General features: G+C 37.6%; 1 protein-coding gene across 4 annotated transcripts; it reads right to left on the reverse strand.

Moving 5' to 3' along the window:
• Window positions 1-26,865: 26,865 nt before the first annotated feature.
• ENPEP (glutamyl aminopeptidase) lies at window positions 26,866-113,595 on the reverse strand. 4 transcript variants are annotated; one of them, XM_055273978.2, is made up of 20 exons: window positions 112,615-113,595; window positions 101,027-101,168; window positions 98,273-98,404; window positions 82,488-82,608; window positions 79,453-79,607; window positions 78,902-79,015; window positions 75,735-75,869; window positions 73,840-73,905; window positions 69,206-69,271; window positions 68,913-69,064; window positions 57,704-57,783; window positions 46,158-46,294; window positions 45,974-46,029; window positions 40,734-40,884; window positions 39,641-39,714; window positions 39,427-39,531; window positions 39,175-39,345; window positions 35,633-35,773; window positions 29,360-29,438; window positions 26,866-27,672 (listed from the first exon to the last, which is right to left on the reverse strand). In XM_055273978.2, exons 1-20 carry the CDS (start codon window positions 113,256-113,258, stop codon window positions 27,520-27,522), a joined length of 2,874 nt encoding a protein of 957 aa, XP_055129953.1. In that variant the 5' UTR covers window positions 113,259-113,595; the 3' UTR covers window positions 26,866-27,519. The 4 variants fall into 4 exon arrangements, with proteins under 4 accessions (XP_055129953.1, XP_063493298.1, XP_055129956.1 ...); XM_055273980.2 differs by lacking the exon at window positions 26,866-27,672 and adding an exon at window positions 29,050-29,118 and having other exon boundaries at window positions 112,615-113,550; XM_063637228.1 differs by lacking the exon at window positions 57,704-57,783 and having other exon boundaries at window positions 46,158-46,266; window positions 112,615-113,550.
• Window positions 113,596-144,179: the final 30,584 nt, after the last annotated feature.

Raw genomic sequence — 144,179 nt, forward strand, 5'->3', positions numbered from 1 at the left:
AGAGACTTCAGTGAATATGGTAGCCAGCCTCCACAATGGCTTCAATGATTCCAGGCTCCTATAATTCACATTCTCCTGCAATGTCATGCCCCACCCCCTCTTCAATGAATGAAGTTTCCCTATGTAGCTAATAGAATATTGTGGAAATAACGATGTGTGCCATTCAAGGATAGCACATAAAATATACAGCAACTTTTGCCTTGCTTTCTTTTTGATCACTGTCTCTGGAGGTAGCTGCCGTGTCCTGAGGACACACAGACAGCCCTAAGGAGATGTCCATGTGGTGAGGAACTGAGGCTGCCTGTCAACAGCCAGCATGAACTTAACAGCCATGTGAGGGAGTATCTTGGAAGCAGAATTTACAGCCATAGTCAAATTTTTAGATGCTGCAATTTCAGCCAATATCTTGAATCCAACCTCATGAGACACCCTGAACCATTTAGCTAAGCAGCTGTCAAATTCAGGAATGAGATAATAAATCATTATTGTTGTTTTGAGTCATCAAGTTTTGTGGTTATTTGCTACACATGAATAGATAACTAATATATTTGGAAGTGAGTTGCTGCCATTTTAACACATTTTAAAATATATAGGAGAGGCACTGGAATTAGGCAGTGGCAGAAACTGAAAAATGTTGAAGAGAGTGTTAGTGGAAACTGAAAATGTCTTCAATAAACTATTATTAATAAGCCTGACGTCTCTGAGGAGGCTTCTGCTGAGGAAAACATGATCAGAAACTGGAGGAAAAGGGGATAGTTTTAATATAGTGGCAGAAAGTTAAGCAATACAGTTACCTGCAATACTGTGGAACTGGAAATTGTATCTAATAAAATGGATGATCTAGGTAAAAAATTTCCAGTCAGAGTTTGGAAGATAAGCTAAAGGACAGATTGTCAAACCAAAAGAAGCTGAGACCTGTTGGCCTTGAAAATTGCTAGCCTCTCAAGATGGGAAACAATGCTAAAATAAAGAAATGGCTTCTGGACAAAGATTAAACTTAGACACTGCCAGATGTCAGACAACCATGGTGTAAAAATGAAGCTGAGGATGTGGTTATAAAATCCTTTGCTAAGACCTTAGAAATATCTAAGGTTGTACCTCAGAGAACCATCAAGTCACATTAGAGCTTCTGAGAAGCTTAAGAATAATCTCACCACAGGCTTTAAGTAGAGTAGAGCTTATCTCAAACAGATTTGTGGGTGTGGCTTTTGTATAATGGAATTAACCCCAGTAAGACTCACAGGAGACTCACAAAGGTTTTAAGAGTATTTAACTGTTAGAAACAAATAGTTTGGACTGAAGAGAACAAAAGAAAAGAAGCTTTTGTACCTCCAAATTCCTACAGGCAGGAACCAGACTAGGAAAAATACACAGCTGCAAACCTAGGCTACCTTTCATGGAAAAATAAGTTGGCTCCGAAGGTAAAACCAAAACTTCAAAGATCTAAGCCAAAGTCATAGAAAATTATTCCCAGGAAGCAGTAGGAATGAGTACTAGTGAAAAGCATTCAATATTTGCCTAGCCAGATTTCAAAATTGCTATGGATCAGTGACTCTTATATGCCTTTTGTTTTCCACAATTTGAACGGGAGTGTCTATAGTGGTTATCTTATTTATGTCCCATCATTGTATGTTGGGTGTGTATGTGGGTAAAGAAGTGCATACTTTTTAGCTCTTTAGTTCACAGATCTTCAGATCAAGGAATTTTACTCAAGGAGCTATACTCGAGGAACCACACTCAAAAAGCCTTCTTCACATCTGAGTCTGTTTGGGACAGCAAGATTGTAGAATTTGAGATGATGCTGTAATGGAATGAGATTTTTGATGGCCTTGAGAATATGTAAGTATTCTTTGCATGTGGGATGGAGGTTAGTCATTGAGGGATAGAGGTTAGACTCTAGTGCCAGCCTCCAAGGTGATCTCCAAATAATCCCTGCTTTCTGATACTCATGCTACTGTGTAGCCGCCTGCCATACTGAATAGAGCTGACCTGTGCACCAATAGTGTATTATGTTAATGACAATGTGTGATTTCAAAGGCTAGCACATAGATCTTGTGGCTTGGATCTCTCACTTTCTCTCTGTCTCAGATCACTTATTCTGGGAGAAGACAACTGTCATATCATGTCACAAAGATACTCATGCAGTCCTATGGAGAATTTCACTGGTAAGAAACTGAGCTAGAATAAACTTGACAGCCATGTGAGAGAGCCATCTTAGAAGCAGACCTTCAGCCTCAGACAGCTTTCAGAGGATTGTAGCCCCAGCTGAAATGTCAACCAGAATCTCATGAGAGACACTGAACCTGAATCACCCAGCCAAGCTGTTCCCAAATTCCTGAGCCACAGAAACTGTGTGAGATAATACATGTTTATTGTTGTTCTCAGCCACTACATTTCTAAATTATTTTTTATTTATTTTTAGACATAAGGTCTCACTATGTTGCCCAAGCTGGGGTGCAGTGGCTATTCACAGGCATGATTGTAGCAGACTACAGCCTTGAACTCCTGGGCTCAAGTGATCCTCCAACATCAGCCTCCCAAATAGCTGTGATTACAGACATGCACCATGACACCAGGCTAAGTTTTGGGGTAATTTGTTATGCAGCAATCTCAACATGAGGCAATGGTAAGACTGTTTAAAAATGTTATGTGTTTTTTGGCTGCATCAATTGAATAAAGGTTTCATATCATCTATTAATAATCCACTTCTAGACTTACACCAATGTAGGATATTGTTTATAGCTTGAGTCATATAGTATGACAGACATTGGTAAAGATATTGAGAGCACTAAAGTACTATCAAGATAGTGAAAACAACAAAATATAACATGAGGAGTGCTTCAGTCAACTGGTGATGTTTAACCTTGAGTAGACTAAGGAATTACATGATATCTATACATGTATTTAAAGCAGTAGTGCAGGGAAGAAATAATAGATATATTCTGCATATCCTGTGTTTCTTCAAAGGGGAGAAAAATAACAAAAGGCTAAATGTTGTAGAATGGTAGATCTCAACAAAATATATGGAAGCATTTTTTGATGCTTCAGATTCTTTAACAAAATCATGACATTGGAAAAGTTGAAACATAGGCAGGATTACCACCTAAGAAAAAGATAGTTCAGAAAAATCCTAGACTGGAATGTTGGATAAACTGTACAAAATGGCCATGAGGCTGCTTTCCCATTTAATCTAAGATACACTTAGTTTTCTGCAATAAACCAGCAAATTTAGAGGCACTCCCTTACCCAAAGCTCCAAAGTACTTAGAAGTACCATCTTAGGTGACACAGTGAACTTTCTGCAGATCCATGGAATGTTGTTTAAGTGTTTTCCCAGTTAACACCAGCATCTAGATATGAAGTAGAAAGACCAAAAGACCACTACAGAGGAAGATACCTCTCATTAGTATTTGGTCTAAAGATTTTTTTTTAGGGCTTCTCCAGGACAAATGTATTTCTTGAAGCTAAGATTCAGATTCAGCTTTTGCTTCATTTTAAAGTAAAAACACTCTGGGTTAGAATGATTTCTAAAATCTAAAGCTAACTTGCATATCACATAGTACAAAGAAGATAAGCACAAGTAATTTACTGAGAATCATTTATTTAATACTGTTTGAGGCTTATCAGGAGGGTCCATTATATGCCACACATGTGTTAAACTTTCAGTCAGTAAACCAAAATTACACAATTATTCCTCTTCTTCTTCTTCTTCTTCTTCTTCTTCTTCTTCTTCTTCTTCTTTCCTCCTCCTCTTCTTCTTCTTCTTCCTCTTCTTCTTCTTCTTCTTCTTCTTCCTCTTCTTCTTCTTCTTCTTCTTCTTCTTCTTCTTCTTCTTCTTCTTCTTCTTCTTCTTCTTCTTCCTCCTCTTCTTCTTCTTCTTCTTCTTCTTCTTCTTCTTCTTCTTCTTCTTCTTCTTCTTCTTCTTCTTCTTCTTCTTCTTCTGCATCTTCCTCTGCCTCTTCCCCTTCTTGACTTGCTCTGTCACCCAGGCTGGAGTGCAGTGGCACAATCATGGCTCACTGCAGCCTTGAACTCCTGGGCACAAGTGGTCCTCCCACCTTAGCCTCCTGAGTGGCTGGGCTACAAGCACATGCCACCACACCAGTTAATTTTTAATTTTTTGTAGAGATGAGTTCACTACGTTGCTCAGGCTTGTCTTGAACTCCTGAGCTCAAGATATCCTCCTGCCTCGACCTTCCAAAGTGCTGGGATTATAGGCATAAACCACCATTCCTGATAGGAATTTTTTTTTTTTTTTTTTTCGAGACAGTGTTTCTGTCTGTAACCCAGGCTGGGGTGCAGTGGCACAATCTCGGTTCACTGCAACCTCCACCTCCTAGATTCAAGCCAACCTCCTGCATCAGCCTATAGCTGGGACTACAGGCATCAGGCATGCACCACCATGCCCAGTTAATTTTTTTTTTGAGACAGAGTCTTGTTCTGTCACCCAGGCTGGAGTGCAGTGGCACCATCTCAGCTCACTGCAATCTCCGCCTCCTGGGTTCACGCCATTATCCTGCCTCAGCCTCCCAAGTAGCTGGGAGTACAGGTGCCCGCCACCACACCCGGCTAATTTTTTGTATTTTTAGTAGAGATTGGGTTTCACTGTGTTAGCCAGGATGATCTCAATCTCCTGACCTCATGATCTGCCCACCTCGACCTCCCAAAGTCCTGGGATTACAGGCATGAGCCACAGCATGTGGCCAATTTTTTAAATTTTTATTTATTTATTTTTTGAGACGGGGTTTTACCACGTTGCCCAGGCTGGTCTCGAACTCCTGAGCACAAGGAATTTGCCTGCCTCAGCCTCCCAAAATGCTGGGATTACAGATGTGAGCCACAGCACTCAGCCCTTGGCAGGATGTTAAATTCTTAATTCTCTATGTAATACTCACAATTTTGGGTCCCTTAAAAGACATAGTTTGTTTTTATTTTTTCTTGAATAATAAAAAGAATGAGAGAAGATGAGTTCATGCCCTAATTCTTAAAAACAACTTAGAAATTATTGTAGGGATAATATAAGAACAGCAATATATCTGCAATACTCTTTATTAGATAATTGTATTAGTCCATTCTCATCCTGCTATAAAGAACTACCTGAGACTGGGTAATTTATGAAAAAAAGAGGTTTAATTGACTAACAGTTCTACAGGCTTAACAGGAAGTATGACTAGGAGACCTCAGGAAACCTACAATCATGGCAGAAAATGAAGGGGAGGCAAGCACATCTTAACCATGGCAGAGCAGGAGGAAGAGAGTGATCAGGGAGGTGCTACACACTTTCAAAGAACCAGATCTCCTGGGAACTTCATCACAAGAATAGCAAGGCGGAAGTCCACCCCTATGATTCTATCACCTCCCACCCGGCCATTCCTTCAACATGTGGGAATTACAATTAAACATGAGATTTGGGTGGGGACACAGAACCAAAGCACATCAATAATTTTGCCTAATGTAATAATATTTCCTTAAATAGAAATGTGGAAAATAAAGCCATAGTCTTTTACCAGTTGTCTTTGAAGTTAAGAATCTTCTCAGTTTTACCACGTAGAAACTGGGTTTAACATTTATGTAGAATATATATAAACGTTATACAAACATTTTTGTGTTATCTATTGTGCACTGAAGATGAAGAGCCTGGTAATTGTAAAATATTTTGTTAATAGTTTCATTTTTCAAAGTTATTAAGACATTAATCCTATTTTCAGTAGAATAATGTGTATGAAGATGCTGACTTTAAGTCTGAAGGAAACTTTTTTTGACATTATAGAGCCCCAGTGTTCTGAGCTCTCCCCCCAAGAGCCTGGCCCATATAAAAGCCCATTCTTCCATTGCTGTCTTGAAAAAAATCTTATGTTCAGGACTTTTTCTTATCATTGCTCCTTCAGGCTAAGCCTTATTTGTCCATCAGCTTTTTTTTTGTTTTATCTTACTAATATAGATTAAGTAGAAAAAAATATAAAGCAAAATATGCATAAAAACATTCATGTATTATGTATAATTGACTTTCAAAACCTTAGTTACTATGCTAAGGTGTTTAGATTCTAGCTCAAAGTTTTTAAATTATTTGCTTTGTAACTGAAAGGGAATGTCTGTTTTTTTCACTTCTTATAAAGTACCTTCCTAGCCTATGAGCCTTTACCAGTCCCTAGGATCCACTGGGATTAACATTTATAAACTGCAAATACACAAAAAGCCAAGGGCCAAGGATTTCCAAATAGGTATAAATACGTTTTCCTTGCAATGGTAAAATGAGGTAATACAAATCATCATTAAGGAGAATGGAGAACTCTCATTTTCAATGTATACTGCAATTAAATTAAGTTTCTCTAAAAACTCAATTGGTCTGAGTTTAGAATCTAAAATGTATAAGCAAGTAGATTTCTGATAATGATAGGAGGACCCCACTTTTCATATTGGATGGCTATGTGTGACTCAATGTTAAATATTAAAATACTAAAAAATTTAATGGATTTAGTTCCCTTTTTTGAAAGGGCTAGGGCTTCTAACTTCTAAAGCCACTTTAACATTATGTTTGTAGATTTAGTTTTAAGAACATTATGGCATAAACTAAGTAAAATGTTGCCAGAATGTTTTTCAATATGAAGTATAATTTTTATCGATATGTACTTATTTTCTATAATGGGAACTAACCTCACATAATTTTAAAAGAAGATAAATTTTAAAGTGTAAAATGAATGGATTTCTGTTTTCTCAACTGTCTCCATAAATTACATGCCAATATGAAAATATCTCATTATTATAAGTATATAGAACATTTATGAGATCCAATGTTCCTTTTCTTTGTCATAGTTTAAAGTGAGTTTTCACAGTATTTCACTTAAAAGAAAATTAATCCATCTCCGCTGTGTAATCCTTAGCCCTAATATATTTCAGTCATGGTTTTCCCTTTGTAGCTCTGATATTTACACTTTAATTCACAGCACAAAAATATGTGAAATGACACTATCAGTGCAACAAACAATATGCATCTCAATATTTTGGAATATAACTTCATAGAAACCTTGATACATTATTATATTTCACAAAAGCCTATGGTTAACTCAGTCTGTTATAACACTGTGGGACTATAAAATAGTTTAGATGATATAATGAGGAAAGAAGATAGATTTAAGTGGAATACACTATTACCAGGAATTCATCAGTTACCTGCTCTCTTTCTGCCTTCCTAGGTAAAATCAAGATCAAAACCATCAATACAGTAGCACAAGTATTCAGATTGCATTTTTTTTGTTTTTGAGAAGAGTTTTAGGGAAAAGTTTGGGAAATGCAGTCTGAAGAACATCTAGCCCATAGACATACAAACAAATAGTAGTAAATAGTTGGAGCAAACGGAATTGACAATTTGTATTCTAAACGTGTCTCATATACTAGAAGACTAAAACTTTCTTTAACCTCTGAGCCCTTGTCATGGTTTCTCAGTGATTAAAAAAGGAGAAAAGCTACTCCTTTCAGTAAAGGACTTGAGGAAGCTCTTAAAAACATAGGTTTTTAAAAACATAAATGGAATTAAATTGTTAGAAAACAATTATATTTTATAAGGATCATTGAATTGTGAGCCTAGATGGATCTTTACTTACCTTTGTATCCTCAGACCCTAACAGTATCCATCATTAGGTAGGAATTCACTAAATATGTATTGAATGAGTTATTTTTAAAATAAAATAATACTGTAATTTTTGAAAATTTAGCTTCTTTTGTATTTTTACATTTGGCATTAATTCAATGATAATAACTGAAATTTTACTTTATTTTCAAAGGCCAAATCTATATCATTAAACATTAACATTTAACATGTAATCAAAACAATATAATTAGTCATACTTGTAGCAATATTATTAATTGTATTAATTCCATATTAATTTTTGCTTAAAAACATTGTCCTGGCTAAAACAAGAGTATGAAACATATCAAATAGGATGGAAATCTAAGTAAACAGTTGAGGTTGTCATAAATAGCTAGTAATAGAAATGTATATCAGAAATGTGACTAGGCCTGAACATCTGTCACTTCAGTGGTTAACTAGAATAAGTATCTTTATTCAATTGAGTCTGGAGTTTATTTGCATTTATAACCAGATACTTGGAAACTATTATTGCTGTGATTGTTGTTGAACTTTTAATGAATTACATGCTGCATCAATTTTAGTGGACCGTAATTTCTTCTCTAAAAGTACAAATGTGTGAAAATTAAAACAAAATGGAAATGCTGACAGATGTTCAGCTAAAGTATCACTACCTTGGACTTATTCCATATTGTGTTTTCAAGCCCTGTTTTTCTCCTCAGATAGCTTAAGAAAACCTTTAAACAACTCTTGAAATGACAGTACATCTTCACTGAGATCTCTCATGAATTCTGCACATTTTAATTCTCAAATTATGTTAAATGTCTAGATCCACTCTAGGATGACTAAATATATAGAGCCAAGTAATACAATTTACTATAAAGAATTGCTCCCTCTAGTGAAGTCACAATATTATTTCATTTCCTGGCACTCCTATACTGAGTAATTTAATAAATGATATAAATGATGATGACTATTATGTTGATGATAGTGGTCTGGCCTACTTTTGTGATGTTAAATTTTAATGTTTTCTGTGCTTGAAAACAGGAAAGTTAATAATGATTGATTACAGCTGCTTACTGGATATTTTAGAACATTACATTTAAAAACTCTGTGTTGAAAAAATAATTTATTTCTAAAACTCTTGAGATTATTTCTGAAACACAATTAGTACTATGTGATGTTTAGGGCTATGACAAAGTTGACATTAGCAGAGTAAAGAGGGGAATTAATGCAATTGTCCTAACAATTAAAAGTGTTCTGGGGAAAGTAAGTTTAACTGGAAATCTAATTTTAGCCATAATGCCTATCTTTGCTCTGGTTACCATACAGCTAAGAAAAATTAGATGTTATCAATCATTCCTCTCTACTAGTCAGAAATATTGTGCAACTAATCATACAGATGTAAGAAATTTGAAATTATTGGACTTGTGTTTAAATTGTTGTTACAACACCTGAATATAAATCAAAATGGTGGGGCTGCTGTAAAAGGACAAGTATTATTTAATTCTCAATTTGTTAGTGCAGATCTGGCCTTACTTCATTTTAAATCACAGGAAAGAGAAATTAAAACGGAAAAGTTATCCAGGTGATTACATTTATACAAGTGATTAACTTAAATGTGACACTAATAATAAAGAAGAACAAAACAAAATCAGTGAGGAGATTCACTTTTCCTTCCAAGTAGGATTGCATTTTCTGGGGGAATATGAATTACCTGGATAATTATTTCTGTACTCCACCACTTTGTCTGAAAAGGCAAAGAATTTTTACAATAATGATTACATTCAACATGCAGATAGCCCGGGTTACCAGTCCCATCAAGTTACTGTTTTCCTGTATCAATAATAATAGATTAATGCCACCAAATTTTATGTGGTTTTCACCTTCCAAGTGCTTAGCAAATATTAATTCATCATTGTAGCATTCCTATGAGGAGGTAAGAATTTTTAATAAAAAAAAATCTAGATTAATTTACTTGAAAGCACACGTGTAAGAGAAGCAGAGAAGCTCTAAAAAATTAAATGATTATATAAGGATATGAAAGAAGGCAATATTATCTTATGGTTCATTTTCTCTCCAAGTAATTTGAAGAGAAGCTCTTGGGAGTAACAGGCCCAAGATTTAAAAAAGATTTTGTCTACAATCTCGTCTTTCAAGTGAAGGAACAATTAGCAATATTTCCACGGAGACGTGACCAAGTCCCAGGCCAAGAACAACCCTCGCCCAGGGCACCCAGCCCAGGCCCTTCCTGGGGTTCACTGGACCCCGCCAAGAGCAGAAGCCTCGTGTCCCGCACGCTGGGCACCCGCATGAGGCTCCATGTGGCTGCCCCGCAAGTTCCTCGAGGCAGAAATCTCGGCAGGCGGAACCTAGTTCGATGCTGGTCAAGGCTTCCAGTCTCCTCCACACCTTCCCGGAGGCTTCCTCCTTTCCCTCCAAGACCAAGTGCGCCATTTATCTTGAGAAGCCTGAGGCTCCGTCCTCGTCCTTGGGACCTTTCCGCGCACATCTCTTGCTCCTGCGTCCTAGGTGGAACGGCGCTCTGACCTGGAGGAGGCATTAGCCCAAGGCTGGACGCACAGAATCCTGAGAACAGGCGGGCTGGGAGCGCTGGTGGGCCAGGGCTGCGGCGTCCAGGCCGGGTCGGGCCTCGCCTGCGCTGCGCTCCCAAGCGGGGCCCCAGAGGAAGGGGCAGAGAGGGTGATCCTCTGAGGCTCCTGAAGACCGGGAATGATGTCCATACCCGGGGAAGGCAGGCAATTGTTTTGGCCTTTTAGTATTCCACGCTTTCTCCAAAAGCCTGGTTAAAAGTCAAGGGAAGGGCCGGGTGCGATAGGTCACGCCTGTAATCCCAGCACTTTGGGAGGCCAAGGCAGGCGGATCACGAGGTCAGGAGATCGAGACCATTCTGGCTAACACGGTGAGACCCCATCTCTACTAAAAATACAAAAAATTAGCCGGGTGTGGTGGTGGGCGCCTGTAGTCCCAGCTACTGGGGAGGCTGAGGCAGGAGAATCCCTTGAACCCGGGAGGCGCAGGTTGCAGTGAGCCGAGATGGCGCCACTGCACTCCAGCCTGGGCGACAGAGAGACACTCATCAAAACAAACAAACAAAAAAGTCCAGGGAAGTGGTTGGTGGTAGGTAAAGTTCCTTGGTCTCTCTGATGAGGTGACTTCTATCCACTCTGAGTCGCCCATTTGTGTCCCAGCTTTCAGCAATTTCCCCCCAGCTCCCTGGTACTGTCCGTTGTGAAATTTGAAACGAAAAAAAAAAATCTGCCCTTGGGTGTTCCTAAAACTTTCTGATTGTTTCTCTGGATAGTGGACAGCTGCCATGATAGGCAATCCTCACACCGTATCACGGCGTGTTGAGTTTATCCCAAGATAACAGCGTCTTTGTAGCAATAACTGATCAGGAAGAACATTTTATTTATTCATTTATTTTTAATTTCATAAGTGATGAGAAACGAAGGGTTTGGATGATAGAGTTCAGAGGAAGGAGAAACGCAGGCGTGTAAAACGAGACATTTGGCATATTCAGTGTTGGAGAAAGGCGCTTCTTTTGGAAAGATGAAGTTCAGGGAAAATCATTGTTTCTCAGGTATTTCTGTTTTCCTTAGGATATTTCTAGTTTTGATCACCCTCATTTAAGGAGATAGAAAAAGCTAAGTGAGAACTGGACTTCAGTTCATCAAATCTGTCTTCATTTAGGCTTCAGTCAATCCTTTGTTCCTTGAAAAAAAAACCTCCCCCACCACATCCCACCCCACCATGATATTATAATAGTCCAGCTAAACTATGTATAAAAAAGAATATAAATAAAATATATGTATTAAGGACACTCAAACCCGGGTGAAATTATTCATACCTGCAAAAGTTGATGAGCTAATTTGGCTCTGAGCTTGCTTAGAGCAAGTAGTAAAAAATAGAAGACATTTTGGTTTTTGCAAGGCTACTTTGTAAAATCTTTGATCTGTCACTAGAGGCTGCTCTTAATTCTTGATATGTCAGGACTAATCCAGTGAGAAGTTTTTTTTCCTCATAGCCAGTGAGGAACTGGAGATTACTTTAGAAGTTGCATTTCTTTGCTGTTATTTGATGTCTTTTTCCCGCGAACCGTTCTTTTTCCCTCCCTCTCTCTCTTCCCTCCCTTCCTCCCATCCTTCCTTCCTTCCTTCCTTCCTTCCTTCCTTCCTTCCTTCCTTCTTTCTTGGGAGAGGCAGAATGGTGCTATGTCAATTCTGTTTGATTTTGGCTTGCATCCAAATAGAAAATAAAGACACTCTTAGTTTTGGCTTATACTTTTGTATTTCAGCACAGTATATAGGCTTACAGTGTTTTTGGTCGCTGTTACTAAATTTTCCTTTTTGCAATTTGAAAGAAAACTCATCTTTTATTAAGGCACAGTTTATGACCAAAATGCATTGTCTATATCACTTTTCTTATTAACTATTATAGTGAATTAAATGGTTGTTCTCTTTGCCATTCCCTTTTTAATAAAATAAGGGATATTCAGAAAGGACTTTTTAAATAGGCAAGATATAATTAGATCTCAAATAAGCAAATACAGGATGAGTACAAGGTGAAGTTTTATGAAACGTTCCAATAGTGTATGGAGCTTTATTTCTTATCAAAGGCATATTGCATTAAAAAGTATGTGGATTTCTGACAAGTGATACCCACCCCTTAAGTGTCAGATGGCAAAGTATTAATCTGCAACATGAGACTTCAAATAAACATTTAGCCTTCTACATAATATACAAGACCTGCCATGATGGTTAATACTGAGTGTCAACTTGATCGGATTGAAGAATGCAAAGTATTGATCCTGGGTGTGTCTGTGAGGGTGTTGCCAAAGCAGATTAACATTTGAGACAGTGGGCTGGGCAGACCCACTCTTAATCTGGGTGGGCACCATCTAATCAGCTCCCAGCACTTCCAGAATATAAAGCAGGCAGAAAAACGTGAAAAGGCTAGACTGGCTTAACCTCCTAGCCTTACATCTTTCTCCCATGCTGGATGCTTCCTGCCCCGGAACATCAGACTCCAGGTTCTTCAGCTTTTGGGACTCAGACTGCCTACCTTGGCCTATTGTGGGACCTTGTGATTGTGTGAGTTAATACTACTTAATAAACCCTCAAATATATATATGTGTATATATATATATCTCCTATTAGTTCTATCCCTCTAGAGAACCCTGACTAATACACCTGGCTTTTTTGACTCCCGCATCTCATTGGAACTTGCAAAGGGGATGGATTCTAACATGTATTGAACTGCCGCTATGTGCCAATTACTCTGCTAGGTGTTTTATGTACCACTATCTCATTTAGTCTTTATAACAGTTTTACGAAGCAGACACTATCACTTTTTTTAAAATGAGGAAATAGGCTGAAAAGTAACTCATGGCTGGGAGTGGTGGCTCATGCCTGTAATCCCAGCACTTTGGGAGGCCGAGGCGAGTGGATCACCTGAAGTCAGGGGTTTGAGACCAGCCTGATCAACATGGTGAAACCCCGTCTCTACTAAAAAAAAAAAAAAAAAAAATTATACAGGTGTGGTGGCAGGCGCCTGTAATCCCAGCTATTCTGGAGACTGAGGCAGGAGAATCGCTTGAACCCAGGAGGCGGAGGTTGCAGTGAGCCGAGATCACACCATTGCACTCCAGCCTGGGCAACAACAGCAAAACTCCATCTCAAAAAAAAAAAAAAAAAAAGAACTCATTCAGAATCAACAGCAACCAAGGAGTGAAGCTGAGAGCAGATCTGATTTGGGTGATGCCAAAGCTCACCTTCTTTTTAATTCTTCACACTATAAGTTTAGCAAGGACGGGCCAGGCGTGGTGGCTCAGGCCTGTAATCCCAGCATTTTGAGAGGCCAGGGCAGGCAGATCATGGGGTCAGGATATTGAGACCATCCTGGCTAACACAGTGAAACCCCATCTCTACTAAAAATACAAAACATTAGCTGGGCATGTTGGCACATGCCTGTAGTCCCAGCTACTCAGGAGGCTGAGGCAGGAGAATCGCTTGAACCCAGGAGGCAGATATTGCAGTGAGCCAAGATCGTGCCACTGCACTCCAGCACGGGCGACAGAGTGAGACTCTGTCTCAAAAAAAATAAAAGGAAGTTTAGCAAGGACAAAGTATTATTAAGGAATCATTCATACATTTGATAGTTATTGAATTTTATTTTCATTAGCTAAAGTCGATACTTCATTCAGATTACCTTGGGTTTTATCTAATATCCTTTTTCTGTTCGAGGATCCCAACCACGACACCACATTACATTTAGTTGTTTTAGGGCTCCCTGGGTTCCTCTTGGTTGAAACAGTTTCTCACACTTTCACTTTTTTTTTTAAATGATCTTGACAGTTTTGAGTAGTGGTCAGACATTTTGTAGAATGTTTCTCAATTGTGATTTGTCTGATATTTTTCTCATGATTAGTCTAGGGTTATGTGTTTGTGGAGGATGGCCACAGAAGTGAAGTGCCATCTTCATCATATCATATCAAGGGTACACGTCAATATGATTTGTCACTGTTAATATTGATCCGGAACACCTAGCTGTGATATTGTTTCTCAGGTTCTCCACTTTACTGTCATTTTGTGTAGAGATTACATGTCCCTTTTTTGTCCAGGCTGGTCTCGAACTCCTGAGCTCAGGTGATCCTCCCTCATTCGCCTCCCAAAGTGCTGGGATTATAGGCATGAACCACTGCACCTGGCCCAGATATCTTCCCCCCACCCACCCCCTTTTTTTTAACTGTATTTTTTGGGAGGAAGTCACTCTGCACAGTCTGCTTTTATTTATTTATTTATTTATTTATTTATTTATTTTTTGAGATGGAGTCTTGCTCTGTCACCCAGGCTGGAGTGCAGCGGTGCAATCTCGGCTCACTGCAAGCTCCACCTCCCAGGTTCACGCCATTCTCCTGCCTCAGCCTCCCGAGTAGCTGGGACTACAGGCGCCCGCCACCACGCCCAGCTAATTTTTTGTATTTTTAGTAGAGACGGGGTTTCACCGTGTTAGTCAGGATGGCCTTGATCTCCTGACCTTGTGATCTGCCCACCTCAGCCTCCCAAAGTGCTGGGATTACAGGCGTGAGCCACCGCGCTGGCCCACAGTCTGCTTTTAAGGAAGGGATAGCTATGCCTTACTTCCTTGAGGCAGAGGCAACAACATCACTTATTTGGACTTCTGCATAGGAGATTGTGTCTCCCATTTATTGATTTATACATTTATTTATATCGATATGGACTCATGGATATTTATTTTATACTTTGGGTTATAATTCAATACTATGTTATTTATTTTCTTGCTCCAATTGGTCCAGCTTTGGCCACTAGGAGCTTTTTCAGTTGGCGTCTGTGTCCCTCTGACATACTCCAATCACAAAGTTTTTTTATTTTGCTTTGTTTGGTTTTTGAGCACTTCCTTGCTTTCTGATGCTATAAGATGCTACTGGCTCATCTTGTATATCTCTTGCCCCAGTCCTAGAATGAGCCATTTCTCCAAGGAGCCCTGGTTTCTTTTATGGGAGAATGGTGCTAAATATGCTCCATACTACTGTGTCATTGCTTCTAGTGTTCGTCAACTGACAGAGCAAGGAAAAACATGTGTATATACTGACCCCTATATATACACACAGCTATAAATATCTCTATATGTGACCATTTGTCTCTACATTAAGCTAAGCATGAGTTAATGCTGATGCCTTAAACTCTAAATCATTACCACATGCTCATTCTAGCCTCCTTTCCTTGCTTGTCTGTTACCTCTCACTCCAGTAGTGTGAAACCTGGGTCCCGCCATCTTCTATCTATTTGTGTAATTGTTCAATTCCACCATATATGTATAGCAGATCAGAATTGTTAACCAATATTCCCATGGAAAATAACAGTCAACTAAAGTACAGTGCTTATGTATAGTTTCTTTTGCCCTCAATCTTACAAATTTCATTCATTTTCATGGTTACAGAGGTCAGCACTTTTCCCCCAACCCCTTTAAATGAGGTTGTAAATGTACTTGTAACACAGTTAATTTTGGTTACTTTTTGTATTTGATCTGGGACCCCCCCCCCAAAGCCCCAAATGACTTTTTTTATTTGCACATATTAAGGTTTATTCCTGTGCTGTATATTCTCTAGATTTTGACAAATGCCTAATGCCATGTATCCACCATCACAATATCATCCAGTAGTTTCATTGCCCTGAAATATCCCGTGCTTCACCTATTTACCTCTCCCCCCAGCCTCAAGCCCCTGGCAGCCACTGATCTTTTTACCATCTCTATAGTTTTGCTTTCCAGAATTGTATATAGTTGGACTCATACAGCACGTACCCTTTTAAACTGGCTTCTTTCACTTAGTAATAGTCATTGAAGATTCATTCATGCCTTTTTATAAGTTGATAGCTCCTTTCTTTTTATTGTTGAATAATATTCCATTTTGTAGATTTATCATAGTTTGTTTTTCCATTCACTTATTGAAGGGCATTTTTATTGCTTTCAGCTTTTGGCTATTATGCATAAATCTGCTATAGACATTCATATGCAGGCTTTTTTGCGGACATAAACTTTCAAATAAGCTAGGTAAATGGCTAGGAGTGCAACTGCTGGATCATATGGTAAGATTATATTTAGCTTTGTTAGAAACACTGTCATCCAAAAAGTACCATTTTGTGTTCCCAGCACCAATGAATAAGTTCCTGGCCGGGCGTGGTGGCTCATGCCTGTAATCCCAGCACTTTGGGAGGCCAAGGAGGGCGGATCATGAGATCAGGAGTTCGAGACCAGCCTGACCAATATGGCAAAACCTCGTCTCTACTAAAAATACAAAAATTAGCCAGGCATGGTGGCATGCACCTGAGGTCCCAGCTACTCGGGAGGCTGAGACAGGAGAATTGCTTGAACCTGGGAGGCAGAGGTTGCAGTGAGCCGAGATTGAGTCATTGCACTTCGGCCTGGGTGACAGAGCAAGACTCTGTCTCAAAAAAAAAAAAAAAAAAAAAGGAGAATTTCTTCCTGTTGCTCCACATCAATTGGTATTGCTAGTTTTTAAATTTTAGCCATTTAACAGGTTTGTAGTGATATGTTACTTTTCAATTTCCTAATGACAAATGATGGTGAGTATATTTTCATATGTTAATTTACCATCTACATATTTTAATCAGTAAACGGTCTTTCGGATCTTCATTGGTAAACAGTTTGTTCAGGCTTTTTTTTTACTTTAATACATCAAAAGTTTACTTCTTTTTTTATTATTTATTTTATTTATTTATTTATTTTGAGACAGGATCTCACTCTGTTGCTCAAGCTGGAGTGCAGTGGTGCAATCAGGGCTTACTGCACCCTCAACCTTCTGGGCTCAAATGATCCTCCTACCTCAGGCTGCCCTTTTCTCCCCACCTCCAGTAGTTGGGACTACAGGTATACACCACCACGCCCAGCTAATTTAAAAAAATGATTTTTTTTGTAGAGATGGGGTATTTCTGTGTTGCCCAGGCTAGTATGGAACTCCTGGGCTCAAGTGATTCTCCTGCTCAGGCTCCCAAACTGCTGGGAATATGTTTACTTCTTACTCATGTTAAATGTCCATTGAGGTATGGTTAAGGGCTCTTTTTCACACATAATTGTTCTTCTCAAACTAGGCTGATGCAGCCACTATCTAGAACTTTGATAGTTGCTGCGCCAAAAGGAAAACAGAACATATTGAAGTTCTGTTTGCTCTGGAAGCTTTTGCTTAAGAATGGCACAGGATACTTACCCCTACATTTCAGTGATCAAACCAAGTACGATGACCATGTCTGATTATTGCTGTGGGGAGATGCAATTCTACCATGAGCCCCAAAAAAGAGAAAACTTGTAAACAATCAAAAATTCATGAACAATCCTAGTGAATACTAGATACAGAACATGGATATAGATGTAGAGGTAGATGAAAATGTATTCATATTTTTTCATTGTGATAAAATATACACATCTTTTGCCTATTTAAAAATTGGACTTCCTGCACTTTGGGAGGCCGAGGCAGGCAGGTCACGAGGTCAGGATTTCGAGAGCAAAGTGGCCAACATAGTGAAACCCCATCTCTGCTAAAAAGACAAAAATTAGCTGGGCATGGTGGCAGGTGCCTGTAATCCCATCTACTAGAGAGGCTGACACAGGAGAATCGCTTGAAACTGGAGGTGGAGGTTGCAATGAGCCAAAATTGTGCCACTGCACTCCAGCCTGGGCGACAGAGCTAGACTCCATCTAAAAAAAAAAAAAATTGGACATATTTTTTCTCCTTTCTGGGTCTTAAGAATGCTTTTTGGCTGGGCATGGTGGCTCACCTGTAAACCCAGCACTTTGGGAGGCAGAGGCAGGTGGATCACGAGGTCAGGGGATCGAGACCATCCTGGCTAACATGGTGAAATCCCATCTCTACTAAAAATACAAAACAAAAAAAATTAGCTGGGCATGGTGGCAGGAGCTTGTAGTCCCAGCTACTCGGGAGGCTGAGGCAGGAGAATGGCATGAACTCGGGAGGCAGAGCTTGCAATGAGCCAAGATCGTGCCACTGCACTCTACCCTGGGTGACAGAGCGAGACTCCATCTCAAAAAACAAACACAAACAAAAAAGGAGTGCTTTGTGTGTTTTTCATACAAGACCTTTATCAGATATGTGTCTTACAAATTTTTTCTGAACAGTATCTTTCACAGAGCAGAAGTTTTTAATTTTAATAAGTTCAACTTACCAGTTTTTTTATAGATTGTGCTTTTGGTGTTGTATATAAAAATTATCACCAAACCTAAGGCTTTCTATATTTTCTTCTAGAAGTTTTATAGCTTTGCATTTTACATTTTGGCCTATGATCCATTTTGAGTTAATTTTTGTGAAGGCTTACATGTGTGTCTGCATTCAGTTTTTTTTGCATATGATGTCCAATTGTTCCCACACCATTTGCTACAAAGATGACATTCTCTCCATTTGAATTGCCTTTGCTCCTTGGTCAAAAATCAGTTGGTTATCTTTGTAGCTTGTTTCTGGGCTCTCTAATGTGTGTGTGTTTTTTAAGCTATGTTTCTTCTTTCACCAATACCATGCTGTCTTGATGACTGTATTTTTATAGTCAGAACGTGTGAGACTTCCACCTTTTTTCTTCTACTTCAGTATTGTGTTGGCTATTCTAGGTATTTTACCTTACACGTAATATTTGCATTAGTTTATCGATATCCCAGCCTTGCTGGGATTTTGATTGGGATTATGTTAAATCTATAGATCAGGTTAGGAAGAATTGACATCTTAACCATGTTGAATCTTCCAATCCATGAACTTGGAATCTCTCTTCATTTATTTAGATTTTTTAAAATTTCTTTCACAAGAGTTTTGCAGTTTCAGTTATAGAATTTTTATTGTGTACCAGGTATGATGTAGATACCAGGATTACAAAGGTGTAACTGAGAAGAGTGCTGCCCTTAGGAAGCTGACAATTTAATAAGTGGAGAAGGATAGTGGTAATGACATATGGTAAGTGTTACAGGTTTGTGGGAAGAAAAGGTTAGAGTAGATAGTTCTATAGGAAGAGAAAGAAAGCACCATCATAGAAATGACATAAGTATTTGCTAAATGATAACATTTGCAGGAGGCCCTCTGGGCAGGAACAGTATTTGGTCAGTTCACTTTTGGATCTTAGGGTTCAATGGCTTGGCAGTGAGGACTGAGGCTGTAGGGGTGCAGATCCCAGTAGACTGAGAGTGTCAAGTTGAGTGCTTTGAAGTCTATTCTTAAGACAGGGTGAAAGGAAGGGATTGTGCGAGCTGGCGAATGGCATGCCAAGATTTTCATTAAGAAAGACTACTTTGCTAGTAGTATAGCAGGGTAGAGAAAGATTATTATAATAGGTTACATAATTGGTAAGAACCAAGGTAGTGAATGTGGGGATAGAAAAAAAGACTTAGATTTGAGAGATATTTCAGAAGTTAAATTGATAGATGGATAGGATTTAGTAACTAATTAATTGGATATAGGATAAGTGTAATTCAGAAGTTTCTGGAAAAGTGGTTATGCCACTGGCCAGAATCAGAAATACAGGAAGATTAGATTAGTGGGGGTTGTGAACAACAAGTTTCATTTTGGACTAAAACTTGACAAAGTTTGGGGTGCCTGTGGGTTATCCAGTGAAAGGTTTTCTTTTAGCTTTTGGAGGTACAGCTCTCTTTAGGGCTACCTCCTCAGAGAGGCCTTCCTGACAACCCTCTCTAAAACAGCATTCATCCCTCTATCCCCTTAATTTTGCCTTTTATTTTTGGTATAATATAGCTCATCATGATCTGATATTATATAGTTATTAGATTTTTTACCTCTCCCCCATTATGTCCATGTGAACATTGTCTATTTTACCTACTGTGTGGAATAATGTGTAACTCACATAAGCACTCAATAAATATGTTTTAGGTTAATAAATGAATATATATGTCTAGGTAAGGTATAGGCAACATATTGGCCTTCAAATACAAGTTTTAGAGGCATCCCTATACAGATGCCAGTTAAAAAACATGCAGCCATGGATCCCTAGGGAATAGCATGTGGTATAAAAACAGAGGGAGCACAGTAGCCATATGCAGAAGATTGAAGCTGCACCCCTTCCTTACAACATATACAAAAATCAACTCAAGATGGATTAAAGACTTACATGTAAAATCCGAAACTATAAAATCCCTGGAACACAACCTAGGCAATACCATCCTGGACATAGGAACGGGCAAAGATTTCATGACAAAGACATCAAAAGCAATCACAACAAAAGCAAAAATTGACAAATGGGATCTAATTAAACTTAAGAGCTTCTGCACAGCAAAAGAAACTATCAACAGAGTAGACAGACAGCCTACAGAATGGGAGAAAATTTTGGCAAACTATGCATCTGACGAAGGTCAAATGTCCAGTATCTATAAGGAACTTAAACAAATTTACAAAAGAAAAGCAAACAACCCCATTAAAAAGTGGGCAAAGGACACGAACACACATTTCTCAAGAGAAGACATAGATGAAGCCAACAGGCATATGAAAAAAAGCTTAATATCACTGATCATTAGAGAAACGCAAACCAAAACCACAATGAGATAATATCTCACACCAGGCAGAATGGCTATTATTAAAAAGTCAAAAAATAACAGATGCTGGTGAGGTTTTGGATAAAAGGGAACACTTATAAACTGTTGCTGGGAGTGTAAATTAGTTCAACCATTATGGAAAGCGGTATGCTGATTCCTCAAAGAGTTAAAAGCAGAGCTACCATTTGGCCCAGCAATCCCATTACTGGGTATATACCCAAAGGAATATAAATCATACTACCATAAAGACACATGCACTCATAAGTTCATTGCAGCACCGTTCACAATAGCAAAGACATGGAATCAACCTAAATGCTCATCGATGACAGACTGGATAAAGAAAATGTGGTACATATACATCATGGAATATTATGACCCATAAAAAAGAACGAGATCATGTCTTTTGCAGTAACACAGATGGAGCTGGAGGCTATCATTCTTAGCCAACTAACACAGAAACAGAAAACCAAATACCACACGTTATCACTTATAAGTGTGAGCTAAATAAGAACTTATGAGCACAAAGATGGAAACAACAGATACTGGGGTCTATTTGATGGGAGGGACAAGGGAGAGGAGCAGAAAAGGTAACTATTGGGTACTAAGCTTAATACCTGGTGATGTATTAATATGTACAACAAACCCTCATGAAACATGTTTATGTAACAAACCTTCACATGTACCCCCAAAACCTAAAATAAATTTTTTAAAGCAGAATCTAAAAAAAAAAAAAAAAAAGTACAGAATCATAGAAAGCATTAACTTTTAAGCAGCAGGTGGAGGAAAATAATCTAGAAAAAGAGAATGAGAAAGAGTAATCCAAGATGTACAAAAAGAAGTCCTAAGGATTCCAGGGGAGTAAAATTTCAAGGAGGGGTTAAGAGTTGAATTGTGTACCCCAGAATTCAAGTACTGAAGTTGTAACCCTCAATATCTCAGGATGTGACCTTATTTGGAGGTGGGGTCTTTACAGGTGCAGTCAAGTTAAAGTGAGATCATCAGGGTGGTCTCTAATTCAGTATGACTCATATCCTTAGAAAAAGGGAAATTGTGGCTACAGAGATGCACATACAGAGAGAATGCCATGTGAACATGAAGATGGCCATCTACAAGCAAGAAGACAGGCCTGGAACAGATCTTCCCCTCACAGTCCTCAGAAGGAACCAACCCTCCCCACACTTCGATTTTGGACTTCAAGCCTCCAGAACTGTAAGACAATACATTTCTCTTGTTTAAGCCACTTGGTGGTGATACTTTATTACAGCAGCCCTAACAAACTAATAAGAGGGAGTGGTCAGTCATCTTGCTTATTTTATTTTACTTTTTTTGAGAGAAGGTCTTGCTCTGTCAACCAGGCTAGAGCGCAGTGGTGTGATCTTGGCTTACTGCAGCCTTGACCTCCTGGACTCAAGCAATCCTCTCGTCTCAGCCTCCCAAGTAGCTGGAACCACAGGCATGCACCACCATACCTGGCTATTTTTTAAAATTTTTGCAGAGATAACGTCTTGCTCTGTTGCCCAGGCTGTTCTCAAATTCCTGGGCTCAGGCGATCTTCCCACCTTGGCCTCCCAAAGTGCTAGGATTACAGACATGAGCCACTATGTCTGGCCCGTCTTACTAATGATTGTTCTGGTTAGATAAGAAATGAAAAAAAAAAAAAAAAAAAAAAACACCTATTGAGTTAGTGATTAATAGGTCAGTGATACTTTAGCAAGAACAATTTCAGATGCAGAAATCCTATTTTGGTGGATCAAGGAGTGCACAGTAGCACACCAAATACAGACCATTCATACGTTTTGCTTTAAATAAACTTGACACATGGAAGGGAAGGTGGTTTGTTCAGGTTCTCATCACTTCAGACTTCCTACTTAATTGTATTGATTCTCTGGCTACTTCTGTCCACCTTGTTTTTTTTTTTTTTTAAATTAAATTAGTCTTTCTCCTTTTACTTTTTTTAATGTAGGTTCTTGCTCTGTTGTCCAGGCTGGAGGAGTACAGTGGTATGATCACGGCTCACTACAATACCTACCTCCTGGGCTCAAGTGATCCTCCTGCCTCGGCCTCACGAGTACCTGGGACTACAGGCATGCATCACCATGCCTGGCCAACTTTAAAAATTTTTTTTGTAGAGACAGGGTATTGCTATGCTTCCCAGGCTTGTCTCAAACTCCTGGCCTCAAGTGATCCTCCTGCCTCAGCCTCCCAAAGTGCTGGAATTACAGGTGTGAGCCACTGTGACTGGCTTATTCCTTCTAATTTTTTATTTTCAGCATTTTATTTCTCTGTTCCAAAATTTTTGGTGGTTCTTTGATTGCCTGTAGGATAAAGGCCTTGGATTAGTTTTCAAGACTTCACATATTCTGGGCCCTACTATGCCAATTCAGATTTACCTTTCTGCATTGGGATCCTAGTCCCTCACTCTCTCTTACATAGATCAAATTTATGAAAAACTCCAACCTCCTTTTCTTTTTTTGTGTTTCCCTCTAGCTATATGTTACTATCCTTCAAGGTAAAGTTTAAGCTCTATCTCCATTAGGACTTTGTCTCTTCTAGCTAGTAATTAAGACCATCTTCTGTGATTTAAATGTCAGTTAAAAGCTAACAATTTAGTTTTATTTACAAATACACATTTAAAGATGTATCTACAGAGGCAAATAGTGGAAAATTGGGACTATTTCTGAATAATAGTAGTCAAGTGATCCTGCCTTTATCTAAAAATCCTACATAGGCCATTAGTTAACTGAAATCGCTAAGCAAGTAAAGCTTTGTGCCACTCTAGAAGGAACTCCATATTGATACTGGGTTTCAGTTCATCCATAATTTATATGCCTCCTTTTCCTCCAGCTGAATTTTCAGCCAACCAAGAGATAAATAAGGCGTTATTACAGATTAAAACTAGATTGGAGGACATACCTTAGGTGTATGGTAATAACAACGAACCCAAAGAATTAGGTAGACTCGCCACTCTGTCACAGCCATTCTGGGAAACTGCATCCTCTCTTCCCCTATCCTATAGGGAGCCTTTATTGCTAAGTTTGCTTCATTGCTGAAAGCATATTAGAATACGTGTTTTTTTGAACAGGTAGAAGATCCATGAAGGAAAAAATAAAGGGTAGGTTGACCCATTTATGCCTGATTCCTGCTCCTAAACAGGAGGGAATAAGTGAGAGGGGAGCAAAGAAAGGCCAGTACTTTTGCTCTGTTTAAAGGTGCTTCCCCTTTAAAGGGCACATTAGGAGTTAGCAATAAGTTCGCACCTAACAGTCAGGAAAGATTTCTTCCTGAGAAGTTTCCTAGGGACTCATAGCACTTGGATCAGTATTCTGAAAAACTTCAAGAAAGAATCCTTCCCCTCCACTCTCTCTAAAATAGCCCAAAGATTAACCTAACTCTTTAGTGTGCTTTGTGGATACCTATACGTTTGAATTAACAGTTATAATTTCTAGTTTTTGGTTTGAAAAAGACTGGCAGATAACAAAACAAGGCACAACTAAAATTATGGCCCTACGTGTGAGGTACCACTTGAAATAAAAGCAACCACATCAGATCTTGTCACACTTAAATCTTACTCCTTATTGCCTCAAAATAAAGAACTTCTTCCTCTCAATGCCAACATAAAAAAAAATTATCCATGTGAGAAAATTTAAACATGACAGTCAGAACCAGGATTTAAAGTAGATTCCTGGGCACAATTACTTGAAGCATGAATTTGGTGAATGACAAACGCCACTGCACTCCAGCCTGGGTGACAGAGAGAGACTCCGTCTCAAAAAAAAAAAAAAAAAAAAAAGATCAGATCTCAATTGAAACCCTGGACTCATCGCTTCATAAATCAAGCCCACCTGCTCTAAATGTTCTAGATCTCATGTTGCTCTGTTCTACTCTCATTTTGTGACTGCACATTTGACTTAAGGGTTTAAGCTAAATTTTGAAACTTTATGTACAGGCGTTGATTAACCTTAGCTGGATCCAGAGCATAGTTTATCGCTTTATATTTAAAAGGAAAAAAAAAGCACAGTCCTTTACTTACCCCAAATTATGGATCTCTTAGTTTACCAGGCATTCAAGTTTTTTATTGATACATAATATGTTACATATTTATGGGGTACATGTGACACTTTGTTACATGCATAGAATGTCTAATGATCAAGTCAGAGGATTTGGGGTGTCCATCATCTTGAATATTTATCATTTATCATGTGTTGGAACATTTCAAGTTTTCTCTTTTAGTTATTTTGAAATGCACACTACATTGTTGCTAACTATAGTCACCCCACTCTGCTACTGAACATTAGAACTTATACGTTCTATCTATCTGTATGTTTGTACCCATTGACCAACCTCTTTTCATCCCTCCCCTACTCTGCTCTCACCCACATACCCTTCCTAGTCTCTGATATCTATCATTCTACTCTCTACCTCAATGAGTGAGCACAGGTGAAATTTATATTTCTGTACCTGGCTTATTTCTCTGCTTAACATAATGACCTCCAGTTCCATCCATGTTGTTTCAAATAAAAGGATCCATTCTTTTTTATGGTTAAATAGTACTCCATTGTGTATATATACCACATTTTTCTATCCATTCATCTATTGATGGACACTTAGGTTGATTCCATATCTTTGCTATTGTGAATAGTGCTGCAATAAATATACAAGTGCAGGTATCCCTTTGATATACTGATTTCTTTTCCTTTGAATGAATGCCCAGTAGTGGGATTGCTGGATCATATAGTAGTTCTATTTTTAGTTTTTTGAGGAATCTCCATACTGTTTTCCATAGTGGCTGTACTAATTTACATTCCTACCAACAGTGTATTAGAGTTCCCTTTTCTCCACATCCTCACCAGCATCTGTTATCTTTTGGCTTTTTAATTATAGACACTCTGAGGTAAGATGACATCTCATTTTGGTTTTTGATTTTCATTTCCCTGATGACTTATGATGTTGAGCATTTTTTCATATACTTATTGACCATTTGTATGTTTTCAGTTTTAATGCTTAAAATAGAAAGGAATAGAACAACAAAAGGAAAAGGCATGAAATAGAATGTCTTGTAGGCAAGTTGAAATCTGTTTTATTTACCACCTCCTTAAACTAACATTTTTCTTTTAAAATGTATTAATTTCATAAAACAGAAGGATAAACCATCTCACTTCATAATACGTCCTACTTGAAACAATACATAGCCTTCAAGTGCTGGTTCTGATTGTGGTCAGAATTTTAAGTTAAGTCTTATGAGGATAGTGGGGTTTGTCTGATAAGTTACGATGTTAAAATGTTTTTGCTTCTGCAATAATTTAAAATAATATTTAATATTTTTTGGTCTGGAAATTTCTTCTTCTATATCTGCCACCCACAACCCAGTTTACATTTGCATTTACTAGTTTGGCTGTATAGATTAAGAAGTGATAATTAAGAAACAGCAACAGGAAAGTTTATAAAGTTTCAGAGTACATGATTAGGGCACATTATTGCATAAATAAAGTTAAAGCTAAGGTTTTGTTTCCATATGCTTCAATTCTCATCAAGCTGATTCTAAATTACTTTATATTTTTGAAAGTTCCCAATAAATTTAGATTTTCTAGATATAGCAGATTGAAACATAGTAACTTACCATCTTTTCTGCCTATTGGACTTACATTATGGATCTAGGAGGTATCAAGTGCCATATTAAACATATTCTTGCCACCAGCTTCTATGAAATTGATGTCTTTAATCAAGTCATGCATACAAATTTGGTCAGTGCTATTCTGTATGGATTAGGATCTAAGGGTTTATACATAAAATTGATCTATAAGGAGATATATGCTCAGATATGCAGAGTCATGCTGGGGATGCCCACAGGTCTCCCCATTTTCACACTTAGATTGCTAGGTGAGGTCAAAGCTAAATTCTAATTCCATTTAGTTTTAAGAAATAATCTGCCTTCTCTCTTTCCTGAACAGTTTCCAATTATTTAGCTTTTTTCCTCTAAAATCCATGGAGCAGAGTTAAGCACTATGTCCCCTCTAATTACATAGCATATTTGAAGGAGCTCTGTAAGGAATGGAGCAAGAGAAGAGAGTACTAAGCAGGAAAAAGGCCAGATTCTTGAATCATATTTGCAATGTGTTAAATTATTTGGGGAACACTGCAGTCATTTTTGTTCAAGAGTCAAGTGACACTGGAAAACAATACTTTTTCAAGATAATCATTTAGATTTATTTTTAAAAGGAGACGAGAGTTCTCTTGTTGATTTTATAAGAGCAAAGGCAACAGTCAGCCATTCTTTTGGCTAATTCATACGATCCTCAAGTAAAACTTAAGCCCAGGTTACTTTGGTAGGATTTAAAGTAGTAAGACATATGTGAATAAAATGATATTAGGTCTGTGTAATTCTGAATAATAAAATAAAGATTAAGATGGTAATATTGGTCCCTCAAGTACTGGTATTTAAACTTTAAAAATCAATCAAGAGAGAAGATTAAGTGGTGTTTCTTTGGTACGAAAAATGTAAAGCTAAGACCAAATTGTTTTACTTCACAGATTTAAGATACAAAGAATGATATTTAAAGATATTAAAATAACTATTACATTATCTTCAGTTTGTAAAGAATCTCTTATGAAGTACACTTAGAAGAAATCCCTGAGTATATTAAGTACTCTATTAGTATCTTTCTTCATAAACAAAGAGGAACAATTTAAAGGCTTTGCAAGACATATAAACACAGTGCTTAGTAAAAGCATTATCTGTTTATAAGGCTCTCTCCATCATGCTTGTAAATTAGGCCACCAAATGCTTAAGAGGAGAAATAATAGATTCACAAAATTAAACTCTAACATTTGAATACATTAACCACTCTCAAGTAAATTTAAAAACCATTCTCTGATGGTGTTTCTGTGTTGTTTTAGCCACTCGATATTGTTTTTCACTGTTTCCAGAACTTGTTCCCTAGATTTTTCTCCGGCTCCAGCTTGTGGATATTTTGCAAAAAAGCTCTCCATCTAGAAAAGAGAGGGGAGTAATTAGGATTGTCATTTATAGCCAAATTAGTCTTCAAGAATTTCATTCACAAACTGGATTTGCTTCTTTCTTACCTAGAAATTCAGTATCACTGCACAATGTTGAGCTACACCTCTGGCACGTCATTCAGACTGAATCCATCTCTCAGATTAGCAATAGTTACCCATGGCTTTTAGATCCCCGCAGCATGTCAAACCAAAATAGGCTCTGACATTTTGGGGAAGGATGGCAGCATGTCAATCGCTAGTATGCCCATTTCTGTTTCTGCTGCTTTCTCTATTTTCTCTGAATTCCTCAAGCTGTTCCCTGGAAAATCTCACTTATGGAGTGATGGTTTTGCTTAGCCTTTCACTCCAGGAGTCTGGAGTATTTTAATGTACTTTCAGTTCACTTACTAAGGACTCATAAAGCAAATCTTTCTTAAAATTAGTGCTGTACTCCCTCTGGCCTCCAAAGCCCTACCCCAAACTCAACTATACTGGGATTATTTGCTATAAAAATAAGAATAATTTGGTTTTTTAACGTACAGAAAACTCTTAGCATTCTAATATCTAACACACAGATATTGAAACTTCTTACAATCTCTACCTGTTCAACATTAATAGACATTTTTCCTCGTTTGGACTTGAGATATTTGAAACCTGAAAGATTTGAGATTAGTTTTGAAATTGCAAAACTATGAATTCTGAATGGAATCAAATCTTGACCAACTTGTTCCAGAGTTACATTTACAGGAGAGGCGAGACTTTCTGCCCATGCTTTCATGAGCTGAACTGTCTGGTGTGGCCTTCTCAGTCCCCCGCCGCCTCAACTTTCTCAGCTTTTAAACTTTCTTAGAGGCTCTTTGAATTGTTTTACGTTTAGAAAAAAAATAAGCGTACATTTTATTAGATACAAGAATTATTTCTCAATTCACTATGTATACTTATCAAGATAAATGAAAACATATTTTACACCTTAAATATATACAATTTAAAAATACAAAACCAAAAAGAATTCTTTCTTTCTCCTTGTCTTCTGTGATTTGAATTGAGAAAATATCATTTCTATTTGAAAAAATAGTTTCATTCTATCCTGTTACTGGGTATATACCCAAAGGATTGTAAATCATTCTACTATAAAGACACATGCACATGTATGTTTACTGCAGCACTATTTACAATATCAAAGACTTGGAACCAACCCAAACACCCATCAATCATGGACTGGATAAAGAAAATGTGGCACATATACACCATGGAATACTATGCAGCCATAAAAAGAATGAGTTCATGTCCTTTGCAGGGACATGGATGAAGCTGGAAACCATCATTCTCAGCAAACTATCACAGAAACAGAAAACCAACCACAACATGTTCTCACTCATAAGTGGGAGCTGAACAATGAGAACACATGGACACAGGGAGGGAAACATCACACACCAGGGCCTGTCAGGGCAGGGGGGTGGGAGAAAGGGGAGGGAGAGCATTAGGACAAATACTAACGCATGCGGGGCTTAAAACCTAGATGGCGGGTTGATAGGTGCAGCAAACCACCATGGCACATGTATACCTATGTAACAAACCTGCACATTCTGCACATGTATCCCAGAACTTAAAGTAAAATTTTTTTTAAAAAAGTTTCATTCTGCTCCTTTTTGGACAAATGCAGGGGAATTTATCTTCATACCTGCCACAGTTGCAGTTCAGTGTTGAATGGCTCTGCTATTGTGACAATTCGGCCAAGGTTTCTGTTATTGAGTGTATATCTGGAGAGAAATTTAGAGTAAAAGGAAGTGTAAGTGCTCAGAATGTTACATATTTTCTCTAAATGCAGCTGTTTCCTTTTTATTTCATAGTTTTTAAAAGTAACTTTCAAAGTAAGCAAAACACAGTAAGAAAACCCATTTACTTAAAATCATTCTATTCAAGATAAATTCTTAGTAAACTCTGCACTTTGGTTTGTAGACAAATTGACACCGCCCTCTCAGATATGGAAGACTGCTTGTTGTAGTCCTCAAATCTGTTCTTTTTTTTCTGCACACATGAGCGCCCTGCTAGAGACTGTTTCTCAGGCAGGTAACCCAATTCTTACCAACAGAACATTAGCACGATGTTCAACTGCAGCCTCCTTGCTTAAATAAAGGGAAATTGCTTGCCTAGACGTCTTGGTTTTTTTCTCCTCTTCCCCCAAGCTAGAACATGTACATACCAGTGAAACGGCTTCAGCCGTGCAGATAGGATACTGGCCTGGCCTCACAAAGCAGAACCACACTAACAACCTGGACCACTCACCTCAGGAGTCTAACCGTAGTGAGAACTAATTACCCACACACGCCCTTTCAGCGGCTGCCTTTCTATGTTTCCGTTACGGCAGAACACCTCCAGCATCATTATCCTAATACTCTATGCATCTTCCTACGGGTACAGAAATTTAAATATAGGCTATTTATTCTGCTTTCAAAAAGCTTTATTAGTTGCTGGCATGTGGGGGTTATGATCTATATCGGTCTGCCTAAGCAAAGAAACTTAAAGCTAAGTTCCAAGACAGAATTTTAAAGATGATATTCTATCACTGTTCTCTCTGCATTTTCTGTCATAAAAAGCAAGAATCAGAAGCTTCCTTATAGACCACAAATGGTTGTGATAGAGGTAAAAAAAAATCTCATCACAACTAATCACAGTGCAAGAAACCCACAAAATTATGTATAAACCTTAAACCCCTGGAATGTTGAGGAGGGATACAAGAAAATATGTACACTGCAATAGGATAAATTTTACATTTAAAAATTATTACAGGCTGGGTGCGGTGGCTCACGCCTGTAATCCCAGAAGTTTGGGATCTCAAGGTGGACAGATGGCTTGAGGTCAGGAGTTCAAGACCACCCTGGGCAACATGGCGAAACCCCATATCTAACAAAAATACAAAAAGTAGCTGGGTGCGTGGTGGTGTGTGCCCCACAAGTAGTCCCAGCTACTTTCGGGGCTGAGGCGGGAGGATCACTTGAACCGGGGAGGTCGAGGCTGCAGTGAACCAAGATTGCGCCACTGCACTCCAGCTTGGGTGACGGAGTGAGACCTTGTCTCAAAAAAATTTTTATATATATATAATTTTTATAAATATTAAATGTTTCCTTTCCTATATATATATATATATATATGCAAAAGCAGAAATCATGACGATAAAAGCTGATAGTTTGTTTTATGCAAATTAAAAACTTTTATACTGAGCTGGGAGGTGATGGTTTGCCCTTGTAATCCCCGTGACTTGGGAAGCTGAGATGAGAGGATCCACTGAGCCCAGGAGTTCAAGACTAGTCTGGGTAACAAAAGAGTTTTATACAAAAAAAAAAAAAAATCCTACCATATACAAAATTAAAAGCCAAATACTAATTGAGAACAAATCGTTGCAATATATATGATAAAGAGCAAATATTTTTGCCATGTTTCGAACCCTTACAAACTGGTAACAGGGAGAAATATGACAGCATGAATTTAACAAAGGAATGAAAATGTACCAATGGGAAAAGAATAAAATGTTCTCATAATCAGGCATGATTTCAGTGTACTAGGTCCAGTGCCCACTCTTATCACAGACGCCACTGAATTTAAAGCCAATGTATTTTTTCATCCCTAATGTCATCAGTCATTATCTAAAATGTGATTCTGAAGCATTAGTGACGCTGCCCCTGACACATTTCTTTCTTGCCTCTGACACATACTTTCTTGCCTCTGACACATTTCCTAGATCTCCCCAGGCTCTTGAACCCTTTCACCTAGCCCTCTGGAACTGTCTCTTTGCAGGGAACACTACTTCTCATTCTACTTAGAGAATGTTTATATTCCCACATCATTTGTAGCATCAGGTCAGGACACAGAGTCAGTGTGCTCAAGCTCCCCATTGCTACTTCCAGACCAGCATTCCTCCAGCCTCTTTAAAAATCTCTGTTCCCTTATGTTATTCCCTTGCATTTAATGATACATTTTGATACCTGCAGGACTCCTCCAAGCCATGCCATCATTCTAGGTAATTTCCAGGTCCACACAGATGAATGATACAACATCTCTTCTCTTAGTTCCTTAACCTTATTTCCAGTGAGATTTTCTTCACTTGACTTCAGCCACCAAACTCCTATGATACTTTGTGATCATCCATAAGTCATCTGCCTCTAAAATTGTTAATTTATTCACCCTCTATGACATGTTATATCTTTCAGTTTCCACTGTGACTGTTCTTTCACTTTACCTGGACTTCTGGCCCTTTGACTATTCCCACCCCTACTATCTCTTAAACCATCAGATCTTCCTTTTCTTGCATTTATTTCTTTATGTAGTTTAGATTCCATGGTCTATCATTTTGAATAACATTTTTGCCTGAGACCTGAACTTTTTTATACTTTAATAATTTATGTATAATAAAGTATACATGTATTTGTGTGACTCTTTACTTAAAATTTGTCTCTACTCAAAGCTTCCTGACGACAGAGAACCAGGTCTGTTTCTCCTTACTATTGCATGCCCGATGCCAGTCATAATGCCTAGCACAGAGTAGGTGCTCCACAATATTTACTGGATGAAAGAAATGTAATTTAAAATGAGATATCAGTTTTCATATATTCAATTAACAAAGATACATAAAAATAACAACACTGAGCATTGAAAAGGGTTGGAAAAATAGGCAGTTACTAGCAACAGTTTTTAGAATGGCAATTTTGCAACATTTATCAGAAACCCTAAAAATAAACACATCTTTTCACCCAGTAGTATTACTTCTACCATTACTTGTATTCTAAAGAAATTGTCAAGGATATTAAAAAAAACAATGAAGGATTCAGTGTACAAGACTGTTCATCAATACACTACATATAGTTGTAGGGGAACAATTCTATTGTCCAACATATAGGGATTGGCTAAATAAACTAAGATATATGTACACATTGAAACATTATTAAGCCATTCAAAATAACATTGAAGATGCACACTTAAAGACATGAAAAGACACCCACAATAAAGGATGATGAGAAAAAAAGGCAAGTTATAAAACAAATTTATAATATATTTCTATTTCTGTAAATTAAGTTAAACAACCATAGAAAAACTCAAAGAGAAACAGTAATATGACAATAGTAGTTATTTCTTGGTAGTTGCATTACAGGTAATTTTTGTACTTTTCTTTCTGTTCGTATGCATTTTGTGCAAAAAACACATACCAGTTTCACAATAAGAAAATAAGAATTTAAAAAAGCAAATCACACTGAGTTGCTTTGATGAGATCCTATAGATTCAAAGAAAGTCTGCTAATTGTAGCTAATAAAACAATTTTTTCAGTGACCTATAATTTCTGTAATATTTATTTCTGTTTTGTCTAAAGGACATATTTAGAAACTAGCAATGAATATGCCGAGTGAAAACTGCAACTACTTGTTTAAATACCAGAAATGCCAGAACAAAATATGTACACCTCAGGAAACTAATATCATATAAAGTATAGGAAATAAGGGAAAATATACTGCATGCTTATCATATTGGTTATTCTTAAAAACTAAAATAAGGATTTAATTATATTTTAAACAATTTAAAAAAATACAAATATTGTCTTCTTGGATTTAATATTTATGCAAATATTATTATGTTATCCAAAGAAATAATTTTAATACACACAAAACTTTTAAGTGCTTATTAAATTGTTTGGTTTATTAGGTAGTATTTGAAGGGTTTCAATCATGTCCTAATGACTTAATTTTTCATCTACCGTCATAAACTAAAATTACACCACATTATTATTGGGTCAACTCAACTTCACGGTTTCATCTAAGAGTTTATTGGAAGAAACAAAAACAAAGAATAATTTCTGAAGTATCTTTGGGACTTTGTGGCTAAGTCTCAAATTGGCAAGGACATTAGTAGTGTGGCCATCAGTTGTCATAAAATCACATGATAAAAGCTTTATTTAAATAGAAGCTTATTTATTTCAGGATGACAATAAATTGTTCAGAAATGGAGATAGTAAAACTATTCATCCTGAAATTTGGAAAATGTTCAAGTGTTTGGAAATATTTGGATAAAGTTTGGCTCATTTTTGTTTAATTTTTATTATCCAATTTTCATAGGGAAGTTCTGTTTATTCAAGCCAAGTACAATTAATATTGGGTGTTTGTGTGTGTTAGACATGTGGTTATTGTGTAATTTTATGTTTGGGGCCATTTGAAATAATATCTCATGAGAATTAGATCATTAGATTATGAAGAAATGCTAAAAGCCTTGGGCGAGAGTTTTGGAGTACTTCTGGAAATAGTTTATCTTCTTTTTTTATCTTGAAAAACAATCAATTTATCAGGCCTAATACATTTATTTTAAGGCCAGATGCTTATGTAATTTATGACAAGGTAAAACCTATTTTTTTCTACTTCTTAATTTTCCTGAAGTGAAACAACTAATTTTTAAAAATGAAAAATGCATTATTTGAAATAAATCACAGCAGAGCTACTCAAATAGTCCTTGAAAAATATTTATTCAATAAATAATAAGTTAATGGCCATTTTATGCAAAATAAAACACTATTTACTTATCTTTTCACAATAACTCAAAAGTAACTTTTGTGCTTCATCTACATAGGTTTCCTGCACCATACACCACAGAAAAAGAGATAGTTTTATGGTCTTTTCAATTAAAACAAAATACGCAGTATTTATCACTAGCCATATATTTTTCAAAACGGAGGGTATTACCTTGCATGATACAAACCATTGCATCTAGATAATAACATATTCTTAATAGGTATAGTCATACATTCTAAATTAAGCATTTCATTTAAACAATCATAAAAGTTGAACAATGCACATGTGTGCACGCGCACACACACACACACACACACTCACTCACATACATACCAACCAATCTTCATAGAGATGGATGAACAGTGACACTCAATAGTTACAAGAATAGAAAAGGTAAAAAATTTATCACAAATAGGCAGAAGCAATGTAGTGTATTTTGGTTGGGAGCTAGAGGTAGAATCTGAATCTCAGAAGGAAAAGAAATGTAAATGGACATAATAGCACCCTGGTGAGTTGTGGGGTAGAAAAGAGAAAATAATTAAAAGTTATAATTGGAGTTGGTATTTCTCATAAGGCAGTCATTATCAATGAGACAGTGCCACTGGATTGACAGGAGAGATTAAGAGGAGATAACACAGGCTATTTCCTAATGTAAGGATTACAGATGGTAAAGGTCTTTTCATCAATGTTTATACGTTTATTTGGGATATATGTTTATTCTATATTCTATTTTACATTCTGTCAAAGAACTGCCTTTTGGATGGAAATTGTGCATTATATTTAGAGCATCAGAACCAAGAGCAGCAATCTTTCTTCTGCACAGGGCTGAGGAAATACGAAGTTTGGAAAGGCATCTCTTTAACTGATTTTGCTCTTGTCCTTGCTAGTTCCCATTTTAAAACTTCTATTGCCTAGGAAATATAATTCCCTTTTAAGAACCATTCAAAATACTTGAAACTTCATTATCTGGTCAGGATAGGTAATAGTTATCACCCACATAAGCTCAGTATGATATAGAACTCTAATTTGAACCCAGGTCCAATAATTTTTACCTAGCTTTCATCAAATATTAATTGAGAACTAAATATGTGCCTGGCATTATGCTAGGTACTAGCAAAACAGACAGAATTGTATTGTTTTAACCAAACAAAAAATAATGCAATTTAGTCTTCCAGATCTCAGAATTCTATAGGTCAGTTGAAACAATAATTTCCAGAAAAAAATTGTTCCTAAAATTAACTAGTACGTTGCTTCCCTGGAAGGACAATACCATGATCCTTTACCTCTAATAATATGCCATTTTAGATATTGTATAGATGTCAGAGACGGTGGCCCAAAGAAAAATGAAGGAACCAGTAGATAGTATGAAACAAAGAGAACAGCAGACCATTATCAGATCATCCCACCTGTTGACTAGATAGTCCCAGTTGAGTTGTATCCAATTCCAGGCCATGTTCTTCCCATAGCTGTTATATGAGATATATCGAATGACTGTAAACACATCCTGAGTTTTAATAAGGTTTGTGTCCTTGAGCAAATCCAAATACCTAAGAGAAGCCAAACAGAAAAACAATTCAAAGTGAACTTTTAATGTTCACCCTTAACTAAATTCCAATACAAAATAGTTTTCATGCCAGCAATTCAATTCTTGAGGTATCAACTGACAAAGTTAATTAAATATGACAAATGATGAAAGACAACTTAAAATTTTCTGATATGTTTAACTGTTTTTAAAGACCAACCTATGATTTTAAAGACTAGTGGAATGTAAACTATAAAACATTTAAAATTAAATTATTTTAGAAGCACCAAAAACAATTTTAAAACACAGAATTTTAACCATTAATATTTTAAAACAGGATTTATTGAATAGAGTACTTCACACACACACTTACCTATTATCCCACTGGATTTTTAAAAGAAGCCAGTAAATTAAGAGAAAGTATCTATGCTCTTATATTCTATAGGAAAGCAGTTGTTTGCTCCATCCTAGATTGTAAGAAATAATCCTATAATGTAACCTATATGGTTATATTAGTTGGCAATAATTAAGAATACAAATAAGTACAAGATAAATTAAATGACTAAATGGATAGGTTTAATTGTATGCCATGGCTATACCTAGAGTAGCACTTCTAGCCCAAGATCTTACAAGCGTATATTGTATTGAAAAAGTATTTCCAAATAAGGTCAGCACACATTTTATTCACTATGACAAGGGAACCTCAAAAATAGATGTCTACTACTGATAGATTAGATGTATTTTCATGTTACTCAAGTCTTGCTGCCCCGTGGCATCCTACCCATTGGCTTAATTAATTTATATCTTTAGGAAGATATGAGATAATAATTACAACAAAGGGATCACTGTTCAACTTGAGTTGTGAGCCTTTGAGAGTCAGCCTTTGTCAAAGAGGAAAGATATTTCTAAATTATGTATGCTTTTATTAATATATCAAGACCCTTAGCATACTTGACACAGAAATTTACCCTAAATGAGACTGGAGAAAACTCAAGCTTAAATAAAGTCCATGCCACATGAGAAACTGGAAAACACAACCTCTTAAGAACAGGTCTATAGTTCAGCATGTACTTTTGTGCTATGCCAAAATGGCATGGGAGAGTGATTGTACATCGTAGGCAAGGTGAGGTGAATATATGACTGAGTTTAAGGTAATGATCCTGGTTCCTTTGACTTGTGGGTCTTGTTTATGGGGACCTATCAGTTTCTTCAGCCTAGCAATAAGAGGCAGGGATGCTGGAAGACCTGATGGGAAAACAAAAATACCATACATACAGCACAGGTACTTCATGAACAGAAGCAAGTGACTGGGACCACTGCTTTCATCTCTGGATGACAGATAGTGCACCAGAAGGTAAAATGTGATCAATGAAAACTCAGTGGACTCTGGCCCAGACAAAAATAGGTAAACACCTTAAGGCCAAAGCAGCAAAAATCAGAGATGTCTTTCTCCATCACCACAAGGGTGGCATCTCTCTCTGTGCAGAAGGACCATGAGGAAGGGAAGGAACTCTAGAAGACTGAACATTTACTCCAAGAGACTATTTCAATGAGAACTCTCGTTTAACAACTCATTTAAAAACTAGACTGGCAGACAAAAATAGTCAACATCAGTTGTTCTCCCTCTCACTGGCTCATCACCCAACAGTGTGAGAACTCTTGGGAATAATTAGATAGAAAATCAAGGTCCTACATTTTCTTTGCACTTGCAGTTGTGTGGGTAAATCTACTTATATGAAAATACAACATATCAATCACATGTTTCAAATAAGAAAGGGATTCCAAGGAAGCTCATACTGCAGCCTGGACTTGCTGCAGAATCTTCTTTTACTCCAGTCATTATTTGAAACCAGAAGACTCTGTAAATGGTGAAAGTAACACACTCAAATGTGAGATATGTTGCTTCCAAAATTAAAAAAAAAGTTTATTAAGCCCACTAAAATAATCTTTTTCTGTGGCATGTCAGTCAAGGTGCAACAAATTTCTTTTACTTTGGAGGGAATGTTGTGATATGCTCTAAACTATTGAACTTCCAGAAATTGCACTAAAGTGGTGGGATCCTGAATTTATTTCATCCCCTAGTTCACAAGGTTCTTACTAAGGCATCTAAAGTACTTGCTAATTTTCCTACCAGATACAATCAGCACAATGCCATCAAAGTAACGAATTAGTGATGTTTTGTGAAATGTGAAAATGATCAAGTTCTTTTTTTTTTTTTTTTAAATAGATACTAGGTCTCACTATGTTGTCCAGGTTGGTCTTGAACTCCTGGGCTCAAGAAAACCTCCTGCCTTGGCCTCCCAAAGTGCTGGGATTATAGGCATGAGCCACTGTGCCCAGCCAAGATGATCAAGTTCTTGATGAACTGTCATGGCAGAGAGCAGGAGAATTAATATACAGCCCCGAGGAAAGAGGCCAAAGGTATATTATTGGCTCTACCTGGTAAAAGCAAACTGCTTCTGGTTGTCCTTTTAAATTGGTATTGCATTGTAATTTACTGTTTACATTCTGCCTCTCCCATGAAGCTATAAGTATCTCAAGGATAGATGTCATTTTTATTCATGTTTTATTCATTTTTATTTCCACAATCTATATATCTATACATAGAAAGGACACTGTAAGTTTTGGTTAAATAAATGAAGTAAATAACTCAGACACTATAACTAAGCAAAAAATGAATTAAGAAAGAAGCTTGTTGATTTCGAGTATAAATGCAGAGTGAGAAATGAGTCATAGATGAGCTTTGTGCCTTCTGAGTAAAGTGTAAATACATTTGTGGCAGACACTCCTCTTTCTCTACTCACAGAGCCCAGTTTTGCTCTGATACCATTAGATATCCTTGATCTTAGGTAAAACAGACTTCTACACCAGTCCCAGATAATTCTAATTGGCTCAAATCAGCCAAAGGAATTCAAGTTCACCCTCATGAGCAAAGGATCAAGTAGTAGACCAGAGTGTGACTCACAATGATGAAGGGTGACCCAGTTCTGGATTATGAGGGGAATTTGAGACAATTGTCCTGTTGGCATAAGAGACAGAGCCTTGTGAAGAAACTCTTTTGCTCGTGTCCTACCTCCATTACATATGTTTGTGTAAAAACAAAATGTTTCAAGCTCCGGAAGTCATGAGACATCCAACGTGTCAATCACTGAAAATCAGAAAGAGAAGAGCCTGGGTCCTGGGTGAAAATGTTGAGCTGCTGCACACAACTGGAAGCTACCTACCTCCAGAATGTGTTCCTATGAGATTACGTTTCCTTATTGTTTAGGCCAGTCTTACATGGATATTTTGTTTCTTGCAGGGAAAATAACTTTTAATGGATTTTTCTGGCAACAAAACATCATACTTTAATCTGACTCTTAAAGAGACTGTGACACATAAACTATTAAATACCATTTATATATGTGAAATAAAAGCCCAACTTACCTTGACAAAAGAGTAACGCTCTTCACTGATGCTAATCCATAGAGCAGTTTTTCTTTTTCTTGAGCTAATGAAGTTTTCTGGTATTGCTCAAGAGTGTAGTTCCATGAAATCTCATTGCCAGAGTTCTGCATCCCATATCGATACACCAGAAGCCTGAGATTTACGGGAAGACTAGAAGAAGAAACAGTGTTTCAGAGATTTCAACTACTCTTTTCGCAATTGTCTTCTGAACATAACAATGTGAGTAATCACCTTACAGTCCCATTTAGCCACTGCTCAAATAACAAGGAAGCATTGTTCAAGGCGTCTCTGTCTCCCATCTTGCACGCAAACCCTAACACGGAGGAACGGAGTAGCCTTAAAAAACAAACACACACAAATCCAGGGCCTTAAGCACTTTTCAACAAGTCTTAAAACAAAAAACAAATGTTAAATGAATTTTAGTTGTTAAAAAGTGAGAAATAACTTTGTGACATGATCTCCAGCATCATTCCATCCCAGAGAATCTGCAATAGGCTTCACTTGACCTTGGAAGTATTCCTGAAATAAAAGTATTATGTATAATAAGTAATAATTTACATATCAGTAGTATCCCAATTATTATACTCAGCAGCCCCTGTTATAATGTGTTTTCCTACTAATTCAGAGAACTTTGCGCTTGTCCTTAGAAAAACAATGTATTTAATTTTTATCACATTGCAATTTTGCTTCAATCCTGAAAATATAAACCATCCTGGACCTTCCTGTAATGTTTTATAAAACTTTGGGTAAGGACCTTTTAACAGCTATTTCTTAGTTAACGTATGTAATAAATAGGAAAACACTCAACATACTTTCTGCACTAAGAAGATTGTTTAAGCATATACGAAATAATAAAAATAACTGATATTTGCATATTGCTTTAGGTTTTACAAAGCACTTTCATATTATTTGATCCTCACTATCCCATTACCGTAGGCAGGCAAGTGCTGCCATTCCTAATGTACAAAGGAAATTAAGACTCACAAATGTCAAATCATTTGTTCAAGATCTTTCATTTTGTAAATAGAAGAGCTAGAGATTTGAATCCAGAATTTGTTTAAAATTACAAGTGTCCTACTTGCGTGCTACAGAAATCACAAAGCAAAGAAATGGTATTTAGATGACTACATATAATAAAATCTCAATGCGGAAATACCGGCAGTAAGAATAAGAAGATATTATATTTTAGAAGAATAATTCATTTTAACATAAAGTCCATTTTTAAAAAGATCTAATTAGTATTTATTGTTTAAAATGTTGTAATTTTAAGTAAAATATTAATTGTTGTATTCCTTCTAACACTAAAATGCACCTAAGTGGTGTATGTATGCAGAACAACAAACTCTGATGTACTTCAAATTGAAAAAGAATAGACGGCGTAGCTCTGCTTTGATTAGTCAAGTCATTGCACTTTCTTTTGATTCCACCTGGCAAGCAAACATGGTTTACGTCCCCAGGAGCTCCTTCTCTCAGAAAGCATCCTATTCTACTAATGGCTAAACATTTACTTTCATAAGATACCATAGCATTAACGTCACCTCAATCATAGGATATAGCTCTTTATCATCTTCAAACATGCTAATGATGTAGGTTACAGCTGAAATGACTCTCTGCCATGGTAAAAAATCCTCTTCCCTTTTGAGATACTTGGTCAAGTTCAAAGCCACCTTATAATCTAGAAGTTGAGCTCTGAGAAAGACAAAAAAAAAAACAAAAACAACAAACCCTCAGTTAATTAAAAACCACAGACTTTAGTTTCCATTTAACTGAAAGTTCTGGTGATCAAAGCATCCCATGTTAATGAGGATTCTTCCATTCAACAATCAAGGAATTGCATTTATTGGTTGAAGCCCAATCAAAAACTTTTGTCCAAAATTATATAGTAGGGCTTTCATACATTCAATAGTAAGGCATTAAGATGTACATTTGAAAAAGCACAACAGCAAAATTTCAAATAAAACAAAAGCCATTTAGCTGTACAGTTAATATTGACAAATAGAAACTTTTAAATTTTAGGTTCCCAAATGGATTATAACATATAAATGCACTGTTATAAATGTATTTTGTTGAAATTATTTACATTTGCTTATGAAGAAGATACATAAATAACAGTACTCATTAATCCTGAATGCTTAAAACATTCAAATGGAACTTTTATTTTCCTTTATAACATCTTCTTTCTTATACAATTCCCAGTAATAGTCATTAAAAAAGTAAATTTTTCTCTTCTATAAAATTTGAAGATACTATTGACATTTCAAAGGTTAAAGAATCCACTTTCTTCCCCTTTCGAAAGAATTTTAGAACCTTTTGAAATCAGCTCAGCTTTCCCCACTTCCCTGTCCTGTTTTTTTTACTCCCTATCTCATGAAATCACTCTCTCAAGAAACCACTGGTCCAAGAATCTCTATTTCTGACCCTGCTTCTAGGGAACTCAACTCAAGACTACTAGCATTCTTACTCAACTTTGGGTCTCAAACTCTATTTATGTCCATAGACAGACAGCAATTCTGAAGGCCAGACTTGGTTGAGAATTTTCTTTGTTCGAAAATATTCTGTTTATATAGTGAGAGCCTAGCCTGGGGGACTTAAATTATAGAAGTTTACTATATTCTATAGTGTAGAGAGGTTGGAAGCTACAGCTTAAAATTTCCACCAAATAAAATGGAGAAGAGGACAAAAGTCATATGACAGCATTCTTGCTCTTTATATTGGGCTAAGGCACCTAGGAAGGTGGGGGGACTCTTAGAGCAGAAGGTTTGTTTTTTGTTTTCCTGAGTGTAACTTGGAAAGACTGCACAGTCCTTCTTAGAGAAGCCTGAGTTAAGTAGTTAAGTATAGTGTCTTGTCAAACATGGCTCTCTAGAGGGACAATACAAATGGTTGACAGGTACCTGGGGGAGTAAAACTGACCCCATGTGCTTGGGTTCTTCGGCAAGTTTTTCAGGTGGTGTGAACGGCACAAAAAGTTCCCAGCTGTCTAGTCACTCAACTGAACTTGCCAATTAAATTCAGGTTTCTGGCGTAAAACAGTCATTTTGCAATTAACTAAATTACCTTTGGATTCGTTTCCCATTCCCCGTCTTCTCACTTCCTTTAAGGGAAGTCCATGAGAGGATGGGAAAAGCTGCTTATAGAGTTCTGTGTTGTTCTCTGGTCATCTCTGCAAACACTTACAAAAATGTTTGTATCTAAGGTCCATGATCTTGGCTTGACTGATGTTCATCTGCTGGTTCTTATTTGCTAACGTGGCCGTTACCTTGGATATCCTTGGAGCCAGTGGCCCTTGAAACCTGCCTGAAATTCTGCTTAGATCATTAGTTTAGATGGTCCTTTCAGCTGTTCTCTTTGCCATTCTTCCCTTACCCAGTGACTCCTGCCCCCACCCACAGGCTTGACAGAGAGCACACTCTGCTTTCCCTTATGTTATTACCCACCCTCTCCTGGCTGTAGCAAGAAGTGGGCTGAAGAAGATAATATAAAGTAATTGCAAACAGAAAACAAAAAACAACAAAAACTATTATAACAAGCAGGGGGTGGGGTGGGGGGAAGAATTATTTCTGTGTCTGTTTTGGCAAGGCCCCAAGACTAAGTCTCTTGGCCTATGCTCCAAAAAAAGATGCAGGACTCCAAAGCAGGACTAACATGGTCAAGAACAGGACTGTGTGAGTCTTTGCTGATAGCCCACCACCAGCCTATAAAAGAGGCTGGAGAAACTAAGGAGAGACATTTTAGTGGAGGCCTTTCGAAGAGTGCTGTCAGTATACTGAGTACACTATAAATGCTCTCCCATCCAAGGGCTAGGGGACCAGATATTTTTCTGTCTAAATAAGACTCAGGAGAGAGGTTTCAGTGGGACCACTCGAAGGGGTTTACCTGTGTCTCCTGGAACTTGGAGGCACCGTGGCTTGGTGTCTGACACCCTGAGAAATCTAAAAGATGAGAGGCTATTTGGCTGCTGCTCTGGCCTCAGAGTGAAGAGATGGGACTGTATGGGGTGGCCTGTTCTTCCAAATATTGCCAAGGAAAAGCATACATGACAACTTCCTATGGACCAGAAGTGGGTCAGAAGTTTCCACCTGACCACCTCAAGGAAACTGCAGGAGAAAGATCCTTCTCAATGGAACGGATATGGGTGACAAAAATCCCATAAAAACACAACACAAGGAAAAGAATCAGCATTAAACATCAACAAAGTTCAGAGAGGACCAAAAGTAGGCAGCACATCAGGATTTTTCTCCCTCTCACCTAGTCTCCCTCCCTGTTCTCTTTGCCTTAACTTTGGAGAAACCAGAGGCAGCACGGTGACTGGGGAGACGTAGAAGTTCCAAGCAGAGAAATAAAGAGGAAATCAATCACCCCATTCCCATTGCAGGTGACTGGCCTGAACCTGGCCTAAGCTGGGGTCAGGGAGAAGCTTTAAATGAAGTAGAAATCTTTGATGATTTTACTTGACTGAGCAAATTGTGGAATTGAGAGGATTTGGATGAACTAGAGGTGATGGGTAAATTTCTTACCTTGACCAAAAAGGGCATATGCCCAGCCAGGGCAGTAAGAGTACTACCTCTTCAGATAAAGTTGGAAGAGACAGGTGAATAAAAAATACATGTATTTTCAGATGTATCATTTAGTTCTGATTATTAAATATAATGGTTACTACATTCATTTGAACACCTCAGTAGACTTGTGTAAATTCTAATCCTGCCAGAGTTGATCGCTTATTTACGCATTTCTTCTCTCTTCCACCCCCTCCACCAAAGCTTCTTAATGGTCTTAGCTTAAGTGGTCTTCAAAGCTGTCCTCTTGGCTCTAACCAATGCTGGTTGAATCTGTTTCTCTCTGAGTCCCATTCTCCTGATGTGCTGCAGAACATCATTGAGCCAGGTGATAGCTCAGGTATTTTCTAGTTCTCTTGTGTGATCCTGCATATGTTTTCAATTTCAAATTTGTTTCATTTTCTTCCTCTCCACAGCTCTTCACAATTTTATGGGGCTGTGGCCAAGGAGCTAAGCAAATGTGAGAAAGTCTTTCAGTAGTGTAAGTTATTTGCTTTGTACTCAGTTCCTCAGAGAGAGGTGTTCAAGAGGCTTTCACTTCATCTTGGAATAGAAAGGACCTCCTATATTGTGATGCAAATTAAACTGTAAAGATAGTATGTTCTCTGTAATTTCTGACAGTGAAGAAGCTGACCTTTGGAACAGGACAATTTAAAAATAAAAACCAAATGATTCTATTTTAAAATACTCATTGATCATTTTATTTCATCATTTAATTTCCCAGATTCTATTCTACACAGTGCCTGGCACATAGTAGGTCCTCAATGTTTATTTGTTAAATGAGTGAGTGGTATACTGTAATATAGTGAAAATAATCTATTACATATCCAGGAGGTTGAACTTGGAGATTCATTAGAACATCATATTGTCTATTGGCTACAAAATGAGTGTAGATTACAAATTCAGAAGAACTCTTCTAAATGCAGCTTCACTACTAATTAATGGTGGATGCATTTTGGTCATGTAATACAATGTATTGAGTTTCTACATGCCAGATAATCTTTTGTTTTATGTCCATTATCTCATTTATTCCTCACAGAAGTCTTATAAGGTCATCTCTACTTTGGTGATAAGAAAATTGAGCCAGAAAGAGGTTAAGAGACTCACTTAAGGCTATATGGAACCAGGATTTTAATGGGGTTCAAGAGCCTGTTTTTGAACCCCATAATTCCTTCCTTGAAATATGGCAAGGTTTTCTGACTTTCAATATACTATCTAGGAACTCTATGTAAAATAGTTTCCCCATGCCTTTAGTACTACTATACTATTCTTCCAGCTCTCTATTTAGTCAGTATTTATTATCAACTATTATTGGCCATGTACACTCAGGAGCTGGGTTTGGGTGCCTACCCTCATGAACCTTCAGTTTGATGGGTGAAATGCACAATTAATAAACAATAACAATAAAATATTATGAGGAAATATAGGGTCCCATAAGAAGGATACCCAATCCAGAGAAAGAGGCCATGGGAGGCTACTGAGGGAAGTGGCTCCTCATTCTTAGTACATTGCTCATATCTAGAATGAGGCCACTACAAAGCGAGAGAAATAAAATTGGCTGTGTCCCCAGCTTCTGCAAAGTGCCAGGAACCCAATAAATGCTTGTTAAATTACTGGCATTAGACTATATGAATTAAAAAAAAAATAGAGGTACCATGGATACTACTTAGTTCTCCCAATCTACACTTTTTCTAAAGAGCAGGTTACCTTCAGACTATGAGAAAAAGAGTCAAATTTTCCAAATGGTCCCCTAATTGTGATCAGTTCTAAAGCACCATAGCTCTTTCTTCTTATCCCAGTGACCTGAACAAGATTTGACAATTCTAGTCATAAAATCTTACACTGGGTTTGGGCTCACAGAACTGAATTACTAAAATACATTGTTTGTCTTTTTATTAAATCAAATTATGAAGGTACACTTTTGATCATTTGCAAATGTCACTTCTAATTAGCTCAAGGATCCTAATATAGACAAACCATACTCAAAATCAATAGGTTAGGTGAGTTTTTGTGTATCCCTTAAGGGCTAATGTCAGTATTTTGACTATTAGCCTCATGTGAACTTTTGAAAAGAGAGTTAAGGAAAACAATAATGTTTTAAATAGTGGCTTTGGATATTTTAAGCTAAAATTGATTAATACTGCAATGTTTAATTCATTTTTAAAAGATTTATGACAAAACCCATAGTATTTTAAGTAATTTAGTCTCATTCTAAAACGCACCTTGCCAAGGCAAAAGCATCATCAATAAGACTTGCACGATCTGCTGAAGAAAATGTCTGGGAAGAGGGAGAAAGAGAGATAAAAAACACAATTGCTAAGGCAAAGCATGTTGAAAAAAGTTAATATCATTAAGATGCTGTTCTTAGAACAAAAATAAAAGTTTCCAACCATTGCTGTGTCTTACCTTGTGGTTCAAGGAGAGCACTGAAGCTATTGAGTCCCAAGTTGCTACTTCATAATTTACATGATAAAACCCAATATGATCTGGGTTTATTTTGAGAAAAGCATTTCCACTAGGATTAGAAGAGTTCAAAGTGATTCCTGTGGTAGTAAATAAACACTAATGAGCAACATGTTTGCATGCATTGTAAACACAGAAAAATTAGACCCAGAGGGCAAAAAGAAATGAAAAGAAAAGAAATATTAGCTCAAGGAGGCAGGTTTGATTTGGATCCAAAACCCAAAGCCTAATTTTTGCTTAGTTGCCTAACTTTAGAATATCACTATAATGAGTGAACTAAAAAAGAAATAAGTAATATAAATAATCATACTGTAATTTATGATGGATAGTTTTTACTGGCAGAAGCTTGCCAAATGGGTGAAATAATTTTGTGCTGGTCAATCCATCAGTAAAAGAAAATAATGCCTCAAGACAGAGAAGTCCATGCCTTCAGGGGTAGTCCATAGATCCCTAATCATAGTAGATTGATTACACAAAGAATATTCACCGGGGCAGCCTGAGGAGGGGATACAAATGTAAATACTCAAAATAATACTTTGTTTATTAAAATAAACATTGAAGTTGATGGAAATGGCTATTGCTAAGCAGGATAATACATTGATAATCAGCAACACTTTTAAAATGTTACTGTATCAAGAAGACCTGCAATAGAATTGAGATCTGAATGAAACGTTCTTGATTTTGTAATCAACTTCATACTTGTTCTTCCAATTTATTTATCTTTGTAAAGCTGTCTACTTCCTATTTCAGTTGGTTACAACAATACTTTTCCATTAATGGATTTATCAAATTAGCATTCTTTCTAAAACAACATCCATATATATGTCAGGCTCTATTGTATACATTTTAGGAGCCCAATGCTGAAGGAGCAGAGACTTACGTTTTAGGTAAAAGATACGTACTTAAAATAATAGCTATGCTTTGATATAACCATGTTTGTTAGCGTTACTCCTATACTTTTCAGTTCATACATCATACACTATTTTGTTTACATGGACAATATGCAATTTAAATAATGGTATAAGAACATAGTATAGTTGAGAAGTTTCAAATATTTTAAGGTACCAACAATGTAGGTTGTGATATTGAAAAATAGGAGATGATGCTGGAAATAAAAGCCTGGCTTCCGGTATGAAGAGTCACATGCCATGTTAAGAATCCATCTTACGAGAGGAGAAAAGAGTTTTAAGCAGAAAAATAGCATGCTCAAGTCTATTTTCTGAAAAGATTTCAATAGTGGTATGGGAGATATTTTGGAGGCGATTCTAGCGATAAGAAGACTAATTTAGAGTCCACTGTAGTCATGTAGGGCAATAGAGGATGAGGGCTTTCACTAATGTGGAGATGATGAAACTAGAAAGAAGTTGATGGATTGAAGAGACCTATCACAGGTAAAATCAACAAAATCCTTTTTCTGACTTGATGTGGACAGTCAGAGGAGGGGAAAATGGATTGCACAACTGGATGAATGATGGTGTTGCCAGTAGAGAATAGAGGAAGGTAAGTCAGTTTGGGAGGAAATATGATTTAAGTTTTGGAAGTGTTTGCAGGGTCTGGAAGATATCCAGGGCACAGTAGTTTTTCATAATATATGAGTAAGCTCTCCAACAAGACAATAAGTTTCTTTAGGAACTTTCAGAGTAGGTACTTGATAAATTATAAACCCTTACCTCACTTATGTAGAATTTCTCTTTCTTTGTCATTCTCCCATGGACAAGTTGTTGAAAGGAAGCTAATCTTTTGGCATCTGTACACTTTGAATGTTTGTATCAGAAGGAGAGTTGCTTGCTAAGCATAAAGCCATATGTTACAGCAGAAAGAGCATGAACTTTTGAGTCTGACAGACCTAGGATAAAATCTTTGCTCTGTGACTTACTAGCTGTGTGACCTTGGCCAGATCACTTGACCCCTCTGTGTCCCAGTTCACCCCAAGGAAGACAGGGACAAAAATCCCTCACAGGGCTGTTGTGAAGATCAAATAAGATAACATAGGTAAAGTGATGGTCACACAGTTATGTGTTACGTATCCAACAGATGGTAGCTATCCTCATTATAATGAAAGGGGATATGCTGCCAGTTCTATAAATAGCGAAGTAAATATAAATAACGTTGAGAAGTTCCTGGCAATCCATCTAAATACTGCCATATTTTAGTGTGCTTTATATGTAACTAGTTAAGCCTGTCTAGAGTTACTGTGATTTTTCTCACTTTATAGATGAGGAAGCTGAGATCCAGGAAGTCAGTAGTTAAGGACTTTCCAAGTTCATGCTACTTTTGAAACAGTTGTCAAGAGCAAAATACTGTTCAGTTGTTTAGTTACATAATGAGTGGAACTAAAATACCCTAGTAAGATTAAAATACAGGACTAATATACTGTATGTTTCCTTCTGTTTCTCCATTTACTATTTTTTTTTCTGATTATAACAATAGTATGTATTCTTTATGGAGCACTTAGAAAATGCAAAAATGTATAAAGAAGAATATAAAAATTACCCACCACAGTTAACATGTTTTTACCTGGTGTGTGTGTGTGTGTGTATCTTCTATATGCACACATGCACAAACACACAACAAATATAATGGGACCCTACTGTTTTTATGATTAGTAATCCTTTTTCATTTGAAATTATATTTTAAACACCTTGCAATTTCATTTTATATATTTGGAAATCTAAGTTTAATGGACATATAATGCTGTATCAACTTAAAAATTGTTTTGTTCTGTTTCTTATTAGTTCTATCTATGCCAAAAAGTATTGAATAAGTTATTTCTCAGTAGGAGCTCTTTCTAGAAAATTCTTACTTTTTTCTCTTATTATTTGCCTAAATGATAGAGAAAAGTGATAATTACCTTTTCAAAATTTCATCCAGAGCCTCTTTAATTTCAACCCTAATAGATTTCAGTAACAGAGCACAGGAAACAGTTCTTTAATGTTACTATCTATTATAAATAATTATAACAAATTTAGACAAGTAGACAGCTTATGATAGCCTGAAATTCCTAGAGGAAAAAAAAAAATTTTCTTAGGTGATATAAATGCTGTGTTGCACTAATCCTTTAAGTGAATTATTTTTCAATGTAAAATTACAGAGTTTACCTCTTATTAAATTTTGTGTATCATTTGATAGTAAAACAGCTGAGGCTGGGCACAGTGACTCACACTTGTAATCCCAGCACTTTGGGAGGCCAAGATAGGAGCACTGCTTGAGACCAGTTTGAGACCAGCCTGGTCAACATAGCAAGACTCCCATCTCAATTTATTTAAGAAAGCAAAAAAAACAACTGAAAGATACAAGTAGTACTTTTTAACTAATGACATGCAAAATATACTTGAAGAGCTAAAAGTTTCAAGTAGAATGCCTTATTAGACTTTGGGGTCATAGAAGAAAATTTTAATTTCTGAAACTAAAGCTAACATGATCCACAATAAAATGGATTGGTTATTCATTTGTGGTAATGCTTTCAACAAATAACCCATTCAAGAAAGTATTAGTGATTGTTTTAGTAGTAATTACAGGGTCCATTCTAAATCTCAGCAAGTGGCCTAGAGAATCTGCCTGTAAAGAAAGGTGTACAAGCATACCTTACTTTATTGCGCTAGAGAGAAGTCACTTTATTGCACTTTGCAGATACTGCATTTTTTACAAATTGAAGGTTTGTAGCAAAGCCAGTCTATCAGCACCATTTTTCCAACAGCATGTGCTCACTTCATGTCTCTAGGTTACATTTTGATCATTCTTGCAATATTTCAAGCTTTTTCATTATTATTATATCTGTTAGGGTGATCTGTGATCAGAGATTTTTGATTTTACTATTGTAATTGTCTTGGGAGCCATGAACCACACCCATATAAGGTGAGAACTTAATCGGTAAGTGTTGTGTGTGTTCTGACTGCTCCACCAGCTGGCCATTCCCCCTGTCTCTCTTTTTATCTTTCTCTTTCTCTCTGTCTCTCTCTCTCTCCTTCCCCTTGGGCTTCCCTATTCTTTTAGACACAACCATATCGATATTAGGCCAATCAACAACCCTTCAATGGCCCTAAGTGTTCAGATGAAAGTAAGAGTTAAACATCTCTCACTTTAAATTAAAATATAGAAATGATTAAGCTTAGTAAGATAAGTATGTCAAAAGCTGAGACAGGCTGAAAGCCAGGCCTCTTGTATCACACAGTTAGCCAAGTTCTAAACATAAAGAAAAAGTCCTTGAAGGAAATTAAAAGTGCTACTCCGGTGAACACATGAATGATAAGAAAGAGAAACATCTGCATTGCTGATATGGAGAAAGTTCTAGCTCTCTGGATAGATGGCCAAACTAACTACAACATTCCCTTAATCCAAAGCCTAATCCAGAGAAAGGCTCTAACTCTCTTCAATTCTGTGAAGCCTGAGAGAGGTGAGGAAGCTACAGAAGAAAAGTTGGAAGCCAGCAAAGGTTGGTTCTTGAGGTTTAAGGAAAGAAGCCATCTCCAAACATAAAAGTTCAAGGTGAAGCAGCAAGTACTGATATAGAAGTTAAAGCAAGTTAATAAGAAAATCTAACTAAGATCATTTTTGAAGGCAGCTACACTAAAAAACATTTTCAGTGTAGATGTAACAGCTTTATATTAGAAGAAGATGCCATCAAGGACTTTCACAGCTAGAGAGAAGTCAATGCCTGGCTTTAAATCTTCAAAGGACAGGTTGACTCTCTCATTAGGGGTGGATGCAGCTGGCAACTTTAAATTAAAGCCAATACTCATTTACCATTACAAAAATCCTAAGGCCCTTAAGAATTATGCTAAATCTACTCTGCATGTGCTCTATAAATGGAACAACAAAGCCTGGGTGAGAGCACATCTGTTAATAGAATGGTTTACTGAATATTTTATGCCCAATGTTGAGACCTACTGCTTACCAAAAAAGATTCCTTTCAAAATAGTACTGCTTATTGACAACATGCCTGGTCATCCATGAGCTCTTATGGAAATGTACAAGCAGATTAATGTTTTCACAGCTGCTAACACAGTATCTATTCTGAAGCCCATGATCAAGGAGTCACTTTGACTTTCAAGTCTTGTTATTTAAGAAATACATTTTGTAAGGCAATAGCTGCCATAGATAGTGATTCCTTTGATGGATCTGGACAAGGTACATTAGAAACCTTCTGGAAAGCATTCACCATTCTAGAAGCCATTAAGAACATTCATGATTCATAAGAGGAGGTCAAAATATCAACATTAACAGGAGTTTGGAAGAAATTGATTGCAACCGTCATGAATGACTTTGAGGTGTTCAAGACCTATATGGAGGATGTAACAGCAGATGTGGTGAAAATAGCAAGAGAGCTAGAATTAGAAGTGAACCCTGAAGATGTGTCTGAATTGCTGCTATCTCATGATAAAACTTTAATAGGTGAGGAGTTGCTTCTCATGGGTGAGCAAAGAAAGTGGTTTCTTGAGATGGAATCTACTCCTGGTGAAGATGCTGTGAGCATCTTGAAATGACAACAAAGGATTAAAAATATTCCATAAACTTAATTGAGAAAGCAGCACCAGGGTTTTGGAGAAGTTTTACTGTGGGTAAAAATCTATTAAACAGCATCGCATGCTTCAAAGAAACCTTTTGTGAAAGGAAGGGTCAATTAATGCAGCAAACTTCAGTGTTGTCTTATTTTAAGAAATTGCCACAGCCACCCAAGTCTTTAGCAACCACCACACTCATTAGCTAGCAGCCATCAACACTGAAGCAAGACCCTCTATCAGTAAAAAAGATTACAACTGGCTGAAGGCTCAGATGACTGTTAGCATTTTTAGCAATAAATTATTTTAGTTAACATATATGCTTTTTTATACATAAGGCAATTGCACACTTAGTAGACTGCAGTATAGTGTAAACATAACTTGTATATGCACTGGGAAACCAAAAAACTCATGTGACTCACTTAATTGTGATATTTGCTTTATTGCAGTGGCTTGGCACCAAAACTGCAGTATCTCTCAGTTGTGAGATTATGCCTGTGGCTTTAATATGTAACATGCAATGAATAGGAAACTGGAAAAATGCAACCAATTATTATGAGGAAAGATTACAATTAGCAATAATTTGGTAGTTGAAAAAGAATAACTGCAAAGGAGAGTTGGGTAGTGAAGATCTGTCAATGTGTCTCCAGTGTGCCCAGGGAAGTAGGTGCCAAATTGAGCTGGAACATGTGTTTCAGGCTATTTGACAGGTCTGGTCCTACAGAAGACAGTGTATGTGACAGAGACCTGTTAGTTGTTTACCACACAGTTCCCTTTTCTTCCTGGGTACAGAACTGGACTCTGTTAGCCTTCCTTACAGGACATAATTGAGAACTGGCTATAAAATGTGGGCAGAAGTAATAGATGCACTTCTAGGCCTGATTCCTTCATTATCTTCCTTGTCTTTGGGCTAGATGCAAAAGATCCAGTGAGGGATTCCAAGATGCAGGGGAAGGTAAAGCCATAAGAAGGAAGAAGACAGGATTTCCAAGTCATTATTTGGTGGAGAGCCACCTAGGAGAGATGACAGTCAGGAATATCTCTTTTTGACTGTGGCATGAACAAGAAATTTTTATTGCACCAAGCCACTAGTGATTGTTTCTAAAGTGCAATAATTAGACTCACCTGGCTAATGCAATATATCACACTATCACAATTTAAAGACATCTGTAAAATAATTAATCTACCTTAACTCTCCCTTAATTCTTTTTTTTTTTTTTTTTTTTTTTTTTTTTTTTTTTTTTTTTGAGCCAGAGTTTCGCTCTTGTTGCCCAGGCTGGAGTGCAATGGCATGATCTTGGCTCACCACAACCTCCACCTCCTGGGTTCAAGCAATTCTCCTGCCTCAGCCTCCTGAGTAGCTGGGATTACAGGCATGTGCCACCATGCCCGGCTAACTTTGTATTTTTTCAGTAGAGATGGTGTTTCTCCATGTTGGTCAGGCTGGTCTTGAACTCCCGACCTCAGGTAATCCGCCCGCCTTGGCCTCCCAAAGTGTTGGGATTACAGGCGTGAGCCACTGCACCCGGCCCCTTAATTCTTACTAAGTAACTTTCTTCCTGGAAAGAGATACCTAATTAGGTGACATGAGTATTCGGATTCACTAACTAGTATATTTTAACTGTGTAAATTAACAAATTAGCATTCTTAGTTAATCTCTTGTATGTTTGCTTTAGATGAGTAAATCTTCCAAGACTTGGTTGACCAGGGCTGAACTGACAAATTGAGTTTCTAAACCAGCAAAACTGAACCCATAATCATCCAATCAAAACTTGCACATTCCACGAGGCTTAGCTTGAAAAAATGAAGAAAGTGCTTCCCTCTTTGTCATCAAATACAAAAATACATGCCCATCATTATTTTGGTATTAAATATTTACATATAACTATCATAGATGTTTAGTAAATCTATTTCTATGATAGAAACTGACTGGACAGTCTGGATAGTCCAAACCATCCAGAGGACACTCTCAAATCTGGAAGTAAGAGTTGCGAAAACAGCTATTGCAGAGTCTATACCACCTCCTAGAACTGAGACCTCGCCCAGATCCTATGCACTTAGAAATGCCTCTTTTAAAATATCATGTTTTAGCAAGATTGGTTACCTGATACCATATAACAAGCTTTAATCCTTCTAAATGTTAGAAAGCAGTAAATTAAATGAAAAAAGGTGGTATGCTACTAAATGTAGATGCATTGACAATAGCCAAAATAGCAGCTGATACTAAAAGATAGAGACATAACTAAAATATATGCAGTTAACCAGTTAACCTCTAAAAGTACAGCGGTCTGGGGCAAACAACCCTTCATTAAACTAGGACTTCCTGAACTCTTAGAATGTACATAGCACCTTGTTGATAATAGGGTGGACAGGAGACAAGAAATATGTGTAGTTTGTGTCATCAGGAAGCTTATAATTTAGTTGAGAAAAAAAAGAGAGAGGCCAGGTATGGTGGATCACGCCTATAATCCCAGCACTTTGGGAGGCTGAGGCAGGTGGATCACCTGAGTTCCAGACCAGCCTGGCCAACATTGTGAAACCCCATCCCGACTAAAAATACTAAAAAACACCTGGCTGTGGTGGCAGGCACCTGTAATCCCAGCTACATGGGAGGCTGAGGCAGGAGAATCACTTGAACCCAGGGGGCGGACATTGCAGTGAGCTGAGATCGCGCCACTGCACTCCAGCCTGGGCAACAAGAGCGAAACTCTGTCTCAAAAAAAAAAAGAAAAGAACGAAAGAAAAGAGAGAGCATATGAAGCTTATATGAAGCTTAATAACAAATTTTGTTTAAAATGTAAAGTAATAATACTAGGAATAAGGACTGATGAAACTGACAGGATAAAATATACTGTATTTTATGACAGGAGATGATGACAGGAGAGATTATTCAGGGTAACTGGAGAAGCCAGAAAAAGTTTTGTGATAGAGGTTCTCTTCTTTTATTAGAAATTATGAGTTTAGTTGTTGTTTTAATGCCTAAAATAGCACGTACAATAGAAATGTAAATAAAAGACCTTGGGGAGAGTCCCACTATTGCCTGAAGAATTTCTAACTAATGAATCATCAAAGAAACCAAGAGGAGGGAGGTAGGACTGGTAACATGAGCTGGTTGCCCATTTAGTACACTCAGGACATGTTCGTCATCCGTGCTCTAAGCTGAGAGCTGAAGATGTCCTCAAACAGGAAACAGGAACTTATTGTACAGCCTAAAAATGGAGCAGGCACTTTGAAGTAGAAAAAGACCTCTAGTTTGCTTCTGGCTCAGTGACTAGACATGATTCTGAAGTTTCAGATAAAGGCAGATTTGTCATCAAAGCTCTGTGACTATCAGCCTCTTCATTTATTTGTTTATTCATTCATTTATTCAATAAACAATTATTAGATGCCTGCTGTGGATCCAGAACAACAATAACAAATAAGCTCCATTTCCTCTAAGAATATTCTGTGGGGAGGGGAGACATAGATAGGTCAATAGTTAGAACAAAAAAATATGTGAAATGTATTGACAAAGGGATATGAAGGATTGTGAGAACTCACTGCTCTTTCACTTTCACAGTCATGCTTCTGTCCAGGGCACACGTTTCCTCTACATTCAGTCAATTCTATTACCAATTTATACTCTCTTTAGCCTCTGAACTCTCAGCCTAGATATTTTTTAGGGATGCTTCCTAAACCCCCAAACCTGGGCTGATGCTTCTATGAGTGCTTTTGGTGATCTGCATTGCCACAGAGGCACTTAGGACACAGCATTACATCTGCCTACAAACCCATCCCTAAACAATCATCTACACAAGGGTTAGGATTGCTTTTTTTTTTTTTGCCCTAGCACTACCCCTATTTTTATCTTTGTGTTTGGCATGTAAGCAATATGTGCTTGAAAGAATTAATCTAGTAATTAAGGATTAAATTTATTATTCCAAATATTCTAAGAAGTACATAACACATATTAGAACAATGTCTATTGTGAACTCTTGAAATACATTTTACAAAGCACTTGAGTAAGCTTTAGTTATCTGGAAAATTCACTTGTATGGAAACTTCATTCCATGAAAGTGCTGGGTGAATTGTACTAGGGTAAATGAATTATTCACGCTTTCAAACTTGTAAACAGTAAATCAAACAGCTGCCGAGATATTCTTCCAATCCTCAATTAACTATGGTGACCAATGGGGAAAATATTTAGTAATAGTTAAACCAACTCCACTGAAAACCTTCCAGTGGAATTTCTAGCCTTCTTAATATGCCTTTAATCAGTGCTGTTACACATTGTTAAAAATGTCTTTTCTTTTCCTGTCTTCTCCCTTTTCCTTCGGCAAATGTACTTACGAATAAGAAAATGGTCAGAAGACCACAAAAGATAGAGCTTGGCACTCAAACACAGCATAAAATACTAAAACAAAGTGGCATTGATCTGGGAATTCTGCAAAAATTTAGAATTTTTTTGACCATGATATTACAATAATTATTAACATAAATAAGCAAGAGAAAGTTTTGTTGTAATAGCAATCCCTGTGCAGAAGGGCTTCAGAAGGCGTTTCACCTCTATAACGATAAAGCTGGTAGTTTGTAGTAATAGTAAAAAGTCACAAAAACAGTTAACAATAAACATTTTTTTAAAAGGCCCAAAGGTGGAAAAAACATGCTGGATCCACAGAAAAACTTATACACAAATGTTTATAGCAGCATTATTCATAACAGACAAAAGGTGGAAATGATCCAAATATCTATCAACTGATAAATGGATAAACAAATGGAGGTATATCCATATAATGGAATATGATTTGGCAATAAAAAGGAATGAAGTACAGTTACATGCTGTATCATGGATGAGCCTTGAAATCATTACGCTAATTGAAAAGCCACAAAATACTGCATATACACTTTTATTTATGTGAAATGACCAGAAGAGAAAAATCTATAGAGGTAGGGAATACATTAGTGGTTGCTTAGGGCTGGGCATATGGGAGGCTGCAGGCATGATAGCTAAAGGGTATGGGGTTTCTAAAACTGACTGTGGTGATGATTACACATCTGTGAATATACTAAAAACCATTGGATTGTACACTTTAAATGGGTGAATTTTATGGTATGTGAATTATATCTCAGTAAAGCTGTTCTTAAAAGGCAATCTACTAGAAACAAAATAAAAATGTATTGGCCAGGAGAAATCATACCTCATTAATATTTTAAAATATTTTACAAGAGCAACTAGGCATATGTAAATAAAGAATGAGTGATCTACTTTTATCCTCAAGAAGATACAAGTGAAAGTCCATACCAAATACTATTCTAAAATCAAGTCCTCATGAAATGGGGCAAAGATGAGTCTGGTTTGTCTTAGAAAAGAAATAGTTTTGAAACACCAAAACAAATATAATGGAAAAAATATAAAAAGAAGGATTCTTCTGAGATTGCAGCTAAAGCTTGCCTTATTTATTATTTTTTTCATCAATCTGGAATTTCGTGATAAGGTTTACTTGTTTTTATACAACTCTAACATTTTTCAAGTAAGGAAAAAATAAATCAATGCAGATAGAACACAAATATGTTTCCAAAAAATGGTCTAATTTAATGGGAGCATTAAAAATAATCCTCAGGCCTGTCTGAGATTCTAAGAAATTCAGTGGCTTATCTGATAAAAGAAAAAACAAAAACGAAGGAAGGAAGGAAGGAAGGAAGGAAGGAAGGAAGGAAGGAAGGAAGGAAACTTACACATTGATCTTCCAATGGTTGGGCATGTGACCCTTCTCCTTTGGATATGGGTATTTATGATAAATCAGTCAGTCATGATAAATCATTGAAAAGAATATCTCAAGGTAGAACAGTTCTGATTGTAGATGAAGATTTGGAATCATCAATAAATTATTTAAGAGATCACTTAGCTGAAGTTTACATAAGTTCCAGCTTTACTATTGCATCTTTATACTTCTATTAGTTTAATGTGGTACATCAATTCAAAGAAGAAATAAATCAATTAATAATATTTACCTTCTTTTTCTGACCTATTAAATAACACACTGCTTGTTATATTATCTTCAGTCCATTTAACTGGGATATTCCATGTATAACTAAAATTTTTTTAAAAAGAAAAATTTAACTTTTATTACTAAAAGATAAAATTTCAAGAGTAAAAATCACTACAAAGCAATAGACAAGTATGTTTTTCTTTTAAGTGATCATCTAGTCCATACTATACAATTAATGTAGTTAATACAACATTTTAGTGATGAAGATAAGCTGTGTAACTGTTTTCAATTTCTATAAATCTATAAAATTTAGAAATTGCATCAAAAATTAGCTAAGCATGAAAAAGATTATTTCAATAAAATGCTTTGGCATTTTCGAATAAAGATATTGTATAAATTGCACAAATATAATACATCTTATTATAATATTGAACATCACACACATACTTGCACACAGTCTAATATGCTACCATTTCCATCAAGGAGCAGAAAACATTTTTAGAAATGAGAAGACAAATAGTAAACTCTGTGAAGGAAATAACACATTTTAGAAATTATGCTGAAATTCTACCACCACCATCATGCCCTAAAGCCTCTCATACTCTCCCCTAAATATCCCCTATTTAGAACTAGAACTGATGTTCTCAAGGGAAGAAGCATCAGGTAAGCATGTTTCAGGAGTTTTCAGTGCTTCTCTTTAGCTACTTAGTATTTTCTTGCAGAGTGGGTAGGTGGGAGTTAACTTTGTATTTTGATATATATACTTAACAGTTTTGTCTTGAAATCTCATTTTTTTTTGGTTTGTTCTTATATCATCTCATATCAGAAAATGTAGATCTGGAGAGAAGGTGAATCTACGTACCATTGGCTGGTTTAGGTTTCAACTCAAAGTTGGTTTATCTGTCAACATTCAATTCCCTAACAGAGAATTAGGGTTAACATTTCACCTTTTCAAGATATAACAAAATTTATGTTGTTCAAGGAGAATATATTTTTGCTATACACCTGAATGAAATAATCCCTTGTTTTTTTTTTGTTTTTTTTTTTTTTTTTTTTTTGAGACGGAGTCTCGCTCTGTCACCCAAGCTGGAGTGCAGTGGCGCGATCTGGGCTCACTGCAAGCTCTGCCTCCCAGGTTCACGCCATTCTCCTGCCTCAGCCTCTCCGAGTAGCTGGGACTACAGGCGCCCGCCACCACGCCCGGCTAATTTTTTGTGTTTTTAGTAGAGATGGGGTTTCACCATGGTCTCGATCTCCTGACCTCATGATCCGCCCGCCTCGGCCTCCCAAAGTGCTGGGATTATAAGCGTGAGCCACCGTGCCCGGCTAATCCCTTGTTTTATAACTATTGAAGTGTTTTACAGGATTGAGCTTTTTTTTAATCAGCTGCTTTGGAGCATTTTATTGCAGTGGAATGGTTTTGGCTATACGTTTCATAAAACCAACACATAAATTGCTTCTTGGGCCTTATAGTGGACACTGTCAGTGCTTCCCCCTTATCTCCTTAGACCGCTTTCTCTTTTTTTTTTTTTTTTCTTTTTAGAAGGAGTTTCATTCTTGTTGCCCAGGCTGGAGTGCAATGGCACGGACTCGGCTCACTGCAACCTCCACCTACCAGGTTCAAGTGATTCTCCTGCCTCAGCCTCCCAAGTAGCTGGGATTACAGGCATCTGCCACCACACCTAGCCAATTTTTTTGCGTTTTTAGTAGAGACGGGGTTTCACTATGTTAGCCAGGCTGGTCTCGAACTCCTGACCTCAGGTGATCCACCCGCCTCGGCCTCCCAAAGTGCTGGGATTACAGGCATAAGCCACTGTGCCCAGACCCCTTTGTCATTTTTGTACACCCTGGATACCAGTGTGCTTTCCCTGCCAACAATCAATACCTGGGTCTCTCTGACAGAGGACTGCCTTCCAGCTATCTGAGCAAGGAAAGCCAGAAGTTCCTGGGAATTTACGTCCTTCTGGATGTGGCCCTTAGCAGTGACTAACAGGTGTGAGAATGTTTCCTGCCCCATCCATCAGGAGCACTCTGAAGTATGATCTGCGCTGGCTCCAGGACTTTCCTGCAGGACTGAGTCAAAGTTACCCTCTTCAGGACCTGCTTCATACAGCACCTTTGCTGGGCTTCCTTTCCTTCTCTATCCCACTGCCTGCTCCCCCACTGATCTTTCCTGAAAACACTTCCTAACAAGTCACTTTCACACACATGATCATTTCAGGGTCTGCTTCTAGGGACACCAAACTAAGAGCCCTTGCAGCTTCTCAGAAGACCGACAAAGAACATTCCTAAAATGCCACATCTTACGTATATATCTCACTTTCACTGCTCTGCTGAATTGGTGCTGCCACGTAAACTAACATTTTATGCTTCCTCTTCTTTCCCCAGTGCCAATCTGACTGAAACAACAGAGCAGGCAGCGTCTGGATGACCTAGGCCCACAGTTAAGATATCCTATTTTGACTCTCCTCTCTAAAACATGGCCACTGGGACTACACTATGCCTCAAAAGGGCAGAAGCTATTCTCCTGACGTCATGTACAAAAATACTGCTCTGAGGTCTTTAAGAGTATCATAAGATAAAAATGATAGAAAGTTGAGGCTATACAATTTTATAGTTTTAGAATCACATAATCTAATGTAATCTAAGCTGAGTAAAATGACAGACAAGAATATAAAGTGTGAAGAAATGGAAATTACATAAATGAAATGATTGAGTTTTCCACATATTGGCTAACATTCAGGAGTATCAGAATTCATTTTTATAGACATAGTTCACTATCTAACCATGGAAGAGGTTCTAGCAGTATGAAATATGGCCACTGTAATTTTCTCTAAGGAAACTGACTTTGATTGCACCAAGGTGACACACTTACTCCCATTCCCTCTGCCTGTTTACATGGAGTGAACCATCAAAGGCACATATGCTTTCCTGAGAGAGACATCCCGGGATGGAAATGTGAAACTTGCTCATTTCTAAGAGATGGTTGAGGACATGGTATTAAAGCAATAACTTATACATGGGTGAGCCATTTGAATTATAAAAAGTTCTAGTCAGTAAGAATTCCCTAATCTTGGATTATTTAAACAGTGAGAAAATATTTAGAGAAGATCACTGAACTCGCAATACAACTTAACTGACCACACTGTCTACCAAACAGGAACACATCTGAACAGAAAGTAGATGGAAGTTAGGTTTGGAAAAAAAGCTAATTCCCTTATGGGTGCATGAAGGCATTTATTAGGATCAAATTCTTCTTTTAAACAAAGAAGAATCCTTTTGCTATAATGGCTCTTTCTTATTTGTTCAGGAGCTACTACTGATTTTTAACAAACGTTCTCAACAGAGAAGAACCTCTTTTCTAAGTTTCTTTTCCTATGCATATATGACTTCTTAAAAAATAAAAATAGAACGAACATACTAACTTTATGATAAGCCATCACAAAAAATTCATGCAACTATGAATATAAATAAAATGAAAATAGTATCTGAAGGTGGAAACTGAAGACATATATTAAAGACAGTATAAATGTTAATACAGTTCTATGTTCTAAGTCTTGGTGAATAAAATTTTAAAATTTATTGTTACAAAAAGTGATTTTATACCCTGATGATATATTTAGTTCACTTGGCAGTAAAATTGTTTGGTTTGTGTGGAGAGAAATTCATAACCAACAAGCAGCTTTTAAAAATCCAACCCCATTAATTAAAAAAACTCCTTAGTTTAAATTGTTGACCGTCTTTGGCTTAAATTGTTGGCTGTCTTTGGCTTAACAAATTAATGGATACATATGAGAGGAAGTAACAATTACTGGGAAATTTTCCCAGTGTAAGTTTATTTCTCAAGAGAGAAGTCCTTTTTAAATTTTAATATCCAGAGGCTCCAGCAGTATTAAATAGTTAATCTAATTTGCTAGAACATAAAACAGTAACTATAAAAGAAACACTTCATAGTTGTTAACAGAACAATCACAGAGATTATTCTATGATTTTTGTAGTTGAATTATCACCTGAAAACAAGTCAGATCTATGTTTCAATTCATGTATCATGAAGAGGAAAAAGTGAAAAACAAATGTTTTCTCCATCATCATCTAATCTTTCCTTTCTAAAATAAAGGTAAGGAGTACACTTCCCTGTATAGTTCAGGGAGTATGCAGACACTCCCTGAAAGGACCTCATATTGTTCTAGGCAGTCAAATTTTCCTTTGTTGTGGTGTGACCTACTGATTTTCAGAACTTGCATTATAGCAAGATACACAGTTTCTCTGAACGTCAATTAGTGTGGGAGGCTGGGTGTCTGAGGTTTCCAGAAAGAGAGGCCAGAAATGGGCCTCAACGAGGTGAGTACAACAGCTTTCTCAATGCTTCTCCAGTTCAGGTGTCAACTGGCATCTTGGAAGCAGCTAATTTAATAATTCTGAGAGTTCATCATTCTCTGATGCCTTGGAAAGTCAAGTGCTTCGGCAATTTTTTTTGGAAACACCTGAGTGTGCTGTAGTGTGACTTATTTCCCCAAGCCCTGAACTGTAATCCAGGAAACAGACTCTGTTACCCCCCTTATAGAGTACTCATCATGAAATGAGACTATAAAGATTTTCTCTTCTGAATAAATATGGCTACGATCACTATGGTGCAAGACGAGAACAATATTCTAAAAGGAGATTGTTCTCTGCCAATTCACCCGATTGAATTCCTTCCACATTGTTCTTTAATTAGGAATTTAGCTCAACAAAATCTTTGGAACATCTGCCATGCCCTCCAGCCCACAGCCACTCCTACCTAGTCCAGGCCTATCGTTTCCGTCAACTATCATGTGGGCTGCTCATTGCAATATTGTCCTAACTGGTCTCCCTGCCTCCACTCCTCCCCAACTGCCCAGGATCTGCGATCAATTCTCCATAGTGCAGCCAGAAGAGAACTTTGAAAAATGTAAATGTGATCCTGCCAATTCTCTCCTTAAAATCCTTAATTTGCATACTATTTTCCAAAATCTTTAACATGGTCTGCATACCTGGTCCCCGCCTTCCTCTTCATCTTCACCTGACACCACTTTTCCCAGTCACTCTCTGCTATCCCGTTTCTTGGAACCAGACTGCCTGGGTTCACATGAAGGCTCCATTATTTACACTGTGTGACCTTGAAATTACTTAATCACTTTTGCCACAAATTCCTCATTTACTATAAAATAAAATACATCTGAAGTGCTTAAAATAGTGCCAACCACTTGGTCAATGTTCAGTAAGTGTTGTAAATCATGTGTACAAGACTTTGGGGCTTTCATATATGTTGTAGTTTCTGTTTTGGGGTGGAGGGTTTGTTTTGTTTTTCTCAGACGGAGTCTCACTCTGTCACCCAGGCTAGAGTGCAGTAGCAAGATCTTGGCTCACTGCAACCTCTGCCTCCCAGGTTCAAGCTAGTCTCCTGCCTCAGCCTCCCAAGTAGCTGGGATTACAGGTGTGTGCTACCATGCCCGGCTAATTTTAGTATTTTCAGTAGAGATGGGGTTTCATCATGTTGGCCAGGTTAGTCTCAAACTCCCGACCTCAAGTGATCCACCCACCTCGGCCTCCCAAAGTGCTGCGATTACAGGCGTGAGCCACCACACTCGGCCGTAGTTTCTATTTTGAACATCCGGAGCAGTCACTTCCCCACACCAATTTGCTCACCTTAAATATCACATCCTTGGAAAAGAAAGCCTTCTGTGACCCTCCCTGCACCACTCCACCTCCTGCTTCCCTCTCCCAATTAATTGAGGCTCAGCAAATCAGTGGACTCATATAGTAAGAGAGAATAATTACTGTGAAACTTTCCAAATGGAAGCTTGTTTGACAAGAGACATATTTTTAGATTTAATATCCAAATATTCCAGTGGTATTAGAGTTGGCCAATCTAATTTGCTAGAACATAAACCAGCAACTATAAAGGAACCAGTTTAGAGTTATTAAAGACTTTCTAAAACATCTTTTTGTGTTATTCTAATTGCTACAAGATAATTGATCTTACAATAATTTATATATGTGACTATAAAATAATGTCAATGAGGTCATTAAGAAGGAGAAAAAGAAGACAAAGTGTCTCTTCAGTGACAATCAGACAGTGGAGATTAGAGGACACCTGGGTGGGAATGGATGAAAGATTCTCTCTACTTGATGTATTCAAATGTTGAAAGAGGAGGCAATAAAAACTTGGCATGGGTGAAATGGAAACAACGTCCAGGGTACTAGTGATGTACTATGTTGCCAGGATCCACTCTAGGCGGGGCTCAGCTGGGTAACCGGGGCTAGGAAGATGTCCCCAGAGTGGTACATCCCACCTCCTGGGGCCAGGCCCAGGGCTGGAGTTCCTGAGATTTTGAATTTGTTTCCTTCAGATGGGAGCAGCTGGCACCCAAGAAATATATACGAAAATAACGATTTAGTTATGCAGAAATGTTTATAGTATTAAGATTTTTGTACAAGTTGTATTCATGCAGGTGTGATAAGTTTTGAAATCCTCAGCTGTGCTTTGCATGCTTTATCAGCCTTTACAATATATAAAACATTTTTTAAAATTTGAGGTCAGATGCGATGGCTCACACCTGTAATCCTAACAGTTTGAGAGGCCAAGGCAGGAGGATCGCTTGAGCTCAGGAGTTTGAGACCAGCCTGAACAACCTTTCCTCTACTAAAACTTTTTTACAGATTAGCTGGGCATGGTGGTGAGCACCTGTAGTCTCAGTTACTTGGGAGGCTGAGGTGAGAAAATCACTTGAGCTCAGGAGATTGAGGCTGCGGTAAGCTGTGATTGCACCAATGCACTCCAGCCTGTGTGATACAGCAAGACCCTGTCTCAGAAAATAAATTAAATAAATAAATACATTTGGCAAATTAGAGAAAATGACATACTGGAATTGTTTTAATTGAAATACTTGTACATTTTCATTAACAGGATTTTTCTAGACATTTAACATAATGAAAATGTACAAGAAATTTGATATACTATATTTGAGTTTTAATTTGTTGGATTCATAAAATATATAGAAAAAATTTTAATTAGATTTATAAATCTGCTTCTTTGGTGTTTAGGTGTTTGTACTTTGAAATTGTAAATGAATTCAGTGAAATTTTAGCTAGTGTTGTTTAGAAGAATTTGGTTACATTTATAAGTTTCTTGTAAGTGACATATCCTTAAGAGGACTTGATTAAGTTTGTAAGTGCTGTTTAAATGCTCAGGAGAATTTAATGTGTACAATTTGTAGATAAATTCATCACTACTCAAAAACTTAAAAAGCTAGTGTTGAAAAACCACCATCTCTTTACTCACCCTTCCCACAGGCCAGCCCTGCTCAGAAGCATCCCCTATTAAGTGATCTGGTTTTAGTGCTTTTGTAGTCTGATTGGACTTTAAATGCCTCTGTTGTTTTATTTAGATGATATTTATTAACTTGCCCATTGAAAGAGGGCGATTGAGCTTATATATATATTACTTTCTCTTCCATTTCTCTTTTAAATATAAAATTTAATAAAATAAAATTATTTTTAGATTTTCTATAGTTTGTAATTGTGCCTCTAAATAATATACTCATACTGCCATTTCTTGCTTCATAAATTTTAGTCTTAACTACTCTCCTGACTTAAATGAGGATATCCACTGGAGTACTGGTAAATGTTTAACACCCAGTTTTCAGATGGGCAAAACGTAGTATTTGCTCATTTCCATGTAATACTCCCATCAGGAGCATTTTCAAGCTACCAACATGTCACTGACAAGAAAATGTTACTAAGTTGGGAAGACAGCCGTTCCTGCACACCACTGAATTAGTATCCCAACAATTTTTCCCACCTTTTCTCCCTCTTCCATGTCCTTTTTTTGTCAGGTGATTTTTCTTGTTACAATGTCAAGACTTTATATTTGCAATTTATTCTGCCACCATAACAAAAATGTTTACATTTTCCATTGGCTGGTTATAAAGTTAAAAGTCAATACCTAATATTTATGAAATGATAGCATGTATATTGTATATAGTGTTGGTCAAGGAGTGTGGGGAGTTCTACTTCTTACTCTGTGTCCAATTTCATGGCTCCTGAGTCACTTAAGTAAAATTTCTCTAACATCAGAGCCTTTTCTTATACTGTATCAATGGCATAAAATCATTCTATCTGCTTCATATTTTTGTTATTTTTTTTTATAAAGAAGAGAGGTTTAATTTACTCACAGTTTTGTATGGCTGGGGCAGCCTCAGGAAACTTACAATCATGGCAGAAGGGGGAGAGGGACATTTTACATGGCAGCAGGTGACAGAGAGCAAGCAAGAGCAGGGGAAATGGCCTTATAAAACCATCGGATCTCGTGAGAACTCCGCTTCATATTTTTGGATCATAATTTTTATATACAGTCTTTGATTTGGGTTTTCTAATATTCTTTTTTATAGTTGACCAAATGGATGGGCTTTCACCAAATCCTCAAGTTTTTTCATCTTCCCAACCACACTAACCACTGGAGAGAATTTCTCTTTTTCCTGGAGATCGCCTACCTCAGCCCCGGTCATCCTGCCCTTACAGGCACTCATAGCACCCTGAGCATTTCCTTTCACGGCTTTCCTAGGTTGGATGTACCGTTTCCTGGATCCCGTGTCCCATGTATTTTGCTTTTTTTAAAATTTATTCATATCCTCCCTTCTTTTCTTTCTCTTTCTCCTCCAACCCCCAAATCCCTTTCTAAAGTGCAGCCTTAAGTAACTTTCAAAGAAGTGTTATGTAGAAATCATTTTCTGGGGATGCATTTCTGAAAATGTCTTTAATGTATTTTCACACTTGGTTCAATTTTACTAGGTATACAACTAGAGGTTGAAAATATTTTTTGCTTCAGTGTTTTGGAAGCATTGCCTCTTTCACTTCTTGCATTCAGGGTTGATGTGGAGAAGTCTAGTGCCACACTAACTTATGTCTTTGTTCTCTGAAATTTTGTGAGGGTGTATCTATGTACGTTTTGGGGTTTTGGCTTTTCCTGTTTGTACTGTGTACTAAGTGAGGTCTGTTAATCAGAATCCTTGTGTCCTCTCTTATGTATTTGGTATTATTTGCCTCCAAGTTTCTCTGTTTTCCTTTTAAAAAATGCCTATTGGCCGGGCACGGTGGCTCACACCTGTAATCCTAGCACTTTGGGAGGCCGAGATGCATGGATCATGAAGTCAGAAGATCAAGACCATCCTGGCCAACATGGTGAAACCCCATCTCTACTAAAAAATACAAAAATTAGCTGGGTGTGGTGGTGTGCACCTATAGTCCCAGTTACTCAGGAGGCTGAGGGAAGAGAATGGCTTGAACCCGAGAAGCAGAGGTTGCAGTGAGCCGACATCCTGCCATTGCACTCCAGCTTGGTGACAGAGCGAGAGTTTGTCTCAAAAAAAAAAAAAAAAAAGAATCCTATCTAGTCCGGGCACAGTGGCTCATGCCTGTAATCCCAGCACTTTGGGAGGCTGAGTGAGTGGATCACCTGAGGTCAAGAGTTTAAGACCAGACTGGTCAACATGGCGAAACTCCGCCTTTACTAAAAATACAAAAATTAGCTGGATGTGGTGGCATGCATCTGTAATCCCAGCTACTCGGGAGGTTGAGGCAGGAGAATTGCTTGAACCCAGGAGGCAGAGGTTGCAGTGGGCTGACATTGTGCCGCTGCATTCCAACCTGGGTGACAGAATGAGACTCCGTCTCAAAAAAAAAAAAAAGCGCCTGTCTGTTGGGTGCTAGACTTAGACTTTTCATATTTGTCTTCTCTTTCATATTTGCCAGCTCTATGTGTGTTTGCCCTATATTTTTGGAGGATTTGCCAAATTTATTTTTAGTTGGTCTATTAATTCTTTTGAGAATCAGAAATTTAATCTTTCAGGTTCTTTGGTGTTCTCAATTTGTCCTTTCTAAGACATTCTGCTCCTAGTTCATTGGTGTAATGGTTCTTCATCTCTGAATGTATATCATACATTTATTTTGTTTCCTTAATTATGCATCTTATAAAGTCAGGATTTGTTTGTTCACATGAAATTTTAACCTTTTATCCTTCCATATTTTTTCATGTATATTGTGATCTTTGTCATTCATATTTAAGAAAGAATTAAATTGATTCTAGTGGCTGGTGTGTACTCTATCATCGAGAAGGGATTTTATATATACATATATGTGTATATGTATGTATATGTATATATATAAAAAATTATTTATTTTATTTTATTTTATTATTTTTAGGGATGAGCTCTTGCTCTGCCACCTAGGCTGGAGTGCAGTGGTGTGATCATGGCTCACTGAAGCCTCAAACTCCTGACTTGAGATGACTCAAGTCATCTTCACGCCTCAGCCTCCTGACTAGCTAGGACTACAGGCGTGAACTACCATACTCCAGTGCCTTTTTAAAATTTTTTTGTAGAGACGGGCTTTTGTTACGTTGCCCAGGCTGAAGGCAGTTGTATTTTTGAAGTAAGTTTCTCTGCTGAGCAGAAGGTCTGACTGGGAGCTCTGTGTGTGTGTATGAGGGGTGCTGTCAGCTCCAGCCCACCCATCCTGCAAATAACATAATGAGGGAGGCTTTACTCTGAGAGTCTCAACCAAATGGAAATCCTTAGCTCTCCTCTACTGTTTTAGTCAATTTCTTTAGGAAACAAGCCCACTGTATTTTTTCCTGGAGCCATTGCCAGATTTCTGAGAGCTCTGTGCAGAGAAAGAAATGGTAGGTGGCGGAGAGAAAGTAGGGGTGAGAGGTGGGTCCAACTGGCATAATTGTCCTGAAACTAGACTTTCAATTCATTGCCCTATTTTCAGCCTCACTTCTCACTCTTACCCTTCAGTCCTCATGCTAACACTGAACCTAGAACCTGTCTAGGGATAGGGAAGTTCCCTTATTATTATTTGGTTGTATTTTCCTCAGTCTGTATTTCTCCTTCTGCTTTTCTTCTTCAGACCTCTGTGACACTTACAGCCCCTCCCTTTATTTTCTTTATTCTTCTAGCTTATTTCTTTAGGCAATTCCATTCCTCTCTTCAATATCTGTAAAGAACAGGACCTGGATGCATGTGCTCTGCCCACCATTTCAAACCTGGAAATCACTCAGCTATTTTTGAATTCTTTGTTCCCCTAAAGGCACTGTGGCTTTATACTTGCATATCACTCATCCATCATGTACTCAAGAATGGGATATAAACAAATGACCAATATTTCTGCCAAATTTCTATGTTTTTTTCAAATGCATTATAGAGCCTTACCCAAGATCTGAAGGGGGCTGAGAAGGGTTAGCTCTTGAGTCCAACAGAAAGCGTTTCTGTGTGATGTTCTTGACACCATTCACGTTAAGCACAGGATAACCCATCTGTCTGGTCCAGGTATCCATTACTTCTTTCACTGGTAGCCCACTTGCCTAAGATTGAAAACAAAATGGAGATTAATTAATTAACAAATATGAGAAAATAAAAGGACAGAATAGTTAGATTAGAAAATGATTGGTAAGCCATTTGTAAATCAGACAAAGAAATATTTGGGGACATATACTCTTCTTTACCTCTTCCAGGGCTGCCCAAAAATCTGAAGTTTTTGCATTCTTGAATTGGTATTTTTCCAAGTACATCTGTGTGTAAAAGATAATCAGCATATTAGAAGTCAATGTTTGCTTTTCTCATACTTTCACAAGATGAACCAAACCCGTACTACTTAATTCTACCTCCATTGCACAAAACCAGCCATAGATAACATGTACATGAATGAGCATGGCTGTTGCATTGATATTTGAATTCCATACAATGTTCATGTATCATAAAATATTCTTCTTCTTTTGATTTTTTTCAACCATTTAATAATGTGGAAACCATATTTAGTTTATGGGCCTTAAAAAAATACATGGATGGTGGGCCAGATTTGGCCTGCAGACAGTAGCTTGCTGATCTCTGCTCTAAGGAAATAAATATACAACCTTTTGAATAATAATGATGATGGTGGTGGTGGTGGATGAATTGGAGACATTATTCACTGGAAGCATAAGTCTTCACTCTTCAAATATTTTAAACTACAAGTCTTTTAGATTTAAGCTTCTTTTGGCAATTTTCTTTACAAAACCTCTTTCTATATGTGAGTTTTCAAATATAGTGTGATTTGTCTCCAGAAAAAAATTCCCAGTCTTCTAATCCTATAACTGGGAGCCACTTGGAGTTTGCCAGTAAACTTTCCAAAGTTCCTGCTGTATCACTTCTCTGTTGCTTTCTAGAATTGTCCTGACTGAAAGTGGAGGTCTTTGATAGAAATGGAACCATCTTCAGTGTTCTTAATGTTAACTTTGCACATATCATTTTCACTCTAAGTTGCTATAATTTTCAGTAGGTGCTGTACCTAAATCACGTTACCTCCTAAATTCCTCTTCTTTTCAGGCATAGAGATAAAACAGTATTAGGACTCCAAGAAGCCTGGAAGAGGGATGAAGCCACTTTGGAATGCTGCCTCCATATTTGTTCTTTTGGTTAATTCACTTCTTGGCACTACCACCAGAGGGCAGGCAAAGGAAGGGAGAAGCAGCAATCACTTTTAGGTATTCATTACAGAAAGTTGCACAAATCATTCATTATATCTTAATAAAATAATTGAATATTTGGTAAATCAAATGTCTAATATTTTAAAATAATAATAATTGAATACTTGGCATAGTAATAATTATAACCATAGCTGTGTTTTGATGACAATTTCTATTGAATAAATTTAAAATTAATTTAGAGGAGTTTATTTGACTACTACAAGGTCTTGAGCTTAGAAACACTCAATCATGTGTTTAAAGGGACTTTAAATATTATTTAATAGAGCTCCCACATTTTGAGGTGAAGGAAACTGCTCCCCCTAACTACCTGGGTGCCTTCAGAGGTGAAGAGATTTGCCTGAGATTGTGATGAGGAGAATTCTGAACCCTGGATCAGTGTGTGTGGTTTTCATCACTGTTATTGTTGTTACTGTTTTTAAAATCGCAGTTTCTTGCTTCTCATGAACCACAGGCTGAATGGAAATTTATGTAATCAGCATATTAAAAGGTACTAATTTTATATTGTCTAGATTAGTGCTTCTGAATATTCTATATTAAGACACTTCCCTCTTCACCTTGAATAATCACATAATCATTCAAGTCAAAATTACATGATGACCTAGGTCACAGTTCATTATTAGTTGGAATCAGTGAGCACAAAAGGAAACAAACAATGTTTCTGTTACTAGTATCCCAACAAGGGAAAAGACATTTTCCTGCTGACCCGTTCCTGTCTTATTGACAGTACTACTGATACTAGAAGAAAAAGAAAGGAAGAATATATTCTCGGTTTCTATTTCATGACCACATATTGTTATGAATGTCCCCTTCTCTATTACATCTTTTATGTACACGTATAGCCTTAAAGATTTTCCAGTTGATAATTTTGCTCTTATTTCCTCCATCCTGCACCTATTTTGCTGTTTGAGGTTGAGTTTGGGGCAAGGTGATGAGCATGAAAGAGAATAGACAACTGGCCAGCCCCAGATTTAGTTCCACACCAGGTTAGCTAATAAAGAGTCATTTTGGCAGAAAGTTAGTATTTGCAACAGAAATACCTTGAACTCCCATTCATAGCCTGTGGGATTTCAGGGCAACAATCATAGAGTGATGATGACAACTCAAGGAGGATATTGTTGGGATGCTCGAACTATGTGAACTATGGAACTATGTTCCAGCTGGTCTGACGGCTTATTGGATGTGGCCTATATCGATCATATACTATTTTCAGATATTAGCTAGTGTTTGAAGATTGAAGGAAAAGAGTGTTTGGGTGTTTTGTGTAAGTTCATTCCATAGCACTATAATGGTATGAAATATTAATATCCATTATTCCTAGTTCAGTTTTTAGCACCATCTGTGATCACAATTAGAGTAAAGGAAGACTTTTAACTTGAGAATTATTAGTTTTAGACAAAACTGGTTTTTTAAATTAATTATAACATAGATACCAGGTTAAAGGAAATATGAGAGTTTTATTGAATTATTAGGATAGCTATTCATTTTCAAGGAATCTTGGTACTTCTCTATCAAAGTCAATATGAAAGATTATTTAATTTGAAGCCAGCTCTGAAGATGCCAAAACTATGTTATTTATTAATTACAATTTAATTTAGAATCAAAACTATACAAACCGAATTTTAACTTAATTTTTGAAAATGAATCTTCTTTATTTCTATGTTCTGTATAGTTTATTATAGGCTATTCACTCATTCATTCATTTAACAAACATTTTCAGGACGACTTAACGTGTAATTAAACTAGGCCCTGCAGTATAGGTAAAAATATAGAAGACAGAGTTCCTGATTAAAGATGCTTACAATGGGCTGGGCACAGTGGCTCATGGCTGTAATCCCAGCACTTTGGGAGGCCGAGGCAGGCGGATCTCTTGAGCTCACAAGTTCAAGACCAGCCTGGGCAACATGGCGACACCCCATCTCTACTAAAAATATAAAAATTAGCCCAGCGTGGTGGTGCCTGTAATCCCAGCTACTCGGGAGACTGAGACGTGAGAATCGCTTGAACCCGGGAGGGAGAGGTTGCAATGAGCCAAGATCACGCCACTGCACTCCAGCCTCGGCGACAGAGCAAGACTCTGTCTCGATAATAATAATAATAATAATAATAATAATAATAATAATGCTTACAATGAGGGAAGATATGATAACACTTGAGTTTGAAACTTATGGAAAAGTTACAAGATGTTCTCATGTATGCAGAAGCACAAGCACGTAGCTTCTCTGCACCTAATGTCTCTACAAAATATTTTACTAATAGACAAAGGGTTAAAATATACTGATATACTTCCCAAATATTTCCTAAATCTTGACTTTATTTCTCACTTTAATAATCACCTAGGTGTTTCACTATTGGGTAGAAGGGGGTCATTTTCTTTTAGAGTAGTGTAGAGAGGGCTAAATGCCACATAAGAAGGCTTGATGGGAGTGAGATCTGTGGGAATGGTGACGTCCTTCTGGGGAATCACATACAGAAGAAGTACTTTCTGTGGCAGCCAGCAGGGGGCATTTCTCCAACCTGTTTTCTGCTCTCTGGGATGGATACAGTCAGCACTGCTGCTCCTAACTACCTGGGTTATTGCAGTAGGCAAGATGGAGGTGGAAGGGAAAGAGTAGGAAGAGAACTTCATTTCTAGGCTGGAATGGGGCCAACCTGCAGAGACGGCAGTTATAGGGACACATTGTAGCTACTTTGATAAAATTAAAAATAAAAACAAACCTGGGACGATTGGCTTAGGGTCTGTTAGAAGAAGGAAAATGAAACAGAAACATCTCCTGGAATAATACGCTTAAGTGGGATGTGTGAAATGCTTCAGAAAGTTTATTGTCATTTCTGTTACCAAAAGGAAGTAAGCCCCTTTATTCATTGACTCCATTGTAATAAGCATACTAATATTGGTCTTTTCTAATCTAATAATAAGGGAAAAGTCCTATACTCAGTATAAGGGATGACCTTTATAGATAGATTTAAATGTTTGTATCAGGTTGCTATGGAAAGAATCGTATTCCCTGAAATTCATATAAGCCCTAACCCCCAGTGTGATAGTATTTAGAAGCCTTTGGGAGGTGTCACATTTAGATGAGATCATGAGGCTGGGACCCTTATGATGGAATCAGTATCCTTGTAAGAGACACCAGAGTGCTCTCTCTGTCTCTCCCTCTCTCTCTCTCTCTGCCATGTGAGGACACAGTGGGAAGTCTACCATCTGCAAGCCAGGAAAAGAGGCTTCACCAGAACCTGAATCAGCCAGCACTTTGATCTTGGACTTTCCAGCCTCCATAACTGCGAGAAAAATGCATTTCTGTCATTTAAGCCATGCAGCCTATGGTATTTCCTTATGGCAGGCCAAGCTTACTAATACACACGTAAGGAGTTTCAAAAATAACTAAGTAATCTGTTCCAACTTCTCCATGAGACTTCTGCTAAATGATCATTACAGATACAATGTAGGTACTCAATTGGATGTAAAATCATCTTTTTATCTTTTGCTATACTATCTATGCCTCAGTAAAGAGATTAAAAAGGAAAGTATCCTTGATTAATCACATATCTTAACATTCACCAGCCACATATCAATGAAGTTTACTTTTGATATCACTAAAAGTAATAAATCATACCCGACATCCTTTTTGAAAATTCTCTGGTTTTATCCAGTCTTCAAGCATTCTCAAAATGGAAGCTCCCTACAATAGGGAAAAAAAGACAAATGAAACTAATAAAGGCTATGTAAGGAACAATTATCAGTTATTACTCTTGCAACTAGTATTTCATGATCATATTTGTGAGATTAGTTCCTCAAGATGATTCTGCTAAATTATATGGCTTTATGATTTTAGGATGAAAATACCACTTGGCACAGTCCCTGTATCTATGCATCTAAAATAACTAAAAGGTAAAGAGAAATTGCTAAAATGGCCATCATTTCAGGGACTTCAGATTCAAATAATTATTGCACTTCCCCAAATAAACCAGCAGATGGGGCTTTCTTAATGAAAGAGAAACAGTCTAAAAAATCACATTCTTTGATGAATGAGGAAAGTAGTTTCAGGGCAAAATTCTGTCAACTTATTAAATATATTTTCATACTTGAAAATAAGAATTAGATTTAGCATAGGGAAGTAGATAGTCAAGGAATTATCTGGTCAAATAGCTTAATATACATGGATACATAATTTAGGCATACAATCTTTCTCTTCAAAGTGGTCTATCTCATTTGCTTTTCTTTCATCTGAAGAATCTGATGAACACCTTGGCTCTGTACTTTCTTTTTATGTGTTATAAGGTTAGTACTGAAATGCACAATTTATAATATTTTAAATCAATTTTCAAGTAACTGAATGAAAAAAAAAACACTGCCCCCCACTTGTTAGTAATTTTTACTGTAAGTTATTAAGCATTCTAAATTAATTTTATACCTGTTTAGAAAGCTAAAGGCCTAGAAACATTTATTTATCTTGGACATAATATCTTAAACCTGAGGAGTATCTAGGACTAAGGGGAAAAATGATTGAAAAAATTTAAACTTCTCCCATGTGAATAATTAGAATAGGCTATAAGTGGATTCAAAATTTTCATTTTGACATAAAGATAAAAGGAATCATTCATAATATCAAAGAAAAATGAATACAAGAAGGCTGAACATACACCATGGGAATCATATAAGAGGGAAAGTCAAAAATATGATGCTAAAAATTTCAAATGCTAATACATAGAAGTTTTTTTCACTCAAGTATTCATTTTAATAATTATAATATTGTTGACTCAAATAAAACTTTAGGTATCACTCAGGATAACAAAATGTATTAGCTTGCAGTAGCTTCTAAGCACCTCAGTGTAGTGGGAAACCCATGAGAAGCTGAAGTAGAAAATGACTAAAATAAAAATTTAAATTATGTTACACACAGATATGGAATATGTTTGAAGGAGAGACTATATGAAATGTTGTGGGACAGAATGTGTCACATAAATCTTGGAGTTATAGATTTTCAGCAACTTTTCATAAAATGTTAGTGGAGAAAAAATCCTCACCTACAATATGCTAACAAATTCATCTTTACATCTTCTAAAAAGGAATAAAAGTATTTCCTTCTGAGTTGGATTTAAATGTTTATTGCAGGCAATAAAAGATTCTACCAGAAAAGCTGTGCACATATATGGCATTTCTGGTTGACCACATAGAAGAAAAATATTTATTGTCTTTTAAAAAATCAAATAAAACAATTTGAAATGTGATGCTTAAAATCTAAATATTCAATTATGAGAATGAAAATAATTATATACAAATGTGTAAAGAGAAATTCTTAAAAATCTCTTTTAAAATCCTGTGACAATGACCAGCACTAAATTCTACTGAAAAGTACAAACTATTGAATATTCAGCACTCTGAATAAGTTCTACACCGTTTTCCAAAGCTCACTGGCACAGTGTGACCATTTTTACCATTTTTAGGTATCCACTAAAAGAAAAGTCACTAACCAGGAAGATGTTCAAAACAATGTTCTATTTCTCCCACCTTGTTATAGGATATTCCATCAAAAACAGATGTTATTTCATCAGGGGTTGTCACAGTCACAACAATTGGATGCGAAGACATCAAAGAATCATCCTCTTGTACAGGTAATACATCTTCAAGTAACATTTGGTCACGCTGAAATGAAAGAATGAGCCAAAGAAATATAGCATTTCCTTTATACTAGTTTATAAATTAAAATACCATATATAAGAAAAATTGGAGGAAAATAAATATAAATGACTTAAGTTACTTAAACATTAGTTCTTCAAATTAATCATATTTTGCACTGGTTGAGCTATATTGATTTCATTCCCTTCTTCTACTTCTAATTCCTTTAAATTTTTCCCCCAGATGACAGGCCAAGAAGACATCAACTTCTGTGAATTCTGCTTCTGCTGCTTCTGTATGACTTTTGGTCATGTGCCAAACTTTCCAAGCCCCATTTCTTTATCTGTGCAATGAGAATGATGACATCACCCCATAGATTTGGTCTAAGAATTAAGTGAGGCAGCATATCAATTTGCCAAATATTGATGTTCAGGTTTTTCTGATATCAACTTGTTATTGGAATTTGGATACTTAATAATTAATGAAAGAAAATATTAGCAGTTTATCCTTTAGTTCTAATCACCTCTCGTTTCCCTCCTAGGTTTTGTCAGCAATACACAGTGGTTGACAGGCCTAGCAGTACTGTCAGACTTCCTTGGTTCAAAGCTCAGTCTTTTTACTTTCTAGATATGTAAGTTTAACCAAGTTTCCTCACCCATTAAATAGAAGTAATTATGGCCTCTATTTGTGGAACTGTGCACAGGACTCAATGATAAAATTCATGGTTAGCACTTGGCATAGTACCTGGCACAGAATGAGAACCTAACCCATTAGCTGCTATAGTTATTTTGATTCTTAAGCAGTAAGAAACTGAAATCTAACTCTGCTAAATCATGGCTAACTTTAAAAATTTCATTGGCTGTACTTAATTAAAAATATTTCCAACAGAGGAGTATGCTGTATTAGCTTACATTTTCCAATTATGCGGGTTTCATTTATAACAGGAAAGGTACTGCTGTCAAGTGATGACTGCCAATCAAGATAATTTTGACTTGGATTTTGATTTTTGTATACCTAGGAAGTTTAGGTGTGGTGAGTAGAAAGATCCTGTTCTCAGTGTCAGGAAGATTGACTATACCAACTGTGTGTTTGATTTTGGATTTTGCTACCAGCTATCTCTGTGATGTTGGAAAGTTATATCATTTTCCTGGCCTTCCGATTTTTCACCAGTGAAATGAGGGTCCATGATTGTGGTATTTATTGAGCTCGCTTATAAAATATCTTTTTTTATCTGACCCTTCCATCCACAAGACCTTAAACTGAGAACTCCTTAAGAGCAAGAAATGTGTTTTATTCATTATTCATTTTGGGGTCCTCCATTTGCTGAATGAAGAATGAATGAATGGGCTGGGCTTGGTGGCTCACACCTGTAATCCCAGAATTTTGGGAGGCCAAGGCAGGCAGATCACTTGAGGTAAGGAGTTCAAGATCAGCTTGGCCAACATGGCAAAACCCCATCTCTACTAAAAATATAAAAATTAGCCAGGAGTGGTGGCGAGGGCCTATAGTCCCAGCTACTCAGGAGGCTGAGGCAGGAGAATCGCTTGAACCCAGGGGGTGGAGGTTGCAGTGACCTGAGATTGCTCCACTGCACTCCAGTCTGGGTGACAGAGCGAGACTCCATCTCAAAAAGGAAAAAAAAAAGGAATGAAGGAATAGATGAAGGAATGAATTAATTGTTGTGTTGAACAATGTGATTAAATTTCATTTAAGAAGTGCATAGCAAATTCTTCTGGAATTTAGCCACTGCTTTTGAAACACAGAACTTGCAATATTAGACAATATTAAAATGTTATAATTTCTTATAACAGTTTGCTATAAGGGCCTCAGGATACTGTGTTGGAGAAAATAAAGGACAACACAATTTTCCATTTATACAGTTTATGTTCAATAAATTATAAAATCAGCAATTTTCCATGTATATGAGTGGTTTTCAACTGGAGGAAATTTTTGTCCCCAACAGGACACCTGGAAATATGTGGAGACATTTTTAGTTGTCACAACAGGGGCTGGCAGGTTCCTGGCATTTAGTTAATAGAAGTCGGGGATTCTAAGTATCCTATAACGCCCAGGAAAGTCCCCCACAAAAAAAGAATTATCTACTCCAAAATGTCAATAGTTCCATAGTTGAAAAAAACCCAGATGTAGATAAGATTTTTAAAGAAGTAATTGTTGTAAATTAGCCCTTTCGCTTTGTAAAGTAGGCTAGAGAAACTGTAAGGGCTTCAAGCATTTAACTTTTTTGTTCTGTCCAGTAGAGGGCAGTATTTTACACAGTACAAAACCTCTTGTAATTAGACACATCCACGTATTTGTACATTCATATATGCAATCAGATAAGAATACTCCCATGATATAAATATAAATAACAAATATACCTAGGTTTTCTGAAAAAAAATTTTAAGGTTCATAAAAGTTTCTATTCTAGGCCTCTGAGGGACACACTACATGTTAATAGTCATTACATGTATGTTTGGGAACTTTTAAGCTTACAAGATAGAAAATAATGTTCTATTTCATAAAGGAGAAAATGGACTCAGAGATATCATATAACTTGCTCAAGGTCATAGTCTCTGTCATGCATCTAAGAAATGATGTGTTCAGGATTTGAACTTCAATCTAACTAATTTAACTACTAAGTTTATGTTATCTCTTCATCACACTATTTTTGCAATCTGTCTGAAATAAAGTAAGTCATTCACAAATGAGACTCTGACATTTTTTTTCAAAGGGTTAGTGCTATAGATACTTTATGGAACACAGAGTTAATATTTTCTATGCCACCTATTTTTTTTCCTGCCTTAATAATGTGTTTTGAGTGACTCTGTCAAGGATATCCCCAGATTGTGACGATCAGCTGCCCTTCTAGGGAGAGGGAAAAGGCTGTAGGCAAGGTGTAGTCAGTGGAAGTCAGCTGGCTCCACCCTATCCTCACAGTGGAATTCCCCACTCACCACTGTACTTGCCATCTGACTCGGGACCATCATTATAGTCCAAAGGCTTCCATCTGCTTTGCATGAGGAAAAGAGAGATTTCAAGTTTATGTCTTTAGGACTCACCATTTGCCAGTCTGTTTCTGCATGGTTTACTCCCAGATACTCAAAGAAAGAAGCAAATCCTTCATTTAGCCACAAGTCTTCCCACCAGTCCATGGTCACAATATTTCCAAACCACTGAAATTATAAGCAATAAAGAGATAATTACATTCTTATGGGTATGGTAGAGAGGCCTAGAAAATGTCAAAACATTTATTTGTCCGTGCTAATGTTGTCACTGTGACAGAAGTGGCAGGCATTGTACTTAACATTTATTTCCTGCTTTCTTCTGATTATTTAAATGATATTAAATTGTCTTTAGTTTATTGCCTTTATTTAGTTATTACTGGGGCACATTAATTTATATGAAGGCCTCGTGTGTATTTCCTAAAGACAAAACAATGTGGTTCAAAGTTTCTTTATGGCTAAATGTTTATTAGTACCAAGAAAGATTTTCATGCAAGTTTTTCTGAGTTGGCTATTTTTTATTTGCTAAGTCATAAATAATTTGAATTATTCCTGTGGGCTTAAGCCACTTTAAAAAAACAAGCTGATTCGGTGCTAAGATTCTATACCTGATGCACAAGTTCATGGGCAACCACAGTGGCCACTCTCTGTTGGTTTGATGAGGCTGATTCCTTAGGGTCATAAAGCAGGTTCGTTTCTCTGTACGTGATGAGTCCCCAGTTCTCCATAGCACCAGTGCCAAAATCTGGAATAGCGATTTTATCTATAGAAGAAGAAAGAGTCCAGTGAGAAATACATTCTTTCCATTTGTTCATAGCATTTCTTACCAAATTAAGTTATTTGGGTGAATGTTTTTTAAAAGGCTAAAAATAATTTCTTAGAGTAAAGAACTGTAATCAATGTCTGCAAACGTTTCAGTCCTAAGGCACTCAAAATTTCCATAAAGCATTCCCTGCTGGCTGCAGATATCAATGTTTTGTTTTTGTTTTAAAGAAGGACATTAATGGCAATTCCTCTATAATTTTATGTTTTTTGCTTCTCTCTGTTTTTCATTTTTGTTAGGCACATGTGTTTTAGGGGATAAGCTGTGAGGAAAAAGAGAAGTTTTCAAATTAGTATTTAGAAGTTCTGAGCTTCCAAGTGTACAGATACAGTTTTCCATCCAAAGATACAGATTATTCAGGAATATAAAACTCCATTTTTCTCTAATTCTATAAAATATTGATAGAAATACCAGTCTAATAGCTTATCATCTGCTTTTATGTATTAAATCGGTTGGAGAAACATGGAGTTGACTATATTCTCTCTAGATTCCCTTGCAGTTCTAAAATGTTGGATAGGAGTTTCTATAGTCTTACACGTAATATCTGACAGGAGGAGGCAGTGTTGATCAGTTCTATGTTAAATCCCAAGACAGAAAATGCTCAGTTGATTAGTGGCCAAAATACAGCTTCCCCTGTTAATGAACTGTAAACAGAATGTAATTTATTTATTATTACGTATAATTTAAATGAGGCACAGAAATGAAAACAAATTGATTTTTCTCTTAACATATAAGAGAAGGCCCTCCTTTCTTTCTGGTTAAAATAATTTTTTTTTTTTGAGACGGAGTCTCACTCTGTTGCCCAGACTCGAGTGCAGTGGCGCGATCTCGGCTCACTGCAAGCTCTGCCTCCTGGGTTCACGCCATTCTCCCGCCTCAGCCTCCTGAGTAGCTGGGACTACAGGCGCCCGCCACCGCGCCCAGCTAATTTTTTGAATTTTTAGAAGAGACAGGGATTCACCGTGTTACCCAGGATGGTCTCGATCTCCTGACTTCCTGATCCGCCCACCTCGGCCTCCCAAAGTGCTCGGATTACAGGCCTGAGCCACCGCACCCGGCCAAAATAAATATTCTTAAAGCTTTTTATAAAAGAATGAAGAGGGATGTACCTTAAGTAGAGGTCAAGACTACAATAGTAGTTTCCTTTTCATGTTATCGTCATTTTTAGATTTGGTTATTTTATCACAAGACAGTCATTTCAAAAGTAGAGAAGTATCTCCCCCAAGGGCCAATATTTTTCATAATGTTGTGGAGTGCAGTTTGCACTTAATCCTTGAACAAAAGGAATTTTTTGCAATCTTTTTTTTTTTTTGGTCAGTATTGGCATTATAACTAACTAATTCTTATATATTTAACCCTTTGGAGTCTAATAAATGCAGAAGTCCCTTCTAGGGAGTCTAAGATATAATTAATTCTGAGAGGGTTGAAAATGCACATAAAACAGAATAAAAGAGTTGGGGAGAGGGAGAAAGAGAGGAGAAGAAAGTAATAAATTTGTGAGATTTCCACTTCTCAGGTTATCCTGGGTGCTGTAACTGAGATAAAAGGCAAAGGATCTTTAAATTCATGTGCACAATATTTTATTAAATATTATTCTGATATTTTTAAATTGAGATGAGGTCTTCTGTTACCTAGACTGCAGTGACACAATCATGGCTCACTGCAGCCTCAACCTCCTGGGCTCAAGTGATCCTCCCACCTCAGCCTCCTGAGTAGCTGAGACTACAGGTGTGTGCCACAACACTTGGCTAATTTTTGTGTTTTTTGTAGTGATGAGGTTTCACCATGTTGTCAGGCTGGTCTTGAATCTCTGGGCTCAAGCGATCCGCCCGCCTGGGCCTCCTAAAATGTTGGGATTACAGGCGTGAGCCACTGCACCTGGCCCAATATTCTGATTTTGATGAAAACTTGTTTCTTTTTCCAGCTCCTTCTCTAATATTTGTTAAGCAATCAAAAAATAGAATTGTATCCATTGAAGAGACATGCAGCATCTACAGGCTTGCTCCGAGCCACAGCCATTCCCATGCAGAGAATTTGGCATTCCACTTGTGTGCATTGATAATTTATTAAAGGAAAGGCAGAAACAGAAACAGGGAGGCCAACTGTTGGCTAATTTGTTTTCTTACTGCCTTCATTTCATCCCTACAAACATCTATATGGGTGTTATATTTAAAGTCTTTGTTAATAGCTCTCGAGCTTACTAATAAAGCATTTCCGCTATTGATAGAAATGTCATATGCACACCTTTTTGGTTGTAGCGCCACTTTTGCTTTATGAAGAATGCATGTCTCCCTCTGTATTAGAAAAAATTATTGCTGGAAGGAGCACCAGTATTTCATTAAACTGCTGGGGAATCTAGAATTTGCCTCATACAACAATGGAAAGACTGGAAGCACATGGGACTCTTACAACATCATTTATCCCTATTATTTTTTAACTCACTGATGACAGGGAGGCAGAGCAAGTATTGGGATGAATGCTGATTTTGAAATCAACTGATCTAGGTTGCTATTTGTGGCTCCATCACTACCAAGCTCTGCAATTTTGTGCACATACTTTCATCTTTATTTGGAAACACAAGACTACATATTTATCAGATAAGAACAGAGTACAGGCTGGGCATGGTTGATTATGCCTGTAATCCTAGCACTTTGGGAGGCCGAGGCAGGCGGCTTACTTGAGCCCAAGATATTGTAGGCATAGAATAAAAGGACTTAAGGATAACTGTTAACTGATGGTGACATAATTAGAAGAAATGAGTTAACTTAGATAAAAACAAAGGCAATATTAAAAATAAGAAAATTAAAAAATGATCCTCACCTAATTTAGGAAGAGAATAATTCATAGCAAAGTATTCTTCAAAATAATCAAACACACTTTTAGTTATGTTTGCAGCATATTCGGCTGTGTGCTTTTGCTCTGGCTGGACATAAATTGTAAGCTATTAAACAAAACACAAAAAATTCAGTGAAAATTATTCTTCATTCAACAAAATACAAAAACTGTGATGCATAACATACTTGAAAGAAAGTGGGCTTTGGAGCCAGATATGTCTAATTTGAATTCCAATTCTGCCTCATACTAGCTGTGTTGTCTCATAAATCACTGCACATCTCTGAGACTGTGGAGGAATTTTATGTAAAATGTTAATAAAACTTCACAACTCACTAAGTGATTTTAATGACTAGAAATAATGTAAGACACAACGGCTGGCACGATGTCCCAGACTTTTGAAAAATGTTATTAATTTTTTCTACTTAGAACATATATTATCTTCTAAAAATCTATTAATCTATCTATTCATCCATCCATATACCTACCTATCAATTTCTCTCTTGTGTGCTCTTTCTCTTTCTCTGTCTCTGTCTCTTTCTGTCTGTATAATTTGTCCTTGAGGAATTGAATTAATGGGATTTTTCTCATCTAAAGAGCCCCTGAATACATGTTTTCCACTTGTGCTATTCTATCTAGTTATTTCAGAATAACCCTTCTGATATTCTAACTATTCAGCGCCAGAGCTTAAATTATAATGATCCAAACTTTCCCTGAGAGAAAGTCATCTTGGTAAGCTACATCAATTCTCTAAGTCTCTACTTTGTGTCCTTATGACATATTTTATAAATCAAACCAAGTACAGATTTTTGCCCCCAATTCTAAGCATGTCTGACTTTATAAAAAATTTTCAAGAATCCTCTTCAACATAGTGTCGTGAAAGCAGATGTGGTCTCCAGACAAGAATATCACAGGTGTTTAGGCATTTCTCAATATGTGAAAGAGGAAGAAGTGCCTCAGGCAACTAGTGTCTGCTAAAAGTTTGTGAGAAATTCAAATAAAATATACCTGCTAAGCCTACAACCTGATTCAAAACCTCAAAGAAAGCAAAAGATGTAATCATTCAGTGAGTTCAAGACCATTTACCTAATTAGAACAGCTGACTCAGAAAAAAAGAAAATATTGCCTACTCTGTTTATTATTCCCAATGCATTGCTAGTTTTGGTATTCACTTAGGCACACATCTTGAACCACCTTTTGCTAGAAGCAAAGAACACTGGAATGATTCACTAATGTAAAGAACACATTCTGAAAGTGCATCCCTTAAATTACCAGTGCTGGCTCACTATTCTCACATCCATTGGGTAATTGGCATTCTTGCTTTATTTGCATAAATAAAGATGTGTTCATCTTCACCTCCAAAGATGGCACAACTCACTCAATCATCTCAATATTCTTAGAAAATTTTTTTTCTTACAGAAGTGATGATGCATTTTCTCTAATAGTTGTTAAGCAATCAAAAAGTGAAACTGTTTGGATTACCCTCCTGTCCTCTTTGTGAACAAAGACATGTATTTTTCCAAGAAATTGAGGGAAACTAAGGATCCAGTTTTTGGCCATTGAACAGAGTAAAGGGAATTGACCATCTAAAATAAAAGTCACCACGTTCATACAGGATTGCCGTGTCATAAACCGAGAGTCTCAGAATTTTTCTTCTGTGAACTAACTGGTGTGTCAAAACTCAGATTTTCTAACACATCTGTTCTCTAGCATTAAAAACTTCAGGAAGGGCAGTCCTCTTGACCCACTCCACTGTTGCCTACACACTCAGTGCTTTGGTGCGGCACATAATATTTGGTGAGCAAAAGAGAATTGTGAAAGCAGTTGAAAGACCATGGTGAGGTCTCCCACCGTAGATGGAGCAATGGGAAGGAGAAAGACTCAATGTGCTCTTTCTGCTAATATTTTCTCATTTCCCCTTTAAGCAGTATGCTTTAAGCAGTATGCTTAAACTCCCTTTAAGCAGTATGCTTCTGAGACAGTGTAATTCATTTTTCTTTCTCTGTATTTCTGTTGGTGACAGTGGAAAGCAATGTGTTTAAAGAAGATTGATGTTAATGTAAATTCAATCAAAATAAAAGCAGTCCCTTCCTCTTTTGTTTCTGAGAAACTCGAGTCCATAGAAATATGCTCTGTCTTTCCAGCCTGGTCAGTCTGCAGATAATCTGTGATCTATGACCCCTCATAATCAAGGTCACCTCTTCACCAAGCAGGGACCTCAGCTCAGGCCAGCAGTGCAGCGGCCCCACCCCCTGGCTGAACATTCCCAGTGGCAGCCGCTCTGCATTTCTCTAAGGTGGATCTCCCAGAGGCAACTGAAAGCCCCTCTGCCATGGCTGCTGCAATGGTACTGCCCTTGCTGCCCTTGGACTAGGTATGGATCAAAGACCCTGAGTGCTTTAATCATATCTCCAGTAAGCTGCAGTCACCCTAAGGAAAATAAGCCAGTTTGTCCCAGCCACAACCCCCTGTTACCCCTGCTCATCATCAGGCAGGCCCTTGTCTTGGGCCCACAATATAACCACCTGACCCTGGGCTGATTGCACCTATTGGTAGTGGCTCTGCATTTCTCTGGGGTGGAGTTCCAAAAGACCAGTGAAAAGCCCTCTGCCACAGTGACTGCCAAGGTCCCTTCCCCTGCTGCCTCCAAGCTGCAGAAGGAGCATAAAGCCTGAGCTTGCTCCAAGGCTGTGGTGAGCAGCCCAGGAGTGCCAAGCTGAGATCTGCAGCCAGTACTCGAGTGGGAGAGGAGCCCACAGTTTCAGAGCACTGAGAGAGAGCACAGCTGCAATCAGGAGGAAACACAGAGGAGCCATGTGGCTGAGCAAGAGCCTAACTAATGGCCATTATGCTTAAGCACCATCTACTGGATCACAGCCCAAACTTCAGCACCAAAAATACTTTGCTAACATAACGCCCCTGCGAAATCAAGGACATGAATTCAGCCACAAATAATGACCCAGCACAAACACTTGGTCCTCTGAAAACATCCAGGAAAGAAATCAACCGACTATACTCAAATTACACCACAGTTGAGGGAACATCAGCCACCACAGTTGAGGGAATGTCAGCCCACACAGATGAGAAAGAACTAGTGCAGGATCTCTGGCAACTCAAAAAGCCAGACTGGCTTCTTTCCTCCAAACAACCACACTAGCTCCACAGCAAGGGTTCTTAACCAGGCTGAAATGACTGAAATGGTAGAATAGAATTCAGAATATGGATAGGAAGGAAGATCATTGAGATTCTGGAGAAAGTTGAAACCAATCCAAGGAATCTAAGGATTACAATATAACGGTACAGGAACTGAAAGACAAAATAACCATTATAAGAAAGAACAAAAGTGACCTGACAGAGCTAAAAAAACACACTACAGGAATTTCATCATGAAATCACAATTATTAACAGCAGAATAGGCCAAGCTGAAGAAAGAATCTCAGAGCTCAAAAACTGCCTTCCCAAACTAACTCAGTCAGACAAAAATAAAGAAAACATCGAGTTCATGTCCTTCGTAGGGACATGAGTGAAGCTGGAAACCATCATTCTCAGTAAACTATGGCAAGGACAAAAAACCAAACACTGCATGTTCTCACTCAATAGGTGGGAACTGAACAATGAGAACACTTGGACACAGGAAGGGGAACATCACACACTAGGGCCTGTTGTGGGGTGGGGGGAAGGGGGAGGGATAGCATTAGGAGATATACCTAATGTTAAATGACGAGTTAATGGGTGCAGCACACCAACATGGCACATGTATACACATGTAACTAACCTGATGTTGTGCACATTCACCCTAGAACTTAAAGTATAATAAATAAAAAAAAAGAAAACATCAAATAAGAAGAATCAATATTGTTAAAATGGCCATACTGCCCAAAGCAATTTACAGATTCAATGCTGTTCCTATCAAACAACCAGTGATAGTTTTGACAGAATTAGAAAAGACTATTTTAAAATTTACATGGCACCAAAAATATAATAGCCAAGGTAATTTTAAGCAAAAAGAAAAAGCTGGAGGAATCACATTACCTGACTTTAAACTATACTACAAGCCTATAGTAACCAAAACAGCATGGTACTAAGACAAAAATACACACACAGACCAGTGACGCAGAATAGACAGCCTAGAAATAATGCCATACACCTACAACCATCTGATCTTCAACAAAGTTGGCAAAAAGAAGCAATAGGGATAAGACTCTCTATTCAATAACTGTATGCTGGGATAACTGACTAGCCATATTCAGAGGATTGAAACTGGACCCCTTCCTTACACCATATACAAAAGTCAACTCAAGACAGGTTAAAAAGTGTAAAACCTAAAACTATAAAAACCCTGGAAGATAACCTAGGAAATACCATTCCAGACATAGGACCTGGCAAAGATTTCAAGACAAAGATGCCAAAAGACACTGCAACAAAACCATAAGTAGGCAAATGGACTTAAACTAAAGAGCTTCTGCACAGCAAAACGAACTATCAACAGAGTAAACAGACAACCTACATAATGCGAGAAAATATTTGCAAACTGTGCATCCAACTAAGGTAAAATATCCAGAATCTGTAAAGAACTTAAACAAATCAGCAAGCAAAAACAAACAACCCTATTAAAAAATGGGCAAAGGATGTGAATAGACACTTTTCAAAAGATGCTTTTCATATATGGCCCATAAGCATATGAAAAAATGCGCAACATCACTAATCATTAGAGAACTGCAAATCAAAACCACAATGAGATACTATCTCACCCAGTCAGAATCGCTATTATTAAAAGGTCAAAAAATAACATGCTGGCAAACTTGTAGAGAAAAGGGAACACTTATACACTGTTGGTGGGAATGCAAATTAGTTTATCCATTGTGGAAAGCAGTTTGGCAATTTCTCAAAGAACTAAAGCAGAATTACCAAATGATCCAGCCATCTTATTACAGGATATATATACCCAAAGAAATACAAACCGTTCTGCCATAAAGACACAGGCCTCCATATGTTCATCACAGCACTATTCACAGTAGCAAAGACATGGATGGAATCAACCTATTTTCATCAACAGTAGACTGGATAAACAAAATGTGGTATATATACACCAGGGACTACTTCACAGCCATAAAATAGAATGAGATCATGTCCTTTGCAGCAACCTGGATAAAGCTGGAGTCTTTTATCCTAAGAGAACTAGCATAGCAACAGAGAACCAAATACCACAATCTTCTCACTTATAAGTGGGACCTGAACATTGAGTACTCATGGACCCCAAGAAGGAAGCAATAGACATCAAGGCCTACTTGAAAGTAGAGAGGGAGGACGGTGAGAATGAAAAAACTACCTATCAGGCACTGTGCTTATTACCTGAGAAGTGAAATAATCTGTACACCAAACCCCCATGACATGCAATTTACTATAGAGCAAACCCGCACATATACCCCTGAACCTAAAATAAAAGTTTAAAAAAGAAATATTTTCAGAAAGTTACCATAAAAAAATCAGGTCATAGATTTTATTCTATCACTGCTACTTTGATCAACAGAGCCAAACAATCAGAGAATGTATAGCTACAGCCCATTAATTTTGTAACATAATTAGCCAAAGCATAACTGTGTCTTAACTACCATATATCACAAACATTTTTATATTAAAGACTCTACCAACATGCCAACATTTTCTGTCATTTAAAGCTCCAACATGGTTTCTGTAATCCATGTAACAACAGAACATCTATGATGTTTGGATTTGGTGATTTTAAAAGCATCCTCCCTTGTGCTGATGCCTTCACTCATCCTCACCACACTTTTCCCCCTCTCTGACCCCACCTTTAATGTATGCTCCATCTGCATCTCCTTCTCCTCTCTCGGGGCTTTGGCAGAGGTGACTGACTCTCCCCTATCATCTGCTAAGCCTCAGCACTTCTTTCCATGATAAAGTTCAGGCAATTACCCCTGACTTGTCATCATTATTTAATAATTGTCATTTTTCTAGTTTATGAGCTTGCTTTACTGAGATGATTTTTTAAGTGTGTGACTACCCATATTGAAATAACATGGAGTGAGGAGGGATGCATACATGTATTTTCTTTCTTCTTTATCTTTTAAAAGAGTCATATATGCCTTTTTAAATTTAAGAACCCTATTAAAGGTTAAATATAAAGTTTGTCTACTTTATCACTTTGTATGTAAACATTATACATAAACATAAATATGAAGTTTGTAGGGCTTCAAGAACCTAACTTTTATGCATGTATTTACTTTTTGAAGATAGTAACTTCCCTAGGCAAATTAAATTACCTGGTATACTACTGTTGGATACCATTAGTTGTCTTTCAAAGCACTGAATCTATGGAGCTAGTATCAGTGGAAAAACTTTGGGCTTTCTACAGCCTTATTCAGCTGATATTCTCTTGGAAGGTATGATGTATCTGCTTTAACATAGCTTTTGCTTTTCCCTTATCATATTGGAGCCCACTGTCATTTAGGCTCTTAGAGTTCTTAATGTTATCCCTTTCATTCAAGTGTCTCAAACCATTTGAGAGATAAAACTTAAGTCCATGAGAATTGATTCCTGGTTGATTACCATTACTTTCTTTATGTGTCCCTTTGTCACACTTGACTTCACTTGACAATCATGACTAGACGCACTAGATCAATCTTCCTTGAACAATTTAATGAGGCTGTGCACCATCTTTACCTTCAATGATTATTTATGTCCCTGCAACCAAAACCAAGCACAAAGCTCAGCGATAGTATTATGATTACTTATTAGTCTTATTATTGAGAACTTAAACTGTTTCAAGGAATGTGATGAGCATTTTCCATGCAACATTTCTTTTACTCCACACATCAATTCTATAAATCCAGAATTATTAATAATAATAGAAAAAATATTTTGCATCACCGGTAATTACCCCAATCCTTTCACTGGTCCAGTTCCCACAACCCCTAATCCACACTAATAAATCCAATGAGTTCTAAAAATCAAAAGCTTTTTATATGTTTAAGCAAACTAATTTGGCAATATCATATGACTTGAACTGTTAAAAGGTTTTCAAAAATCTTTATTTTTCTCGCTATAAAAAATTGCTGCAGAAGTATCACTGATTATAGGGCGTTGCCCCAAATCCCACTGTAGTTAGTCATTAACATATAGTATTCAAACTACATTACCTTTCACAAATCTGAAAATTTCTGAATTCCAACATACAACTGGCCATGAGGGTTTGGGATAAGGATTGTAGACCTCTGTTTATAATTTTAGAGTTTGAAGGTGATTTGAAAATAAACTTCCTCATTGTATGCGTGAGAAAAATGAAGTCTAAGACAGGACCGACGCTAGAGTTCAGGACAAAGTTTGTTTTCACTATATCATGCTGCCTATTTTCTCTACTTGTAAGACTGAATCTTGACCTCCCGAGCTGTAAAATAGATATAACAACAGCACTTATGTCATAGGGTTATTTTGAGTATTAAATAAGCTAACGCATAAGCAATGTTTGACATGTAATAGTTCTATGTGTCCCATCAAAAGTATTAGTATCATTAGAGATAATACACTGAATTATTAACCTCTGTAATTTTCTGTGTGCATACTTCCTCATATGTGATTGATACTCACACTGTGGTGTCCACATTGCCAGTAAGAACATTAGGAAAATGCAGGGGAAAAAAATAAATGTTACGGTTTTGACTTTCAAAATAGGCTCTTGATGCCCACACAACAAATTTAAAAGCCCAAACTCTTTGGATTGTAAGGGCCTGGTTTCAAAAGACTTTTAGCAATAAAAACAGAAGGCCAGGAAAAAAGCAAACCACAGGGTTTTTAACTTTAGTAATAATTGAAAAGAGAATAAAGAGATGTCCAGGCTACTCCGTCTCAAAACACGACAAAATTTACCTGGGCCAGGGAAGGTGAGGGAAGGTTGAAGGGACAAGACCTGAAACAGACCCTGAAAGAGTGTGGGGGGACTGAGATGAGAACCCTGAACTTGGAAAGACTGTGGAACAGAAAAGAATCAGCTTAAACAGACTGCCCGTTACCATTGCCACCGTCACCTGGGTCAGAAGCCAGGCAGGGCCCTGCATGGTTCCGCTTGGGAGTGCTGCAGCCCCGCCGCGCCCTGGATCCACATCCTTACTGTCCTTGTCTATGGAGTGTTTTCTATTGATAGAGGTGACCATACATTCAGGTTTGCCCAGGAACGTCCCTGGAATGTAAATCTGTTGCTTACCTGTTTATACCTCTTGTTCCAGCTTAATTAATAACACCTCGTCTATTATTTATTATATATATATTTATAGATGATAAAATATATGGTCAATCTGCTTATTGACAGCAGCCTGACTTTTCACTGCTGATCATCCCGCAGAAGTAGCACCATTTACCTCTTGAGGTTTTTTTTTGCAAGGTCTCATCTGAGCTGCTCCAAACAGCCACATCATTTTAAATGACGAGCATGCTTAAAGGATCCCCCAAACACAAGTTGAGATCCTTGGCACTCAGGGCTAGTAACACCAAGAAAGACCTGAAAACACGCTTGGGTGGCACAGGGCAGTGGTGACTGTATCTGGTGCACATCTTAATCGAAGTACAGATATCAGCATATTTCACTCCCTTCAGGGTTTAGCATCCTCCAGTGCACATAGTAGATACTCAATAAAGACTTATACAATAATCAGTTTGAAGAAACTGTTTCATTATCAATACTGAGGTAGCCAGGATGAGAAAGAGAAAATAAATCTATACAGTTTTTAAATCTATAAATGCATATTTAAGGTACATAGCTGGTATTACTGAACATGCCATTAATGTGTTAAATTTTATAAAGTTTATGTTGTTTTAAATATTCTTCCAGCAGTAGGTGGAAAGTTAGCAGAGGAGGGTATTTAGGAGAAAGGAATAGTGATACATCAGTTTTTTTCTTTTTAAGTTCTGCCTTATCAATGTGATATATTCTTTCTAAATTTTAGTTTGCTCCTTCCTCATAGATAAATTAGTATGAATATGCAAAACCTTGGCTTGAAGTTTAGGTGAAAAAAGCACCTTTTTTTCTGCTGTGGCTATGCTGGTTCAAAACATGTTGACTCTGAGTCGGAAATCAGCTGCTATGAATTGCTGTTTGAGAAGAAACTCAGCATGGCCATTAGGTTACACAAAGCATTTATTGGCCACTTACTTTCCATTTAAGTTAAAATTTAAGTTGTCTGATGCTTAGTGATTATTACTGCAGTATAATTTTTAAGAAATTTAAAAAATCTAAATTACCCCATAAAATTTTACATTATTTTTATTATTTTGTTTATATTTTTGTAAATTTAAATAAAAAATAAGAATCATTAGCAATCCTCCATGGCTTGCTAAATTAAACAGATTCCTTCAAGGAAGATTAATAACCTTCAATTTAAAGGTAACCCATCCAGTAAAGAAATTAATTAAAAAAAAACTAATTAAAATGTTATAGAAATCAAATTCATTCTGAAAACTTAGCAAAGCCACAGCCAAAATAACTTTTTAAAATAATGAAATGACCATATGTCAAAAATAATTCTGAGGAAAACAGAAAAATCACCTTTAGAACACCATGATAACAATTGTTGTGGACATCCACTGGGGAATGCTACAGTAAGCGGTCAAAACCTGAAGAACAAACAGGATATTCACATAGCCTTTAATTATCACTCCCTAAATATTTATTAATCACTGTGGTGGTCATAATGTATATCCATAAATTCTTTGTGACTCCTCCCTCCAGGAAGTGGAGCTTAACTCTCTTCCCCTCGGGTGTGGACTGCATTTAGTGATTGCTTCTACAAAACAGAAGATGGAAAAAAAATAGTAAACTACAGCAGAGAAACCTAGCAGACACCATCTCAACCAAGTGATCAAAGTTAGCATCACTAGGAATAAGTCATGAGGATGTCATGTACCCCCTGATAGGATGTGATGAAAAGGACCCTTCACCTCTGTGGTATTCTCCAAAATCCAAAGCCTCAGTCTAATCTTGAGGAAACATCACACAAACCCAAACTGAGAAACATTCTACAAAATACCTGAACAGCACTCTTAAAAAGTGTCAGGATCATAAAAAAAGAAAAAAAAAAACTGAGAAATGTCATATATCGGAATAAATTAAGGAGACAGCATTGCTAAGTATAATGTAGATGTATCATCTATTGGATTTTGGAATAGAAAAGGCACATTAGTGAAAAAACTGGTGAAATCCAAGTAAAGACTGTTGCTTGGTTAATAGTATTGTATTACATTGATTTCTTAGATTTGATGAATGTTTGATAAATGGTTATATAAGATATTAACATTAAGGGAAGGTTACATGGAGACTCTGTTGTGTCTTTGCAACTCTCTGTAAATCTAAAATTATTTCAAAATAAGAAGTTTGAAAGTATATCTCTGAGCATTCAAGCAATGAAACTTAAAAAATAAGATTATTTCTATGAAGAGAAATACATAAATCAAAGTGTATGGCACAAAACCTAAAACTGCTATAAAGATAGGCTGTTTTTAAAAATCCATGGTATATATACATACATACTCTGCCTTCAGCCAATCTTTCTAATCCAGGCAAACAATGGACTCAGATGGAAGCAAGTAAGAAGTCACAGACAGTAGGAAGAACCCATTCACAGAGAGAATCCTAGATGTAATTATTCAGCGATCATCCTGTAAGATTTTTGGAAGAAAGTACGACATAATCCCTTCTACTGAGATGTTAGAATTAATATGGTCATAGTATAAACATAATTAGATGGATAATATCTTCCACCAGCATTCCCTTAGTGAATAATTCTTCCCAACTTCCTCCTGTGTTCAGGAAAGCCAAGGAAAACTTGACTAGAGTTGAAATAATCTCCAACAAGGTAATTTCTTGTTTTTGCACATACTTCTTTATAAAATAGATGCCAAATGCCCCCAAACAAATTCAAGGGCTCCTGAGATTTTTGTTTCTCAGGAACGAAATCACTTGTGCCATTTTTTATTTATTTATTTATTTATTTATTTATTTATTTATTTATTTATATTTTTGAGACCGAGTCTTGCTCTGTCACCCAGGCTGGAGTGCAGTGGCACCATCTCAGCTCACTGCAACCTCTGCCTCCTGGATTCAAGCAATTCTCCTGCCTGAGCCTCCCGAGTAGCTGGGATTACAGGCACGCACCATCACGCCCGGCTGATATTTGTATTTTTAGTAGAGACAAGGTTTCACCATTTTGGCCAGGCTGCTCTCAAACTCCTGACCTCAAGTAATCTGCACACCTCAGCCTCCCAAAGTGCTGGGATTACAGGCATGAGCCACCACGCCTGGCCACCATTGCCATTTAACTCGTCCTGAATTTGATTCCTTAAAGACTCATGCAAAGCTAAAGCATTCTGGGAAAATTACTGTAGGTCAACAGTACCTCAGAAGGCATCACAAACCTAACAACTTCAAATGATTTTATGTATACTAATACGGGGGATTTTCCTTTTTCCTACTTTATGTTTTCCAAATTTTCAATAATGTACATGAATTAAACCTATAATTTTAAAAACTCAAAAATATATTTATAATGTACATTGTTCTTGGTTTAAAAATGAATTGCAATATATTCCAATGGGGAACTTTGTGCTGAACTCTCAGGGTCATGACATGCATATTGGGGATATTGTTTCCTCTCTGATGACTCCTGCAGGAACAATAGGATTACATTTTTTTTAGACAATAACTCAACAGTTTGTTCACATAACTAAAAAGTCGTATAATCTCTCTATAATATGCACAGTTCAGGGTGTGTCCACTTGTTTGTTTTTCTGGGGTGAAATTCAGTGATTTCATTTACTTTAAAACCCTAATCAATCAACTAAACCTGAAGAAGGCCTCAGGAGTAGATTTCTTGCAGAATTGTAAAAAATCCTTCCATCGATGGCTGGCCTCAATTGTTGCTAAACTATTCTAAGTAACTCTTCATGTTACTCTGTTTAGAATTGAATCAAAATGCAAAGCAATTAATTTAAAAAGAAAATATGAAGAGTGAAAAGACTTCTGAGCTACCTTCAAAACCAATTTAATTTTTCTCATGAGCAACAAGGATATTTTAAACATAATGAACGGTTCAACTCTAAAGTCTGCTGTACTCTCTCCAACTAAACTATTAAGAATGCAGGCATTGATTCTGTGTTTACTGATATAAAGGAACTATTGTCAAAGAGGCAAATATACCCAAGCAAGCTGAATCAGGGCATTATAGATTCTTAGATTGCATAGTATAATCTGATTATAAATAGCAGGTGGTTAATATGCCAGAATAATACTATCAGAAGAAAAGTGGATAAGAACAGTCGCCTATTAATGGTGTACATAACAAATACATGGCTTCATTTTTTATTTTTGTTTTTTACTAAAAAAGTAATAAAGGACTTCAGGTCCAGGTGGTGCAGTAAAGGGATGCTTTGATGTACCCCACTAATCCTATTACTCAGAAATTAGTGCTAAAATATAAAAATGGGAACAAGACGTAAGGATTGGAAGCTATACGCATATTGAGCTCCAGTTTTGGAAGGAATGGGTCAGAAACAGGTTCTTGGGGATCAGACCCAAGCCATGCTTTGGAAATCATGTTCTAAAACTCAGACTACTATTTCCGACTGTTTTCTCATCATTTTTTGGTTTCTCTTTTATGACGATCATATTCTTGAATTTTTGAATATATTAATTAAAGGTTGTGTGTGTGCATGTTTAATCTTGTTATGACTTTTTCGGAATTCTCTTGTTTCTCCAGTTATCACTATTTACTCCCACAGTGTTTATATTTGTCTTGGATGTTTTTTTTTTATGTTACTTGCTTTCCTCATATACCTGGTTGTTCTTAGCTTGTCTGTTAAGTTCTAAGAATATAGGACTCTGAGGCTGGTGTGAGTTTCCTCTGATGTTACATTTCAATAGATTTAAGTAGGTTGGTTTTTCTGTAACTCTCCGGAGTGGGAAATCATACCAGGAGCAGTGTGTACTTGGGTGCGTGTCAACTATTAGATTTCAACTCACAGTGAGTGGGTAGGGAGCCAGAAGGGGAACCTCCCAAATGCCAAAGAGGAGGAACTCACTATGGAGCATTTGCATTCACACTAGATACCTTAAATTTCTCCCATAAGATTCTGTTCAACTTTTAAAGGAAATGGCCCCACAGTTTTTTCAGAGGGGGAAACTCTGGCTGCCTGTCTTCTATGGAAGGGCTGGAGGAAGGGGAAAGTGGCACATCTAATTTTCTTGGGATTTTTCTGGCTCAGAGCCTCTGAGAAGTTTCAAAAGGGAATTTGGCTTCTGTTGATCTCTTATAAAATAGATGATTGGACAGTAATGTATTAAAACAATATTATGTTTGTTTCCCTCCCAAATGATGGAACACATCACTTATGTAAGACAAAATGTTATGCTCTCAGTTTTCACAGAAGAACCATTTAAGAAATAATTACCATCTACAGGACATTTTGGGATCTTTTGCAAAACTGTATTTTTTCATTATGTCACTTCAAATCCTTTATATAAAATCCATCCTAAGAACCCAGCTAACTCACTGGTACAGGCTCTGGTGATTTACCTAGTTAATATAATATTACAAGTAAATGTCCTTGGTCAGAGGACCTGGTGATAGAGTCATATTGGAAATTGAAGCTCACTGTCAGTATTAGAAAATAACTCCAAGTACTATGTCCTCTGCTGATTGGTTAAATGCATTGTTCTTACCTATGAGACTTTGTCATCTTTAGTACAATTGCTTAGCCTTTCTGTTTCCTCTTGGTATTTCTACCTCAAATAGAAAAATTTGCTCAGAATGTAATAATAATTTTTAAAATTTGGTGTGGGAAACACCTGCACATGATGAAAGACAGCCATGCAATTGAATTGTCAATGACGAAGAAAGCAGCTTCAGATGAAAATTGCATGTTTGTTATGAGACTGAAAGAAAAAAACAAGCTTGACTAATATTCTCACCTCTATATTAAGCAAGAGGAATGCCAACAACTGCACTCAGCACAACCTAGAAAAAACAACCTCCTCTTTCTGATGCCATCTCCTTTTCATATCTAATATTATCTGTCAACCACTGGTAGTTCCCTTTACCACGACTGAAGTTTGCATCAAAGCAACCTATGTGGCAAGGGAAAGTTAGAATATGGATGAGTCCTCATGATATGCAGCCCCTTTGAAAAGGCCTGCGGACATCCCCCACTCGCTATAATTTGGATACAGTATAGGCAGCATGCTGGCAACCCAGGTTGAGGACATCTGAATATCAACTCCTACTACACCAAAGCAAAGGAAATTTTCCTTTGTTCATTTCACAGAAATAGAGGAACCCATTCCCTCTCCTCCAATGATGGATGAAGAGGTAAAGATATTTTCAGAATATCACACTTCAGAAGGCTAAGCAAGATACAGTATTTGGAAGGAGTTTGGAATTTAAGTTTCTACCACTTGCCAGCTGAGTAATCTTGAATAAATAACCTAAATTTATTAAACTTCAATTTTTCTCATCTCTAAAATGGGGGTGATGATTTCCTCCTTATAAAATTATATTGCAAAGATGATGAGGCTTTATATATATAAAATACATGGCACAGAGGTGAATTAACTGGCTTAATAGACAACCTAAACATTTGTTCAAGACATAAGCAGAATGGGGGCCTCCAAAATGAAAAAATTAATTAGGTAAAAGTATGTGGTTCTTCAAAAGAAAACGATTGGGCCGGGCTCAGTGGCTCACGCCTGTAATCCCAGCACTTCAGGGGGCCAAGCCTGGTGGGTCACCTGAGGTCAGAAGTTAGAGACAAGGCTGACCAATATGGCGACACCCCGTCTCTACTAAAAATACAAAAATTAGCTGGGTGTGGTGGCGGGTGCCTGTAGTCCCAGCTACTCAGGAGGCTGAGGCAAGAGAATCACTTGAACCCGGGAGGCAGAGGTTGCAGTGAGCTGAGATCGTGCCACTGCACTCTAGCCTGGGTGACAGAGCGAGACTCTGTCAAAAAAAAAAAAAGAAAGAAAGAAAGAAAGAGAAAGAAAGAAAGAAAGAAGAAAGAAAGAAAGAAAGAAAGAAAGGGAAAGAAAGAAAGAAAGAAAGAAAGAAAGAAAGAAAGAAAGAAAGAAAGGAAGAAAGAAAAGAAAAGAAAGAAAGAAAGAAAGAAAGAAAGAAAGAAAGAAAGAAAGAAAGAGAAAGAAAGAAAGAAAGAAAACTATTATTGAAATAGTCGTCTTGATATTTTAGAAAAAGCTTATTGATATTTGATCATACTTTTAAAAAATGCTTTTGGATATTTGTTGCTACCTATTTTGATTACATATAAGAATGGAGCCATAAACTTTTCAGTGCCTTGTCATTCGAAGATATTCCTTTACCTCAGTTTCCTCCTCTCTCTCTAGTCTATATCTGGGAGAGGTACACATATACCCAAATATTTTATTACATTGAGCATACCCAAACATTTTAATATATTTGTGCTGGTATACTTAGGAGCTAGCTTTTGACCTATAGCAAATGTTTCCCTTGAAATAATTTAAGGCCATAAATATCTATGTCTGTTGTGTTGGTTTATTTTTTACCTGTGTCCTTTCAGCCTACATTTTTCTATATTGTTCTATGTATTATCAAGTTCACAGACCCTGGGGACTAATGGGCTTTCTGACATGTTGTTTGAAAAAAAAAAAAAGAAGAAAGAAAAAAAAAAACTACCCAAAAAAGGCAGAAAATTAATTACAAATGCATAGGTGGTAAATTCTTAATGAGACTCACAGGTTTTCCACTATCTGATATTCTCTTTACAGAGTCAAATTGATGTACAGCAAAGCACACCAGGTACGTGCTCATGGGGACAGACTTCTCAAAAGTTGTTTGAGTCCATGTATCATCCACTGACTCTTCTTTCTATTGAAAAGAAAAGATAAGCTTTTATCTATCAAAATATCAATCATATATATACAAGACAAACAAATAAATGGTTTTCCTAAACCTTGCTTTCTAGTCAGAAGTCCTTTGTCAAAGCTTAGAGGTCAAATTGTTTGTGGTGATGTTGAAAAGACTATAGGAAAATTTACTTTGTTTTTAGAACGGTTAAAGATTGACTGAATTACACACTGTATTAGGCTATTCAGGGAGAAATAAAATTTTCAGTGGACTATCGGTTGAATAGTCTACATTAAACACATCATGCTGACCATAATATTTGAGAGTACTGCAATCTCCTAATGAAAAACAGGCTCGTGCTGATTCGACTGGCAGGAGGGCAATTGCTGTACCTGGTGTAGCAGAACATTGGCTTCTCTTTTCCATCTTTAGTTGTCTACATCAAAGACCAAAGGTATGGTCACCAAAGTCAGTGCCTCGGTCTCCATGGACAGAGAGAAGGATTCTATTGCTTGACACAACTACTGACCTATCTGGTTGTTTTGTCCATGCCAGCTCTGCTGTCCTCACTGCCGATCACCAATCCTAACACTTCAACCATGAACACTTGCCCAACTCCTGCTTCTATTATTGAATATTTCCACATCTCCTGCAGCCACTCTATTTGGGATGGTTTAAAAAGAGATTAAGTGAGGGAGGCTGGATTAGAATGGGTGCGGCTTACACTTCAAGCATGTGTGTTCATGCCCTTGTATAATTGTGGTGGGGCTCCAGGCTACATTACTCTACCATAAAAACCTAGTAGTGTTAGTTTTGATCTCTTAAGAACCCAGAATATTCTCCTTCTTCCAGGACTACTATCTGGATCTAGTAGAAGGTAAAGTGTAACTCTGCACAGTGAAAAGGCCATAAGGGAAGATCTTAAGCAGAAGTTGGTGAATTTGCCATTTTTTACCCCCACCTTCATCTAGATTGGTGTGTCATACTTTAAGTTTATCCTTTCCTCTTTCTTCTCCAATCAAACCTTAGAAGAAAATAAATTGATAATTAACTCTTACTGAGGCATGGATGGCTGCTAAGAGTACATTTTAATCCTCTTAAGTGTTTATTTGCTTTATTTTGTTGTTGCTTTTTCAAGGAATATTTTATCATTCAAAAAAGATGAATTTTAATGATAATATTTCAAATAGCGGATCAGAAAGATGGGAGACATAATTTGGGGCTGGTGTCCTTCTGATTATTAGACCTAAAGATGAGCCTGACCCTTTTACATGTCAAATGTATAAAGTATGTAAACCTCAACTTTGAGGTAATGAAACTCTAGGTAACAACATTATCCATTATAGGGATAAGACACAATAACAGAGAAAATTTTTTTATGTTAATAAATAATTTATACAGGCAGAAATTATCAGCCTTTTTTTTCTCTTTTTTCTTTTTTTAATTTAATTAATTAATTTATTTGTTTATTACACTTTAAGTTCTGGGATACATGTGCAGACTGTGCAGGTTTGTTACATAGGTATACATGTGCCATGGTGGTTTGCTGCACCCATCAACCCATCATCTATATTAGGTATTTCTCCCAATGCTGTCGCTCTCCTAGTCCCCCACCCCTTGACAGGTCTTGGTGTTGATGTTCCCCTCCTTGTGTCCATGTGTTCTTATTGTTCAACTCCCACTTATGAGAGAGAACATGCGGTGTTTGGTTTTCTGTTCCTGTGTTACTTTGCTGAGAATGGTGGTTTCCAGCTTCATCCATGTCCTTGCACAGGACATGAACTCATCCTTTTTCATAGCCTGTTTTTTTTTTTCTCCAGACATTTAACAAGCACTTCCCATTCACCAAAGGAGTCTGTGGGCAAAGTGTTCCCTGGAGTTTGCTTCCACAACCCAGCATTTAAGTGATGATTTTTTTAAAATAGTAGCTTTATCTTTTTTAAAAAAACAAAACAAAAACTGGATTTATATTCACCTGAAAACTAAATAGTGAGTAGCCCTCAAATATTTTCAAGTCTGTAATTCCATTAGTTTGCCATTACTGTAATTTGTCACGACTCAGGGATCCTGGCAGCTAAGCAGAACCCGAGCTGATGTGTGTGTCTATGGCATTGTCTCTCTTTTTTTTTTTTTTTTGAGACGGAGTCTCGCTCTGTCGCCCAGGCTGGAGTGCAGTGGCTCAATCTCGGCTCACTGCAAGCTCCGCCTCCCGGGTTCACGCCATTCTCCTGCCTCAGCCTCTCCGAGTAGCTGGGACTACAGGCGCCCGCCACCACGCCCGGCTAATTTTTTGTATTTTTGGTAGAGACGGGGTTTCACCGTGGTCTCGATCTCCTGACCTCGTGATCCGCCTGCCTCGGCCTCCCAAAGTGCTGGGATTACAAGCGTGAGCCACCACGCCCAGCCCGGCATTGTCTCTTGCATGGAAACACCAATGTGGCTTTCTTACTGGACTGTGATACCTTACAGACTTCTAGGACTCAAAGAAAAAGATTGCCAAAATGTAGTTCACTCGGCTAAATAAATTATTAGTGCACATTGAGTTTTAGAATTCAATGGGTTCTCTTTCACAGAAAATCAGGTAATTGGCCTAATGTTGTCAACAGACTCTCTGCATAAACAAAACATTTAAAAAATACTTACCGCCACTGGCATATTTGAAAGTGCTCCATATTCTTTGGGATGGGTGATAGATATTGTATAAGTTGCCTTTTTGTTGGGCTCATCAAAACAAGGAAAGGATTTCCTGGCATCTGTCGGTTCATGATCGGTGGCCGCTATGCTCCTTAGAAACAAACACACAAACAAAATGCATGCTGCCTCTTCTGACAACCCCTATGTCTCTATTCCTAGGGGAAAAAAAATCAGCTATGCAATTATAACTATTACATTTCTAAAAATGAGGTTCCATCTAGAAGACTATCAAATATTTGTCAAAGGTTTTCCTGGAATTTTTAGGTTAACAATTTTTTTTAAAATTCTGAGTCAGATTGCTTCAGATATTTCATTCACATATTTATTTGTCAAAAACCACAGTTACTTTTGCATCAACCTAACAGCTATTTTGTTGCCATAACCAAAAATATGTGGAGGAGCAAAAATAAATCCAATTATGTGCTAGTACTCTCTCCACCCCAAACCCATTGAGCAACAAGTAGATAAACACAAAGCCAAACTTAAAAGCTTGTGTCTAACTGCCCTTATGGGAAGTGAACAGCTGTCTTCTGTCACAGAGTGGAGTTTATTCCAGAGTCCCCAGTCCCTGTCCCTAATGGCACATTCTTTGTTATTTATGTTACGCCAGGGACAAAACCCCCAGTTTCATTTCCATGTAAAGGCAGTGCTGAGTAATCTCCTAGGTGAAGTAACCATTGTCCTAGTTTAAAGCTCACTCTTAAAAAGAGACAGCAGCATTTTTTTTTTATGGCTCTAACTAGGCATATGCTTGTGTAAACTAAAATGTTAATGTTTAGTATTTTCATAATTTCAAGGTGAAAATATTATTTTTTGAGTAATTGCTCAAAAAAATCAATAAGCATACACTTTTTACACGTAAACATATTACAGTAAGAGAATATTGGATATTTGCTTATTAGAAAATGAAGCAAAGTAAAAAGTATAAAAGTAAAGAAATGGTAATTTCTATTCATTAATAATTTGTACAAGGAAAAATTTTGTCCTTCAGGATTCTCGAAACTAAGAAAGACATATCATGAAGAATATCAGGCTAAATTATTATATCATCCATTCATCCAAGAAATATTGAGTCCCTTCCACACACACACACACACACACACAAGCACCTATGCATGCATGCACACATTTGCAGACATTTTTCTAGCTGCTGTATGAAACCGCCTTTGCAAAATTATAACAGAGGAAATTATGACAGTGAAAAAAGTCAGACCTAACTGACTCCATTTTGCTTTTAAACTTTAAGCTGTACTTGTTCATTCCTGAGCATAGGCCGAACTAATTTTGGGAAGGAATTCAGTTTATGGTTTGACTCTGAAACAAAATTGATAAAAACCCTTTCCTGAAAAGACCTCCTTCTTCCCTGGGGACCAGTCTGCCTTTGCAGGACTAACAAATTAGCTACAAGAATAGAAATTACAGTTTAGGGGTCGTGCAGCCTCTGGCTGCAAGAGTCTCAACCTCCTCAAATTCCTCATGGGGATAATATTACTACTGTAAAACCTAAGATTAATGCTTGAGATATTTTGCAGACTCCGTACTTGATGGATCAGCTGACAACCACCCAGACCAGTATCTGGCTCAACCAGTTCTGCCATCCCACCCAGGAACAGAAAACAGCAAGAAAAACTCACTTCGACCCTCTATGACCCCATCTCCAACTTGACCAATCAGCACTCCCCACTTCCCAAGCCCCTACCCGCCAAATTATCTTTAAAACTCTGATCCCCAAATGCTCAGGGAGACAAAGTTGAGTAGTAATAAAATTCCAGTCTCCTGCACAGTCGGCTCTGTGTAAATTACACTTTCTCCGTTTCAATTCCCCCCATATCGATAAATCGGCTCTGTCTAGGCAGTGGGCAAGGTGAACCCATTGGGCGGTTACATGTATAGATAAGATTCCAGACTGCTTACAGAGTGTTAGACAAGAGATACACAAATGAATAAATAATTTAGGAGAGTGATGACTGCTATATAGAAAATAAAACACTGGAAGAGCCAGAGAATGACTAGGAAAAGTGGTAAACAATATTGGGTAGAGTAGTCACAATCTCTTGGTTTGCCGAGATCCGAATAATGAGAAAAAGCCAGGCAAGTGGAGGTTCAGGGAAATATGTTCAAGTAGAAGGAACTGTAAGTGCGAAGTCCGTAAGATGAAAAAGAACCTGCTGTGGTTGAAGAATTGAAAGGTGTCCAGTGTGGCTAAAGAACACTGAACCAGACGGACTGGAGCCAGAGATAAGCTTGACATGAGGTCAGCAGAGGCCAGATCAGGAAAATATCAAAGATCATGAGAAGAGCATGCATTTTATTTTGATTCAAAGATTTATTACAGCCAAGTATTTGACTGCCTTTGGCAAATTATGGGAGTATTGGAACATCAAAATAAACAACGGGATTATAACTCATTGAACAAATTAACAATCTCTGAGTCCTTACTCTGATTTTTTAAACTGAATAAATAAATGGGTAAGAAGGGAAATTTCTTCCTTCCAGTAGATTGCCTACTAATAATATTTGAAGGAAAAAAATGATTTTAAAAAATCATCAGTGGATGCCAAAACCAGGGGGTGAAAGTTTGGTGAGGAAAGGATATTTGCAAGGTTTCCAAAAAACTCCCTGAAAGTTACCTAAAAAGAAACATTATAACTTTACAATGGAGACCCTTGATGGACACTACCTTAAGCAAGCTATCAAAGGAAGCATCACTAATAATAGTTCAAATCAGCACAATGTGTCTCTAATGTGATTTCCTGAGAGAGACATATCACTTCTGTGATAGTCCTGACAGAAAAAAAAAAAAAAAAAAGCTTAACTTGCATTTTTAAATCATGAGGAAAATCAGACAAACTAAAACTGAGGGACATTCTCAAAATAGCTGGCCTGTATTCTTCAAAAATATTAACTTTAGAAAGACAAAGGAAGACTAAGGGACTGGTTTCGGTTTAAAGGAGTCTAAAAGGGCATGATGCTAAATGCAATGCACCATTCCAGACTGGGTACTGGACTGGGAAAAAAATCATTTAAAAAGACATCATTAGGTTAGTTGATAAAATTTTATTACAGACTGTGAATTAGATAATTGTATCAATGTTAAATTTCTTGATTTTGATGACTGTACTATGCTTATTTTAGAGAATGCCCCCATACTTAAGAAATATGCTCTGATGTTAAGGGGTAAAGGGAGAGGATGTTTCCATGTGCTCTAGAAAGGAAGGGGAAGGCGTACAGGCTAAAATGTAAACAATTGGTGAATCTAGATTAAGTATTTCTAGGAATTCCTAGTACCGTTCTTATAATTTTTGTATGAGTTTGAAATTATGTCACAATGAAGTTATCCAAGAAAAGCCTCCGTTAAGAATTCATTCTGCAATAGAACAATCATTGATTAGTTTTGTGACATTAACAGTTTAGTCAATTGAAGTTTCTAAACATCTTGCAGATTGTAGTTAATTGCAAATATATCAGACTCTAAAAAAGCCTGTACACTTTCCCAGAGTTTGAAAGTTTTATAAGATCCACCAAGCTCCAACCCCATGTTTAGTCAGCTGCCTTTTTCTTCTGAATTCTTCTGACTTCTGATGTCTTCCAGAGGCAGAGGAAAAGGAAAAGTCACTCCTTGCAAGAATGTCTTCGCTGAGTCACACCTCAGAAATAGGCCAGCTAACTAAGTTGAGAAGATGAGTCTGTGTGAGTGTGCGCACGTACATGCGTGCACCACACACATCTTCATGTGTGGGAGGTGAGAGGAAGGAGGGAGTGGAATTACACTTTCCTAAGCTATAGCTATGGGGTATGTTTTCAAATACTCTATTTTACTCTTGGCTGGATGCCAGAATATGAATATATATATATATATATATATATATATAATATAATATATATAATATGTATTCCTAAGATCCCAGGAAAGAAAATAATTTTTAATCCTTTTCTCACCTTCTCTCTTTAAAAGACATTCTGCTTGATTGTAGGCAAAAACTACCTTCCTAAACTAGCGTATCCCTGAGCTTGCCAATGGACATGGAACAGAAAAGTGTGGGAGATTTCTCTGTGCAGTGTGTTTGGTCCAGCTCAGTGGTCCTCTCAGCAAATGTCAGTCACAGCAAGTCTAACTCAATCACAGTGATCCAGATATAGATACAGTGATATTCATCAACCAGAAGAGCTATATAATGTTTATTTTCTTTTTCTTTTTTAAAGTTCAGAGCCAATATGATTTTATGCGGAAAACCCTTTTCTAAGAGCAAAAATTCTTACATTCTAATCCACTTCAGCTACTAAGGGTGATCTTGACCAAGCCACAAAACCTCAGACTTTTAGTGTCCTCATCTGAAAAACCTGGTCACCAGAGCATGTATAGCCTCTTCACAGCGTTATGGGAAAGTGAGAAGGGGTAGATTACATGTAGTAATACATTTGAAACTCCCTTAAAATTTACATAATGCGGTTAGGATATACCTCATTCTACATCTTATACATCTAAAATGCTAACTGTGCTTTCTGACATAGCACTTTCACAATCTGAAATATTTCTAATTCTTTCATTTGACTGCAATATATACTGGAACAAAATTACTTGGTGTATATACACTATAGGCAATATAAGCATTTTTAAAATGGTAACCTGTTCTTTTTCTCATGAACTTCAGAATAACTCAAAAGCTCCTTTTTATATATCCTAAATTCCATCAGTCAGCCCTAAACTTTTCTAAGTGTATGCAAAGTTGAAAACAAGGAATAAGAGATAACAATACAAAACAATTCTAGATTACAACTTCTTTGGGAAGATTTTATTCAATGATTAAAATCAGATGACTTGTGTTGCAAATTAAGAGAAAAAGGCTAACAGCACAATATGTTCAGGAGTGACTTGTGGGTATGTCCTGAATAATTATCACGCCAGGCAAATGTGTTGGAGTAAACCATCTTCCCACAAGGGCCTCCCTATGCCACATTAATAAGTCACTTACTAGATCTAGCACAGTAAAATGATAGTCTATGCAATTTAGTCATTTCCAAAAGGGAAGAGCATTTCTCTGGCATCTCTGAGTGGATCAGATCAAAGTGACTTTAGAGAAAACTGAGGGAGAAGGGGCAATGGCACAAGTTATGGCTTGGATCACTCTGAATTGACTCTAAAAAAAAAATCCAAAAAAGGTACCTAATTATCTCATAAATCATCTGGTATTTTGTTTCCAGTGAAGACTCTCTGGCTGTACTGAGCAATTTTATATGTTGAACCAGCAAAATAAACAGCAAGTTTTGGGTGAAATCCTTAAACACAGAGCTTCTGATTCAGGACAGGTAGTACAATTGCTAGGGGTCTATATAGAATAAATAAAGGGTTCCAGAATTACACAGAGGAGCAGATTGGTGAAAAACAACCCTTCTAGACTGTTCAGACCTCTATGTATTTTTATGGTGGTTTGAATGAACCAGTTAGTTATTTAACTTTATTTTCCAATTGCTTTTTTTCTATGCAGAAGATATTCAAGGTCAAGTAAAATTTCTTTTTGTTTTCTTGCTTCCAAAATAAAAGAAATTTACTTAGCCTCCTGCAACAAGTAAACAAGACCAGAAAGAAAGTGTATTCTTTTTTTGTTTTTTTGAGATGGAGTCTCACTCTGTCACCCAGGCTAGAGTGCAGTGGTGCGATCTTGACTCATTGCAACCTCCGCCTCCTGGGTTCAAGCGATTCTCCTGCCTTAGCCTCCAGAGTAGCTTGGATTACAGGCATGTGCCACTAACCCCAGCTAATTTTTGTATTTTTAGTAGAGGCGGGGTTTCACCATGTTAGCCAGGCTGGTCTCGAACTCATGACCTCAGGTGATCCGCCCTCCTCAGCCTCCCAAAGTGCTGGGATTACAGGCATGAGCCACCTTGCCCAACTGAAAATCTATTCTTTATTGACATTTGTATTGACAATGGGATAATAGTTCAGCATACCAATCTAAGAATATAATGAACAAACTGACATATGACAAAAATTTCAAGATCAAAACTACATGTGCTTGAGTATACATACACATCCATGCACGTAAGAATACATTACACACACACACTTAATGATGATTATCTCACCGATGTTTCCACTCAACTCCTAAATCTTTATTACAAGCTCTAACCTTGTGCTTCAGACATACTTATGCAAGTGTCTACTAGTCATCTCTTCCTAGATGTCTGACAAGCCATCAACACATCTGACACTGAAATTATGACCTTCCCTTCTAATCTGGCTACTTCCCACCTATTTCCAATATCAAAGAGGTGAAGGCTAGCTGGGGTATCCTAGACCCATAACTTTAACTCACCCTTCCTCATAGTCAATCAATCTGCAAATCTTGACTACTTTACCTCCAAACTATTTTCTCCATTGTGCCCTCTCTTCTCTATCCTGAAATCACTTTTCCCATCTGATCCTTATCTTCTCTTTCCTGGATTGTTCCAATATCTTTCATATATCCAAGTGTATGGTTGAGTTAACTCTTTCTTTCACCATCTGTATCCAAAAAGTCACGGGGTAATTTCTCCTTCATAATGCCTATCATGGCTATTTTTCCTTTTCCTCCATAAGGGTTTTCCTCAGTGATATCTAGCTAGCCTGTTCATATAAACTTCCCCTACAGACTAATTTTCTTGTCCCCACTCTGCTTTTCTGACTTGGTGCCTTTCGTTTTTGCCTGCTTTTACTTTCTCACTTGTCTCTGCTGCTGAACTCCCACCATAACATCAAAATTCAGCTTAAATCCTACTAGTGCTACAAAGAACACCTTGGAAGCCCAAACTAGAAATGATCTCTAAAATTCCAGTTGTATTTCCTGCCAATTCCACTGTTTCTCTGCCTTTAAACTATGGAGATTGCATTCCTAAGTACAAATATATATATATATATATATATATATATACACATATAAACTCTTCCCTTCCACAGGGTAGGCAGAAAAGGAACCAAGGGAAAATTTTCACCCTAAGTAGGAATGTAGAGATGTTATTGGTGGAAGTTAGGCTCATTTATGGGAGAGGAGCTGTGGTAATGCAATGTGTCCCAGCATTTGCCAGAGGATACTAGTCATGCGAGAGCTTATATGAAAATATTTCCATATATTCCATTTAACAATACTTGAGTGCTCACTGTGTGCCAAACAGTAAAGGAGAGACATATATCCCTACTCTTAGGAACCCCACAGAAGAATCCATAGTCACAGATAGTTGGGAAACTACAAAGAGGACATTATCATAGAAAAGCCTCTGAAAACCCTATAATCCCAGCTACTCGGAAAGCTGAGGTGGGAGGATCGCTTGAACTCATGAACTCATGAGTTCGAGCCAGGAGTTCTACCCCAGCCTGGACCTCATCTCTTTAAAAAAAAAAAAAGTCTCTGAAAATTTCCATAATTAAAAACAAAATCCAAAACGTATCATTTTGTATTTAGTATTATTGCACAAATTGATTTAGCCACAGAATCTCTCCCCTGCTATTTTTCTGGTAATATCTACTAAGATCCCCATGCAACTAGAATTCTGCGGTACATACTTTGGGAAATGCTAAGTAAGCATAATCCAAATGCTGACAAGGAAAAGCCAAATCTAGGAGAGAAGAAAATATATACTTTGGAGTTTGAGTAGAGGAAAACTCTTTTAGGGAAGGGAACAGCTGGAAATCCTACATAACATGGTGAGAAAATGAGAAGAAGGAGGGTGTGGTCAGAGGAACATTCCAAAGGTTCCAATCCTTCCAAGTGATTTTCCTCAGACCCCGAAGAATAGACTAGTGAGTAGGAAGAGTTAGATCAATAAAGGAAAAGCGACTGGATGTTTCTCAAACTTTCTCCTTCCACGCCCCACTACAACTCTGTCCCCAGAAAGACAATGTGGAATTCTAAATTTTGTCCCCTTTCTTCCCCATGTCTCAATCTTGAGAGAAAGCAACTTGGGTAGCTGTGAAGTTTGTGAAGCTCAAAGTCCTGATTGTATTTGCAGAAATTAAGTAATTTTGGTTACTACTGAGTGCAATCCTGTTTAGTTTGCATTGTGGTTGTCACATTAATATCCCTAACTGCTAATACTCTATCCTGGAGTTACATTTTATGTTAAGGTGAGAAAATATAATTTTGACTCTGAACTTCAAATGTATTACTATGATGACGTTTAAAATGATACAAACGTCACATATGACGAAGCTCACTCTATAGTATGAAAGAAAGGCATTGCCCCCAGTGAACTCCCTCTGGTGGCCCTTATATGGAGCCTGTGGATGAGACCTCCTAGAGGCTGCCTTGCCAAATATTACTCACAGGCTTGAAAAAAAAAGCATGATGTACTTTTCTCATATGCTTGGAATATTTCAGACAAGGAAAACAAAAATATTCCATTTAGCCTGAATGAGGTTATTAAGCTGACGCCAGATCTGTTCCAAAACCATGTGTGTGCAGTACAGAACTGGCAGCATCTTCTGTAATGTGAGAGCTTCAACTGCTCCCAATGAAACATACAAACTTGTGAACACCAATCCTCAGTGAGAACTGAACTGTGCATCAGCCTTCCTCACCGATGTTGCCGTCATTTCATAATCTCCAATCAAAAGTTAAGTCAACAGAGCTTCAGAAGGGCAGCTCTCTGGTATATATTTTATGGCAAAATTAACTGGTACAGTAAAATAACTCAAAGAGTGAGAGTATTTGTGTATATAATGCTTTTTTAGACTTATAAAGTACATAATAGAAACTTATTAATGGAAACTACATAGTTCCAATTTTTGGCCTTCTTAATATGTGTAAAATTTTATTTCATTTATTTTATGAATATTTTGGTGGTTTTACTCAGATAAAATTTCTCTTGTCTTTATGATCTAAGAAGCAGTTTTAAAGTTTTAGCAATAATATTTAAAAAGTCTTGACTCGCTTTCACTTTAATGAATTTTTAGAATCTCTTTAAGGTAGATATTCTTCAGAATATTGCCCTTCCCTCGACCATTGGCAAACACTTTTAAAAAATCATTGTATTGTTAGTAAGGCTCAGAGGAATAGTTGCTTTCATACATTGTTGGTGGAAATGGAGTTTGGAACATATTTTTTGGAAGTCAGTTTGGAGACACACACACACACATGCATACACATGTTCATGCACATTATGTTATATATGTATATGCATGTACACATATATACACAAACATACATGCATTTATACACAGGTAGTTTTGGCCCATCTTCTAGGAATTTTCTTAAATATTAGAAAGTGTCATAAATAGTTATTTTCAAGGATAGTCAATGTAAGGATGCGTCTTCTTTTAGATCCTTATAGGTGAAAAAATAGGAGCAACTTAAATACTCATATTTAACGGAAAAGTGAATCAACTACATTGTAGTCATACAATGGCCTACCATGTATCCATCAAATCATTTGTGGAAGAACATCAAATGACATATTAAAGCATTGATGCTATATTGAAAAAGCATGTTACACAATACTACGTATAATATAATTATGCCACAGCTATCTATGTCCAGAAAAGTACTAAAAGACTCTGCTTAAATGTTAACAATGGCTATACTTGGGTAAAGAATTTATGGATGAATTTATGTTTTCCTATAATTTTCTCTGTTTTCTGAGTTTTCTTCAATAAATGTATATTATTTATGTTATCAATAAACAAAGTAACTATTACAATATCTTGGTATATTTGTACACTTTGACCCAGCAATTCTATTTTTAGGACTATATCCTAACCTAAGGAAATAAACAGATGTACACACAAAAAGGTATTTAGAACTATGTTATTTGGTGATTTGTTTATAATAATAAAATACTAGAAACAACTCAAATGCTCAATAGAACTTGTTTTAAAAAATTACAATGTATTCAAACAATGGAATATTTCACATCTTTAAAATCAGATTCTTGGCTATGTGCAGTGGCTCATGCCTATAATCCCAGCACTTTGGGAAGTGGAGGCAGGAGGATTGCTTGAGCCCAGGAGTTCAACACCAGCCTGGGCAACATAGCAAGACCCTGTCTCAATAAAAAACAAAAAACAGATTATTGAAAACATGTAAGAATAAGGGGAACTTCTCAAGATATTAAGTAAAAAAGACATACAGATAGACAGATGTAATGCAATTAATGGTTTGATTGCGTAGAAAAACATTAGAATATACATTAATATGCTAGTAGGGATTACCACTGGGCAGTGAAATTACTTGCAGATTCTTTTAATTATCCTTTTTGATAATTTTTATGCTTTCAACGATGTAATTTTTATGAACAGAAAAAATATGTGAATGGTAAAAGTGTTTTATGGCTAGCAACATTAAGATATAGGATCTATATAAGCATGACCCCTCCAGATATTTTCTTCAAACTATCACTTCTACTCAATTTATCAGTTTACCACACAGGAATATAGGAATATTTAAATGTTTTGTTTTAGTCCATGGGTCTGTCTGACAAGCAATAGAAAGAATTTTGACCAAAAAATTTGCTTGCTCTGTAAGATGCTTAAAACAACAGAAAAAAAGGGATATTTGTGGGTAGACTGGCCTAAGACTCACATCTCTAAACTGTGACACGAAGCTTTCTTAATCATTTACCTCTTCAGATCTAAGCCAGCAAAGGTCAAAGCAGTCCAGAGACAACACAAGGTGTAGTGTAGCCTTCCTCCCTGATGCAAGGGCTACATCCACAGTGTGAAGGAAGGTTTTTGGAGTTCAGTAAGAGAGTTTATGCCTTTAACATAGCTCTGGTAGTAGCCACTGATCGATACAAAGGCCAGACAAATAGGTGGGTAAGTGGGATAAATATCTATCTATCTAGATATCTCTTACGTTGTAAAAGGCTTAGCATTATGTTTGCATATTGCATGATGAGCAACAAGCCCCCAAATTTATCTGTGCCACTGATGTGTGGACTCAATGAGTATTTCCCGAAAGCCTATGTGTAAAGCATGGTTCTGGCCATGGGAGACAAAAAAAACACAGTCCTGTCTTCCTTTCCAGATGAAGACACAAAGACAATTCTGTGGATCACATGTGATTTTTCAATGTCTCTCTTCTCCAAAAAAGAGATATTAGACAAAAAAAAAAAATGGACAAAATAATAACTGAAATTTACTGATGTTTCACATAAATTTAGTGTAATACCACTTTAAATGTTCATATATATTGCTATATATATATTGCTACATAGCCTGGGACTATCACTAATGAAATTTACCAAAGGCAGTTCTCAAACCTGAGATAATTTACGGAAATCTTCAAGATAGGGTGCAGTATATTATGATTTCTCCTGATGCAATAAAAGACTTACACTGACTTTTGACTCTACGAAACTCGTTCACTACTTTCAAGTTTTATGACAGGGTTTGGAAATACAGTAGGGCAACAATTTTGGCTTCCCAGATGGACAGCCAGAATTGAAACCAAGAGCCGATCAAGATCAGACCAACAAAATAATTAAAAGTGGAAGTGAAAAGGAAAGGAAAAGAAATGGAAAGCAGATATGTGAGCTTAAGGGAGGTAAAGCAAAAAATTAATATTTACTTGACTTGTCCGTTCTCCGTGTAGGTGGTTCTATAAAACCCCACGAGGGAGCCGTTCAGCCAGCCGGCGAACTCCATGGTCAGGAGATACAGGCCATCTCCACTGCTGGGAGTAAGCTCTCCCTCCGCCTCGACCACCACGTACTCCTGCTTTTTGTACTCGAAACACCTCCGGACTTGCACCTGGTCCCCCGAGGGCCTCTTCAGCTCGGGGAGCCGGGTGATCCTGGTATCCCGGAGGTGCAGCCACAAGTGCCGGGTGGGTGCGCTCAGGTTGATGGAGATGCTCACCGTGCCCGTGTAGGTGTCCTCCTCCAACAGGGGCTTCACGTGCAGGTCGTAGTGGACTGGGTTGAAGAAGTCCGGCAGTCGAAAGTTTTTCCACTGTCCGCTCTCATCCTCACTGGCCGGGCAGACGTCCTGGTCCTGGGCAGGAGGACTGGAAGGGCTGGCCGTGGAAGAAGGCAGGTGGGAAGGAGCCGGCGCAGTGCTCGGCCCGCCGCCCCCGCTGGAGTCACACGATCTGGTCAAGCCCACAGCAAGTCCTACTATTAATCCTACACCCACCACCACCGCACAGAGAATGGCCACATGTTTCGTTTGAATGCAGTATCTCTTAGAGCCCTCTCTCTCCGCAAAGTTCATTTTTGCTTCCGAAGTCAAGTGTTACTCATAAAAAGATGTTAAATTTAACTAACTAACGTCAGCAGACTTCCTTTTTAAATTGGAAGGAATCCCCTGATTTGGCAGCCTGTTTTCGCTTTTCCCACACCCCTCTTTCTGGCTTCTTGCGCCTTTTCCTCTCCCTTTTCACGTTCCCACCAGCCGCTCGGGATGAATGCGGAAACAAGGGGGGTGGAATGAGGACTCCGTAAGAGGAGCCGAGTGGGAGGAAGAGGGCTGACGAGAAGATTGTCACAGCTCCCCTTATAAACGACGCATCTCCACCCCTACCCCTCCTGCACTGCAGCGAGTTAAATATAAAACAGGGCTTCGCTTATCAGCCAACGGGACGATGAGCCCTCGCCAAAGCACGGTCAGCAGCTTTCAGGGAGGAAGAGTTTGGGTGAGGTGTGCTTACGATAGAAAATTTCAACCTTTGCCACTCAGCCTGGGGCTTCTTCCTGTTGTGTTCGCAATCTCTGCCTCCTAACTAAAGGGCTTCTTGAATTTCAGCTATTTTATCAGATAGCTTGCCAAAGAAGCTAAATGTTTTCTTTTATTTTTTTCCCCTAATATTATGTAAACATTCCAATTCTGTCCTTTGGAGAAGTCATATCCTGGAATGGGTGCTCATGGTGATTCAAGGACCACCTAGGTACTCAGTAAATATTTGTCGAATTAGATTAGGAAAGCATAGCCAGGTAACCCTAAATCAGTTCAGCTGGTGCTGGATGAATGAGAGCCGGGGAACCCAAACAAATTAGCCAAAGCAGTAGTGGAGCCGGAAAGCTTAAGAAGAAGAGAGAAGGAACAAGACGGGGAGAAGTCTGAAAGGACAGAGGGACAAGGAAGAAGCCCTGCTTGTCTCTGCAGTGTGCCTCCAAGTGAGATTGACTTCCTTAGACTTTGAGGTGGTACCCTACGTTTAAAGTAGATTCCAGATGTGAAAATTGACCTGTTGGGAAATCCGTCATCCATGCAAATCTATCATTTTGTTTCTGAATGACAAGGTCAGGAAGAAAAATTGCAATGAACTTCATATTTACTGGCAGCTTAGCTATGGACTGACATTTAGAGAGGTTAAGCTATTGCTCAAGGTCACACACCTGGCAAATAGCAGAACTGGAGTTTGAACCCAGGTTGTCTGAGTCTAAAGTCCATATATCTGGCCAGGTGTGGTGGCTCACGCCTGTAATCTCAGCACTTTGGGAGGCTGAGGCAGGTGGGTCACCTGAGGTCGGGAGTTTGAGACCAGCCTGGCCAACGTGGTGAAACCCCGTCTCTACTAAAAATACAAAAATTAGCCAGGCTTGGTGGTACACGTCTGTAATCCCAGCTACTCAGGAGGCTGAGGCAGGAGAATCACTTGAAGCTGGGAGGCGGAGGTTGCAGTGAGCAGAGATTGTGCCACTGTACTCCAGCCTGTGTGACAGAGCAAGACTCCATCTCAAAATAAATAAATAAATAAATAAATAAAATCAAAAAAATTAAAGTCCGTATATCAACGATTGCATTCTATTGCTTCCATGCTCTGAGGAGGATATTCAAGGGTTAAGTAACTAAGAAAAGCTTGGTGTTTCCCCCAATGCAATCCATGGATATTAACAGATCTACTTGCCAAGCAAACAATGCTGGGTTAAAGTGAAAAATCTTCTTTTACTACTCTCCATTCTTGCAGAGCCTCCAGATGGTGACACACATTATGAGCCTCCCAGAGAGGAAACGCGATGGAGTACTTTCCCCATTTAGTTGACAAGAGAGCTTTTTCTGGTGAGGTACCTTTTGAGGGCCTTATGTTCCACAGAGCACACTCTGAGAAACGTTGTTTCAAACTGTTCTAAATTACAAACTAAACAAACAAACAAACAAACAAAACTTTAAAAGCAAATAGGTCCATTTTACTCTGTAACATTTCTGTTGTTTTTCTCACAAAATAGTAGTAACAGAAAAAGAATTAAAGGAAAAAGGGATATGTTTTTCTAAATTGTAGGCCCATCTTGTATTGATTAATTTTACATTCTGAAGCAATCCTAAACTTCTTGAGATCATAGTATGTTTAAGTTTGGCACATTAACTTCCTGAATTTTAGCCCTTGAAACCCCCTTTGTATTGAAAAGATCATCTGACATTTCAATAAATGTTTGATGGGTCAAATATTTTGATATGTTTCTTAGGAATGAAAGGCAAAAATGTGGCTCAAATTTACCTAAACATAGTGAAAGGAAAAGCAAAAAGTATTTGGAAGAATCTGCATAAAATTATGTTAAACTGGAAGTATTTTTTAAAATCTCAGATGTGGCAAACATTTGAAATCTCTTAAACTTGATCTTGTGGCAAACATATATGAAATCTCTTAAACTTGCCCTTATTTAAAAAGACAACAATCTTATCACCAGGTCTTATGTACAGAGAAGATAATAGACCTTTGGGTTGGGTACACTTAAGGAAGATTAAGAATGGCCACCTGCTGTGAAAAAGCTCTACTACTCTGCCTGAAATTCTACCATAAGGAATATACTATTTAAATGAATTTTTTTTTCCAGAAGAAATAAAACACCCTAGTCCACATATGGGGTGTGTATGTGTGTGTGTGTATAGGTTTTGAGTCCACAGCCCAATTCTGGCCACAGTATCTTATTAGTACCAATCTGTGTGAGCTGACTGCATCCAATGAAGGGCACCACATCTTGTGAGGATCAGCATATTAGGGTTACCTAATACAGCCAGATGAGCAGAAATAGAAGAGCCAGCATCTGCACCATCACAGGCACCCTCCTAGATTAAATAGTCGATATTGAGTAATCCTACGTTGAATGAATCTACATTGGATATAAATAATTTCGAAAGACTACTGCTGGTCAATTTCCACTTATTATATCCAAGCCAGTGGAGTGAAAGAACAACCGTTTACTGTAGGTTCTATATGACAATCTCCATCCCTTTTGATACATACATTATCATGATCTACTTTGAGTACTAAAATTCCAGTATCTGTTCCTTATTTAACATTCAATAGATATCTGTTCCCTATTTAGCACTCAATAAATGTTTATTGATTGCTTAGTGAATAAACAAATGAACAAATAAATGAACAAGGAGAGGAAGGAAAAACAATAATCCAGAATGGGAAGGGTTAATAGACGTACTGTGCCAGGAACGTTGAGAGAAACTCTGTTCGAATTCCAGAAAAGGCTGGAAAGACATTCCCTGGGGTGAGGACCTGGAAATCACATCTGATCATGAGTAGGTGAGGAAATTCTTGGCAAATTCCTTCCTATAGGCGGTAGACTGATGCAAGAGACTCACTGTAACATCAAAGGCCATGTATGCACCTCTCTTTTTCACTTAGAGCTTCCATTTAAAGCTTTTCTGTTAGGTACCAGGAGTTTCCCATCTTACAGAGCTATTGGGCCTTCTGTGTATACACGGTGCTGTCTTAGTCTGTTTTTTGTTGCTATAACATATACCTGAGGCTGGGTAATTTATAGAGAAAAGAGGATTACTTAGCTCACATTTCTGTAGGCTAGGAAGCACAAGAAGCATGGCACCAGCACCTGCTTGGCTGCTGGTGAGGGCTTTCACACCATTAGAACATTAGGGAAGGTCAAAGGGGAAGCAGACACATGTAAAGTGGCAAAACCCGAGGTGCATCCTGGCTCTATGACAGCCCAGTCTCACAGGAGCTAATTCATTCCCACAGAAACTAATTCAGTCTTGCCAGAGCAAGAATTCATTTACTGTTGTAGAATACAGAAGGGCACCAAGCCACCCATGAGGGTAGAGTCGTCATGACCTAAACACCTCCCATTAGACCCCACCTCCCAAAACTGCCACTGGGGATCCAGTTTCAACATGCGTTTCCGTTGGAACAAACAAGCCATATCCATACCATAACATGTGCTGCTGGCTCACCTGGGCACTAGGAGCATCTCAGGAAATGCAGTCAGCAATTAACACTACCGTGTGATTATTTGGCTGGACCTTTAATCAGTGATCTGAGCTGAATGCTATGGTTCAGGGCTGATCACCTGAGGTCAGGAGTTCAAGACTAGCCTGGCCAACACAGTGAAACCCCAACTCTACAAAAATACAAAACTTAGCCGGGCATGATGGCAGGTGCCTGTAATCCCAGCTACTCCGGAGGCTGAGGCAGGAGAATCCCGCTTGAACCCAGGAGGCGGAGGTTGCAGTGAGCTGAGATCACGCCATCGCACTCCAGCCTGGGTGACAGAGCGAGACTCTGTCTCAAAAAAAAAAAAAAGTGGCAAGCTAGATTCACAATGGAGGAAATAGAATCTGCAAATTAGGCTGTATATATAAGGGAACAAGGAGGGCCTGAACCAGTTTCTTTCCATCTTGCCACAGGGCCACTATTATTAAACTCATAAATTCTATAAACAGCCTTGGTCAATTCAGGCATTTCCAAACTTTAAAGGTTTAGTGAGCTGTGAGAGTTGAAAAAGGAAAGAGTCATTGCAACTGACTTGGCTAACCATGAGGTCTAAATCCATATTGGCAATGTTCTTTGTGATGCTGGTAAATTCACCTGTATTTCCAATGCCTGTGCCCTATTTGTCATCTTTTATTTGGCATCAACAACTGTTTTAAAAGGTTCAATTGGTTTTAAGACTAAGTGAACTAGATTAACATTTTCCAAGAGCTGAAAACTGATGCAGATGTCAGGAGTAGTTTTAAGACAGAAAATGTTCAGCGTGCCACATCTAATTTTTATTGGTGGGAAAATGATGAATTTGTCCAATGACTGGCACAATAAAGGGAGATGGAGGAAAGATGAGGAAAAGGAGAAGAAGAAAGAGACAAGAGGCAAAGGAAAGGGAGAGGAAAAAGGAGGACTTTCAAAATAGATGAGAAGGAAAATAAACCGCCAAAACATATCCAAACATAATTTAATAAAAAATAAAAATCAGGCCAGGCGCGGTGGCTCATGCCTGTAATCCCAGCACTTTGGGAGGCCATGGCAGGTGGATCATTTGAGGCCAGGAGTTCAAGACCAGCCTAACCAACATGGTCAAACCCTGTCTCAATTAAAAGTACAAACATTAGCCAGGCATGGTGGTGGGCACCTGTAATCCCAGCTACTTAGGAGGCTGAGGCAGGAGAATTGCTTCAACCCAGAGGGTCAAGTTGCAGTGAGCCAAGATCACATCACTTTACTCCAGCCTGGGCGACAGAGCAAGACTCTGTCTCAAAAAAATAAAAAATAAAAATAAAAATCAGTGAAACAATAAGTTTCTATCTTCTCTATTCCTTGTTGTTTCCAGGCTGATTTGAGAATTCTCTGCAGTTTTCTGGGATACCCAGATTGATGCTCATAATGTCTCTCACCACTAATCCCTGAATGCCAGGAGATGTCAGTTCACAAGCAAGAATTATGCTCCTGTTAGCCATTTGGATCACTCTAGAGAGAATCTCTTCACTTCACTTGCTTCCCCCACCCCCCCACCCCCTGCTGCCAGAAAAGTGTTTCTCAGCCACTATTTATTTATTTATTCATTTATTCATTCACTCAATAACTCAACAAATATTTGTTGACTAAATAAATATTTACTTTTCAACAAATATTTATTAGGTAAGGAATGCTAGGATAAACTTTAAAATGTGAGCATTAAAAGAAATAATAGTGAATATTCTTAATATTCTTAAAGGCATATATATAAAGCCCTGCCTTGTTCTCAGCATGTAGAGATTTTGAAAATATTTAGAAAAGCAAACAAAATAAAACTAAAAAATTTATGATTCCTATAATTTTTAACTGCTTTTTTGTTGAGTTCCCTAATGTGCAATAATGCACTGGGAGAAAGTGGTTGGATTAAAAAACAGCAGGAGAAAAATAATAGTGATAATATAGTCTAGATTTCTGTTGTTCTAAGAATTTTGAAATTATATATATTTTTCAGTGCACTAAATAATAGTTCCATATTCTGAAGAGTTTTAAAACTTCCTGAAATGTTTAATTTACTCAACATTTCCTTTCAGCCTTTGTGGTATCAGTATTCTTGGCAATATTTTCTTCTCTTCATCTGCAGAAGTCTGCAAAAATAATGTTGGTATAGGGAAACTATTTCATCCAATGTTCTTTTACTCCATAAAGAGTCCAAGTGAATTAATACTAGCAATGATTATTTTGGATTATGTTCTCCACAAAAATTCTAATGGACCCATTCTTTACCTTAGGTAATATTAATTATTTATTTCAGAGAAAAGGCCTATAATTTTACAACTTTTATTTATTAGTGCTAGCTGTTTGGTTTGAAAATTTCTTTATTGCCACATTAACTTTAACCAAATAAAGTTGTCTTCAATTTTTGTTTTCCTTGGAAGTAAAGACTTTAACTGCATTAAGATGATCAAAGTCATCCATATGGGTAATAGAAACATTATTTCTCTTGTTGCTGTTCTCTTTCTTTAGCATCTCTTCTGTTTTCAGTTTATGACTTTTTTAGAATGCTTTTGTCTTAAGCTAAAAAAAAATATGCCCCCCTCCAAAAGATATCCACATGATAATCCCTGGAACCTGTGCATGTTACAAAATATAGTTTTTTTTAAGAGTCTTTGCAGATATGATTAAGTTTAAGATCTTGAGATGGAAGATTACCCTGGACTATTAGGATAGGTCCTAATATATGATCTCATGTGTCCTTATAAAAGGGAGGCAGAGATATTTTACACACAGACAGAGGTGATGTAAAGGCAGAGCAGAGAGAGATTTGAAGGTGCTGTTGAAGGTGCTGGTCTTTAAGATTGGAATGATGCAGCCACAAGCCAAGGAATGCTGGCAGTCACCAGAAGAGGGAAGCAACAGATTCTCCCCTACAGCTTCTGGATCAAGATGACCCTGCTGTCCTTGATTTTGGCCTAGTGATGTTCATTTTGGACTTCTGGCCTCCAAAAATGTGAAAGAATACATTTCTGTTATTTTAAGCCAAGTCTGTAGTAATTTGTTACAGCAGCCACAGAAAAAGAGTACAGCAGATTTTACATATTCACTCAACAAACATTTATTGAAAACCATAATATCCCAGGTACTTCAAATGTTGGAAAAGCACTAAATAAAAACACAAATGAAAACATAGCCTCAGGACAGAATAGTTGTTTTTCAAGTAGAAAGAGGATCACAGTGAAATAGAATATTAGCTTTTTGAATAAGAACACACTCTCTTTTTTCATTCACTTCCGATTTTCTAAAGATATACTTGACAACTTGGTTTTTGTTCTTTGGGAGGTATTTTGCTCAAGGTTTCAAAGATTTTTGTGTGTTTATTTTCCAGCTGTCTTCATGGCAGAATATTTGTTTACAGTGTTAATAAATTATTTGTTCAGTTAACAGGCTGTATGTCGTTTTGTATAAGCAATATGACTCCCACTGATTTTATTTGAATCTTTCATTAAATTTATGTCTAGGGAAATCTTATACCCACCTCTGATTTTGAAGCTTTCATTACAGATGCTTTTTTAAGGTCAATGATATACAAGTCCAGGGCAAAATACACTATTTCTTGTGGATACAGTAATTTCCTTCCATCTTCTGAATGCTTTGCCTCATTTACTTCTACTGTCCTCAGTGATGGCTAATCTGGTGGATTGTTTGACTTCTGTATTTTAGATAATTTCCTTTGATATCTCGCTTTCCATTCAGCTTTTAAAGGGTTTTCATGTGACTCTTTCATTCTTGGTTTATCATTTGTATCTGGGCTTAAGATATTTATGTGCATGTATTGTAAGGGTCTTAGCTTCACTGTTTAAATCTCTTTACTCAGGATTCAGATATGTCTCCATGTGTGAAATCATCAGCTACAGCCCACCATGGGTTGGAGCATACGAAAACTTAGATATTAATACCTTTTGAGAAGGAATTTATTTTGGAGTAGTCAGGAATTCTTCTAGTTCCAAATAACAGAAAACTTAGCTAATTGTGGCTTGATCTATAAAGACATCTAATTATCTCTCATCATAAGAAGACTGGGGCTGGATGTGGTGGCTCACACCTGTAATCCCAGCTCTTTGGGAGGCTGAGGCAAGTAGATTGCTTGAGCCCTGGAGTTTGAGATCAGCCTGGGCAACATAATTAGATTCTGTCTCTACAGAAAACACAAAAATTAGCTGGGTGTGATGGTGCATGCCTGTAGTCCCAGCTACTTGGGAGGCTGAAGCAGGAGAGTCACTTGAGCCTGGAAGGTCGAGGCTGCAGTGAGCTGTGGTTACACCATTGCACTCCAGCCTGGGCAACAGAGTGAGATCTTGTCTCAAAAAAAGAGTCTGGAGGTAGAGACTATCAACATGCCTTGGTGCTCAATGATGCTATCAAGAAACTAAGCTCTGCCTATCTTTTCATTCCACCATCTCTACTGTGTGGACTCAAGCTGACTGCCACAGCTTCAACTATCACAATATCATTCGAAAGCAAGAAGTGGAGAGAGGGAAGAAGAGTAAAAGATTTTCTCTTTAGTTCTTTACTTTTATCAGTGAAGATGTTTCCCAGAAGCCCTCAGCAGGCTTCCCCTGATATCGCCTTGTCCAGGCCTGAATCACGAGTTCTTTCTGTAATTTCAACCATATTCTGTCTGTTGAGAGGAATGTAATAGAAGCGACTGACTTGAATAACACCAGTTCATCTCCAGAACAGGACACATTGCTGCCACAAAGTCGGAATATTTGTTGGCAAATAAGAAGGGGGAAATGGCTTTGGGGTAGACGATAATACTGCTGCCACATTTCGAGGAGCACAAACATGGCCTGAATGCAAGATACTCGTGGGAGAGGGAAAGGCAGGGCTGAGGAGAACAGGAAGTTCGCACTTCCTGTCCTTCACTACCTGCCGCCCGTCTCCTCTCCTGCACCTTAACTGGCTGGGTTTTTCTTTTCTTTTTTCTCTCCTATCTCTTCACTTTTTCCTAGAATCATCTTTCGCATTGCCATTGCACTATGCAAACATCTTCAGTGAGTCCTACTCACTGATAAGATAGGTTCTTGGTTTGGGACTCAAAACCCCGCCTCCTTTCTCTCCAAAGGGTTCCTAGCCTCTCAAAATCCCTTTTCAAATTTACCTCCAAGCCAAACTGATCTATTTATGTCTTAAAGATACAAATTACACATTGTTATCACCGTGCTCCTGCCTGGGTTTCTTTTCCTCTCCCTCTTTTCTAATACATTCTCAGGACCCAGCTTACCTCTCTTCCCAAGCAAAGCTTCACTGATCCGGACAGACCACAGTGATCAATCCTTCTCTAATCTCCTGTAAATATTTACACTTGATATCATTCACTTGCCAACTATCTTCAGACCAATCCCAATCTGGCCAATTATGCTGTGTATTAATAAGATGAGTCTAATGCCGAGACAAAGAGTACCAATAGATCTGTGATAGAACACAGTACAAATTTATTTCTCACTCTGGCCACATTCAAGGTGGATATTCTTTGTTGGAGAACTCTATTGGAAAACATTTTTCCAAGCAGTGACTCAGGGATTTCGGCTCCTTTCATCTTGCGGTGCCTTCCTCTTCATATCGCCTCCAAGGATGCCACAGAAAAGAACACGAGGAGCTTCCACTGGATGACTAATCCCCTCAGCCTAGAAGTCATGCACATTACTTTCACTCATACTCATTGGCCATTCTAATCTATTCTAATCTAATAGAAGGAATCATATGACTACTCTTATTTCTTATTTTATTTATTTTTTTTTTTTCTGAGAAGGAGTCTCGCTCTGTCACCCAGGCTGGAGTGTAGTGGCGAGATCTCAGTTGACTGCAACCTCCATTTCCCAGGTTCAAGAGATCCTCCCACCTCAGCCTCCCGAGTAGCTGGGATTAGAGGCATGCACCACCACACCCAACTAATTTTTATATTTTTAGTAGAGACGGATTTTCGCCATGGTGGCCAGGCTGGTCTCGAACTCCTGACCTCAAGTGATGCACCCGCCTTGGCCTCTCAACGTGCTGGGATTACAGGCAGGAGCCACTGCGCCCTGGCCATGTGGCTACTCTTAATAGCAAGGGGGCTGGTATACATACATATCAACAACACTACCCTTAGAGAGAGAAGCAGGTGTCTTTGGTGATCACCTAGCCACTCTGTCCCATACTGGCCTCCCCTCATTTTAGGACTTACTTTGTTGGTACAGTGCAATGACTCAGATGGACAGGCCATAAGAAGAAAAATGTTTCACTGTTGCTGCTAAAATTTGTACAGAAGCAAAATCTCTTCTCTCTTCACACCTGTAGAAAAACTATTCAGCTACATGCTCACAGTTTATGTTTATTTCTCGTCATGGCTGTTCTGAATATTTATTTTAACTGTTTTCTTTCCTGAGCAGATTTGGTTTACTGTGAGGGGGTCACATGCTAAGTGATTTGCCCTAGACCCCACACTGCTTCTAGAGATGTCTCAGGTACTGCAACTCCCTATTTTATTTTCCAAAAGATAATTTTATTTGTACTTCAGAATCTCATGGAAACAGATGGGAGTTAAGGTAATTATATTCAGGTGGAAGAAAAGAGGAAGGAAACCAAATGAAATAGAACCAAACTTCATGGCACATACTTGGTCCCAGATGTCTTTTATTTGCTGTCTTTTTAGTGCATCCAGCAAAGTTATGAGTTTGTTATTATGAGTCCCAGCTGCCACTTGCCATAGCAGGCTGACTCCAAATCTAATAGAATTTGGTACTGTTTATGGCCTAGTCCAGACCTCCCCATGAATAGTTTTGTATTTTAGCTACATTACGGGCTATCCAGACCTTTGCAGGTAGCGTAGACAGCAAATCGCATTTATAATACAGTTTCTAAAGAAAACTGTACTATAAGATCCAACGTATATATTTATCTGGGCGTCAAGCCTATCAATACACTGAGAGAATCCCCACCCCAACATGTGCCAACTGAGGTGGACATTGCATTACTTTTTGTCCTCTAGTGTCCTGGGGATGTCCCTAACTGCTTGGCGTGTTCAGAAAATAGCCTTGTAATTTAGGTAGTATAAATACTGCCTAGCTTATGTGTTAAATGATGACAAATGTTAGAATACGGAAAGAACAACAAAAATAAGGTGGCCAAGTGTGATGCACTAATGTTGTTTAATGCAAACTGATTGTAATTCTATTTTTTTAACAAATCGTAGATTTAAGAAGTAATCAAGTCTTCTCAAATTTTAGATGATTTTATGTGATTATTTTAATTGTCTATTTTGCTTTCTCAATGATTTTTTTTATGTGTTTCAAATATAGCATTATAGATATAAAGTAACTTTACCCACATCCACATCCAGAGAGTTGGCCACATAATTTTCCTGTGGTGATTCTGGCTATGATTCAAGTTCTGAACCATTCTTGCGATTTCAATCATAATACTCGATCCTTCTATTCTGCATCTTTCTGAAGGCTGGCATTGCTCATTTTCCGCAATTGCCCATAAAATAATTTGCATAATGACAATGTGTCATTTAGTATAGAATTATTTGCTTTGTTGCTTTTCTTTAGCAACTGAAACTCAGTACTGCTGACTCTAAAACAACTATGTCCATACATGGCAATAAAATACATGGACATTTGTCTAACAATTTGATTAATTTGACCCATGTAGACATTCACCTTTGATACTCAAAGACAAAATTACATTTGAAGTTCAAAGTAGCTTTTGGCTTATTGGCAGTGATTGGCTAATTGTTCATGAAATATATTTCCTATCTTCCTGGACTCACAGTTGAACAGAATTTCTCAGCCGTCTTTACTGTGGAAATGTGACTCTGTTTTGGCTAATAGGATGTGGAGAGAAGTGGTATATTCTCTTCCAGACCTGGTATATAAAAACCACCTGTGTAATCCTGTGCTCTCTCTTTCTTTGGCTCCAGATGATGTTGCCATCCAGGGAGATCTCAAATGCCATATATGGAAGGTGGAAGCATCACAAGAAGGAAGGAGCCTGAGCTTCCAAATGAACACATCCTCCTTTCCAACTCCACACCACCGACTGATCTTTATGTGAGCAATGAACAAAAGCCTGTTGTATTAAGCTACTAAGAGCTGAAGGAAATATCTACAAGCATGACTTTAACGAATACCCTCCACCATAGGTATTCTTTTTATTTCATCTCTGAATTGTTATTTTAGGTCAGTGGTTGTCAGTCAAGAGTAAGTTTGGGCCAGGCACAGTGGCTCACGCCTGTAATCCCAACACTTTGGGAGGCCGAAGTGGGCGGATCACCTGAGGTCAGGAGTTTGAGATCAGCCTTGCTAACATGGTGAAACCTGTTTCTACTAAAAATATAAAAAATTAGGAGGCCGAGGCGAGTGGATCCCTAGGTCAAGAGTTCAAGACCAGCCTGGCCAACAGAGTGAAACCACGTCTCTACTAAAAATACAAAAGTTAGCCGGGTGTGGTGGTGTGCACCTGTAGTCCCAGCTACTCAGGAGGCTGAGGCAGGAGAATTCTTGAACCCAGGTGGCAGAGGTTTCAGTGAGCCGAGATCACGCCATTGCACTCCAGCTTGGGCAACAAGAGCAAAACTCCATCTCAAAACAAAACAAAACAAAACAAGTAATTTTGCTATCCTCCCAGAGGACATTTGGCAGTATCTGGAGATTTTTGATTGTCACAACTGAGGAAGAAGGTGGATTGGGGTAGAGGTCCTGGATGCTGCTGAACATCCTACAATGCATGGGACAGCCTCCCTATGCATCATTTAGTCCAAATGTCAGTGGGGCTGAGGTTGAAAAACTCTGCTTTAGCTATATCTATTTGGCAAAAATACATATAATTAAATATTTAGTGGCCAGGCGTGGTGGCTGAGGCCTGTAATCCCAACACACTTGTAATCCCAGCTACTTGGGAGGCTGAGGCGTGAGAATCGACTGAATCCAGGAGGCAGAGATTGCAGTGAGCAGAGATTGTATCACTGCACTCCAGCCTGGGCGACAGAGAGAGACACTGTCTCAAAAATAAATAAATAAATAAATATAAATATTTGGTTACCTTTATTATGTACCTTATTTGGTAATCCTCCAATTCTATCTGCTTAGTTTAGGTTCTTGTGGTCGTGTGATCCCAGTAGCTTTGGTTACCAGTCGTCATTGATGCAAAGTTCAATGATCTCTAAATTTTTCTTTCCATTTCCATAGCCATCCTTGCTTGTCTCCCCTTTCACCACACTATTTTCTACACCACATATTTACTGCTGTATCTCCAGAAATCCTCACAATACCTGACATAAAGTAGGTATGTAATAAATGTTACTGCATGAAATTGAACTAATATAAATAAAAACATGGAGAAAAAAATGAATGAACCATTCCCGCCCTCATCTTCTCCCTTGGCTTTGATGACACCGCGTTGCTCAGCTTCTTCTCACCCCATGCTGTCTTCTCCAAAGTCTTCGCCTGCTCCCTCTAAATGTACTTCCTCCACAAGTCAGATATTTTCTCTTCTCCCTCTCACACCTTCGGATAACTCAATCTTATGACTTTAACCATCACATCTACTCAAAGAACCCACAGATTTAATCACGAGTCTGAATTTTCTCCTGAGAGTCAAGGTCAAACTATGCCTACCTGTGTCCACTTGCATATTCCACCAACAATTCAGTTGGTCTAAAGCTAAATAGTATCACTCCCCACAGAAACACTGTAGCTCTGCACTCCTTGCCATGTTTCATTTCTCCATCAGCATTACAATCATTTTCCTCAGTATCAACCAAGACATTCCCTCTCTCTCACAAACAGCTAGATACATTATAGGTGCTTGTCAATTTGTAGCTTCTCTTTCTCATCTCTTGGCACTTTGTATAGGTTATTTTGTATAGCTTTAATTTGCCATTTTCTTGTTTGAATTTTAAAAATCCAGAGCAGCACCGATTCATAGGAGATAGTGTGAGCCATATGTGTAAATATAAACTTTCTTACTAGCCATATTAAAAATTCAAAAAGAACTAGGTGAAAATAATTTTAACATTATGGTTCATTTAACCCAATTTATCTGTCTGAAATATTGTTTCATGTGCTCAAAATAAAAATATGTACTTAATATAAAAGTTAATAATGTATTTTACATTTGTTGGATAACATCAAAACCTAGCACGTTTTATGCTTCTACCACATCTCACTTACGACTAACCATTTCAAGTGCTCAATACGCACATGTGACCAGTGGCTGCCCTAGTGAACAGCACAGCTCTAGAGCTTTAAGACTATCTTATGCTTGCTTGTGTTCATGACATTTTGTAAAATGTGTAGCACAAAAATGTGTTTGGTCAAAGAAACTAACCTCGCTTTCATGGAATTTATTTCTCTTTGTTCCAAGGTACTGCAGAACTTATGTTGTATACCATCTTATTTGCTATTTTAAGTTATTTTGTACTTTCCTAACATAATATGTGCCTTTTCCCCCCCCACACACAATATTTTGAGATTAGAGTCATTCATTATGTTTTCTAATCCCTTTATATTCATACTACATTGCATGGTACCAAATTCATAGAAGACATCATCTGGATGGAATGAGTGGATAAAATAATGGCCAGATCAAACTTAAGTTGAAGAAAAGTTTATTTCCTGTTTTAATTAGAAGTGTAAAAGGTTAACTATGTTCATATAACAGCATTTAGCCAGCTTTTCTCTATAAGATACAAATGGATTTTTATTATGATGCTGTATTTAACTGTTTTAATTACTAACCAATACAGCCTTATTGTAGAAAAATGAGAACATGCAAATAATTTAATATACATATACATAAAGTGAAAAAAGCAAGCAACAAAATGATATGAACTATATAAAACTGCTATTGCAAAAATATATACATAGAAAAAAGACAGGAAATCAAATAATACAATATTAAACATTGGTTTTCTTGAGCAGTATATACAACTATGGGAAAATTCTTTTGTGGCTATTTTTTTTTTTTTTTTTTTTGAGATGGAGTCTCGCCCTGTAGCCCAGGCTGGAGTGCAGGGAGTGCAGTGGTGTGATCACGGCTTACTGCAACCTCGGCCTCCCGGGTCCCGGTTCAAGCAATTCTTTTGCCTCAGCCTCCCAGGTAGCTGGGATTACAGGTATGCACCACCACGCCCGGCTAATTTTTGAATTTTTAGTAGAGACAGGGTTTCACCATGTTGGCCAGGCTAGTCTTGAACTCCTGACCTTGTGGTCCGCCCACCTCGGCCTCCCAAAGTGATGGGATTACAGACATGAGCAACCACGCCAGGACTCTTTTGCAGTTTTATGTTGTTTTTATTTTATTTTGGAGTATTTTTCTGAAGATATGTTTCTTTAGTATTATGAAAAAAATAAACATACACAGACATACGCATACATTATCAGTATACGGGCCAAAGTCCTTCTAGAAAACTAGAGATGTTTATTAACATCTGTTACTTCCCTGTACTGCAATAATACTCCTCCAAATCTTGATTCATTCAGTTTATTAAACTAAGAAAAGAGTATGGAATGATGATAGGAATGGATTTACAAAATCACAAAATCCCTTTGCATTTGGATTTTGTAAATCCATTCCCATCATCATTCCATACCTCTAGTTTACTAGGATAGGTTTAATTCCTTATCTGGGCTCCCCTGTTTTGCATTTTCCATACATTGTGTTTTTGATTGTTGACTTCCTCATTGTGCTGAGATTAAATTACATGGGTTATACACTCCCCTCTGGTCATCTGTCCCACTTCCCACACACCCTGCCCACCCCGGGTCTCTTTTTAGGGTGTTATTACATATTACTCCTTCCCTTGGAGACTGTTTTTACAATGTGGATTACAGGATGGTCAAATAACAAATATACCTTAGTAAGCCCTTATTGAAGACATCTGACATTCAGATACACATGCAGATAAAGCATATGTTTCACATTTTAAATCTGATTTTATTTTTTATTAATAAAAAGCTTTAGAAAATTTTTCTATATAAAGTTTACTTTTTCTCATGAGAAAGAAAAAAGTAAACTTTATATAGAAAAGTGCAGTGTCTACAGCAGCCATAGTATCTTTTAAAAACATAAATCGCAATACTCTCCTGCTTAAAATTTTCCATGGCTTCCCAGTGCAATTGGAACAATGAAACACTTTTCTTGGCCTGCAAGTACCTACAAGATCTCTTTTCTTCTTTTCCCCTAGGCGCCATGCTCTTGAGCCTTCTTTCTGTTCTGTGAATACTCTGGAGTCTCATTTCTGAACTATTCTGCTTGCTTAAAACACATTTCTTCAACATCTTTACAAGCCTGTCTTCTTACCATTCATGCCTCATCTCAAACGTCATCTCCCCAGACAGGACCATCTCCTTCTACCTACTCCTCAGCTCTTTCTGTTCCATTCAGAGCCTTTTCCCATCTGAAGTTACTTTACTTGTTTGTTAATGTGCATTCTCTGTCTACCCAACTACAATGTAAGCTCCACCAAGCAGGGACTTTTTCTTGTATCCTCATTGCCTAGAAATGTTCTAAGTATAGATAGCAGGTACATAATAAATATATTTTGTTTTGAGATTTAATAAAAATTAACTTGAGTAGTGCACAGTACTGCACCCTGTTTGCTCCTAAAAAGGCTACATGGTCTGCTGTTCAGGAAACAAGGAGCACATTCTCCTTCTCTCTTCTCCTACTCTCTCTCTGAGTAGAGAGAGTCCTTTCTCCTAGTTCCTTCCGTTCCTCTGTCACCATTCTCAAACTGTTAGAGCCTTTTCAGGCCACCACCAAAATGCCAATGGTCTGATTTCACCCCCACCCTTCAACATTCAAGGTCCTGGAGAGATTCCCATTCGTTCCAGTAATGGAAAATCAGCCTAATCAATGAAATTTCATGTTGTCCTTTGATCTACAAAGGTGAAACTGTAGTGCTATTAGAAGCAGGTGCTTTTAGTGGAATTGTCTCTTATCTAGCCAAGTTCTTATCATGCCTCTTACCACACCCGTGCCCTAATCTGCAATCAGAATGTTCATCTGCAAGGCTGGATAGTGTCTGTTTTAGAACTTAGTTCAAAATGGGAATTATGAACATGGCTTCATTAGCATCATGACCTAATCAATTTTTCTAATTCATCCTAAAAATGTATTCAACCATAACTGCCTATATCTGCAATTGACTTAAAAATAAAGACAAATTTATCTTTCATAAGAACATGAAAATTTAGGGCTACAATGCAATTTAGATATAATTGCAGATAACAGATACGACAACTAAAATCCAGGGTGAGGCTAAGGAACCTTCCAAAGGTCACTAAGACAGGCAAAGGCAGAATCAACTTTAGACACCCAGTCCAGGGCTCTTTCCACTATCATCTAATAAGATTGAATGTTTATTAGTTATAGGCTTACCTATTTCTATAATATTAATATTTCTCTGTCACAGTGCCTGCCACATAGAAAGCTAACAATAAAATTGGCAATAAGTAAATCAACAATTAACATAAAGTTTTGAAAAACATTTTTGAGTTTAGGGATTTGGCTTCAATTTGGAATGGTGATTACAAGGTCTTGGTATTTTTCATTTATCTCTGTCTTTTGAAGATGTAAAACTCAAGCATAAGTATCACACACAGTAGCTTCAACAGTATTAATTTACATGGTTATCTGTCTCTCACATGCTTCATTCCACGGTTACCTCTGCTTGGTGAACACACCCTGGGATGTGAATCCATCTTGGTATTCACAACACAATATACATAATTCCAGTACGGATGTGAATAGTGCAGTAATGTTATTTTATTTAAGTATTGGTACTTTTTTTTTTTTTTTTGAGATGGAGTCTTGCTCTATCACCCAGGCTGGAGTGCAATGGCACGATCTCAGCTCACTCCCAGGTTCAAACGATTCTCCTGCCTCAGCCTCCCAAGTAGCTGGGATTACAGGCATGCACCACCACGCCTGGCTAATTTTTTGTATCTTTAATAGAGATGGGGTTTCACCATGTTGGCCAGAATGGTCTCAAACTCCTGACCTCATGATCCACCCGCCTTGGCCTCCCAAAGTGCTGAGATTACAGGCGTTAGCCACCGCGCCCAGCTGGTACTTATTTTTTAAAGGAAAATAAATTAGGGTACAATTTCTGGATTTAATTATCAATACATACTCTTCAGGTTGAAATACTTTTAAAATTTCTGATAAGTACTGGAATAATAAAAAAAAAGATTTGACATTAGGTCTGAAAAGTATAACTTTCAGATATAATATTTTTCTGCAATAATGATTGCATAAAATCCTCTCTTCAAGCAATCATAGTGCTTGAAAATTTACATGGTAAATTCACAGCATGAGAGAAAATTTCAATGCAACATTACAAGTCAAATGCAATAGGAAGTGGACAATAAACTAAAGAAGACTTTCTGAAATTTCACCCTTTGAAAAGTAATTATAATGGCAACTGTAATTTTTTTAATACAATAAAATATCAAACTTTATGTGAGAGGTTTTGAAATTCATGCTTTATATTTTGAGTGACACAATCAAGTCAAGCTAGGAAAATAATCTCATAATCCTTGGGTATGTTTTATGCTCACTTATAAGCCATGCAATGGAGGGCTCATCTATTAAGTTCTAATTGTAGTGACTATTTATCCGTACTCTTATCTCACCGAAGGTATGCACCTTTGTCTAACTTGCTTTGATTTACCTTTGCTCTGAAGGAGGGCACATAGCCTCCTCATGGGTTTAATTATCTTCGTTTGTCCAATTCCAAGTGTTCCCTTTCACTACCTCTTTTTAACACTTCTCTGCTATATGTAGAACATTATTGCTCTTCTGTGCCCTTAGGGAGGCCAACAGCATATTGTCTCTGCTTCATCAGCAAGCACTTCCACATTCAGCAGTTTTCTTAGCATCTGTCTATAAAATACTTCTATAGGCAGTAGAAAAATGATGCTACCAATCTTGCATGGACATACACAGCAGTATTGCAGAGGCCTTGACTCTTGTCCATTAGTCATGTTCACTGAATCAGGTAACGATCAGAATGATGGGCAATTTCTCGCACTGTTATGGACTCAGTGAACTGGTGCTCACGGTGCCCTTCTTATGAACAATGTGTCTCCCTCCACACCTTTGTGAGGTAAGAGTTTAAAGGCAGTTTTGTGGCATTATCCTAGCTGAGAGCCCAGGAGCAATTGGGAGTCCACTGTCTCTAAGATATAATATTTTAGAGTTTCTACTGTGGGGAATGCTAAATTTTACATTCATTGCCAATTTACCTTTCTTGAAACTTTCGTTTTTCTCTAAAGGTGATGCTATGAAACAAGAGTTATCTGGAAATAAGTCACAGCAAATCTTGTGGGTGAAAAAATTTAGAATTGCTCATTGAAATCCCATCAAATACAGCGCAAGTTCGCAAGTTCCGTGAGGCCATGGGGTCTTTCTTTAAGCCATCCCACCCTAGTGGCTTTCACAGAGGAATCAGAGGAATCACATTCCTCTGAACTTAAAAATATTATGATTTTTCTCTACTATTTATTTGATTACCCTATGACATTTCTCCCATTGGCACTTTACATTATTTACCTCTCCTCTTATGATACTTTTGATAAATGTGTGACTTATTTTCCCATTAGATCACAGGCACTTCCATTTTAGACACTTCTATATTCCTTGCAGCATCTTAAGCTGTCATTTTTGCAAGTTATTTTAAAAATTAAATGATGGGTGGGGCGCAGTGGCTCATGCCTGTAATCCCAGCACTTTGGGAGGCTGGGAGGATCTCTTGAGCCCAAGAGTTCAAGACCAGCCTGGACAACATGGTGAGATGCTATCTCTATTTTCTTTTAAAATAAAGAAAAATAAATTATTTTTAAAAATTAAAAGATGAATTTATTTCCATGTGAGCTAATGTAGGTTAAGAATATGATCTCTGCTTTGGAGATGTTCTATAAAAACTCAGACAAGGAGTAGGAATTTTCTTAGATCATCCATTCTCATGCACAGAAAGGAGAGTAAGTTCTCTGTCTTCCTCTAATGGTCCCCATAACTCTGGAGAATCACTCATGTTTCATGCAGGCATGTGCTGGGACGCTTTGTATCCACTTGATATATGGATAGCGCACTAAATCTGGCACATGTCAACATAGCATCTCTGGGGTATAATTGTTGACTTTATCCCTCTCCTGTCCTATCCCAGATGGGGTTCCCTTTTGTATTCCATCCCACATCCGTAAGTAAGCAGCTAAACTATACAAAGTTCCAGAACGGAAGAACATGCTATTTAAAAAAAATAAATCTACCAGGTATTCTCTTTTGCATGGGGTGAGTTGAGAGAGAGTGGGTAGAATTTTAATTCGTGATGCCATGCCAGCTGTGATGAATGGAGAATTTCCTCTCAGGGTCTAGGTTTCTACTGCAATAACAGGTAGAAGCAGTGAAACATGTTCTGGACCCCAACTTCTCACAGCATTTGTAGAGGTCATCATTCTTAAAAGGGGGCAATCTGAGTTGCAGCCCAAACTCAGTTTTCCAAGCCAAAAGAAAACATGGCTGGTCTGTGTAACAAATAAGCATTCTGTGGGACTCTGGGGCATACCAAAGGAAAGAAAACCTAGAGAGGAAGATAATCTGATCTTCTTGTTCATATAAGCATGAGTGTCATACTTTGGACTGTTCCCAGGGGACAGCTATTATGTGCCAAATTGAAGCTTAGACACTCCAGTTACATAGGGGAAGTTGTAAGTGTGTTTCTTATCTCTTTGTCTGCTAAACTGTTTCTAGAAGTAAGTAACAAAATAAATCAAATAGTTATAAGATAAAGATTTTTGGAAATTCTTCCCAATTTAACCTTCTCCTTTGGATTCTACTAAACTTTATCTCTTGGCATTTTGCTGTGTTGTGGAGAGTTATTGTGATGAATATGTAACTCTTACTCTACAACCTCTTATCCATTGATTTTTATCTACTACTCCTACTATTCTACATGGTGAAAGCTAATTCAAATATGAATTTATTATGTGCCAAGTACTATTCCACACATTGATTTAACTCATTAAATCCAGCTCACTTAAGTCTAAAATCTAGCCCTCTCTGTTCGTAAAGAACCACCATTAGAATGTGAAACATTTTCTGTGAGGACAATCCAGGGGCGTAGTTAGAAATAAATGGTGTTTGTACAAGACTTAACTTGATGTGGATTTAAATTACCTACTTCCAGATTTCACATGATGAAACTGTATTTGGATTATCTTTTGCAAAAACCTTATCATTCTGACACACAGACATGCTTACACTTAAATGCTATGATTTACAGCCTGTTACACAAAGATAGTTGTAACCATATGTGAAGCTGTGTATATTAGTTCTATAAAAATGTTTTCCTCTAAAGTGTACTTGAAAGAAATGAGGCTAAGAGGGAGCAGTGGTAGGAGGAGATGGCATGAATTTAAACAGAGTTGTCCATGCATGCAAATCTCAGGAAGAATTCCAACAGTTTGTTATATCCAAGTAAATCTCTTTCCTGATTTACAGTCTCTTCTCCCTCATTACAAAAGAAATATTCCCAACTCCTCTGTAACTTTTTAAAAAAATTTCCATACTTCCTAATTATGATTCATACAACTATACCAAATATAGATAGTCCCGTATTTCCAAAGTGAAAATGCCAACCATACCTTCCTTTTATCTATTAAGAAATATCATTCTCAATGTTTCCACTGTACTCAAATAATAGATTTCTATGTGAATAATCCCAAGAGATTATTTTAGCATGAGAACTAAAAGCATAATAACTTTTAAAAACCACCATTAGAATGTGTAAATATACTAATGTTTAGGAACTAGTAGGTTCTAGTTCTTTGTGAGTTTTGTTTATAAAAGAAATACCTTTTCAGTGGGTGTTCTTGAATTATTTTACTTTAAAAATCAAATGAGTTTTATAATCATAAAACACTGCAGAGTTTGGAGTAATATTTAAAGTATTTTAAATAAAAAAATAAAATTCCTAGGTAATTATAACATTTACTTATTGCTAGCATTTCCATATGTTGAAAAATCAGGCATTATAGCATTTCAGATTTAAGGGAAAACTAAATATTCAATCTGCATGCTTATTGTCTTCAAGAGAGCTAGACCCTATTACAGAAATTACTTAATGGGCAAGAAATAAATCAAGATAGGAGGTATGTTTACTCCTTTAGGCCACTAATTAAGATTCAACCTTAATGTACTAAGTAAAATTTTCTTTGCCTAAAAAGTGCGTGTAACATCAGGAAAAATAAAAAGCTAACTTGGCCCCAAGAAATAGCTTATTCACTCATATAATTACGACCAAGAAAACAAAAACAAGAAACAAAATTATGCTTGTTAGTCATCTTTCCTTTCTAATGTTAAAACAGACTGTTCCAAGAGATTATGCCTTAATCTCCAGGCAAAATAACACATGGAAAAATCACACAGATGCAGCAAATTCCACTAAATAGGTAGTTTCCCAAAATGAATTATCCAAGTTTTATTACCAAAAAACATTTTTTAGCATATCAAGATAAAAAGTCAGTCTAATATTTTTCATGAAAGTTATTCTTTCCCCTGTGTATGAAAACATTTATCAGAACAAAAGACATCAGAAAAAATAGTTTTTCAATCTGTTGCTACTTGTACAATATGAATAATAAAGTTAGTTACATGGGAAATCAATGCCAATGTCTTGGCTCAGTCCACAGAGACATGTCTATCGAGCAGTGCCAAACACTGCTTCTGAAGATGATATTATTGCAGGGATTGCAGCTTAAAGTTAATAGAACTTAATAGAGACTCTCAACTTTGTCTCAGTATGTCTAGATTGAGGAGAGGTGGTACAGATCCTCCAAGAGTCTGTTTATATCAAGACTGAATTGCCTCTTAAAGAAACATTCATCCTAAGGGAAGAAAGTAGGCCCTCAAGTATGGTCTAGACCAGTGCTCAGCATGGGAGGAAGAAGACTTCTGAAGAGAGCAGTGTCTGTCTCTTAGCTCATCTTGCCCATTTTGACTTTTGCCTGTGCCTGTGGGTGCAAGAGAGACAGAGAGATCTGGCTCCTGACATCAGGCAGCACCAACAGAAGATCTGGCCAGCCCTGGTAACACTGCACCTGCTGGTTATTGGGGACTGCATCTGGGCTAGCAGCCACAGCATGCATGGAGGGCCATTACAAGACAGGGCCAGCAGTGGAGTAGAGCAGCACAGCAGCTTTTGCCTTCATGAGACCTGACTGGCTCAGGGGCCATAACCTTGAGGAACCAGAACACAGCAGGGATGATAGCCACACAGCAGCTCAAAGTACTGTGTGCATGGGACCGACACCTGTAGGTCTCTATCTATGACTGGAGGACTTTGAAAGGGCCTCATTAGGACTATGCTATAGCCAGCTGTGCTAGTGAGTTAGATTAGAAAATTCTAGTGATCAGTATCCCTTCATAAGCATACATATTTTTTTCTCTCAGGCTATTTTATTTAAAAGGTTGGAGCTTTTAAAAAATATTGTGTTAGAACACTTAACATGAGACCTACTCTGTTAACAAATTTCCAAATGTATACTACATTATGTTTTACTTAAATTTAATTTGGGCATTGCAAAGACTTTGTATGCTAGGTCTAAAATAGCAGCTTTATTTTCAATATCTTCTTTTATTTCTGTCTCTTCTTTAACACGTCGTTTGCTTCTCAGTGGTAGAGATAAGGAAGTTTTAATTACCTAATTATGTATAAAATTACCTAAATGTATACCTCTGTCTATACATCTATACACAGATCCACATCTGTGTCCATAATCATATTTGTGTCCATATCTCTGTCTATCTCTAGCTCTATCTGTTCACATTGCAATAAGTTGCTGGCAACATGATTGCACAAATTCCCCTGTCTTTATATACTTGCCACTTAACATTGTAACTTTTTGCCACTTTTCCCATCAAGAGGTAGCATCTATTTTCCCATTCTCTTAATGTGGCTGGCCTTGTAACTTGCTTTGACTAATCGAATGAGGCAGAAGTGATGTGTGGCTTTAAAAGCTGGGTCTTAAAGGGTCTTGCAGGAAGCAGGACTTCCAAATGGCTAAAAGAGACACTTAGCACATACTTGCCTCAAAATGCAATGATAAAACTGGATAAAAACGTTCAAAAACAATCATTTCAAGACTCTGGAAATTGACCAGACACACAGAAATTTGAAGAGCAGCTATTAAAAAACAAAAACAAAAACAAAAATTACTGAGGCACTGTAAGAACAGAAAGTCTGTGGAGTTTTAGGATAGTGCTACTGGCATTCTGCACCCCATCCCAATCAGATACATGGCGCATAGTTGTCAGGGTGGAACAGGCTGTGAGGACAGACAGCCTCAGTGCCTTAGGGGGCTGATTGATTTGTAGCAGAATGCAGGAAAATGCATGCCCAACAGCACTGATAGAAATAATAGCATAAAAATAGCTAGCATAGATAAAAATAATCTCTGTGGCAAATGGCAGGGAAGGCCAACATGGCAGTTAGCCTGAAGCCATACAAGCTGGGACAAGTAACAGATCACCAGATCAGAAATTTAACAAGGAGATTTGGGAAATGAATGAGACTGTCATAGAGGATCTTAATATGCTCCCACATATTCTTTGGGCTCAAGAAGATTGCATGCACGCACAAGGCCACACAAACTCACAGGAGAGGCTGGAAAGGGCTCCGCCTATCTAATTGTGATTGGATGAACATGAAGCCTTGTGCACGCAGAAGGCAAAATCTGAGGCTAGCTTATTAACCTCTGAGGTTTTGAGGTATTTCCCAAGACACACATAGAGCCAGTGGCAAAGGGTAGAAGCGTTACTGACTCAAGGTATCTAAGCAAGTCCTCTGACAAATGAGTGGCTAACTACTGAGTTGTGCTAATCCAAGGGAAATACCAGAAAGCCAGGTTTAAAAGAAAGAAGAAAAGAGGAGGAGGAAGAAGAAGGAGGAGAAGGAGGAGGAGGAGGAGGAGGAAGGAGGGAAGGAGGAGAAGAAGAAGGAGGAGAAGGATGAGGAGAAGGAGGAGAAGGAGGAGAAGGAGAAGAAGAAGAAGAGGAGGAAGAGGAGGAGGAGGAAGAGGAAGAGGAGGAGGAAGAGGAAGGGGAAGAGGAAGAAGAAGTGGAAGAAGAAGAAGAAGTAGAAGGAGGAGGATGAAGAGGAGGAAGAGGAAGGAGAAGAAGAAGGAGGAGGAGGAGGAGGAAAAGAAGAAGAAGGGGAGAAGCAAAAACAAAAAACCAAAACTAACCAGACATATCAACGATAACACACCACTGCAGGGCAGACAGACTTCAAAGAATTCATCCAGGCAAGTCACAAGACGAACAGTAAATAACACTTCTCAGAGAGAGGAAATCAGAACTAAAAGTTGTTATAATCTAGTCTCTAAAATGTCTAATTTTCAATAAAATTCATGAGATAGCAAAATTAAAAACAAAACAACAAACAGAAAACACAGTAAAGTATGACCTATGTACAGGGGCAAAAAGTCAATGGAAACCATCTTGAGGGGACCAGATGCTAAAGACTTCAAAGCAGCTATTATAGTATATGTTTTCAAAACTAAGAAACTTTATATTTAAAGAATTAGAGAAAGCATGATATTTCTATAGTCTGAACATTTGTGTTTCCCAAAGATTCATATGTTCAAACGTAATTACCAATATGATAGTATAAGGAAATAGGGCCTACAGAGGGTGATTAGATCATGTGGGCAGAGCCCTCCAGAGACCTGCCTTGTCTCTTCTACCATCTGAGGACATAGTGAGAAGTCCAAAGTCAGTGATCCTGAAGAGGTACTCACTAAAACCTGACCGTGCTGGCATCCTGGTCTTGGGTGATCTCCCCAGCCTCCAGAAGTCTGAGAAATGAATTTCTATTGTTTATCAGCTACCCAGTTTATGGTATTTTGTTACAGCAGCCCAAAAAGATTAATGCAGATGTCAAGAGCACATCAAATAGAGTATATTAAGATAGAAATTACCTTTAAAAAGAACCAAATGGAAAATGTGAAGTTGAAAAATACAGAAATTATAATGAAAAATTTACTAGAGGGGCTCAAAAGAAAATTTGAACTAGAGGCTGGGCTCAGTGGCTCACACCTAGCACTTTGGGAGACCGAGGCAGGTGGATCACGAGGTTGGAGTTTGAGACCAGCCTGGGCAACATGGTGAAACCCCATCTCTACTAAAAATACAAAAATTAGCCAGGTGTGGTGGCACACACCTGTAATCCCAGCTACTCAGGAGGCTGAGGCAGGAGAATCACTTGAACCCGGAGGCGGAGGTTGCAGTGAGCTGAGATTGTGCCACTGCACTCCAGCCTGGGTGACAGAGAAAGACTCTGACAAAAAAAAAAAAGAAGAAGAACAAGAAGAAGAGGAAGAGGAAGAGGAAGAATGAGAAGGAGAAGGAGAAGAAAGAAAGAAAGAAGAAGAAGAAGAAGAAGAAGAAGAAGAAGAAGAAGAAGAAGAAGAAGAAGAAGAAGAAGAAGAAGAAGAAGAAGAAGAAGAAGAAGAAGAAGAAAGAAAATTTGAACTAGCAGAAAAAAAGAATTGGCAGACTTGAAGATGGGTCTCTGGAGATGATCCAATATGAACAAAAAGGAAAAAAATAAACACTTGTGGGACACATTAAACATATCTACTTTTAAAGTTCTTTTGATATTGGACAATGCTCCTGGCCACTCACAATCCCATGAGTTCAACATTGAAGGCACTGAAGTGGTCTACATGACCCAAACACAATGTCTCTAATTCATTCTGTAGATCAGGGGTCATAAGGACCTTTAAGCCTCATTACACACCATACTCTATGGAAGGGATTGTTAAGGCTATGGAAGAGAATTCCAAAAGAAAGAACATCATGAAAGTCTGAAAGGATTACACCGTTGAAGATGTCATCATTGTGACAGAAAAAGCCAGGAAAGCCATCAGGCCTGAAGGAATAAATTCCTGCTGGAGAAAACTATGTCCAGATGTTGTGCATGACTTTACAGGATTTATGACAGAGTCAATCAAGGAAATCATGAAAGAGATTGTGGTATGGCAAAGAAAGAAAGAGAGAAAGAGAAAGAGAGAGAGAGGGAGGGAGGGGAGGGGAGGGGAGGGGAGGGGAGGGAAGGGGAGGGAAGGGAAGGGAAGGGAAGGGAAGGGAAGGGAAGGGAAGGGAAGGGAAAGGGAAGGGAAGGGAAGGGAAGGGAAGGGAGGGGAAGGGAAGGGAAGGGAAGGGAAGGGAAGGAAAGGAAAGGAAAGGAAAGGAAAGGAAAGGAAAGGAAAGGAAAGGAAAGGAAAGGAAAGGAAAGGAAAGGAAAGGAAAGAAAGATTGGGGAGTGAAGGGTTTCAAGACATGGATCTCAAGGAAATTCAAGAGTTAATAGACACCACACCAGAGGAGTTAACAGAAGGCAGGTTGGTGGAAAGAAGTACTTCCAAACCAGGCTTACATGATGAGGAAGAAGATGTAGTAGAAGCAGTGCCAGAAAACAAACTGACATGAGACCATCTGGCAGAAGGGTTCTGATTAATCAAGATTACTTTCAACTTCTTTTACAACATGTATCCTTTCATGATACAGGCACTGAAACTAAAGCAAAGGTGGAAGAAGGATTGGTACCATGTAGAAACATTTTTAGAGAAATAAAAAAGGAAACAGAAATTGTGATGTATTTCCATAAATTTACACAAAGTGTGCCTGCCTCCCCTTCTCCCACCTTCACCTCTTCTACCTCAGCCACCCCTGAGACAGCAAGACCAACCCTTCCCTTTCTCTTTCTCCTCCTCTTCAGCCTACTCAATGTGAAGATGATGAAGATGAAGATCTTTATGATAATCTACTTTTACTTGATGAATAACAAATATTTCTCTTCCTTATAATTTTATTTTTTTCTCTAGCTTATTATAAGAATGCAGTATATAATACACATAAAATACAAAATATGTATTAATTGACAGTTTATATTATAGGTAAGGCTTCTGGTCAACAGTAGTTTTTAAGGAGTCAATATATGCAGATTTTTTATTGTGTGTGGGGTTGGTGCCCCTAACCTCTGCATTGTTCAAAGGTCAACTGTATTGGAAGAAGTAATGGCCCAAAATTTCCCAGACATGATGGAAAATGTTAATCTACACCCAAGAAGGTCAAAGAATTCCAAGTGGGATAGACAGAAAGAGATCCGCACTTAGAGATGTCACAATCAAATCGTTGAAAGCCAAAGACAAGGAGAAAATCTTAAAAGTAGCAAGAAAAAAAAAATTCATTATGTAGAAGGGAACCACATTAATATTATCAATAGACTTGTCATTAGAAATAGTGGTGACCAGGCCAGGCGTGGTGGCTCACACCTGTAATCCCAGCACTTTGGGAGGCCAAGGTGGGCAGATCACCTGAGGTCAGGAGTTCGAGACCAGTCTGGCCAACATGGTGTAACCCCATCTCCACTAAAAATACAAAAATTAGCCCGGTATGGTGGCTACTGTCAGCTACTCAGGAGGCTGAGGCAGGAGAATTGCTGGAACTCAGGAGGCGGAGGCTGCAGTGAGCCGAGATCGCACCAGTGCACTCCAGCCTGGGTGACAGCGAGACTCTGTCTCAAAAATTAATTAACTAAAAAAAGAAATAGTGGTGACCAAAAGGCAGTAGAATAATGTATCCACAATTCTAAAAGAAAATGAAGAATTTTATCCAACAGTGCCGTGCCACGCCATCCATATGGGAGCCTGAGGCAAAAGGAAAAATCAGTAATACTGATCCTGTCTCTATTTTAAATTTCAATATTTTGTTCATCATAGGTTTTATTGCATCCATTTTGATTTTTAAATATGGTGTTAAAACTTTTTTATTTATTTTGATTACTGAGATTTTTGGTTTCCCTTAAATTTTGTGCTCACGGTGAGTGCCTCACTTGCTTTACCCTAGTCCCAGAAGTAACCGGCAAGTCTATGTTTTTAAAATGATGCTGAAATAAAGACATTCCAGATGAACACCATTCCCAGATGAACAAACACTGAGCAAATGTGTTGCTAACATACCTGGCTTTCAAGAAATACTAAATAAGTCCTTTAAGCTGAAAGGAAATGACACTGGATAGTAACTCAAATTTATATAAAGAACAAACACTGGTAATTACATAATTAAATATGATATAGTCTCTTAACTGATTTAAAAGATAATTGCATGAAACAATAGTTATGAAAATATGTTGCTAGGGTAATGACACATAAAGATTAATGTGTACTTCAGGAACAAACAGAAAAGTAATAATTTTTTTAAAAGATCTAATATGTACCAATAATACCACAAAGTGGAGGTGGGGAGAGAATAGAGATATATTGGAACAAGGAAATAAAATGAGACAGTAAAGGCTGGGCACGGTGGCTCACGCCTGTAATCCCAGCACTTTGCAAGGCCGAGGCAGGTGGACCACTTGAGGTCAGGAGTTCAAGACTAGCCTGGCCAAGATGGTGAAACCCCCTCTCTACTAAAACTACAAAGATTAGCTGGGCGTAGTGGCCGGCTCCTGTAATCCCAGCTACTCGGGAGACTGAGGCAGAATAATCGCTTGAACCCGGGCGGCAGAGGTTGCAGTGAGCCAAGATTGCACCACTGCACTCCAGCCTGAGCAACAAGAGCGAAACTCCGTCTCAAAAAAAAAAGAAGTAACTAAAATCCACAGGCGATATGAAAATCAGAAATGATAGATATGCGGATTAATATAAAAGACTATATGTCTCCTTCTCTTAGCTTTTTTACTTTATTTATTTAAATTAATTATTTATTTATTTGGAGACCAAGTCTTGCTCTGTGTTGCAGGCTGGAGTACAGTGGCGCGATCTCGGCTCACTGCCGCCTCCGCCTCCCGAGTTCAAGCGATTCTCCTGCCTCAGCCTCCAGAGTAACTGGGATTACAGGCGCCTGCCACCGCGCCCGGCTAATTTTTGTATTTTCAGTAGAGACGGGGTTCCGCTGGTCTCGGACTCCTGACCTCAAGTGATCCGTCTGCCTCAGCCTCCCAAAGTGCTGGGTTTACAGGCATGAGCCATTTCGCCCGGCCTCTCTTAGCTTTTTTAAAAGACATAAAGTTGTACAAAAAAATAGTTATGGAGAAATAATTACAGAGACAATAATATATTGCACAGAAGAGCAGGGAGAGAAGGCAGCTAATATTGAAACAAAGTTTATCAGTTTTACTTTCACTGTTAGACTACTGCCCTGTGGCCATGGTGCAGGGATGATAAGAGGTTATATAGAGGGCCTTTCCGGAGATTTCTGTTGAAGAAAACACCATCAGTTTGGATTAAACAAAGAAAGAGAAAAACAGCACAAAATGAAAAAAAGGCCCTTAATTCATCAATTTCTTTAAGGCGGGAGGCAGAAATTCAGTTGAGAAAGCTACTCAGCTACAAACTTGGGGTTTGGTTTGTTTACCAAAAAGAAAATATGTCATAGCATAGCTGACAGTTGAGAGGTCAGGGCTAAGGGGAACTACTAAGAAAAATCCAGGACGGAACCACTAGTAAGTTAATTTAGCTGACTTCAGGAAATGAGGCCAATAAACAAAAATCAATAGTGTTTCTACATACTAGCAACACAAATTGAAAAATGAAATTAAAAGTATCATTTTCTAGCATCCAAATACATGAATACTTAGAGATAAACTTATCAAATTATGTGCAAGATCTATACGCTGAAAACTACAAAATTTTGCTGACAGATATTATAAATATCTCTCAGCAAATATTTTGATATATATAAAAATAAATAGAGATATATATCATGCTCAATACTCAATATGTTTAACATATTAGTTCCCCCATATTGACCTTGGAATCAGTTCAATACCAACCAAAATCCTAATGGACTTTTTGTGGTGGAAATTTGTATAAGCCAGTTCAAAATTTAATATAGCTGGGCACGGTGGTTCATGCCTGTAATCCCAGCACTTTGGGAGGCAGAGGTGG

The sequence above is a fragment of the Symphalangus syndactylus genome, chromosome 4, assembly GCF_028878055.3.
Source record: "Symphalangus syndactylus isolate Jambi chromosome 4, NHGRI_mSymSyn1-v2.1_pri, whole genome shotgun sequence".
Lineage (NCBI taxonomy): Eukaryota > Metazoa > Chordata > Mammalia > Primates > Hylobatidae > Symphalangus > Symphalangus syndactylus.

Excerpts from the sequence above, each read along its gene's own strand:
- ENPEP (XM_055273978.2), bottom strand. The coding sequence starts at position 113,258 with ATGAACTTTGCGGAGAGAGAGGGCTCTAAGAGATACTGCATTCAAACG. Across the intron at positions 69,272-73,839 it reads ATTTTCAAAAAGGATGTCGG|ATGTACTTGGAAAAATACCA; the intron begins GTATGATTTATT and ends TTTTACACACAG. Across the intron at positions 27,673-29,359 it reads CTGAACTGCAACTGTGGCAG|ATGGAGAGCTTTTTTGCAAA; the intron begins GTATGAAGATAA and ends TCTCTTTTCTAG.